Below are 144,179 nucleotides of genomic sequence, written 5' to 3' on the forward strand. Positions count from 1 at the left end.
TATTACACCAGATATATGTTGGAGATTGGTTATATTGCTCAGCTAAAGTCAATGAGATTGTGGCATGATCAGACCAGGTGTTCATTTAAATCATCGATTCTTGAGAAAGTAACAGTAAATTTCTAACTGATATGAACATATCGATCCTCGAGTAGCTATTATGGACTTTTGAGTGGAAAGCGTAATCCTTTTCAGAGCTGTGCATTGTACGCCAAATGTCAAAAAGTTCTTCCTTCTACCATATGCCACTTTAGAATTAAGCCTGGTTGCTCAAGTTGGAGGTGTTGTCTGAAATTGCATTGAAATCATCATCACAAATCAGTAATTTGCCGCCTTGACATTTTGAAAGGATGCATAGGATTTTATGCTTGAAACTTCATTGTTTTTTTTGAGGACATATATTGAAGTTAATGTATTTATTGTGTTACATTCTAAAAGTCAGCTCTATAAATATCTGCCTTGGGGATCTGTTTTCTCTTGGATAAGCTGTAATAGTACAAACTTTTTATTGCAATTAGATCACTTCTCGATTAGGTAGTAAAGTGAATATTGAAGAATTATGGGATAGCTAGGATGTTTTATGTGGAGAGCATCCTTCAATGTAATAGTAGTTTTCACAGAAAACATCCAGGGATAACATTTTCCCACATAAATGCATGTTTTTGTGGGCTATTAAGCCCCTTAACATCTCATAAAGCATAATTATGTGGAGTCCTTTTGTAGTAAAAGCAGTACAAGGAAGTCATCAAAGAAGCAGTAATCTTGTGCCGTGTTGGCCATTGTTAATGCCTGGAGCATAGTAAGGGAGAAAAAAAGAGGAAAAACAAAAAGACACAACAGAGAACAGTCCTTTACAAACTTGTGAGTAGGAAGGAAAATGTAGCAGCTTGGTAAGAGTGGAGTACCGTATGTGGGGGTAAAAGTTCTCCGGTGTATCTGAATGTTGAGTGATTCTTGAAGTCTCACCAGCAGGGCAGTTTTAAAGTCAACTGTAAACTTGTTTGCGAGACCTCGTGGCATGACATTCCTCCGAAAGGTGCTGACGGGCTTGTCTAGGATCTTTATTTGGCAAAGAGACATCTAAGTTCCATTGTCGCAGGAGGGCAATTCCTTCATCCAACGATTTAATGACAGAAGTGGTGTTGCTGTGGATTATCAGTAGACACACAGGGAATACCCATTTATATGCAATTTTATTGTCTCTGAGCGTTGTGGTGACAGGGAGCAGCCAATGTCTTCGCACCAGAGTTGCTACCGATAAGTCTGTAAATGGAGACAAAGTTTGATAAGGTGCAAGCAATGGGCCCATTTTCCTGGCAGCCTCTGCAAGCTTTTCCTTAATCTGGAAAAAGTGAATATGGGCCAAGACATCTCTAGGTATATGATCTGCTAGATGTTTAGGGTGGTGGAGTCCATGAGCCCTGTCTGTTGTGAGATCCTGCAAGAAACGATCCAAGTTCTGCTTCCAAGCTATAGTGTGAGTCTATAAGATTATTGTGTGATGATGGGAGTTCTGCCATTTTGCATTCCATTTGAGTAATGTCCTATTTAGACAGGATGACAGTTGTCTAAAGGATGGCGTCATCACTAGGTTGTTAGCGCTCATGCAGAGCATTTAGACAAGCAGATCACCACTGGGTTCTCGCTGGCTACTCACTCAGCACTTCACATTCTATGTGAAGCGATGAGCAGGGAGCGTTTAAACTCAACAAGAAGTCAGTGTTGATTTTAATGCTAGTTGAAAGTGACCAACCAGCAAACTGTAAACAAATAGTGCACCATGTCTGTGCATTTAGATGTGATGATTATCGTGCAACTTCGTTCTTTTGAATATATTTTGTGTGATATCGTCCCGTGTAGATGGCCCTGTATTCTATTTTCTGCTGTGGCAATTGCCGAATTGAGGGGTTGAACAAAGTTAGGTTTTAAGGCTTTCAATATCACTTTCATGGCAGCGTCCGTCACTGATTATGCCATTGACAGGAATATCATCAAAAACATCTGTGATGGCGGGTGATATAGCTTTAGAAGAGGTTTGGTCACTCGCCTGCATCAGGATGCCCTCCAGGAGAGCTTATATTTTGTATTTGTTTCACTGAGATGATAAAGGGAGAGAAGGCCGCATCCGCTATGTGGTCAGGGAGAAGATGATGATTGAGTTGTTTCTGGACCTCTCACCTATCGCCAGAATTTCCTTTGAGTAAACTGGGGAGGCCTAGCTGAAAGTTCTTGCTAACCAGTGGTTCGGAGACAGTCGTGGCATTTCGGTCCTGCTCCATGGACTGAGAGAACAATTGATCAACTTCACTGGTATGGCTTATGGGTTCTTTCCCCCCCCCCCCCCCCCCCCGCAGCATCCTGGATAATTGTGGAAATAATGCTTGAGTCCTGGTGATTCAGGAGCTCTGCAGTCGGGTAGCCATGTACTTTGGCAGCCAAGCCACGCTCTCACTAATGGGAATTAACCTGCATATACATCCTTTTAAGGCAATGGCTTAGCTAAATGCTGAAAGCCAGGCTCCTGCTCTAACCCTCAGATATGGAGAAAACTTAAAGCCTGACAGTTAAACCCCTTATATGCCACAATACATGCTGTAGTTGCTATGGAAGCAGGTGATGGGGAGGGGAATCCTTCTGTCACCCATTGGCACCCTGCAGTGTGATTCCAAGGTACCAATGGGTTTCCAAGACAACCAGAAGGCTGACAAAGTTTTATAATAAAAACGTTTTGCGCTCGTGGAAAATGAAAGAAAAATAGCCCAAATTGGTTGTCGAATCCAGTGAAAAGAGAAATCAAGACGGCACTTACTCAGGAAGAGGGCGGTGTATGAAACAAGAAGCCCCCTCCTTGAAGTGTCGACTCCTCAAGGAACTCCCAGTCACGGATAATACTGCCACAGGAGGGTTAAGTCTTCGTTTTTTATTATAGGATAATGTTGGCAACGCGTTTCGGTGCAAGAAGACACCTTTCTCAAGCCAATACAATAGAGCCATAGAAGGCTGACAAAGGCCTCCATGCCTGTCATGTAACTCAGCCTATTAGACCCTGCCTCAGACAGAGTCTATCAGGCTGCTGTCATAGGCTTACTAGAATGTGCAACCTGCAATAAGCGAGAAAAGCCTTGCACTCTCTGAGAGGCTGCTACGAGGTGGTTAAGGAGCCATGTCACGGTGAAATTGAGTGCAGTGCACTCTGTCATGTTGCACACAGATGAAGACTGATAACAGGATATGGATGACTAATGGAATTAGGTGAACTTGATGCCAGTGCCTGACTTAAAAGGCCTTGGCAGAGTAATAAGACTAACACATGTATTTGAGTAAATTGCAGGCACACAATTTACTAGAGAACATGGCAGTCTGCAGGAATATTAAAACAGTAGAACTTGCATAAAAACAATTTAAACCTTGATACATGGTTAGATAAGCCCTGTGGAGGCAACACCTGAGATAAGGGGGAGCTATAGAGAGAACTAAAAACCCCCATCAGTCCCACTAACAGCTGTTTCCAACCTGAAACACGCACTAAAGTTCTCCAGTACTCACTCGGTGTGTCTGGAAGATCTCTGCAGCTGGCAATACTGTGGCTGCATTGGCTTTTTGTTGAAAGCAGAGCTGGAAGGCACAGCAGCATGGCTTAAAATGATCGGTTTTGAAGATACATGCAGACTTCTCTCAGCGTTGTGGGTGATTGATTAGCTGCAGACAAGGGTTACATGAAGTTGCAATAAGCTTTTCTACTTATAGGACAAAGGGAAGGGGAAGCCAGTGACACAGCTTCAACTGGCTGTGGGCATCATTCCCCACCTCCTTCTGCCTCTGTCTCTCTCCACTCTGACCCCTTACCTGCCTCTCCACTCTAATAATACATCAGAGGAGCCAGAAACTTCTTAGCCCCCCCTCCTTCTCAGAGTACTAGCTTTGCTCTGCAGCAGTTGGCTCTGCCCCCTCAACCAATCAGGGCAATTCCTTCCTCTGCTGTGTCAGGTGATCTATGCCATCATCCCAGGTTCTTTTTCCATGTCCTAAAACAATTGCTTTACAGTGAAATTAACTATTTAGTTCCCTATCCTGACTCCATTTTCTTATTAAATGAAATCCATCATCGCCATCCTCCTCATAAATGAGCTGTAGCTAGGACAGTTGCTTTTGACTTGCAGTTAAGTACTTTTATTCTGTAGTGCCACACTTCAGGTCACTACAAATACACTACATAATTAATGCAGTGTATTATCCTATCGAATTATTGCATCTCCAAGTTCCATTAAAGGGGTTGTCCCGCGAAACAAAGTTGGGGTATACACTTCTGTATGGCCATATTAATGCACTTTGTAATGTACATTGTGCATTAATTATGAGCCATACAGAAGTTATTCACTTACCTGTTCCGTTGCTGGCGTCCCCGTCTCCATGGTGCCGTCTAATTTTCAGCGTCTAATCGCCCGACTAGACGCGCTTGCGCAGTCCGGTCTTCTTTCTTCTGAATGGGGCCGCTCGTGCCGGAGAGCGGCTCCTCGTAGCTCCGCCCCGTCACGTGTGCCGATTCCAGCCAATCAGGAGGCTGGAATCGGCAATGGACCGCACAGAAGACCTGCGGTCCACCGAGGGTGAAGATCCCGGCGGCCATCTTCGCAAGGTAAGTAAGAAGTCACCGGAGTGCGGGGATTCAGGTAAGCACTATCCGGGTTTTTTTTTAAACCCCTGCATCGGGTTTGTCTCGCGCCGAACGGGGGGGCTATTGAAAAAAAAAAAAACCCGTTTTGGCGCAGGACAACCCCTTTAAGGAACTAAAGAATAGCATACAAAAAGGTAAATAAAGTTTAATTCAAAGGAAAAAATCTAGCTTAAAAAAAAAAATTTCCTCACCAAACCCCTTTTTTAAATGGCTAAAATGCCAGAGAAAAATGTAAGAAAAGCAGCACATAATAGGTATTAGCACGTTCATAAAGACCAAAACAATGAAAATACTTTATCGCACATGCTAAACGTCGTAAAAATATTTTAAAAGGTAATGCCAGAACTGCTATTTTCTTTTGTTGGTCTTCCAAAAAAACGCAATATAAAGTAATCCAAAAGTCATACGTACCTTAGAGTGACACAGCTATATTAACAAGCTATATCGCCAGCATATAACAATGAGAATCTCTTGGGCCTTAAGGCATAAAATAGGCTTGTCATTAAGAGGTTAAAATACAGTTGCATCTGTATTTACATTTATTGGTATTATTTTCTATTGGGCAAAAAAACGAATCAGCTTTTGTCCAGTAGAAAATAAAATCAATGGAAGCAAATACTGATGTGAATACAGATTAAATACTGATGCAATGCCATCTGTAAGACTTCCGCATTACAGCTATATAATATGGACATTTAAAAGTGCACTTGTGTAAGAAAGGTCTAAAGAAAAGCATTGCTTGATTTCTAAATCAGTGGGTGCTATTGCATATCGAGGTGATTTAGGGTCCATTCACACTATGTGGTTCTTACTGCCTGGCAAAAACCTCGCGTGTGATTCTCTCTCAGCTCCTCATCCCTCCTCTCTCCATAGACTTCTATTAGAAAGCATGTAATCTGATCTGTTAGTGAGCTGATATATTTTAGCAGTTTAGGACAGGTTGAAGACGCCTCATGGGTAGAAAAAGAAGCATTTTCTTTGACTAAAATATTCATTCTTTCTAAAAAAAATCAAGCACCTAGAAATTGTTTTGCTGCAAAACTCGGCATGCAGTTACAGCTCAGGCAAATATGCAAATGATTAGAGTTGTCGCGTAATTAGATGAACAGTTTTGCCACCTGAGGCCCTAAAAGTGATTCCACCCTATAAAAAGGCTTTCAGAAGCTACTCGTGGTTAGGAAATCTTTTTTTCCACTTGTGTAGCGCTTGATGACCACTAGACATGCAATTAAAGAGATTTCGCCCAGTTAACAGTTTGGCAGGGGCCGCATTATTAGAATGTGAAAGGCTGGATGGACGTATCAACAAATTGCGCACCACCTGGGCTGTTATGACCAGACTGTTAGAGGGTGCTGGGACCAGTGGAGGTGTGAGGACACACACACAAGGCGACCTCAACAAACTAGAAGATCGTCTGATCGGCCAACAAGCACAAGCAAGTCTAACTTTTCATTCACTGCCATCCAGAGACTGCATATGTTAACAGTGTAATAATAATAATAATAAAAAAAATAACAATCTTTATTTATATAGAGCCAACATATTCCACAGCGCTTACAAAAGCAGGGGGATACAGAAAGAAAAAAGTACAAAAATACAAATGCCACAGTTATAGAAATTAGTTGATGGAAACGGTAGGGGTGAGGGTCCTGCTCCAACGAGCTTACGTACTACAAATAATAGGGTGATACAGAAGGTAAAGGGGCTGGGGATGTGCACGGTATGGCGGAGTGGAGAGTATGGGATGATATACACATAGACAATAGTCAGACTTAAGCTGTATAGTGATTGAATCAGTATGACTGCAGGGGCAGTTGATTGCAACTACAGTACAACTTCTCTTGTTCTGTCTTTACAGTAAAGGTGGTCGGATGAGTTTCCAGCTGCCATTACCACTCCCACTCCCTAAGTATCTGGTGCTGTTCAGTCTGGGGGACTGGGGATCATATTCGGGGAATTCATGTGTCACAGCTCAGTTGGTTACGGGCTCTGCACCGCCGCAGCACATAGGAACCCTGTCTGCTGAGTGCAGGTAATGATGGTCTTCATGTATACTAGTCTAGGAGATGGTAGTTAGTTGTAGATGGTGCTGAGTGCACACCACCTGGGAGAGTTTGACCCACACTCTGCCCCTACAGGTCACTGATCTGGGATGGTGAGTGGAGTCTGGATATCGTCATGGAGTGTGTCACATTAGCAGAACAAGGAATGCCAGCCAAACTGTGCCTGACTGTTTCCGGCAAGGTAAAACTAGGAGTTGAAACTGCCTGCCCCCTAGCACTCACGTCTCTTGGTCTGTCAGCTTTCCTACTCTCTGTCTCCTTTATGCAGGTTAATAAAGGTTTGGGCTTCAGCAGCAGTACCCCTGCCAGGAGGAGGCTCAACATAGGATCACCAGATAGCCCGCTGTTATCAGAGAGCACAATTGCCCACATAAGATTGTTGGAGCCTCTGGTAGAGGTGGGTATCTAGCTACAGTAGGGTAAACATTAGATAGTACACATAGGGGTAGGGTACCCTATAGTCTAGCACAGTAATAAAAATACATGATATGTGGACACTTCTGTTCTTCAGGAGAAGGTTCATGGTACGGAGGTCAGCCAGTTGGCAGCTTGTGCCATTCTGAAAGATTCCCCTCCGGTAAAGAAAGTGACTCTGAATGTGCCCCTTATCAAAGATGGAGGGTCAGGGGAGCAGGACCCACGTAGGAAGACAAATATTGTGGCCAGAAATCCCAGAAGACTTCGCTTCGGCAGCAAAGGATCTGAAGATGGGACTCCAGGCGCAGGTGAGTAAAGGTTATGGCAGGATCCTCTATCCTAAACCCACTCAGGGGCCATATGATTGCATCAGCCACTGCGATGTTAGGCTTCATGTATCTGTGTAGCTGTTGCCTGGCTTCGGCAGTCTGGTAGACAGCAGTAGCTAACTGACTGCTCTTTTCAATTTGCTGTGATCCCATAATTGCAACCTGTTCCTCATAACCCTCCCCACAGTGTGTCCTTCAGCTCGTTGGGGCCACAGCACTTGCCTCTGTGATCCGGAAACAGCCATTTTGATTGGTGGAGAAGGAGCCAATGAGAAGTCAAGTCCAGATTCTCTGTGGAAGTTGGAACTAGGTACCAAGTTTCTTGACCCCTGACTCATTAGGTGTGTCCTGAGGATTACATCAGTCATTCCCAGAGAAAGTCTGCAAATAGGTGTTGGGTGTGATGAAGAGTTTGTACTTCTAAACCCTGGTGAACAGGATAATTGTGACAGGGCGGACTGTATCACAATGGCTGGTTAGTTGTATGTATGACAGTAGTGGGTTTGATATGCTGTGTGATGGATGTGACCTTATGGCAGTAGTGGGGTTACATAGATAGTATGAATGAAAAAAGACATGTCCATAAAGTTCAACCAAGGGCTGGAAAAGTATGTGCACAAAGGGAAGTGGCATGGGTAGATTCTAAAGAACCCTCTTTCCCCCTGTAAAGCATGAGCCAATCTGCCCCAAAAAGTAAAAAAAGATGTCCCCCCCCCCCCCCCCTAATCCCAAGCAATGATTAGAGTACTGCACCTATCAGAATCAAATTCTATACATATTCTTCTGTCTTCTGCACCATCTGTTGCACATATGGAGTTGTCACGTACATATGATGCTCCAAGTTTGGGCCCGGAGATCCACAGTCATACCAGAACAAAGTTCTGCATTCCATTCCTCTTTTTATAAACCATCATATGTTACTGCTGCGGCCATCTCCTAAGGTACGGTAGGTTGTTCCACAGTTTCATCAGACTTGACACCTCTGGGGATTGAATTTTTTTTTCTTCTCCAGGGGATTTATATGCAACTGCTTCTCACCAAATTTTTTTATGGGCCGTATATATACTTAGGATGACATGTGCAATAGGGTGGCTGTAAGACAATGAGTGACATGCTGTGGAGTCACTGCATGACAGCGACTGACATTCTGTGTAATGGGTTGACTGCATAACAATGACGGGTGACCCATTGTGGGGTGACTGCATTACAGTGACTGTGTGATGGATTGACTGCATGACAATGATGGGTGGCATGCTGTGGAGTGACTAAGAAAATGATGGGAAGACATGCTGGATGGTGGCATGTCTAACAATGAGGGGTGTCATGCTGGATGACTATATTGACAGTAATGGGGTGACGTGTTGTGGTGAGGTGAGTGGCACATTTGAGGGGCTGGTTATCTCTCGGTTATGATATCAGTGGTGCTATAGCTGTTAAAATCCTTAGATCCTTGAACACGTTCTACTTTGTCCTTCTCAGACAGTGACTTCTGGTTCCAGATGGATAGCTTGTACTCTGGCTCTACTCCCCAGTGCTCCAGGGGCCACACTGCAACCTTTGATCCTGAGACCAAGAAAGTGTTTGTGTATGGAGGGATGCGAGAGAAGTGCTGGCTCAGCAATGTTTATGTGCTGGACACTATGGACTGGAAGTGGATGCTGTTCACTGTAAGTACTGATTGCAGCCATGTGGTGGACTGGAGGCCACACTGTAAGAGGCTGACTGTTCTCTTTTATTGCAGGCCGCTGGGAAGGTGCCCACATTAGCCTATCACACGGCCACCATGTACCAGCAGGAGCTCTATGTATTTGGGGGTCTGTGTCCACAAGTGGGAGCGGATTCCGGAATCTGCACTAACACCCTTTATATCTTCAACCCAGAGTACAAGATCTGGTATCAACCTATTGTGGAGGGGGAGAGGCCTCTGCCCAGATACGGGTAAGGAACAGTCTGGGTAATCAGTTCGAACCATACTGAAAGCTGTGACCAGTTAATCAAGGCGGTAATGTACCATGTGACTGCAAGATATAGTGGGACCAGATTTGGAGGTGATAAAGGGATGAGGGCCTCCTGGTGTCTGGAATTAGGTAAAATGATGTGTTTTGGGATGTTATGGAGATGGGTTAAAAGCTACTTGGGATGTGATGAGTAATTATTAAATTCGGGGAGATGAAAGGACAAGGTTTTTCTGGTGTCTGTTGTGTAATGAGCATTGTTTAATTTTGAGGGTGATGAAGAGGCAAGGGTCTCCTGGTGTTTTAGAAGTGATAGGTAATCAGTTTTGGGAGTGATAAAAAGATGGTGGCTCCTGGTGTTTGGTAAGATAATAGAACAAAGGAGTTTGTGATGTGAAGAATAGACAGAGATCTCCTAGTTTTTAGGTTTGATTCACAAGGCCATATGTATATTGGGCCAGAGAAACGCCCATCTGAGTGCTATCTGACCTCCATGGACCCTGCATATTGTACGTCCTATTCTTGTTCGTAAAAATAGACAAGAATAGGGCATGCATCAATCTTTTTTTCACGTGGACCATCAGTCTGTGTCAAAAAACAACCATCTAAATAGCCTTATAGGCAGTTAAGGGGCTGTGGAATACATGGCCATGTGAATGGGCCCTTAGGGTGTGATAACTATTGATTAGTTTTGAGGTTAAGGAAGAGGCAGGGTCTTCTAGAATTTGTGTGTGTGTGTGTGTGATAAGTAATGATGGATTTGTTGGATGATGGGACAAAGAAGTCCACTGGTATTTTGGATGTGATGAATATTGATTAGTTTGGGGAAGATAAATGGACAGAGAGGGTTTCCTGGTGTTTAAAGTGTTGTGAATAATAATGGATTTTTAGGGGTCGTGATGAGTCTTGAGTCTCCTGGTGTTTGGAGTGCAATGCATAATAATGGGTTTTGGAGCGATAATAGAACAAAAGTGTCTCCCGGAGTTTTGGGTGGGATCTGTATTGATTAGTTTGAATTTAAACTGACCTCCCCACCCACCCCCAATCAGAAGCTGAAAATTGATATTGGTATCTACGGGAGATAATTACCCGCTATTTATGATATTCTTCCTTAGATCTTGCTCCTTGGCTGCTCTTTAGCTCTGCTATATTACGAAAGCTCTGTGCCAAAAGTTTTAGCTATAATGTCTACCTACAACTCTGTGTCATTGTTGATTCAGGCTGCCTCCTTTGCATCCTGAACCAATGTTTAGATGAGGGGTGTACCCCAGACTACTACAGATTAAGCATTGTAGCTAAATTAGTCACAGATCACAACTGTCCTAATAAAGATGAGCTAAAAGGTGTCCAAGAGACAAGATCTGAGGAAAAATAGACAATCATTCCCTGTAAGTAATGACTTTAATTTCAACTTTGAACTCCTCACTGTAGGGTCGCTTTAAGGAATAAATAGAGGTAAGGGAAGGGGGTCTCTAAATGCCATTCTTCTGCTCTTCTCTTGCAGACACAGTGCCACACTCCTCGGTAACAAGCTTGTTCTGTTTGGAGGTCGACGGTCTCCTTCTCCGGTTTATCTCAATGACATTCACATCCTGGACTTGGGTGAGGTTCTGTCTGCAGTGTAAAGCATGTGTATGTGTGTAACATCAATCATACCAGAGTACCAGCAATGCACTGCTCTACAGGTTACATGGAGTATACAGCAGTGTTTTATCCATCCTTGTCTGAGAGACCCTCTGCACGCTGGTGAGACTGCACCCCTACTGAGCATTTCATTATTTTCCCTCATCATCATATTCACATCTCCTACCCTCACTGTTTATAAACCTTGTATAATTTTGCCATTTCTTCATGTTCTGGAAGCTTCCATGCTGCCATGCAGGTGTCGGAGTACAAACTCCTCATCCATGGAGGTTGTTGTGGAAGCGGCTACTTGACAGATGCATTCATCTTTAATCTTGGTAAGAGTGAGAAGCATGATTAACCATGTTAGAAGCAGAAATTGCTCTTTTTTTTTTTTTCATTTCTTATTTTCATCTCCATTGACAGACGCATTTTTTTGTGACAATCAGTGTTTTGCTTTTTTATGTACTGTATAATGTACAAAAATTTTTTTTAAATGCAATTGCGCTATTTTTGGTGGATCTAGTTTTTACAGCATTCACAGTGTAGTAAAAATGGCATATGAACTTCATGCTATAGGTAAATATGATTACGGTGATAGCAAATGTATAGTTTTGCTTTTTTAGTGCTTTTGTATTTTTAAAGCGTAAGTTCCTTTTTCTTTTCACTTTAAAAATAAATTGCTTTCCCATGTCATTTTGAGACCCATAACTTTTTTTTTTTTTGTTGACCTGGCTGTGCAACTGCTTGTCTTTTGCAGCATGAGCTGTAGTTTTTAATTACCATTTTGGAAAGCCTCTTTTTTAGCACTTTTTAGTCAAATTCTTTTTGGAGCCAGAATATAAAAATGTTTTTTTTTGTTACTCATAAAATCCTTTTCTCGGATGCCCTTTGGGGGCCACAGCGAAGACCTTGGGTATAGCTCCTGGCACTATGAGGTGGACACTAAGCAAAGGAGGAGTTGATTCCTCTTAGCAGATCTTAGCAGATATTCCGCTCCTGTCAATCAGTTTGTACACAAGCAGTAGGATAGGAAAAGCCCATAGGCTAACTGAATATATAGCTTTACACAACTAAATGAAGACTTAAAACGGTAAGTACAGAGAAACAGCCAGTTCCCCCGAACAATGGGTGGGTGCTGTGTACCCCAATGAACATCTGAGAAAAGGATTTTAAGATAAAAAATCCTGTTTCCTCCGTGGGGCATTAGGGAACACAGCGAAGATCTTGGAAGTTCAAAAGCAATCCCAAGGAATGGGTCAAAATGACTTCTGCTGTGATCATGGTGATGCTGCCTGTAGAATCATGTGACCAAGAGCAGCATCAAAGGACGCAAAAGTATACACTCTGCAAAATATTGTGAAGGTATGAAGTGCACACGAGCTTGAGCCATAGAGAGCAGAAACGTTATGGGACACCCACCGGGCGTGGAGTGAGCCTTCACCCGAATGAGCAAAATCCTGCCCTTGGTACGATAGGCCTCCGTAATCATTGACCTGATCCATTGGGCGATGGTGGACTTGGAGGTGTCCAGACCTCAACAAGGGCCATCCTGAAAGGGGAACATAGAATCCAGATTCTGTACATGCAAGATGGAGTGCATGGACGACTTCAAGCTTGTGCAGACGATATTCCATAGGGTGTGATGGCTCTGAACAGAACAATGTCCTCATTGAGATGGAAGGACAAGACCACCTTGTGAAGATAGGATAGAACCAGGTGAAGGACAGCCTTGTCCTGATGAAGCACCAGAAAAGGAGACCTTCATGATACATGGCAAGCTCAGAGATGCGGTGGATGGAAGTCATAGCTACCAGGAAGGCCAGCTTCTAAGAAAGCAGATAGAGGAAAATGTCACAAAGTGGCTTGAATGTAAACAATTGTAAAGCATCTAAGACCAGATTGAGGTCCCAAGGTGCTGACTGAAGATAAGAAGGGACAGCACGTGTCACTCACTGAAGTAAAGTACACACTGCAAACTTGGAAGCCAGGGGTTGTTGGAAAAGGATTGGCAGTGCCAAGACTTGAGCCTTTAATAAACTGAGGCTCAAGACCAAATTCATGGCTGATTTAAGGAAAGGATTCTGGGAACAGAAAAATGCATGGGTTGCAGATTATGTTCTTCATTCTATGGTAGATTTGAGAGGAAGAAATTTTCCTGGCCCTGAGCATAGTCCAGACAAGAGTCCATGAATCCCTGTGTTTTCAAGACTGTGGATTCAACAACCATGCCGTCAAACATCGTGTATACAAATGCGGTCGAAGAGTTGAGCCCTGCCGCAGCAGATCCTGTCTGAGTGGCAGGGACCAGGGTGTGTCGACTAGTAGAAACCAATGATCATCGTATCAAGGACGACATGGCCAATCTGGCACTACGAGGATCAAGGGGATGCCCTCCATCTTGGCTTTCTTGAGGAGCTGTGAAATCAGAGGGTATTGATGGAAAGGCGTGCAGTAATGGGACATGGTTCTTTGGGATTGCCTGAGTGTACACCAGCTATGCTTGAGAATTGAGTTTGTGAGATGAAGAGTGGGAGCTGACTGTTAAGTCTGGATACCAACAGATCCACGTGCGGCACAACCCATCTGGTGCATGTGTCTGTGAAGTGCCCACTACCCTGGGTCTGTCTCTCTGCTGAGGAGGACCATCATCCAATTTTTCACTCCCGGAAAGTGGATGGCTTGGATGTGTTTCTCCACCCAGTGGAGGATTTCCCCTCCCTCCTCATCATTGTGCTTCTTGAGCCACCCTGTTGGTTTATGCTCGTGACGTCTGTTGTGTTGTTTGCCTGGACATGGATCAGATAACCAGCCAGAATCTGGGACCAATGTGTCAAGCACAGACGGATGACTCTAAGTTCTAGTATGTTGATATGGGTGGACGATTCTGAGTTGGACCATTCTCCTTGGACTGTCGGGACTGCCTAGGATGCCCTCCACCCCAGCCTAAGAGTGGTTGGGTGATATCAGCCACCAGTAGAGGGAATGACGGACCGAATGAGGACTTGCGTGATCTGTTCCAGCAAGCTAGCATGGTTCATTGAAGTGGGCAAGCATGAAACTGCGCATACGGTACTGTCTCAAACGTGGCTACCATTGAACTCCAGCACCCGCATTTCTTGGCAGGTGGAGACAGGAGTTTGTGACTGCAAAAGACGAACGCATTGCTGGAGAAGAGCAAACTTGCCTCTCCAGAGTTGTATCTTTACCTGAACTGTATCAAAGGACATACCGGGAAAGATGTACTGCCGTGACAGGATCAGGTTAGACTTTGGAGTATTGATGATCCACCTGAATTGCTTGAGTTGTCCAGCACTTGTTTGAGGCTCTCTTTGTTAGCCCTGATGGATGAAGCCTTGATTAGTATATTGTCCAGATGATGGATCGCTACTATTCCCCAGGAATGAAGAAGTGTTGCAACAGCTGATATGATTTATGTAAACACTCGGGGGGGGGGGGGGGGAGCTGTTGTCAGATGAAATGGCAAGACTGAATTTGAAATTATTTGGCTGGACTGCGAAACTAAAGTGCTGGTGGGACTAGTGAATCAGGATATGGAGATGGGCATCTTTGATGATTCGCCTTGCTTCATGGATGCAATCTCCACCTGGATGGAGTCCATACGAAAGCTGTTGAGGAACTTCAGAACTAGGACCAGGTGAACCGATCTGCCCTTCTCGGGGATGACAAACAGGTTGGCGTAAGCCCTCTTTTGCAGAGGCTACAAAATCTCGCTACAACATCATTGCTACAAAACACATGTATATGAAGCCAATGGCTTCCAATGAGTTTTCACAGGAGGGATGTTTTGTAACCTGAAAGATACATACATCACATACATGTGCTTTTGTAGCCCGTTCGAAAGAAGCCTAAAATCCAATAAAACATTTGCAAGAAGGAATGGAGAATACGTCTTGGTCAAGCAATTTTTTTATTTATTTATTTATTTTTCAAAACATCAAGGTTATTACTCTTGGGTCATGAATAGATATTAACAAACCATAACAGAAATGGCACAAAGTTTCATTACTAGAGTAATATACATTACAACAGAGGTAACGTAGTAAAAAGGAGGTGGGATTAGTCGGTTGGTAACTAGGGTACTGCCCTTCACCATGCCAAACAAGTTTATTTCACCTCCCTTGCCTCTTCACCATCCCACAACCCCAAACAACTCTTCAAGACCTTCCACTCCCTCCTCAGCCCCAAAGAACAGGCCCCTGTGACAGACCTAACTGCTGGAGAATTAGCTGCCTATTTCAAAGGGGGGGAAAAAAAAAAAGACAGCATCCGAAAAGAAATCTCTGAAAACTGCATGGCTAGCCCTGATTCCAGTTTCTTCAGCACTTACTCATTTTCTACGTTAGAACCAACCACAGAGGAAGAAGTCTCCAGGCTCCTTTCCACTGCCCGCCCCACCACCTGCGATAGTGACCCTCTCCCCTCCTTTGGTCTCTTTCCCCAGCTCTCATTACTCCCTCACCACAATCTCCAACCTCTCCCTAACCTCTGGCACTTTCCCCATCTCATTTAAACACTCCATTATATCCCCTCTGCTTAACAAACCAACCCTGGACCCAACTGATGCTGCCAACTGCCGACCCGTCTCAAACCTCCCCTTCATCTCCAAATTACTAGAACGTCTGGTCTACTCCCGCCTTACATGCTTTCTCTCTAACAACTCACTCCTCCACCCCCTCTAGTCTGGTTTCCACTCTCTACACTCGATCGAAACTGCCCTCACAAAAGTAGCAAATGACCTGATGACAAAGTTGAGAGGTGACTACTCCCTACTAATCCTCCTTGACCTGTCTGTTGCATTTGACACGGTCAAACCATGACCTCCTTCTCACTATGCTCCGCTCTATTAGTCTGAAGGCTACTGCGCTCTCCTGGTTCTCCTCCTACCTCATGGACTGCTCTTTCAGTGTCTCCTTTGCTGGTTCTATCTCCTCTCCAGTTCCTCTTGCTGTTGGGGTACCCCAGGGCTCGGTCCTTGGTCCCCTTCTCTTTATCTTTACTGCCCCAATTGGACAAACCATCCACAAAGTCTGCCTCCAATCCCATCTCTACGCTGACGACACCCAACTATACACCTCCTCTTGTGAGATCTCTGAATCATTCCTACAAAATATCACCGACTGTCTGTCCGCTGTCGTCTCTAACACTATGTCCTCCCTTTTTCTCAAGCTTAACCTCTCTAAAACTGACGTCCTCGTCTTTCCACCTTCCAACCTCAACATCTCTATTCCAGTGTCTGGCACAATCATAACCCCCAGACAGCATGCCCGCTGCCTTAGGGTCACACTAAACTCTGACCTCTCTTTTACCCCCCCCCCCCCCATATCGAATCCCTGGCCCGCCCAAATCGTAGCACATGCACTTCAGAAATATTGCTAAAATACGGCCGTTCCTCACCACAGACATGCTAAAGACACTCGTGGTTGACCTCATCCATTCTCGACTTGACTACTGCAACTCGCTACTCATTGGCCTCCCCTGCACCAGACTCACTCCAATCCATACTAAATGCAGCAGCTAGGCTCATTTTGTATCCAGACGTTACTCAGACGCCTCTGCACTATGCCAGTCGCTGCCTTGGCTGTCCATTCACTGCAGAACTAAATTTAAACTCCTCAACCTCACCCACAAAGCTCTGCATGGCGCTGCGCCACCATACATCGCCTCCCTTCTGTCAGTACACCACACAGCTCGCTCACACCGATCTGCTAACACAGTCAGACTAAAACCCCTGTAATACGAACCTCACATGCTCGCCTCCAGGACTTCACCAGAGCAGCTCCCATCGTCTGGAACGCTCTACGCCAAGGCATCTGGACAATTCCCAATGCACGAAATTTCAGATGTGCCTTTAAAAACGCACCTCTTCAGGGAAACACACCAAATCCCCTGACTTAGTCCCCCGCCCCTCCCTATGACTCCCCACACCTTCCACCGTACCTATCACATACGACCTCTACAGCTGCACCTGCTTACCGCCCCACCCAGTTTGCCTTCTAATAACTGATTTCCATATGAAATCCCCTATTGCCTGTTTCCTATTCCTCACTCCTCCCCCCACCCCCCCCTTTCACCTCCTGTACCACCCCCACCCCATTTGTTTCAAACTGAATGTACCTCACATTGTAATGGTTTTGCATTTATTCCATGCCTGTAAGCGCTGTGGAATAAGTTGGCGCTATAGAAATAAAGATTATCATTATATGTGCTTTGAACAAAGACCCATATTTCTGACCACTGAGAAAGGCTCCCTATTAAAAAGGAGATTCCCAGTCTATTCTGCGATATGTCTAGCCAGTAGGCAATTTCATCCTACCCATGAACCATATATATTCCCTTGTAAGAGAAAGATATTCTCTTTAGGTAAACCTCTATCTGGAGGAAAAAAGTAAGAGCAAAGTAAAAAGGAAGGGGAAAAAATGAGGAGAGGGGAAGGGGGAGGGAAGAGTACAAGAAGCATTGTATTTTGGAAAGATAGGAAAGGACATAGCCTGGAGGGGATGAAGCAATTCTGTTTGATTCTATGTTAGGTGCATTGTTCATACACAATTCTCTGCTTCTGTGGCTGGCAGGCGAGGGCGTCATGCTGCTATCCCTGTTCACTGAACTTATTTATTCTCTTCCAGCACTCCTAGGGTTAATTGCTTCTGGGCCTTCTGCTCAGCTGATGCACCTTTTCTAATCACCTCCCTATATAGCTGCCCTGGGCCTTCCAGTCAGTGCTGTAGTGTTGTTGTGTGATTTGTGTCCATAACTCTATATTTAGCCGCTGCTCCAGCAGTTTCCCTACTACCTTGCTTATGTTCTGTGTCCTGGGTTTGTGTATCCTGCTGTCTGTTATCCTTGTGAGTCTGCTTCTCGGTTTATCCTTGTCAGCCTGTTCTCCCCGGTATTATTCTGTTGTTTGTTTTATAGGTGCTCTCTCCTGTGAGGGTCAGTCAGCGCCTAGAAGATGACCGTGGGGTCGTCCTTATTGGGGCAAGAGCTCTGCTTATAGGCAGGGGTTTTCCTCTCCTGGTTATTAGTTCAGGGCAAGTTACTTTCCCTAGTTTCCATCTGTATACGGGGTTCGTACATCCGGTATCTTACCTCCCACGCTGAGGGCAGCTGTCAACCATGCTGGACTGGATCATCACCTACCCGAAGGTTGACACAGTGGTTCCACATCCACATCCACAGTCGTTACATTCTAAAACTGTGATTTTTAGAGCTCTCGTGCATTTAGAAATTGTAGATCTTATGGAACGCTATAGAATCCTGGAATTCTATCCAGTAATATCAAGTTTTCCTGAATTTATCATGTGTACCTTTTACCGATGCAGTCAGGTCCTCCATCCCCATGGTCTCATAGACTATGTTAAACCAAATCGAAATGGAAGGAGGCACAGTTTTCCACCATAATCTAGGGATACACGCTCTTGCTGTGTTCACCAGATGATATACCATACTGGGAGAGTATGGATGGATCAGACCGTGGAGAAGAAGCAAAAACTGTGGGTGGGTAAAAAGAAAATTTATCGCTCGTCCTGAAGAGATTATCTCACACTCAGGAATCCTAGCTGTTAGTGAATCACATGTCCCTGAAGAGCAGAAGACAGTCCTCCACTCTGGATGACCTGGTTGGGGACCACACTTCATGCCAAGGAGGACTTTGCTGAGGGTTTGGTTGCTTGAGGACAAGGGCGCCAGGAATGATGGGCACCCTTGAGCGAAGAGAGGAACGAAAGGCAGGCTTTTTTTTTTCTTGGTAGTGTACTTATGAGAGAACCTGTATTGCAGAAGTTGAAAACTTTTCCAACTGTCGCCTCAGAAATTATTTTGTCTAGGAGGCTGTTGAAGAGGAGAGTTTCTGTAAAGGGAAGTCCTGTAGGACGGTGTTCCCCAACTCCAGTCCTCAGGGACCGGCGACAGGTCCTTTTTTTTAGGATTTCCTCAGAATTGCACAGGTGATGTAATTATTGTTGGTGCCTCAGACATTGCTACAGGTGTACTCATAGGATATCCTGAAAACATGACCTGTTGGTGGTCCCTGAAAACTGGAGTTGGGGACCCCTGCTGTAGGAGACTTTTTTGAAGTGAGGTCAACAGGCCAACACTTTTGCCACAAAGTGCAATGGATTGCCACATCAAGTACAAAGGGGCAAGACAGCATCCAGGGAAGCCTCGTAGATGAATTTGCCTGCCCTTTGAGAGCTGAAGAGCCGCTGTAGAAGAGGATTCGGCACAGTTGTTTTGCCCATTTGGATGTGGCCCTACTGACCCATGATGAGGTAAAGAGCGGATGAAGGGCTGACCTAGTCACCTCAAAAGACAACTTGGCAGTTTTTTAGCAGTCTATTATGCTGGTCATAAAAGAATGACACATCTGCCATGGGCAAGGTAGTGCATTTGGACAAGGGAGACCCTGGTGCATTCATTGATAGTGAAAAGGACCAATTTAATTGATTCCCTACGGAACAGATGTAAAACTTCTAAGTGCTTAGGCTTGAGGAAACGTTTACCTGGAGCAAACCATTCTTAGCTACATCTTGCCTCCTTTTGGTGGGGAAGGGGAGCACAGGGATCCGAGCGAGATATTCGCTAGCAACCCTGTATCCCCTCCTCAGTAGGGGGATTCTGTCATCATGTGAATACACAAAGTTCAAAGAACTCCAGGATCTTTATGGTCTGCCTCCTATAGATACTAAGCCAAAACTGATTTAGGTGAGTGGCTACAGGAGGGGGTATAGCTGATAGGCGTCGTCAACTCTTCCTTTGTATAGTGTCCCCTTATAGTGGCAGGAGCTATACTAAAGGTCTTTGCTGTGTCCCCCAAAAAGACCAAGCTGAGAAAAAAAACTCCATTTTGGCATTCCATTTTTTTTTGTTCTTTTAATGGCCTTCACTGTGCGGGATAAATATTATATTTAAATAGCTCACACTCTTAAACACAGACATATCAAATATGTGGGGTTGTTTAATTTAGTTTTTTATGGGAAAAAGGTGGGGGAGGGGGTCAAATCTTTTTTTTATTTAACTGTTAAAAAAAAATGTTTGTATACAAGTCCCTGCAGGGGACTTGAACTTGCGATTATTTGATTGCTTGCACTTTCTGCAGTATATAGCAATTTTTGATTATGCCTTTCAAGCACTGCCACAGGTAGGTCTTGATAGGCTTTTATATGTGGCAGCCTTCAGCAGGCTGTCATGCTACCCCTCTTGCTACATTACTTTGGGTGCCAATGAGGCCTGAGAAGGGATCACTCTCTCAAGATGACTACTTAGACACACAGTTAGCTTTGATAGAGGCATCTACACAGTTAACTTCTACAATCAAATCTAACTGATTGCATGAGCTACCAGCGGCTGTCAGAAATAGCCACTGGGTATGGAGCGGACTCCATTCCATATACACTACAGGACCAAAGGACATTTACCTGCATTTGGCCGTTCTTAAGTGCTTAAGGTTCTGGTACATCACACTCAGTCTTTATAGAGTCTGTTATCGTATATGCTGGGGAGAGGCGCCCCAAATCTCATTAAGGTTATTACCTAGACACAGAAAAACTAAACTAGAAAAAAACAAAAACAAAAAACATGGTTTATCTAATCTGCCCACATAATATCAATGAGAACTCCACCTGCAATTACCAGTGCCAGCCCCTACAGAGGGGTCAGCACTAACTGCTTCCACTCTGTATCCATGTGTTGTGGCACTGACAGCAGGGGGAGGGGGTGCTGATCAAGTAATCGACAAGGGTCCTGATCTGATCAACTACTGATAACCTATATCATGGATAGGTCATCGATGGTACTGGAAAATCTCTCAAATACTGTAAATGGACAAAAAAAGAACATTCCTCATTATCAGTGCAATTATCACACAACTATAGCCAGAATGTCAGCCCTGAGTCTATTCTGGGAGAGCAGGATCGGGTGCCTGGAGCAGCCCTGGTTACAGCTCTGGTGGGAGCATTCAAATTCTAATTATCAGTTGATTTTTATTTTCTATGACAGACACCTTGTCCTGGAGCCCAGTCAGGTTTGGGAGGACCTCCCAGCTGCCCCGTGCTGGCCACACCCTGCTCAACTTAACTTCTTCATCCCTAACAGATTCTGACAAAGAGAAATGTAATGGACGGAGTTTGTGCAAAGGCCTCATTATTGGAGGATCTAATGGATCTGGGACTTTCTACAATGACAACCCCATGTTTCAGCTAGACTTGAACACCTGCTCCATTGATTATTTAGTGCGGAGGCGACGATACTGAAACAGTGGGCGTCCATCCAAGTGAAAGTAGTTTATTATGTGAACACCTACTGCACACTTTCACTTATTACTCTAGCTTCATTTATGATGGCTGGCACCTCCCATGAGGTTCCTCTTTCCCAATGGTTGCCGTTTCTCTGGTCTCCAGTCCATATTATGCTTGAAAATCTTGCGGTGTATCTGGCTGAACGGAGGGATGACTGACCTGAAATGCCTCCAGCTGGAGCAGAGCCTCATTAATCCTGGAGATTGTGGGGTATGGGGTCATACTGACCTTATATCTAAAATAGAAAGGTGATAAGAAGTAGAAAGATGACTATGTACAATCTGGGATGCACATGAGGGATCCTGACACAGTGCAAGGAACAGACCAAGGGAACCATAACTGAAGTTTGCAATTAGGAGGTACTTATTTTTATGCGTACAGCAGACTCTTTTGCCATAGTGGTTAGTGCCAAATGACATACATAGACTGTGCATACGTGGTAGGTCCTATTATTAATTAATACGCTTCGGTTAGTGGTTTTTTTTTAACAGGGGTTATCCAGGTGCAGACAACCTTTTTAAAATAATTGCTGTATGTATGTTAATAAAAGCAGCTGTACTCACCCATTCGTTCCCACAGTCCACCAAGCCTTAGTTTACAAACTCCAACCATCTGACCGCTGCAGAGGTGATGCGCCATACTCCTGCCATCAAGGTTCCCATCATCTGGGCTGTGATGCCAGGACAATGGCATGTGACAGCTGCAGTGGTCAAGTGGTTAGCCATTTGTAAACAAAGATCGGGAGGACAACGGAAGCTGCAGCACTGGATGGCCACAGGAACGAATGGGTCAGCATGGCTGCTTTTGTTAACATTTGCAGCATTTAAATAAAAAAAATGTAAAAAAATCTGCACCTTGACAACCCCTTTTAACGTACACGGCCACAGTGTCTATTGAAAAAGCCTATGTGAAATGTATATTTAGGATGCTCCCAGTCCATAGGCCACAGGTCATATGTTAAAAAAATATATTTATATTTATTTGCTGTAGTATTCTTCACCTTTTAGGCACTTTCTGGGTTACTTGGACCACTTTTGATACATTAGAGAACTTTTAAATATAGATAAATAAGGGTGGTTTCACACTTGTTTTGAGGATTCTACTTTCCTGCTCCATACTGGGCGCAGGAAAGGGGAATTCCAGTGGCCAAATGAGTCAGTGTCTTGATGGAACCAAACAGCGTCAGACAGACCCCATTGACTATAATTGGGTCCATCCGCTTTTCATCCAGCTGCTGAACTTAAGAAAAAGCGCTGCATTCAGCACTTCTTCCAGTTTTTTAAACCAGATCTGCACCAATACTTTCGGCCAGATGTGAGACAGGTCTATCAATAGCGGTAGATAAAGTGTATTGCTGTACTTCTATTGCCTACTGACAGGTCATCAAATGGATTAGTGAGAATCCGTTGTTCGGATCCCTACCAAATCGGCCGATTCTTAAGGCCACTGTCACTGCGGTCATGAAACAAAGCGTTGACCATAGCGGCCCAGGTTGTATTGCAGCATAGATCCCATTGAACTCAATAGGAGCTGCCCCTGCAGTACTAACCAGGGCTGCTGCGCTATGGTCAGTGTTTCTGCTTCCAGGGCTGACCGCAGTGACAGTGTCCCTAGGATCTGAGCGGGACTCCCTGCTGACCTGCTTGTCATCATTCGAAAAAATTAAGGAAGGCTGTTGGTGACTGACATTTTTATCTTGTGCTGTTGACCATCATGGTAATATATTTTCAGAGATTTTGTAATAAAGGTTTATAATTTTAAATATATTCTTTTGCAGTTGAGTTGGCTCTTTAGAGTTTTTTTTTCTGTGTGAATTAAAGGGGTTGTCCCGAGGCAGCAAGTGGGTCTGTACACTTCTGCATGGCCATAATAATGCACTTTGTAATGTACATTGTGCATTAATTATGAGCCATACAGAAGTTATAAAAAGTTTTATACTTACCTGCTCCGTTGCTGGCGTCCTCGTCTCCATGGTGCCGACTAATTTTCGCCCTCCGATGGCCAAATTAGCCGCGCTTGCGCAGTCCGGGTCTTCTGCAGTCTTCTATGGGGCTCCGTGTAGCTCCGTGTAGCTCCGCCCCGTCACGTGCCGATTCCAGCCAATCAGGAGGCTGGAATCGGCAATGGACCGCACAGAAGAGCTGCGGTCCACGGAGGAAGAGGCCATCTTCAGCGGTGAGTAGAGAAGTCACCGGAGCGCGGGGATTCAGGTAAGCGCTCCGGTGAGCTTTCTTTACCTCCCTGCATCGGGGTTGTCTCGCGCCGAACGGGGGGGGGGTTGAAAAAAAAAAAAAACCCGTTTCGGCGCGGGACAACCCCTTTAAGTCCAAGATTATGCTGTTGGTCAGTAGGCATTATATATAAATTCCTGCCCCTCATCTTATTTAACCCCTTTATATTTTGGACCTTCATGCCCGGAGCAAAACTTCACCTTTTGGAATGCTATTTTAAAGGAAAATTTCCACAAAACCACAGTGAAATGTGCCACTGTGTGGAAAATTCTGAAGCAAAATCCACATTTCTGACATAATGGAAAAATAAGGTTAGCAATTATACATCAAAATCTGCATTTAGGGATGTAGAATTTGGTGTGGAATTTTCTGCAATGCAAACTCTGCTGCTTGTCGCAAAACTATTCAGCCCGTATGAAAGGTCCATAAAGATGACTATTTTTAATCTAACCTGAAATGTTGCAACAATGTTAAAATTGGAGTAGATATTTTTGTAGTTTTTTTTGTGGGGAGGCGGGGAAAAAAATAAATATTTTTTCTCCTTACTGATTTTTCTGTGCTACGTTTTTAAGGTGGGTATTTCAATTAATCACTCCAAAAACTAATCCCCTCATTCTCCCATATAGAACATCACACAACTGTAACATTATATAATGTAGGATGTTGCAATAGTGGTGAAAACAAAAACCCTGTTTTAGCTATGAATATATTTCCTCTCTTAGCTTTAGCCACAGCCTCTGAATGATAGTCATCCAAGTACAAAACTTTTTATTTTAAGTAAAGGCGCAAAAGCAGATGGACTCGGGGTAGAACAGAATAAAATTAGTGGATGGGGGTAATCTATATATATAAAGCTGAAAGCCCTCACTCACTGACTGAGTGACTGACTCGCCAAAAGTTCTCCAACTTCCCAATATCGTAGAAACATGAATTTTGGCACAAGCATAGATTATCTCCAAAATAGGAAAAGTAATTGGGTCCCAACTTGATTATTCAATTCTAGCGCAAAAGAATTGGCGTCGAAATTTAACATACATAATCTAAATCTCTCACTTCCCAATGTCATAGAAACCTAAAACTTGGCACGGGCATTGATTATGTCATAAATAGGAAAAGCTAATGGGTCCCAACTTGATTGTTCAATTCTATGCGCAAAAGAATTAGCGTCCAAATTTTACGTACGGAATCTAATTTTCTCACTTTCTGGTGTCATAGAAACGTGAAATTTGGCACGAGTATTGATTATGTTATAAATAGGAAAAGTTCATAGGTCCCAACTCCATTATTCAATTCTATGCGCAAAAGAATTAGCGTCCAAATTTTACGTGCGGAATGTAATTTTTTCACTTTCCGGTGTCATAGAAACGGAAAATTTGGCACGAGCATTGATTATGTCATAAATAGGAAAAGCTAATGGGTCCCAACTCGATCATTCAATTCTATGCGCAAAAGAATTAGCGTCCAAATTTTACGTGCGGAAAGTAATTTTCTCACTTTCCGGTGTCATAGAAACGGGAAATTTGGCACGAGCATTGATTATGTCATAAATAGGAAAAGCTAATGGGTCCCAACTCCATTATTCAATTCTATGCGCAAAAGAATTAGCGTCCAAATTTTACGTGCGGAAAGTAATTTTCTCACTTTCCGGTGTCATAGAAACGGAAAATTTGGCACGAGCATTGATTGTCATAAATAGGAAAAGCTAATGGGTCCCAACTTGATCATTCAATTCTATGCGCAAAAGAATTAGCGTCCAAATATTACGTACGGAAAGTAATTTTCTCACTTTCCCGTGTCATAGAAACGGGAAATTTGGCACGAGCATTGATTATGTCATAAACAGGAAAAGCTAATGGGTCCCAACTCCATTATTCAATTCTATGCGCAAAAGCATTAGCGTCCAAATTTTACGTACATAATCCAAATCTCTCACTTCCCAATGTCATAGAAACATGAAATTTGGCACAAGCATTGATTGTGTCATAAATATGAAAAGTTAATAGGTCCCAACTCGATTATTCAATTCTAAGCGCAAAAGAATTAGTGTCCAAATTTTATGTACGTAATCTAATTCTCTCACTTCCTGATGTCATTTTATATGAAGGAAACGTCGCATGGTTACCTCCACGTGGTGTTTCCTGGGTAACGCAGAGAAATATGCAAAATGGTGAACATATGTTTTTCCTCAGTATCTCTAAAGTAACCACGACTTCATAAGATTTTCCATGTGAACACCAGATAAACACCAGTACCAAATTAACTCGGACGAAGCCGGGTATATCAGCTAGTTATGTTATATTTTGCGTAACACTGTATGTGACAGAAAATGTAATATTACATAGACACCTGTCGCTCAAGCAAAACACGTTCATGTCATGCAGGATGTGGTGTACGTGGGATTGAAGAAATGTGCATTTATTTGGGGGGGGGGGGGGGGGGAGGCTACTTTTATTTGTACTATATTTATTTTACTATGAGGCACAGGTTGGCAGGGAACACATGACCTGTTTCCTGCTGTCCCCACATACAGATCAGTGACATAATGGATAAAAGACGCCTAAGATCACTGTTGGTAGTGATCTGTAGTCTAACACATGCAGAGAGATTGCACTGTCTTTTGTGCATATGCAGAAGGAATTCTTGTGATGCCATTCTTGATGTCACAGGATTCTCTAGCAACCACCCACATGAGGAAACAGAGCTTCCACTTTCGGGTTGAACACATCCTATACTGTTAGTTTCTGTTAACACATCCCATGCTGCAGCAATCTGAGTCCCTGCAGCACAGGAGTAGTCAGCTGTCACAGTAAGGGCTCATTCACACGGGTGTATTGTCACCGCATATTACATAATCTTATTTCCCGTGCATAAAACATGGTGAATGGAGGCAATGAAAGTCAATGGACTTTCATTCTTCCAGTCACACCTGCGTGTGGGCACTGCGTATCGATACGTAGGAGAAATAAATTGAAGCATGCTCTATTACTCCACGTATCATACGCAGCCCTTGAATGGGCTACAAATGGAACGCTGTACATCCGCATCCATGAAAAAATAAAATAATCACACTGTGCATGCCCGTGACATCAGATTCCCAGCTTGCGCAGTACCAATCACAGGCTGTATGTGGTCTCTGCCAGCAGAGCGTATGAGCTGTAATGCGTACAATGCTGCAGGAGCCCCGCAGCGTTGTATGCATTCGCCTATGTAAATGAGTTCTAAGTAACATTGGGACCTGTTTCATGTCCTGATGTTACTCACTGTAACAGCTAATCACTCCTGTGCTGCAGGGACCCACCGATTGTGGCATTCCGGCAGCATCGGATGTGTTGACAGAAACTAACAGCTTCTAAACTAAAGTCTTTGTGTCAGTACTGGACCAAAGATGGTTACTTACAGCCATAACTGGAACTTACTGAAGCTGGAAGCCAGCTGTGGCCAAGGAAAGAAGAACCAAACTATATGGCAGCTTTGCAATCTGACACTCCAAGCTACCGAAAATTCACGTGAGGTGGTTGGAAGGTGTTTAAGAGGCTGACCCACAAATGTTTACCTCCTATGCACAGGGAAGGTAAATGTATGAGCCCTGGGATTCCCACTGATCACGAGAACAGTGGTATCAAGTCCTCCATTTGAATGGATTTGGGTCCCTAGGGCTCATTATAAATGATGGTAGGCGTCACAGTGATCATACACCTATCATCTATCCTGCACATAGGTGATAAATGTTTGTTGGCCAATGCCTATAAAAGGCACAATAGCCTGTTTTTCCCATCCAGAGATGACTTAACAGTAGAAAGGAATATCAGCCAGATGGTACTTTAATAGAATGTGGAACTGCAAGGGTCCTTAGTAGAACAGGCAAGAAAAGCATCTGACATACTATATGTACATTGTCTCACCTGTCAGCATTGGCTACTTGAGGAACTAGACACAGATCAGCCATTGTTACCTGCAAACAAGGAGAAAAACTGATGAGTGGGTTCCCTGTGGGGACACTGACTAGGGAAAGACTGAGGAGATAGGTTTACCTTTTCTAAGGTTCCACAAGTAAGGGTACTTTTACAAATAGCGATAATCGTTCGCCCGAGCAACAGATGTCACGTTTTTCTTGTTTGCTCGGGCAGTCAGTTTAAAACACACAATGTTTTTTTACAGGTTCGTTCAGTGCACTGTACCAGTGTATAAGAATTACTGAACGATCGTGTTTAACCCATTCCAGCTCCAGGACGTAAGGGTACGTCCTGGCAAGCGGGGTACTTCCTGCAACTGGACGTGCCCTTACATCATGTGGAGAGGGCGAGATCAGAAGAGATCTCGCGCTATCCAGCAGCGGGAGCCGTCTGTCACCGATAGCCAGCCTCCTGCTGCTACAGTGGGGGTGCATTGGAGCAGCGACTCCCGCTGTTAACCCCTTCCTATGTAGATCGCGGCATGGGAAGGATTCACATAGGGAGCGCACTACCTCTGTGATGTCATCAAGCTCTCGCGATGTAATTGCAGGTAGCCGGCTGGTTGCCATGGTAACAGGACGCCACCTACAGGCATCCTGTATTACCACTGCCTATGATCGCTGTAATAAGCGATAAGGTATTGCAGGAGAGAAGTCCTGCAATGCCTTATCATAGTGATCATCGGTGCTATGGTGTAAGTCCCCCAGAGGGACACACGTAGTGTAAAAAAAAAAAAGTTAAAAAAACTGTGCTTTTTCTCATTAGCATAAAAGAAATAAAAAAAAAAACAAAAAAAACCCACACATATTTGGTATCATCGTGTACAATAAGTTGAACATTCTTTTTATCCTACACGGCAAAAAGCGTAAAAAAAAACCTGAGGCAAAATGCTAATTTTTAGCATTTTGCCTCCCAAAAAAAAGCAATAGAAGTGATCAAAAAAAGCCGTATGTATCCCAAAATGGTACCAATACAAACTATAGCTCGTCTCGCAAAAAATACACCCACACAGAGCTCCGTCCATGGAAATTAAAAAAGTTATAGGACTTTGGATGCAGCGATTCACAAAAAAAAAAAAATCCAAAAAAAGGGTTTTTATTGCAGAAAACTGGAAAAACCTAAAGAAAAATAAGAATTTTGGTATCTTTGTAATGGTGCCGACTCGCAGAAAAAAATTTGGCAGTTATGCTACATAATTAACGCTTTAAAAAAAAAAAAAAATCTATGGCAGAATTCATGATGTGTTTTCTCTCCCTGCGATTATAAAAAAAAAATTTAGTTTTACTATATAGTCTATGTACCCAAAAATGGCACCAATAAAAACTACAGTTTGCCATGCAAAAAACAAGCCTTCATACGGCTGCGTCAAAGGAAAAGTAAAGCAATGGCTTTTGAAAAATGAAGATAAAAATCTGACAAAACCGTTGCGTCCTTAATAGAGATGAGCGAACGTACTCGGATAAGCACTACTCGTCCAAGTAATGTGCCTTATCCGAGTACCGCTGTACTCGTGCAGAAAGATTCGGGGCGCTCCGCTGCTGACAGGTGAGTCGCAGCGGGGAGCGGGGCAGAGCGGCCGGGAGAGAAGGAGAGAAAGATCTCCCCTCCGTTCCTCCCCGCTCTCCCCTGCAGCTCCCCGCTCCGTAGCGCGTCCCGAATCTTTCTGCACGAGTACAGCGGTACTCGGATAAGGCACATTACTCGGACGAGTAGTGCCTATCCGAGTACGTTCGCTCATCTCTAGTCCTTAAACCTAAAATAGGCCATGTCCTTAAGGGGTTAAACCGAATAGGCAAATGATAATTTTCATGCTTGCAGGGAATGAACGCTAAGCAAATCATTGTTCAACTATTGGCCGTGTTTAGACTGAACAATTATCGTTAAATAAAATTGCTGGATCGCTCAAATTTGAACGATATTGGTTCTGTGTAAATGAATCTTATACATCCCGCAATGGTCACCCAAACCCACCCAGCCCGTGTTGTACCTCATCACCCACGCAGTATTTTCCGGAAGTCTCCTGCAGCGACATCTCCAGAGCTACAAGAGGAAGAAAAGCAGTTACTGGAGGCTGTTCAACATGCAGCTGGAGAAACTGGTGTAGTGCTTCCACTGTTAGCCTAAGGCTGCATTCACACGAACGTATATCGGCTCGGTTTTTTTTTTGCAATGGGGGAGAGGCGGGACAGGGCGGGGCTAATTCTCGGAACTTGGCCCCGTCCCGCCTCCTTTCATTGCAAATAGTGCAGAGGGGTGGAGAGGGGGCAGGAGCTCAGTTCCTGCTCCTGGCTCTTCCAACCTCCCCCCTGTAGATGAGGACGACGTATATTGGCTCGGCGTGAAAACCGAGCCGATATACGTTCGTGTCAATCCACGCTAAGGGTGCATTCAGACGATCGTATATCGGCTGGGTTTTTACATCCAGCCGATATACGGCATCCCTCTGGAAGAGCCAGGAGCAGTGCACTGAGCTCCCGCCTCCTCTCCACCCCCTCTCCGCCCCTCGTCACTATTTGCAATGGGAGGGGGTGGGGCGGAGCCAAGTTTCTGGACGTAGCTCTGCCCCTGTTCCGCCCCCTCTCATTGCAAATAGTGGCGAGGGGAGGAGAGGAGACGGAAGCTCCGTGCACTGCTCCCCGCTCTTCCAGCTTCCTCCCCCTGCAGAGAGGGACGCCGTATAACGGCTGGGCGTGAATACTCGGCCGATATACGGTCATGTGAATGCACCCTAAGGCCCTTTTACATGGAACAATTGTTCCAAAAATGATTCAAACAAGCGAAAATGAACTTTAACCATTCAGTGTAAACACTGCCAACAAGTGAACAATAAATTGTTCAATTTTCGCTTATTTTACGCAGGCAAAAAAAACCTAATTGTCTGCTCGTTCACTTATTCAGTTTAAATACTAATTGGTCATTCTCATTCATTTCTACAGTGAACATCTTCTCATTTGACCGAGCCAACGATGTATCTGCCTGTATAAACAGCTGCCCAACCAAACTGATATTCGCTCTTCCAAACAATAATAGTTTGGTGTAAACGAATCTTTAGTGAATTGCACTGTAAGCAGTTTCCTCATATCCCTCATCACACTTTCTTATTACATATCTGTGAGGAGTCACACTTTGTCCTTAATAAGCAACAGGCTGCTGATGGAACCTGCATAGTAGAACTGGTTTCAGAAGGTGCATGTTATGTATTATGGCCACAACACAGAAATCCCCAGTGTTTTATTGGGGAGCTCCACCTAGGACCCTACAAGTGGGGGGGGTGCATCCAGGTTTTGTGTCCACATAACAGTCTGTATCTGGTCCAAAGGGCTTATTTACGCAAGTGGATTTGTTCTGCGTATTACACATGCAAAACTTGCGTGCAAATTTCTGTCACACAAAAAAAAACTAAACACAGCATGTCCTACTTTGTGTGCATTGTGCATGAAAAACGGCACATATTAAACTTAATTGCCCATTGAAGTCAATGGGAGCATAGTTAGTCCTTCAATACAGAATGATTAGTTCAGTTGATCGCTGGTTCGTGCAAAACTAGATGATAATTGTTGAGTGTGAACACTGCCAGTAGCTCTAGGTCTTACCTTGGAATCCTTTCATGATGAAATACTGCGCCCACTCCAGCTTCCCATCTCCCACTTTCTGCAGCACGAACAGATTCTGGAGAGACAGACATATCAGATTAACTAAGGCTGGGCTCACATGAGTGTTTGCATATGACTCAGCGTTTTACCACTGTGTGGGCTGGCGGTGGGCAGGCTATTGCTGCGTAGGGCAGTGATTTTGCGCTGCACATGACAGCGTATCTCACACACACTGTCATGCACAGTCTGACTTATTTATTTTTTTATTGTAATGTAATTGTGTGTGTAGAGCATTTATTACGCACCCACAGAAAACAATAGAGTGTAATACGCGGTGAAATAGAACATGTTGGTTTTTTCTTGCGTATTATACGCAATTTAAAAGTAAAAGAAAAAAAAAAAAGACACTAGCGTGAGTGGGTCAATGAAAACCAATGTGCTTTCACTTACTCTGTTCACCGCGTACTACGTGCCCTAAGGGGGAAGGTGCACTGCACAGTGTATTGTGTCTCTAAGAGGAGCTTTACCTGTAGAGGTTGGATCCCAGAGGTAATGTGATCACTTAGCATCCTACATTGTGCTCTCTTGATGGGGTCTTTTGGAAGCAATGGGGGGAGTGGTCGTGTCTCCTCCAAGTATTCAATAATGGCGAGCTGCAGGGAATAAAGAGGGTGACAACTCCACATACACACAATATAATGAGAGGACAAGTAGTCAGGCAGGACAACTCTTATCTCTACACATTACTATACAGCTGCTTCACCAGGCAACTTTTACTACGTGCCTCACTTATTCACACCTAGAACTGTCACCTGTGCCAAGTGTATGATGGGTGAGATCCCATGTTTTAGCCAACAGCCCAGGACTTACAGGGGTTTGCTATAATATGGAGAAATGCTCTATAAGGGCTTCTGCACACTTGCGTTTTTCTTGCGCGTTTTTCTTCACGCGATCGTCAATGGGACTTTCTAATGTTAAAAACGCATCGCAGGTTTGTGCTTTGCAATTTTTGTGCGATGCGTTTTTAACATAAGAAAGTCCCATTGACTATCGCGTGAAAAAAACGCGCAGGGAAAATGTAAGTGGGTATATTAATCCTAAAGGGCTCCTTTCGACTGGCCAGGTAATCACACATTTTCAGTGCAATGCGAGAGTGCGAGCTCTCGCAGGAAAGTCTCACACACGTTGTTCTATGACAACCTTTCCACTAGTGATGTTTAAGGGCAAGCTGCAATGTGAGGATTAAAAATTGTTTCAGCGTTTTGCATTTTTTTGTCGCCCATACAGTGCAATGGCAAAACAGATTCTCGCAACGCAAAAGCTTGCAATTTTGCAGTGTTGCGATGCGATTTTAACATTGCGATTTTCTCGCAGCGATATCGCTATCACCAGTGGAAAGGAGCCCTAAGGGTGGATTCAGACGACCGTATATCGGCTCGGTTTTCACGCCGAGCCGATATACAGTGTCCTTGTCTGCAGGGGGGGTAGGATGGAAGAGCCAGGAGCAGGAACTGAGTTCCCGCCAACTTTCCGCCCCTTGCCACTATTTGCAATAGAAGGGGGCGAGACAGGGCGGAGCTAAGTCCCGTCACTGAGCTCCGCCCCATCCTGCCCTCCCATTGCAAATAGTGGTGAGGGGTGGGGAAGGGGCGGGAGCTCAGTTCCTGCTCCTGGCTCTTCCATCCTCCCATTCCCTGCAGACAAGGACACTGTATATCGTCTCAGCGTGAAAACCGAGCCGATATACGGTTGTCTGAATCCACCCTAAGGGTTATTCACAAAGATGCAGTCTTGCACAAATTATGGCAAAATGTGATTTGAATGCAACATTTAAACATTCCTAAAAGATATTGACTAGTGGTGGGAGGTATGATCTGGTGCCATTGTAGGGTGCCCGTGGAGACATGCCCCATCCACCTGTATACCCAATATAGTACAGTACCTGCACATGGAGCCTAGTAGTAGCAGCTGTAAGTGATTGGTACTCACCCTCCCTGATTTCATGGACACCAGTGCATACTGGTGAAACACTCACCGACTGGCTGATGGTGACCCCATCGATCCTCAGTGCTGGAACTTGTTGCATGGGATTCACACGCTTGAATTCATCTGTCAGCTGTAAGCACATGTCAATCACCATGATGGCAGCACACAGTGAACTCCCCCCTTCCTCCAAAATATACAATCTTCCCTCTGAGAATGGCTGTAAAGTAGCACTAGACCAAGGTAGGCAGCCCTGATAACCCCTTCTTCCTTCCTGGCACTCCCAAAAGCCCAGCATATATTCATACTGCCCAAACTCACCTGCTGCCCACCATCCTGGATCAGATTGATTGGGCATTGGTCAAACTGTATGCCCTTCAGAGCCAGAGCTGCGCAGGCACAAAGAGACACATCAGACTACAAGTAGAAGAATGTGGACTTATCCAGAGCAGAGTGCAGTATACTCACCGATCCTGACCCTCCATGAGCAGGAACTGCGGAAGTAGCTAAACAGGAGAGGCTGCAAGAAGAGCAGAGCGGGTCACATATGATGCCTGATGTACAGACCTCTAATATACTGTATATGTCCCGGGAGCCCAGAACCTCACCTTTTCCACAGCTGCCATCACTGCACATATGGGGGAGAAGCTCTGTGTGACCAATCTGAACACAGCGCAGGATCCTCCCCTGGCAGACTTTACACCATGTGTAGCACATTAGGGAGCGGGCTGCAATGCCAAAGTGCAAGCAGGAAGCAGCCGCTAACGGTGAAGTGATGACAGAACATTCCCTCCGCTGTGCAGTTATCTGCGGGACTACTATCCCTCCACAGTGCACAACCCTGCCACACTATTCTCTGCTTCTAGAGTGTGAAATCCCCCCAATATATAGGGGGGGCACTCTGCTAGCATTGTTGCTTATGGAGCTAGAGGTTGTGAGGGCACTATTGGCATTAGTGGTTACGGGGAGTGACTTCGCTATGGGTTCGTTTACAGCAAATTTCCAAGTTCGCTCATGCAGCCTGTTTATGCAGGCAGATACACCGTTGGCTTGTTCTAACGCAAAATCGCTTAGTCATTCACATTTGCTGTATAAGTGAATGAGATCGACTGAACGATTAAGGGGTTAAATACCAGTGACCTGTCCAAATTTTAGAAATCTGACGTGTCACTTTTACATTGCATAAGACTAGTTCCACACGGGCCAGCACGATACTGGGCTGTGAAAATCAATCTGATATTGCGCTCGCCAACGTGTGAGGTACCCGCGGATACGAAGCATCCGTGTCAAAAACGCTACCTGTTACTTCAGTATAGCTGCGATCCACAGTTGGATCGGTACGTGTTTCCCATTGTTTTCAATGGGAAACCTCACATCGCACTCGCAGGCATATCGCTCGCCGCACCGCGGGGAAAAATGTGTATGACCCCATTCAAAAGAATGGGGTTCATATTTGTGCGAGATTTTCACGGCTGTGGGAAAGCGGCCTTAGGCCTCCTTCCCACGAGCGTGACGGGGTCCGCCGCGTAATATTACGCAGTGAAGCCCGTCACGGCGCCCCCCAGAGCCCCTATACTTACCTGCGGGAGATAGCGTGAAATCGCTTCCCCGCCCACCACCGCCGCGTCACCGCCCGTCACCGCCCACCACCGCCGCGTCACCAGCCGTGTCACGTGCACGGCCGGCCGTGTCACGTGACGCGGCCGGACGCGTCATTGGCGTCATATGACGCGCGGCGGTGGGCGGGAAAGCGTTTTTTCACGCTATCTCCCGCTGGTTACAGCGGGAGATAGCGTGAACGGACGGCTTCCATTGACTGCAATGGAAGCCGTCAGTGCGTACAGCCCGTCCTCACCCGCAGAAAATAGAGCATGCTGCGGGTGAGGACGGGAGAAATCGCGGTGCGTAATTCCGCGCTGGAATTACGCATCGTGAGCATTGTGCTATTAGGTTCAATAGAACCTAATAGCTGCGGGCAACGCAGCGGATTTTCGCCGCGAATTACGCGGCGGAAATCCGTTCGTGGGAAGGAGGCCTTACTCTGTAAAGCTTTTGTATATCCAAGTAGAGGCTCTTTCACACGAGTGTATGTGTTTTTACATTCTCTTGTCGGCTCCCTAAATTCACATGAATGGACAAATTTCCATGATCCCGGCCAGAGATAATTAGTGTTTTCTCATCCATTCACATGGCCGTGAGCGACGTTTTTAGTGAAAAAAATACGTTGCACCCCGGAATGCCCTCACTCGGCATAAATAGTCGTATTGACTTCCAATGCCTAAACAGAGGCACCTGTAAGCTTTTCACATCGTTGGTCGCCGCTAAACTGCCTTCCTCTCCCTTTCTTTTTCCAACTCCCATAGGAACCGCCGCTATATATCGGTCAAAACATAGTTCCAGAACTATCTTTTTACCCGTGGTATACTCGGCGGCGCACTTTTCAGACCCGCATTTTGCATTTTTTAACGGTTCAACATTGTTACATGCTGTATATTTGCCCATGTGAACGAATGCATTGGAAACCAATGCCTCAGATGGTCGCGTATATCAGTCATCTGTTAAAAAGCGCCGAATATGCACTCATGTGAAGGAAGCCTAATTCGGACATTGTTTTTTCGCCACATATTGTACTTCAATTAGGTGGTAAAAATAGACTGATAGAATGTGTATATTTAATTGGGAAAAGGCATTTTTTCACTTTTTCAACTGCATAATGTCAAATTTGTGCAAACATACTGTACAAATTTTTGATGACATATTTATCAGTTTACTTTATTCTGGAAGCACATGTGAAAAACTTTAGTTTTTAATAGCAATTTAGGAGACTTACAAATGTAAGATTCATTATTACAATTTTAAGGAACATTTTGTTTTCCTGCACCAAGCCAAGATTGTAAAGGCTCATAGGAATCAGAGTGATAGATACCCCACAAATGACCCCATTTTAAAGAAGCATATGAAAATGAGGACTTGCACCCAAAAAGGATCCCCGTTTGTCCTGTCTTCAGAAACATACCCGTTGTGGCCCTAATATTATGTCTGTATACATAACGGGGCCCAAACCGAAAAGAACAGCCAGTGGCTTTCAGAACAGACATTTATTTTAAAGGTCTTTTAGGCCCCATTGCCCATTTGTAGAGCCCTTGAGTGGCGAAAATGATAGAGAAACCCCACAAATGACCCCATTTTTAAAACTAGACCCCTTAACTAATTCATCTAGGAGTGTACTGCGTATTTTGACCCCACAGTTTTTGAATGAATTTAAACAAAGCAAAAGAAGAAAAAAATACGATATTCATTTTTTTTTTTGCAATTGTGCCATTTTAAAAACTTTTTTGTATAGCATATTTTATATATATATATATATATATATATATATATATGAATGAATGAAGACTTGCACCCCAAAATGGATCCCCCTGTTTGTTCTGTGTTCAGAAACATGCCCATTGTGGCCCTAATCTGCACACATGGCTAGGCCTGCAATGGAGGCAACACCCTCTGGCTTTCAGGGCACAACGAAATCCACTGGATATCAGCAATCACGTGACCGGGGACCGCTCAGTGGGGTCTCTGGTCACTGATCCAGGCTCTCGGTTATTCTTAGTAGCTAGTAACCTCCAGTAGCCAATAGCTGGGAGCTATCACACTCCCCAACCCCATAGCTTCATTCTACAATGGCGACGTGTTTTCACGGGCTGTAAAAGATAAAGCCAAGACACCCAAGACGTGAAAACATGTATGGGTGGTCACTAAGGGGTTAAACCGAAAGATTAGTGAATTAAGCCCATGATTTTTTTTGTATGTCCGTATAAAATAAATGCTAAACAAAAAGTGAACGATTTATCTTCGACCATTGGCTACGTTTATGCGGAGCGATTATCGTTCATTTTCGCTTGTTTGAACGATGGTCGTTCTGTGTAAAAGGGCCTTAACAGTAGTGGGTTTGGGGGGAGCGGGTCTCCACTGGTAAGGCTTCAGTCTATTACACCGTGCGACAAATGTTTAAAAAATTTTCATAACCGAAAGTAATTAATGTGTTTCTGTAAAATTAGCACGTCTCACTTTCAAGTTATTTAACCACTTAGTGACTACGTTGTTTTTTTTTCCGTTTAAAAAAAACGGAACCCCTTTATTTATCCATCGACGTCGCTGTATGAGGGCTTGTTTTCTGCGGGACGAGTTATATTTTTTAATGGTGCTATTTAATGTACTATATAATGTACAGGTAGTCCCCGACTTGCGAACAGGTTCCGTTCCGGGAGCCCGTTCGCAAGTCCGTTTTGTTCGCAAGTCGAACAAGTAGTAGTATGGAGCGGGATCGCGGGTGGATCCCGCTCCATACAACGTCGGGTGCCGGCTGTTCTTACAGCGGGCACCCAGCGGCAGCAGTTCCGACGAGCTGCGCCGCTTGTCGGAACTGTTAACACTTTAAATACTGCTCTGACAGCGGTATTTAAAGTGTTAACAGTTCTGACGAGCGGCGCGGCTCGTCAGAACTGCTGCCGCCGGGTGCCCGCTGTAAGAAACAGCCTGCACCTGACGTATAGGGGGCCCGTACAGCGTCCCACGATGAGATCGCGGGACGCTTTGTGGTTGCTAGGCAGCCGGGGACCTCCTGAAAGGCCCCAGGGCTGCCTATGCAGAGTGCCCATCAAGCGCACGGCTTGCTAGGCGCTCTGCATAGACAGCCCTAGTGCCCTTCAGGAGGCCCCCGGCTGCCCAGCAACCGCGATGTGACCGGACAGGCTTCTATCAGGCTTGATAGAAGCCTGTCCGGTCCCTGCACAGTATGATGTAATGCCATAGCATTACATCATACTGTGCTGTACAGATAGTTCGTATCTTGCGAAATTCGTAAGTCGAATGTTCGCAAGTCGGGGACTATCTGTACTGAAAAACTTTTAAAAAGTACTAAGTGGAGTAAAAGGGAAAAAAAAAAGGAAATTCCGCCATCTTTTGGTGCGTCTCGTTTCTACAGCGCACAAACTGCAACAAAAACGATGTGATAACTTTATTCTAGGGGTCAGTACGATACCAAACTTATGGCGTTCTTTTTTTTGCTGTACTACTTGTATTTTTTTTCAAAGACGTTTACATTTTTTTTTTTAATTTTCTGCCGCCATCTTCTGCGCACAATAACTTTTTAATTTTTCCGTCCACATAGTTGTGCAAGGGCTCCTTTCACGTGGAAACATACCCTATATGTTACATAAACCTACCCTTATAGTGTTCAGTCAGCACACTGTGTGTAACAGCGACTTTGGAAGAGTTGCGCAATCACTTTTGTTATTCTTTTTATTAAGCAAAGTTAATGGCGAGCCGACAGGATTAATAGTATAGGCAGATTTCCAAAAAATATAACGGCAATTGGATAACATTATTCCCCATAATTAGAAAACCTTACGTGGCAGAAATAAACAGATATCATATGTGAATTCAGCGCACTGAAGTTACTGTAGGCCGCCTATCTGCTTATCTGTTACTAAAATTGTGTTGCCCAGTGTTATTGACTCATCTTCATTTGGGAGGATCTGAAGTCTTCCTGACCTGCACTACTATTCCTAGTCTGCTTCTGTTGGATATGGAGGAAGGGCAAAGTACCTCACACCTGCAATAGAAGGGTCTCTGCCTCAGCACTACAAGTCCCAGCATGACTGTCCCTATCAGTAACTCCTCCTAGCTCTTATCATGGGTGACTACCCACTGAGCAATGAAACGGCGAATCACGTGTTCCACCAACCTTTCCCACCGTCGCCATCTTGCCTTACACTAGAGGCGCTGCTCCGCCCTTATAGTGGTTGGCGGCGGCGGCCATGTTTCCGGAGCCCAAGCCACGACCGTGTAGAGTTTGGACGTCGTAGGCGGCGTGGCCTCCAGTGTCTGTTCACAATGGGGTTGGCTGGGGTGCCGCCGGCCGCTGTAGGCGTCTCTCAGCCGGGCTCCCTGCTCAGGCGGCGGCGTAGCGCCAGACACGAGAGGCCCAACCGCAGCATGAAGGAGGCGGGGGCCGCGCTGGGAGCTGTGACCATCCTCTCCTTCATGAGCCGCCTCTACCAGTTGGCGGAGCCGCCTCATGTGTGGTGAGTGCGCCGGTCCGCCAGCGGCTTCTGCCTCTGCGCTCCGTGTAATCCACCCGTAAGCCCCTGACTATAAGGCCGGGCTCAGGACAGTGCGATGTCACTGCGTCGAGTCACTGACAGCACCCACAATGCCTTCCATTGACCCATGCACACTTGCGAATCTTCATTGCGTATGATACGTGCGCAGATGCAGGACGCGCGTTCTATTGTACCGGTGATAGAGCCAATTGTTCGCTATGTGTGCGTAATCAGCGCTGTACATGGCAACTACATGGAGTTTGGGCGGCAAAGCAACAGAAGGAAATGTAAATAAAGAAGCCAGGAAGACCGTGCGTGAGATACACTGTCATGCGCAGTCCAAGATGGCTGCCTCACAGCGTTGGCTTCTTCTGTACTTGTCTTGGATAAATCACAGCAGCATATAAGGCACCAATCGCAGCAGGAGGGTCCGGCCTCCCGTTCTACTTTGCCTTTCCTAGCCCACGTTCACATGGGGTCATGCACACGAGCCATTCCTCCCCCACCACCTTTTCCGTATTGCGGTCCAGGAAAAAATCCTGGCATGTCATATCTTTGGGCGTTCCCTCGGGAAACAATAGGAAAAGTTGGCGATCCTCTGACGCAGCTCAATCCGCATCGAAGAGAGGCGAGGCTTTTTTTGTTGTTTTTACAGAAAACCGCCTCGCATCGGCCGTTGCATCGTATGGGTACGATCTCGCGCTCACCCGTGGGAAGGAAGCCACTTTCCGAATCCATGGCAAGTAAAACCCGCTGTAGACGGGCTCTAATTTCTGGCGCAAATTCTAGTGAATTTGTTGGGCCGTGGCAATCTCTCTTCACCAATACCTGCCCTTTTTTCCCTTTCTTTTTTTTAGGTGTAAGATGTGCCTAACCCTTTGCAATCCAATTTTGGATTCTGGGTTTCCTAGGGGGCTTTCTCTTTCTGCCATTATACAATGCCGCCATCTGCTGGCTAGAGCCAGTACTGCGGTATGGGACATGCTGGAGAGGCCCCCCTGCCCCCATCTGACATCTGAGCTGCACAGCCTTCAATCGGAATGTCTTTAGATGTCAGACAGTGGATTGGAAAGGGTTAAGGGCCTTTTTACACAGATTAATTAGGCTGTCTTCTCATGCGGTAAAGTCGCTGGGGGTATCCCCTTGTGGAATACCCACAGCAAACTGCGGTGGTCAAATAAGGACCTGACTGGTACGACTTTGGCTGCGTTTGGACTTGCAGAGTTCCATCCTTGCATTCCAAATGTTGCTGCGGAATCGGAATCCATAGCGTTTTACAAAAACACTGCAGCTTTGTCATGGAAAGTATCCACACCATGTGAAGGGGATCTTTAAAATCCTCTCCACATGCCCCCTCTCAAGTTAGGCCCTGGCCAGGTCGCCAGGATTTAGGGTGATTTCTATAACAATTCATTTCCAAGATTGGACTCGCTCGGAAGAGAGGATTACTTATCTAGAATTAGATATTAGAAAGCACTTTCTGACAGTGAGGGTGATCAATGAGTGGAACAGGTTGCCACAGGAGGTGGTGAGTTCTCCTTCAATGGAAGTGTTCAAACAAAGGCTGGACCAATATCTGTCTGGGATGATTTAGTGAATCAGAGGGTTGGACCAGATGACTTGGAGGTCCCTTCCAACTCTACCATTCTGCGATTCTACGTTATACCTTGCTTCTCTATGTCTTCTTCTCTCTTTTCCCCCAATCTGTATAATTGCGAACAGTTCATTCTAATTAGTGTTTAGTCCATTATTGGAACTTCATAAATTTCAAATAAAAATTACAGTATATAAAAAAATCCTAATCCTCTCCACGGCTTGCAGTGTAAATGCCGCCGGCAGATCTTACCGGTGTGAAGGCGGCCTTAGTTCAGGTTCTCACTGGGTCGCGTGAATCTGCACGATAGTCGTTCAGTGTAACTGCCGCCAGCAACTGAACTACAAACGATAATTAGTTTACCTTCATCGTTTAGTTTGTGCCGGCATAAAACTCAGACGCTGATCGGGCCATGTAAACAGGCAGTCCTTCATCTGCTGTACGACGACTGCCTGTTTACTGTGAGAGGAGATGGGTGGGCAGGAAGCGATCTCCGGCGCTCCACCTCTATTCACTGAGTGATCATCGCTCTGAGAGCGCAGAAGCAGTAATGTTGGGATGACTGTCGGGCGCCCAAGAGCCCAACAATTGTCCCATGTATAAGGACCTGAGAAGAGACACAATTCTGGTCTAACTTTGGTCCATTTTATTAAAATCCACATATTTATCCTGCACAGTGAATGTTGTAAAAAATAAAAAAAAACTATAAAGATGAGTTGGTGAATGAAAAAAAGATAAAAATTGCTGCAGCCTGAATGGGTTAAATTCACAAAGGGAAAAGGGAAAAAATCCAACCACCGTTAAGATGTGGAACTACAACCCAATTTCTTCATCACCTACCAGAACTGTAAAAGGAAGTGAATTTTATAACCCGGCCCCTCCCCTATCAGTGATGCTGTAATGTCAGGGGCGGAGTCTGAACAGTGAATAGTTACCCATCATGCAAGTAGACAGCCTCAGGCCTCACTGATCACCTTCTCTTCTCTTCCAGTTGGGATGAGACTCACTTTGGGAAGATGGGGAGTTATTACATAAACGGGACATTTTTCTTTGATGTTCATCCCCCTCTGGGTAAGGTAAGGGGATGTTACATCATCAGTCACCCACAGTTCACTGCTTTTTGGAATATACACTATCCTACCAAGAGTAATGTTTAGTATTTATTTACACACAATACTTCCTGGGGTTTCCTTTGACCCCGATGACATTGAGATTCTCTCTGTAGCACTTTCTACTAATGTCTGATACACTTTAGATGGTATTTCCTCCATCCATCCTGCAAACATCTGGTGAGTTCTCTTAAAGATGATGGACGCTGTTCATATTTCTTGACCCCACATTTCAGTTCCCCCAAGGATGTTCAGGTCGGGGCTCTGTGCAGTCCAGTCAGGGATAATCCATATCCTCAAACCAACGTAAAACACTGTTGGATTTGTGAAAAGGCGCGTTGTCTTGTTGGAAGTAATACTGACCATTTCCATGAGTATTGTCACATTGTCGGCAGCACGTTATTGTCTAGAATGGCAGGGTACACCTCCGTGTTCGTGGTTCTTGTCACTACAACCAACAGACCATAACAGAACTTCTGCCGTTCTTAACTGTTGGCACAACACACTTAGACAACAGCCACTTCTTAGGAGTCCTCGCACTCAGGTGCGCACATCTGATTTGAAGACAGAGTAGTGTGATTAATCACTCCATAGAACATTCTTCCATTGCTCAACTATCCAATGACTTGACTCCTTGCACCATTGTAGATGGACTGATATATTGTGCTTTGTGATGGATGGTTTGTATGCCGCAGCATAACCCATCACACATTATGGCTGCCATCTCCAAGGGCATGCATCTTATGTAGCATGGCTTAAACCATGTGACCTGATCAATTTTACTGATAGGGGTGTCCAAATACTTTTGTTAGGATAGTGTATACCTGCTGTCACTGACCATCCACTCCCTCTGTAAAGTTTAACTGCTATAACTGACTGTCCATAGCGCCCTCTAGAAATAACTGCTGTCACTAACTTTCCACAGCGCCCTGTAATATAGAACTGCTGTCACTGACTGTCCAGAGCGCCCTGTAATATAGAACTGCTGTCAATAACTGTTTACAGCACCCTGTAATATAGAAGTGCTGTCAATGACTGTCCACAGCGCCCTGTAATATAGAAGTGCTGTCAATGACTGTCCACAGCGCCCTGTAATATAGAAGTGCTGTCAATGACTGTCTACAGCACCTTGTAATATAGAACTACTGTCAATGACTGTCTACAGCACCCTGTAATATAGAAGTGCTGTCAATGACTGTCTACAGCAACCTGTAATATAGAACTGCTGTCACTGACTGTCCACAGCGCCCTGTAATATAGAACTATTGATACTGACTGTCCAGAGCGCCCTGTAATCTAGAACTGCTGTCAATGACTGTCTACGGCGCCCTGTAATATAGAAGTGCTGTCAATGACTGTCCACAGAGCCCTGTAATATAGAAGTGCTGTCAATGACTGTCCACAGAGCCCTGTAATATAGAAGTGCTGTCAATGACTGTCCACAGCGCCCTGTAATATAGAAGTGCTGTCAATGACTGTACAGCACCCTGTAATATAGAACTACTGTCACTGACTGTCCACGGCGCCCTGTAATATAGAACTATTGTCACTGACTGTCCAGAGCGCCCTGTAATATAGAACTACTGTCAATGACTGTCTACAGCACCCTGTAATATAGAAGTGCTGTCAATGACTGTCCACAGCGCCCTGTAATATAGAACTGCTGTCACTGTCTACGGCGCCCTGTAATATAGAACTATTGTCACTGACTGTCCAGAGCGCCCTGTAATATAGAACTGCTGTCACTGTCTGTCTACGGCGCCCTGTAATATAGAACTATTGTCACTGACTGTCCAGAGCGCCCTGTAATATAGAACTGCTGTCACTGTCTGTCTACGGCCCCCTGTAATATAGAACTGCTGTCACTGACTGTTCGCCGCCCCCTGTAATATAGAACTGCTGTCACTGACTGTCTACGGCGCCCTGTAATATAGAACTGCTGTCACTGACTGTCTACGGCGCCCTGTAATATAGAACGGCTGTCACTGACTGTCCACGGCGCCCTGTAATATAGAACTGCTGTCACTGACTGTCCGCCGCCCCCTGTAATATAGAACTGCTGTCACTGACTGTCTACGGCGCCCTGTAATATAGAACGGCTGTCACTGACTGTCCACGGCGCCCTGTAATATAGAACTGCTGTCACTGACTGTCCGCCGCCCCCTGTAATATAGAACTGCTGTCACTGACTGTCTACGGCGCCCTGTAATATAGAACTGCTGTCACTGACTGTCTACGGCGCCCTGTAATATAGAACTGCTGTCACTGTCTACGGCGCCCTGTAATATAGAACTGCTGTCACTGACTGTCTACGGCGCCCTGTAATATAGAACTGCTGTCACTGACTGTCCACAGCACCCTGTAATATAGAACGGCTGTCACTGACTGTCCACGGCGCCCTGTAATATAGAACTGCTGTCACTGACTGTCCGCCGCCCCCTGTAATATAGAACTGCTGTCACTGACTATCCACGGCCCCCTGTAATATAGAACTGCTGTCACTGACTATCCACGGCCCCCTGTAATATAGAACTGCTGTCACTGACTATCCACGGCCCCCTGTAATATAGAACTGCTGTCACAGATTGTCCAGGGCTCCCTGTAATATAGAACTGCTGTCACTGACTGTCCGCCGCCCCCAGTAATATAGAACTGCTATCACTGACTGTCCGCCGCCCCCAGTAATATAGAACTGCTGTCACAGATTGTCCAGGGCTCCCTGTAATATAGAACTGCTGTCACTGACTGTCCGCCGCCCCCTGTAATATAGAACTGCTGTCACTGACTGTCCGCCGCCCCCTGTAATATAGAACTGCTGTCACTGATCGTCCACTGCGCCCTGTAATATAGAACTGCGGTCACTGACTGTCCGCCGCCCCCTGTAATATAGAACTGCTGTCACTGACTGTCCGCCGCCCCCTGAAATATAGAACTGCTGTCACTGACTGTCCGTCGCCCCCTGAAATATAGAACTGCTGTCACTGACTGTCCGCCGCCCCCTGTAATATAGAACTGCTGTCACTGACTGTCCGCCGCCCCCTGTAATATAGAACTGCTGTCACTGACTGTCCACAGCGCCCTGTAATATAGAACTATTGTCACTGACTGTCCAGAGCGCCCTGTAATATAGAACTGCTGTCACTGTCTGTCTACGGCGCCCTGTAATATAGAACTATTGTCACTGACTGTCCAGAGCGCCCTGTAATCTAGAACTGCTGTCAATGACTGTCTACAGCACCCTGTAATATAGAAGTGCTGTCAATGACTGTCCACAGAGCCCTGTAATATAGAAGTGCTGTCAATGACTGTCCACAGCGCCCTGTAATATAGAACTGCTGTCACTGACTGTCCAGAGCGCCCTGTAATATAGAACTACTGTCAATGACGGTCTACAGCACCCTGTAATATAGAAGTGCTGTCAATGACTGTCCACAGCGCCCTGTAATATAGAACTGCTGTCACTGTCTACGGCGCCCTGTAATATAGAACTATTGTCACTGACTGTCCAGAGCGCCCTGTAATATAGAACTGCTGTCACTGTCTGTCTACGGCCCCCTGTAATATAGAACTGCTGTCACTGACTGTTCGCCGCCCCCTGTAATATAGAACTGCTGTCACTGACTGTCTACGGCGCCCTGTAATATAGAACTGCTGTCACTGACTGTCTACGGCGCCCTGTAATATAGAACGGCTGTCACTGACTGTCCACGGCGCCCTGTAATATAGAACTGCTGTCACTGACTATCCACGGCCCCCTGTAATATAGAACTGCTGTCACTGTCTACGGCGCCCTGTAATATAGAACTGCTGTCACTGACTGTCTACGGCGCCCTGTAATATAGAACTGCTGTCACTGACTGTCCACAGCACCCTGTAATATAGAACGGCTGTCACTGACTGTCCACGGCGCCCTGTAATATAGAACTGCTGTCACTGACTATCCACGGCCCCCTGTAATATAGAACTGCTGTCACTGACTATCCACGGCCCCCTGTAATATAGAACTGCTGTCACTGACTATCCACGGCCCCCTGTAATATAGAACTGCTGTCACAGATTGTCCGCCGCCCCCAGTAATATAGAACTGCTATCACTGACTGTCCGCCGCCCCCAGTAATATAGAACTGCGGTCACTGACTGTCCGCCGCCCCCAGTAATATAGAACTGCTATCACTGACTATCCACGGCCCCCTGTAATATAGAACTGCTGTCACTGTCTACGGCGCCCTGTAATATAGAACTGCTGTCACTGACTGTCTACGGCGCCCTGTAATATAGAACGGCTGTCACTGACTGTCCACGGCGCCCTGTAATATAGAACTGCTGTCACTGACTATCCACGGCCCCCTGTAATATAGAACTGCTGTCACTGACTGTCCACAGCACCCTGTAATATAGAACGGCTGTCACTGACTGTCCACGGCGCCCTGTAATATAGAACTGCTGTCACTGACTATCCACGGCCCCCTGTAATATAGAACTGCTGTCACTGACTATCCACGGCCCCCTGTAATATAGAACTGCTGTCACTGACTATCCACGGCCCCCTGTAATATAGAACTGCTGTCACAGATTGTCCAGGGCTCCCTGTAATATAGAACTGCTGTCACTGACTGTCCGCCGCCCCCAGTAATATAGAACTGCTATCACTGACTGTCCGCCGCCCCCAGTAATATAGAACTGCGGTCACTGACTGTCCGCCGCCCCCTGTAATATAGAACGGCTGTCACTGACTATCCACGGCCCCCTATAATATAGAACTGCTGTCACTGACTGTCCGCCGCCCCCAGTAATATAGAACTGCTGTCACTGACTGTCCGCCGCCCCCTGTAATATAGAACTGCTGTCACTGACTGTCCACAGCCCCCTGTAATATAGAACTGCTGTCACTGAGCATCCACGGTGCCCTGTAAAACACAACTGCTGTCAATGGCCCTCCATGACCCCCTGTATTATGTAGTTTTTCTCTGATTTTCCTTTACAGATGTTGATTGGTTTCGCTGGTCATCTGACTGGTTATAATGGGTCGTTCTCCTTTCTGAAACCCGGGCAGAGCTATGGCAGTCACTCCTATGTGGGCATGAGAGGGGTGAGCCATGTTGTAATTATTAGGGTAGCAGGCTGATGAGGACCCCCTTATTTAGCATGGCCTCTCTCATTTCAGTTCTGTGCCTTCCTTGGTGCCTGTCTCCCTCCGTTCGTGTTCCTTATTGTCTTCCGGATGTCGCTGTCGGTTGGTGTGGCGCTGCTCGCTTCTATGCTGGTTCTCCTGGGTAAGGAGATTTCTGCCTCTTCAGCTTTCTGCTGTGTGTGGCGAGTGGCTACAGAGCTCACACTTCCCTCATATTCTTCTATGAAAGGATTGGGCTTTCCTTTGTGGTATTTGGGGGACGCTGTGCGCGTCTGAAGCTTCTATATAGACAACATATAACATTCTTCTGCTCCCCAGACACCGGATGCATCACTCTGTCACAGTATATCCTGCTGGATCCCATCCTGATGTTCTTCATTCTGGGAGCAGTATTGAGCATGGTCATGTTCCAGTCATATTCTAGTAGGTAAGTGGTCATGCAGAAGCCTCATCATGACTTATTTCCATTCCCTAAGTCCATATATCTTCTCTCAGGCCTTTCAGCGCCCTCTGGTGGTTGTGGTTGGCTCTAACTGGAGTGAATTTGGCAGGAGCGATGGGAGTGAAGTTTGTTGGCCTTTTTGTGGTTATCCTGGTGGGTGTAAACACGGCCAGGGACCTGTGGAAACTGCTGGGAGATCTCACTTTGACATTGGTAAGTTTAATAATTGGTGTGATCCTTGCATTGGGGGTTGTGGAGAAGCGGAAAACATCCAGGAAGTGACAGCTGATGTATGAAATGATGATGTGCCTGGGATTTAAACTGTTTCAGATCCATCTATAGCCATAGTCCATCATGCCTGATACTTAGTGTGGTGTCATTGATGTGAACTTTGTGTCCCTCTCCCACAGGATGTTATTCTCTACCACTTAGCTGCTCGTGTCATCTGCCTCATCCTCCTGCCGCTCACCCTCTATGCCCTCATTTTTGTTGTGCATTTTACTGTTCTTAATAAAAGGTAAGATTAGAAGATGTGTGTAAGTCCTAGATCGTGCTTGTAAATTGTCATTATTCCAGTAGAGGGCAGCAAACTACAAACATGGAGGCAATAGTGAACGTGTAGAAAGACTCGTAAAATAGAAATCTGGAGCAGTTGCCATAACAACTCGGGCACACCGCTGCTTCCAGTGTACTGCATCTGCTCTAGCTTTCTTTATTGCCACTTTTCCTCCGTTTTTGTTTTTGCAGAAATGCCAGTTAGAAAATAATCTTATTCATTTAAGATCCTAAGTTTCCTTCAGATTGTATGTATCAGTGGATACCAGCTTTCTCATATGTGGTCAGTTGTGGGCTAGTGTTCAGTAACATACAGATTCCTTGCTGATGTAACAAGTGTGACCCCTGAGCTCTCTTGACCCCTCATCATGTGTCTCCCTCTCCCTATAGTGGACCTGGTGATGGTTTCTTCAGTTCAGCCTTCCAGTCTCGTCTAATTGGGAACAACCTTCACAATGCGTCCATGCCAGAGTGTAAGTATTAAGATACATGGCAGCTCCATGGGCACTGGGATTATGAGGCCTACTTTATGTGTACTGTGGTGGAATGTGTCTCCTGTGACATGAGATTGGGAATTGTCCTCTAGACCTGGCGTACGGCTCAGTGGTTACCCTGAAGAATGTGCGTGCAGCGGCTGGATACCTGCACTCACACTGGCACCTGTACCCAGAAGGAGTGGGCGCTCGGCAGCAGCAGGTGGGCACCTGTGTGTACAGTTGTCCTTTAGTCCTGTCCTCTCTTCACTAATCATGTCCTCTCATTACACCAGGTCACCACATATTCCCACAAAGATCACAATAACCTGTGGATTGTGAAGAAGCACAACGCGGAGTATGGTAATGGGGGTGACACGTGATAAGTCACAGATCGCTGTTATTCTGTTCCGTTAGTTTTACAGCAAAACATTTCCATTAACCCTTTGCAATTCAATTTTGGATTCAGGGTTTCCTAGGGGGCTTTCTCTTTCTGCCATTATACAATGACGCCATCTGCTGGCTAGAGCCAGTACTGCGGTATGGCACATGCTGGAGAAGCCCCCGACAACAGAGCGACCAGTAATCTACAGTAAGAAAACCCTGCCGGACGTCTTCCGACATAGGAGCTGTACAGCCTTCAATCAAAATGTCTTTAGACATCAGACAGTCATGCGATTTTCCTGACCCCATGATTATTATAAACTGCTATACTGCTCAACTCCATGAAGGAAGCTCTATCATTGATGTGAAAGGAGAAACAGCTGGCAACAATTGTTTATCATTAGAGATGAGCGAGCGTACTCGGAAAAGCACTACTCGCTCGAGTAATTTGCTTTATCCGAGTATCGCTGTGCTCGTCCCTGAAGATTCGGGTGCCGGCACGGAGCGGGGAGCTGCAGGGGAGAGCGGGGAGGAACGGAGGGGAGATCTTTCTCTCCCTCTCTCCCGCCCGCTCTGCCCCGCTCCCCGCTGCGACTCACCTGTCAGCCGCAGCGGCACCCGAATCTTCAGGGACGAGCACAGCGATACTCGGATAAAGCAAATTACTCGAGCGAGTAGTGCTTTTCCGAGTACGCTCGCTCATCTGTATTTATCATGTTTTCAGCCGTAATGTTTTGGTGTGAAGAGTATCTTAAGGCCCATTTACACGTAACGATTATCGCTCAAACTTTGTTCAAAAGAACAAATTTGAGTGATAATCATTAAGTGTGAATTTTAAAAAAATCACTCACTTTAATTAGCGGTTGTTTGAGCTGACTTTTAGCTTGCTGGCTTGTTATTCCGTGTAATTTCTCCCCGCTCAGCGCTTCTTGTAGGAGGTAAAGCGCTGAAGGAGAAGCGGAGAAGTCTTTCTGTTTGAATGCTCTACATGGGTGCTGACGACCTTTGCCATGACGTTAGTGCTCGTGCAGTCATCAAAAGGCTGTCGGTCCGTGTAAAAGGCCCTTACTGCCCTTTTTCTGACTTCTCTGTTTTTTTTTTTTTTTTTCAGACTCAGAAACCCCCTTGGAGTTTGTGCATCATGGAGACATCATCCGGCTGGAGCATAAAGCGTGAGTCCAACCAAACATTTCACTTTACTCCAATTGTGGTGAGATCTTGCTATAGGTGTAAAGCGACTCACTGGTGGTGAAAGGGTTAAATTCTTGAGGTCTAAACATGTCCCAGCTCATGGGGAATGGGTCGCTTCCTGTCTCCAGTATAATTGCCAGCCCTGCAGGAAGCGCCTGCTAAACAGTACAAAGCAGGAGTGCCTGATCCTAGGTATCTGATGAGCGTTCTCAGCAGGCTGCCAGACTGTTGTATTGTACACACGTATTATGTGATTGTTACTTTGTCCCACATCATGTATACTCATGTTTACAGAGTTGGCGCAGAGTGTTAAGGCAGCAGGAATGCAGTCCTAAGCTCTTGCTCACGACCTGAAGGTTGCGGGTTCAATCCCCGTGTGGATCAGATAGTCGGCTCAAGGTTGACTCAGCCTTCCATCCTTCTGAGGTCGGTAAAATGAGTACCCAGCTTGCTGGGTGGTAAAAGATGACCGGGAAAGGCGCTGGCAAACCACCACGCAAAAAAAAAAGTCTGCCAAGAAAACATCACGATGTTACCCTAGGATTCAGTCATGACTCGGTACTTGCACCAGGGAACTTTTACCATTTTCCACAAAACTCTCAAGACCTGGATAGATCATTTGCTGATTTGTTGTGGTTTGTTGTGCGTCTTGTACCACACTGTGGTCCGTACCCTGACATCTAGAGGTGGCCATGCTGAATAGAACATTTAACTTTGATGCATTTCCTATTCTGTCTCCATCATGCACATGTAGAAAGCGCATGTGATTGACAGCTGTCAGTTCCTCCATATGAGGGTTTATTATTATGACATTAACTCATTCGCAGGGTCAAATGCACAGGAGAGCGTGGTAACCGGATAATCCTTTGGGTTTTGCGCTGCGTCCCCTGCATGCAGCTGTGGAGGAGGAGCCTCGGTCGTGTGAGCAGTCCGTGTTTACTGCCTGGGAAGCTCGTTCTTGTAGGATTATAGAGCACTGCTGTGTTTACATGTCATGTTTATACAGGATGGGTGTGAGGCCACCGCTCGCTCTGCACATATACAGCGCCCAGGAACAGCCTTGTAAAAAAACAATTTTTCCGTTCCATCTCCAGGGACTTTGCTGTGTTTCCTGTCAGTCACTGACCTCTGAAAATGGAAAAATTAGACCAGCATCTGACCTCTCCATTCTTGAAGTTTACAATTGGCTCCTCAGTTTTATGGCTCATGTCAAAATATTACAGTGTCTTTGAAGAGCTAGACCTGGTCGTGTGATGGTTGGCCCTTCTATACTGAAGGCCAGGTCCCGGGTTTATCCCCAGAGTGCATTCATCTGCGTCCTTCATGTCTCACTACTTTCATGGAGACTGCAGTGACTAACAAGACCCTTGCTCCTTATTATTAGAGGAGTTTGTAGTGGTATCTTCAACATTAAAAATCCGAGGTCAGCTACATTCACTTGCCATGATTGGCCTATGGCTTGAATTAAGACCCTTTTATATGGGAGGATTATCGTCTGGTTGTTCAGGCTCCCGCTTGGTTTTGAACGATAATCGTCCCGTGTAAAAACATGCAGAAACTGAATGACTAGACGAGAGTCGTTCCGTTTTAAGCATACGTAAAATCCCAAATGACCATCGTTCAGTGTAAACAGCAGCCGTTCAGTACTGAACGGTCGCTGCTTAGAGTAAATGGAGAGGGGCGAAGGGAGAGCGGGGAGAGACATCTCCTCTGGTCACCCGCCTCACTGCTGGCCGCTTTGTGAGCGATCCAGCAATACTCGCTCCTGTGTAACAGTACGGCAGCGAATATACATGGGGACGAGTGTCGGGCATCATTTGTGTAAAAGGGCCTTTAGTAAGGATGTGAGGTTTATCCCAGAAGTATCTTGTTTTATTCTTTCTCCTGAACACCCCGTACTCATCGTCTTGTCTTATCTGCGACTCTATTCTTCAGAAATCCAAAAGCTAGATAAAGTTGTGTGCGGTAATGAAAGTTTATACAAATGAAGCATAATCATTAATAACAATGAGAGATCTTGTCCTCGTCTCATCTTACATAGCTGAGGATTTGTTACAGTGTAGACAATCCTCTGTGAAATGTACAGATTAGCAGCACAAATCTCTCAGCTCAGGGCTTGGGAGTCCAAAAGATATGTGTACTGGACTAAGATAGGACAGGTTTTAAGCCACGGAAATAATGTTCCCGCTCACTAACAGCAAGCAGAGATCTTGAAAATGGTGACAAATGGAAACACAGTCTAATGGAAGGTTGAAGAACTTTTAATTTCATGCAGTGGTTGTTCATATCAAACTAGAATAGCGATTTTTAGTATCCTGTATCAGAAGTGAGACTTTTCATGCGTAATATGTTGACATGTGTAAGCAGTAACGTATATAATATCTACACGCACAGTTTTTATATTGTATTGTTTGGTGTAGGTCCCCATTTCTTTATGATTGTCGCATCTCCTGGGTCACACATCCTCATACATTATTTCTTCATGTCTTCTCAGCACTGGCTGTAACCTTCATAGTCATCAGCAGGAGGCACCACTTACCAAGAAACATCTACAGGTGACAGCGTATGGCACGGTAAGGATGGCAGAAACACTACTTATTGCTCATCCAGTGTCTACTCTCTCGTATCAATGCTTCTTTCTTTTATAGAATGGGACAGGCGACAGTAATGACTTCTGGAGGATTGAGGTGACCAGTGACAAACATAAAGTGAAAGTTTTGCGCAGTCAGATCCGGCTGCTACACCTGGCAACGAGCTGTGTACTTGGCTCGACTGGGAAAACACTTCCTAAGTGGTGAGATACAGTGGAACATTTAATTGGTATATTTGTTCCCCCTTGTCCTATCCTATCATTCCTCTTGTGTTGCAGGACTTCTTCTCACCACTTGGGAGCAGCCTTACACATTTTTTCATACCTGTAGTCTGAAGCCGCAGTACAAATGCATCATGTGACCTTTTGCTGCAGCTTTTGTCTTTATAACCTTAAAGCCCATGTCCACTCTTTGAACCATACTTTACAATCAACAACTAAGGACCACTTGTCCGTCCAATTTGTGTATGTGTGAGACATGTGAGTTACATGTAGAGCCTGACAGCAGCTGTGATGATGTCAGTTATTACAGGCTTAGCTCTGCCCCCCTGATCACATGACGGTGACGTCATCACAAGTCGTTTATACTCTTTCTGCAGTGAATGAGGAATTATAGGAAGACTACATCACCCACAAACCCTTGTGGGGTTTGTCAGACTGGTTTGCAGACTGCTGCATACCTCCAATAAATGACACCTCACAAATTTAGACATACAGTCTCTTATCTCCGCCCCCTCGTCACATGATGGTGACATCATTGCAGGTCCTTTACAAATATATAGCTGGCAGTGCATATTGGCCAACAACAGTGAAGCATAGTCCTTCACCACTATCTTCACATCTCCTGAACTTGATATCAGGTCATCTCAAGTGCTAATGCCGCCAACAACAGTCCAGCCTTCATCTAATTATCAACCGTTGTCCAAGTTGAAACTAACCATCGCTGTTGTGCAAACATGTCACCACAAAGAGTTCAACGCCGCCATGCAGCTAATGCAGCTTACATGACACAGTGACAAGCTATTATTTCACCTCAGCCACCAGCTGAAGTTGTTAAAACATATGCAGCACATATGAGAAAGCCATGTATCAGAGTTGTGTGTGTGACGTGCATGTAGCAGAGCTGTGTAAATACATACATAACATAACTTATTCTGTACTGATCCTGAGTTATCCTGTATTATATTTCAGAGGAGCTCTCGCTACTAATTGATGCTCTGATTCAGGGTTACAGCCTGTATTATATTGCAGAGCTGCACTCAATATTATGCTCATTGTTATTGGAAACGTGAATAGAAACGAGGAATGGCTCTAATGTGCATATCCCCATTGTCTATGGTGAGAGCACTGGAATTTCAAACTGCTCATGTGATTGGGTAGTGTAGTTAGACAATACTATTAGTAGGCAAAAAAGAGGTCAGCACGCAAAAGCTTCAATAAAAAAATGAAATTTTATTAAATATGATTATATTAAAATATTATATAACAGAGGTTCCCAAACAAAAAGAAATAATGCTTCAAAAAGGAAGGCATATAGCATGTCATGTTAATAGAGAAATGTCTATGCAAAAGATATCCAATTATGTTAGCAATGATGACTCTAATACAACCAGCATATTAAATACTACATATTCACATGTACAAGACAATAATAAGAACATGAACATAATAATAGTGCCAACCTTATAACCTATGCGCGGTTCGCTAAAGCTTCCTCAAGGGGTGCAGGAATTCGAGCTGTTTATATGGGATCAGAGCTTTGTCTGCAGACCTCAGAAGAATAGACCTTGGTATGCTCCAGTTTTTTAATAAGTACGACAGATACATAATGCATTTCCTGGACTAGAGAGGCCTCCCTTCAGTTCACAGCATGAAGGTCCAGGGAGTGTCCAGACTGACTGCTGTGTGTTCACTGCTCCAGACAAAGCTCCCATCACATACTAAAGGCCCATTTAGACACAACGGCTATCGCTCAAAAGCAATCTTTTGAGCGATAATCGTTTTGTGCATTTACATGGCAATTCTTTATCTAGAGCTGTGACAAACTCTTTCATAAACCCGAGTTGTATGTGAGGTGGCATCAGAATCATCTTAGGATCTACTAGGGGGTTCCACTTGACGTTGCTTCATCCAACAGTGAAGTGAAAACGTTCAGGCCAGTCTCGTGGATGGTAGTGTTCAGTTTTGGCTCTGCTATCACAAAGACAAAGATAGCAAGGAAACTTTGTTGAAACCACCTTGAAGACCCATTGGGAAAGCAACCATCTTGAAGTCTCCAATTACCTCCCAACCATACTGATCGTACTTGCAGTAGGAATTTGACACTATTGTACTCCTTCTTGAGATGTGCCGAGTGAGTCACTAGAAGGGATGGAAGTTGATTTCCATTGTTCAGTAGAACTGCTTTGAAGTTCTTGGAAGAACTGTCGATGAAAAGCCGCCAATCCTGTGCGCTACAAGGTATCCCAATTTCTCTGAATAGACCTGTCACATGATGGCAGTAACAGAGTAAGAAGGTAGAAAACATTTGATGACGTTTTCTTTGACTTGTAACTTGCATGCTATCATCCAGCAAGTTCCACTATTTCAGCCTGGATCACCCACAGCCATCCCAAAATATGCTTTGTAGGCTGCATTCATTTTTGCCATTGTTGCCAAAGAGTGCATCTTTGCCCTCATACATAACATAAAGCATCTGCAGGGTACTTACAACCTCTTGATGCCATACGTGATTCAAATAATCACCAATTTTTCTACAGATGTAAAAAAACAAAAAATAACAGCAGTATATCAGCATACAAAATAATTACTGTACATGTATAGTCATGAACCTGCACTGTACTTATAATCTTAGTCAGCAATGTGACAATCAAAGTTTTGGCTCAATAACTGTTAATAATCATTTTATTTGTTATCCAAATAATGTGAAAATACTACTGATTTCATGGGCACAAAACAAAAATTTTTTTTCTTGCCTAGTGATATGGTAATATCTTCAGGCCAAGTCCAGGTTGAGTATACTGTCGGCGGGACCAGTTGACCATCTAATGTGTATTCGATGTTAGGTTGATGTTTGGTCGTGGGGAGGAGAAGGATTGGTTATGTTGAATTTCAGCAAGCACCATATTTTGTTCTAAAGCAAGAAAAGCTGCCAGCCAGGGAGGCCTATAAAGGCTTATTCCCTTCTCTCCATTGAGAACATGCATGCCCAACAGCGAAGCGTGCAGGTATATGGTAGGTTAGGAGGAATAGCTGTTAACCGAATGAGTGTTCGCCGACAGCTATTGGGTGTATAGTCAACTTTCTTTTTTGAGAGCCCTGAGCAGGCAGGTAAAGGCGCCCATACATATTAGATTAAAGTTGACGAAAATGGGCGATTTCACCCAAAACGGTCATCAGGTGAAATTTTTAACAACGAACCATTGCTTTAGCCAACTGATAACAAACTGTCATTGTCTGCAAAGAAGCTGATCACGTTTGAAATTGTCATCCGATTAACACAAAAGATCTTTGTCCACAAACAATCTTTCTTTGAAAAAACGTTCCCAGAAAGATCATTCATCTTTAGTTCAGGGTCATTAAACTTGTATCGCCAGTTGGAAAGACTGTGATTGCCATTATGAATTAAAATATGTATGATTGTACCTGCAAAATGATCATTCCATAGTTGGTCAACCATCAACCTACTTCTGTCTGTGTATGGAAACCTCTCGGTTGTCTATAAATCATTCTTTATTCCCCTTCCCCTGCTACAGCATTTGTATCTGAGGCAGAGCAGGATTGAAGGGGGTTTACTGGCCCACAAATGAGATGGACACACAATGCTGTTTTAAGTCACAGCATGGATAAGCTTACTGGGCGTTGAGAAACTACAGCAGCCCCGATGTACTGGGCTCCCACTGATTAAACATTGTGGCTCTGTGTGATAATTTACTACTCATTTTGCACCCCGTAGGGGCTGGGAACAGAGTGAGGTGACCTGCAGCCCATATCTACGTGAGAGCCCTGACACCCTATGGAATGTGGAAGACCATGAGCATCACAGACGTAAGTGTGATCTTATTTGTGTTGTTGCTTGGGGTCTCCGCATCCCGTGTGTTATCCGCAGGCTTCTCCTTTTTTTTTGACTGCATCTTCTTTGCCACAGTCCCGAAAATCTCTGTTTCCATTCTGAAACCGTCATTCTTGGAGGCACTGGTAGAGTCCCACATTGTAATGCTTCGGGTAGGAGGAAATCTCATCTTTGGGACTGAGAGGGGTGCAGGGGGCTCTCAGGTGATAATTAAGTTGTTGGTTTTGCTCATTTAGGCAAACAGTGGCATGAAACCCAAAGAGCACGAGGTTACGTCCAAGCCCTGGCATTGGCCAATGAACTTCCAGGTGAGGTCACCATACTGAATGGTATGGTGCTGGCCACCCCATGAACAGGCCACGTAACGTCAGTGACTTCTCCCCCTTACAGGGTCTCCGCTTCTCTGGTGTTAATACTACGGATGTACGGATCTATCTTTTGGGGAACCCAGTAAGTTTGTCACCTTATGATTTTCATGTCCTTGAGGAGAGAATGTGAAGGCTTTCCTGTGGTTCTCATCCTCTCTTCCAGGTCATTTGGTGGCTGAACCTGAGTGGCCTCATCCTCTACGTGGTCCTGGCGCTCTGTGCAGCTGTGTCTTTACAACGAGGCTTCATACTATGCAGTGAGGTGAAAGGTATTTATTCTCATTTGTCTGCTGTGTGCTGGGAACTGTTCCTGGTTTCCCCTTCCCTGACTAGAGCAGTACCTCTTCTGATTGGTATATATGATCTATTTACTCTGTATGTAATGATGGATGTGAACGGAGTGATTTATCTTACAGACGTCTTCACCCTTCTCCTGGGGAGCGGGGGGCAGCTGATGTCATGGTGGTTGCTCCACTACGTGCCTTTCTTCTTCATGGGGAGAGTGTTGTATTATCACCACTACTTTCCAGCCATGCTCTTCTCCAGCATGTTGACTGGTGAGTACTGACCATCTGGATGGTTTTATGTGACATTATTAGGTTGCGTAGAGGCTACAGGTAGGAGACGGTGCATTTATCAGTAGTCCATTGGTAAAAGGCAAAACATGACTCTGGGGCAATATGAGTGTAGAGTGACTGGTAGGGAACTTTATTTTCATCTCAACCAAACTGTAGCTAAACAATGTTTTGCCTCCAAATAAACACACCATACCTTATTTTTAATGAGCAGAAGGAATAATGGGCTGCCTGATATCAGCTAACACAAGATCGGCCATGTTAGAGTGTTCCTCCATTGAAATAAATGCAAATTACAGGCACTGTTCTGTGTATACACCACACTGATTGTGAAGAACTGGTTCTAATAAATACTAAGACATGAGAATGTCAGCAGATCCTGTAGAGATTGTCAGCCTGTACGTTCCAGCTAATGCTTCCATGTTACCCTGTGGCTGGGGCAGTGACACTTCTCTCTCTATCTCTCTATACAGCAGTGACTTTGTCATCCCTTCTCCAGCTGTGCACTACAGTGCTTTGCCCATCACGTCAACGAGCTGTGAACGCCATCGGAATGAGCCTGTTGACCGGGGCTCTTCTACACAGGTACTGTTCTGCTGGCTGGTACTCTTCTGTACAGGTATTGCTCTGCCGGCTTGTACCGTTCTGTACAGGTACTGTTCTGCTGGCTGGTACTCTTCTGTACAGGTATTGCTCTGCCGGCTTGTACCGTTCTGTACATGTACTGCTCTGCTGGCTTGTACCGTTCTGTACAGGTACTGCTCTGCTTGCTGGTACTCTTCTATACAGGTACTGCTCTGCTGGCTGGTACTCTTCTATACAGATACTGCTCTGCTGGCTGATACTCTTCTATACAGGTACTGCTCTGCTGGCTGGTACTCTTCTATACAGATACTGCTCTGCTGGCTGGTACTCTTCTGTACAGGTACTTCTCTGCTGGCTGGTACTCTTCTATACAGGTACTGCTCTGCTGGCTGGTACTCTTCTGTACAGGAACTTCTCTGCTGACTGCAACTCTTCTGTACAAGTTCTGTGCTTTACTGGGAATAATCCTGCTAACTGGCAGGAGAAGATAAAACTTTATGTATAAGCAAACAAACACAAAGACACAGCAGCTATTATATTGACTAGTCTATAGTGTGATGGTCTTTATGCACATTTTGATTAAATTGTGTGAGCCTACCTGCCACCACAAGGTGACCTTACTCAGATGGATCCGAAAACTACATACTGTAGTAATGCAATAGGAGACTCCTATCTTGGCCCAGGCTTACAAGATGGACGTAGGATAGGTAGGAACCAGCTAATTAAAACAGCCTTGGAATGGTGGATGAAGTGCACTACCAACATTAAGGCAGTCTACAATTACACATGTAGAATGCGAAAGACAGTAAGGGCTCACTCACACGCTTAATACGCAGAACGCAGCAAATATGCATGTAATTGCGTTATTTATACCCTCATAGCCTATAATAGGCATTTATGCACCAAAATAGGACATTCTGCATTTTTTTTCCTGCCTTTTAAACACGTGTGAAAAACGCAGGTCTGAATGCCCATTGTAAGTCAATGGGCTTTTAGCACTGCGTATTACTTGCGTGATATGCAGACAAAATACACCAGTGTGAGTAAGCCCTTAATCAGCACCTCCAAAGTAAGTCAAATAAATCTACAGGTGCTAATCTGATGTAACTGCAATAGCAAACAAACACTAAGCATCATTGATGATGACCTGCAGAAGAAGATAGTTATTAATCTCAATTTGTGCTGAGTTGCTGCAGAGGTGTAGTGAGGCAACCTTTGTCAATAATTGGCTTCCTCCTGTCATAATTATACCTTATTGCCCTCTTGCAGCTTTTACCTCTTTCATCCCCTGGCTTATGGGATGGTGGGATCTCTCGCTGATGAACCCGACAGCCCCATGGCAGGATTGCGCTGGATGGACTCCTGGGACTTCTAAATCCAGTTGCTCTGGACACTGCTACCCGCTGTCAGTGCTGAGGCCAGTCTGGATGGATGAGCGCTGAGGGCTTCAGTTGCTTTACAGCACTCAGGTGATGATGGCGACAATAAGATGACACAGAGCAGGTTACAAGGATGAGCATATGGACGGCACCGCAGTGCAGCATACAGTGAATGCTTTCACCAACATCTCTGAACTTTAGTTATGACCCCATGTCTGGATCTGCTGAGGTTCTGCTGATTCTCTTTCACGGCTCGGCACTCCGCATGCATGTCGTGGATGAACACACACACTCGCCTGACATCTGCTCCCAGCTGTCTTCTTCCCCACATTGTATGTTTCCTGTGTTGCTCCGCTGTAGCTGGGGTCGTGTCCAGGCAGTTGTTTGTATATTAATCACGTGTAGCTTCTGGTTGTTATGAATAGGCCCCACGTACAGTAGATTACAAGGGGGTGAGATGCAGCAGTGTTTAGGTGCTTGTTCCACTGATTGAGGCACATGTGATTAGTGATATCACAGAACTTACTAGATCCACAGCATCGGTAGATATTGTCATTTGGGACATCTAATGTTCTTACTTCGCCACTTCGTTTTGTCCCAGCTTTATAATGGAGTAGACTTTCACATGGTTTTCGGAGTCCCCCAGAGTAGCATGTCAGTGTGCGGAGCCGAGTGTACTTGGAGGCATACCCCAACTCCTCTCTCTCATTAACCCTTCTGGCGGAGACCTGGTGCGAGGGGGATGGGGAATATTAGGATGAATCCTGGCTGCCTGTGGCCAGTAGATGCAGTTGCCATAGGAATAAGGGCAGGACGGGAAGAAAGAAGCAGATTAGGATGGACCAGAGCTCTCTGCTTTCCGCTGCCTGAAGAGGCCTAATTACAGCTGCAGGATGCTGCTCCGGTAATTGTACCTAACAGCTTTAACCCCTTACTAATCCAGCTGCACTCACTGATCAATCTTAGGCTGTTGTGGCGTAAGGGAAGATGCAAGGGCAGTACGGGACTTGTATTCTGAAAAGCAAATCTACAGCTGAGGGGAGGATATTGGCTTATGAGCCCTTTTACACGGACCGAGAAATCGTTCAGATTACTGCGATCGCCAAGGATCTGAACAATTGTTGTTCAGTCTAAATGCCTGAATGACAAAATGATAAATTCGTTTGTCGTTCAGTTTCTGCATGCATAAAAGCTGAATGATTGATCCGCCCATGGAAGCAGGCTGTTATTCATCTATGAACGACTCCCTGTATACTGTGAATGAAAGTGAGCGGGCTGGAACCATCCCCGGCCCACTCCGCCTCCATTCACTGAGCAGGGATCGTTCTTTTGTAAAAGCTCAGAAACGATCATTGGTGGGATGACTTGTCGGGTGTCTGTGCCCTGCTGGTTGTCTAGTGTAAAAGCACCCAAAGAATCCAATCAGTCAGTGATCACGGGCGCTTTACTTGGAGGCCTCACCTTGGTTTTCTTTCACCCTGGACTGTGTGACACTTTTTTCCATATTTTTCCATGTTTTTTTCATGCAGAAGCAGCGTCTCTACCTCTAAGGAAAGGTGTTGTGTATGATCGGCCCCCCAACATGCATTAACCCCGTCTGCTGCTGTTTTGGGTATGAACTCTATATAGAACAGAACTGAGAGGTTGTAATAAAGTTTTTTTTTGGCGCTGCGTCTTGTGTCATGTTTGTTAGCTGCTGTGCACAGCTTGACGTTTCTGAGACGTTTCAGCCTGCTCCTTCCCTTATACACCCTCAAATAAAACCAGTAATGTTCCTCTTCAAGAAGCCAGGGGCTGCAGTATTGGATCATCATTCGCAGAAGACATGGAAAAGCACAGGATTTTGGGGAAAGGACAAACTGCATCTGTGTTCACCCCAGAAACAGGGAGCTCCTTCCTCATTATGATTGTGGATGAAGCTATGCAGCTATTCTTCATGTTAGGATTGTAGGTGGTAGTATGCAAATCATTCCTTATGTTAGGATCATGGGTAGAGGTATGGAGATCATTAATTACTCATGTTATAATTGGGGATGGAGCAATAGAGATCATTCCTTGTGTTTGGATTGTATTTAGAATAGTCAGTGTTGGCAAGAGATGCTCTGTGTATTCATGGCTGGGCACTATACCTTTTCATCTACTGAATCGCCTTTCCAACTCTAATTGAGATCATTAATGGAATGTGTGAATATTTTATGTACCCCCGACTGGTCATAGAACTTTTCATCTACTTCAGGCTTCTTTATAAAGTCCTGACAATCTGCGTGTTGCGTGGATCCTCCCCCTAATCAGTAAATGACACATCTGAGAATATGAATAAATCTGATTGATTTATCCCTGTTTATACTAATGGCTTTGATGCTTTTATCACTGGACTTCTATTACCCAATCCCCAACCAAGCCCCTTCTTAAAAAAGTGACTGTAGGCCAGATGTCAGTCAGTGATGGTTACATGGTAAGTAAGGTTTAGAAAAAAAAACGGGTCCATCCTTGTGGATCCAGATAAAGGCAGACAAAATATTGGGGAGGTGGATGCTAATTGCCCATCTTAGGGTAAAAGGTTTCCTTCCTGACTCCAACTTTGGCAATCTGTATACATTCCTGGAACAGCATCCCATCTCCAGATATTTAGTACCCATAACCTGTAATTTGGTTCCAAAGGCATCTAGTAACCTGTTTAATCTTGGTCAGTTGATCAAGCATCACAATATCTTGTGGGAGTTCTAATCTCCCTGATCCTATAGTAAAGAAATCCAGTCTGATAGTGAAATCTTTTTTCCTATAGACATAAGGGACGCCCACTTGTCATTATTGCAGGCCTAGGTATATAAAGTAAAGATCATTAGAAAGATCTCTCTAGTGTCCATTCATATATTTACACATTGTAATTAGATTTCCTTAACCCCTTAAGGACCAAGCCTTATTTACCAAATCTGACATCTGTCAATTTATGTAGCAATAACTTTTGAATGCTTTTACTTATCAACTCGCTTCTGAGATTGTTTTTTGTGAGATATTGTAGTTTGTTAGTCATAAATTTTGTCTTTATTAATTTAAAAAAATCTACATTTACTGAAAATTTGGAAAAATTCACAATTGTTAAACTTTGAGTTTTTCACCTTGTAAGACAGACAGTCCAACACGGCAGTATAGTTAATTATTAACATTTACCATAGGCCTACTTTATATTGCAATCATTTTTAAATTGTTATTTTAGGACTCCACAAAGTATATAAGTTCAGCACGGAAATGCCTCATATTTGGACATAAACTGCTGTTCGGATACATGGCAAAGCTCAGAAGGGAAGGTCCAGTATGTAACTTTATGTATAAGCTGCGGAGAGTACATCAGGCTAAACCATATAATGGTGGTTTAATGCATTAAAACAATATTCCAGGGACGTGAGGTATATTTTGAAGCAATCCTTAGCCCTTGTTTGTAACAGACTCTGCACCTCTTTTGGGTCCTTCCCTTTTTACTAGTGAAGAGAATTTCCTTGGAAAGTGTTGCCCCGGTACAATCCGTGTGGTCTTACTTCCAGAAGTACTGGGCTCCTCCCTTTCCTGCTCCCAAAATTTTAAGGCCTTGATGACCTCCTCCTGGAATTCAAGAAAGGTGTCCTTCTGGCTTGCATATTGATATAGCACGTAGGCATTACATAGTACCACCTATGTGATGTGCATGGCCAGTTTTTTTTCCCACATCCTTGTTTTCCACATGGCATTGTACGTCCCGAGTACTTGATCAGACAGGTCAACCCTTCCCATGTACCTATAATAATCAAGGACATAGTCTGGCTTGGGTTTCTCTGTACTGGTAACATAGCATGTCAGGATGAATAAAGACAGTGTCCATCTAGTTCAACCTGTTTCAACCCCCACCCTTGTTGGTCCAGAGGAAGGCAAAAAATCCCAAGCAGCCATTGTGCTCGTTTGGAGGAAAATTCCTTCCTGACTCCATAATGGCAGCCAGAGTAATCCCTGGATCAACAGTTGAGATCAACAACCCCGCTGGTCACCAATTGTCTATATCCTGTAAGATCATAGCATTCTAGGAAGACCTCTAGTCCCCTCCTAAATACCACTTCCTCAGCCAGAGAGTTCCACAGTCTCACTGCTCTTACAGTAAAGAATCCCCTTCTGTGTTAGTGATGAAACCTGCTTTCTTCTAGACGTATAGGATGCCCTCTTGTTACCGTCACAGTTCTGGGTAATGTATTTATACATAGTTATTTGATCGCCCCTTAGCTGTCTTTTTTCCAGGGTGAATAATCCTAATTTTGATAGCCTCTCTGGGTATTCCAGTCCTCTCATTCCGTTTATTAATTTAGTTGCCCTTCTTTGAACCCCCTCAAGCAGTGCAACATCTTTCCTGAGCACCGGTGTCCAGAACTGTACACAGTATAACATGTGAGGCCTTGTATAGTGGGAGGATAATGTTCTCGTCCCTCGCCCCTATACCTCTTTTAATGCACCCTAAGAGTCTATTTGCTTTTGGAGCAGCTGACTGGTATTGATTTCTCCGGTTAATTCTACAGTCCACTTGTACTCCCAGGTCTTTTTCTATATCACTTTTCCCTAGCAGTACCCCATTTAGTGTATATTGGTGACATCTGTTTCGCCTGCCCATGTGCATAACCTTACATTTATCAACATTGAACGTCATTTGCCATTTTTGTACCCAAGCCCCCAGCTTATCTAGGTCCATTTGTAGCCACATATTGTCCTCTGTTGTCTTAATTACCTTGTATAATTTTGTATCATCTGCAAATATTTATATTTTACTGTGCAGCCCCTCTATCAGGTCGTTGATAAATGTTAAACAGAATGGGGCCTAATACTGAACCCTTTTGCGCCCCCCACTGGCGATGGTGGCCCAATCAGAGTACGAACCATTTATTACCACCCTCTGCTTTCTATCATTGAGCCAATTTTTTACCCAAATACACCCGTTTTTGCCCAGACCGAGCGGTCTCATTTTATATATCAACCTATTATGCGGTACGATGTCAAATGCTTTAGATAAATCCAGATATACGAGATCAATAGATTGTCCCAGGTCCAGCCTAGAGCTTACTTCATCATAGAAGCTGATCAAATTGGTCTGACACGATTGACCCGTCATAAACCCATGCTGATGAGGACTTATACTGTTATTTTCCTTGATTTATTCTAGGGTGGCATCTCTCATAAACCCCTCAAATTTTTTTTCCGTTATTGAAGTGAGACTTACCGGCCTGTAGTTACCAGGATCTTTTTAAGACCCCTTTTTGTATATTAGAACCACATTGGCAATGCTCAAATCCAGTGGTACAACTGCGGTCTCTATAGTGTCCATAAATATAAGAAATAGCGGTCTAGCTTATCATGTCACTTAGTTCCCTTAGAACCCTTGGCTGTATTCCATGTGGGCCCGATGATTTATCGATTTTAATCCTCTTTAACCGGCTCTGCACTCCCTCCTGTGTTAGGCATGCAATATTTAGCAGGGGGGTTGTTTTATTCCCCTGCATCTCGTGTGACATTTATTTTTCATTCGTGAATACACTTGAAAAGAAACTATTTAATAGATTTGCATTTCCGCCCATCATCTTCAATGGTTTCTCCTGCATTATTTGTTAAAGAGCCAGTGCTCTCCCTGCAAATCCTTTTACTGTTAAAATAATTGAAGAATAGTTTATGGTTATTTTTTCTTTCTTTGGCGATCAGCCTTTCTGCCTCCTCCTTAGCAGTTTTGATGTTTTTTTTACATATTTAGTTTTTTTCCCTGTATGATTTTAGGGCTTCTTCGCGCCTTCTTATTTTAGTAGTTTAAACACTTTCTTTTTTTCGATTATTGCCCCCCTTACAGTTTCGTCGAGCCACATTGGTTTCCTCTTACTTATAGTTCTTTTGTTTTTAAAGGGTATGAACTGCTCACACGGTATGAACTGTACCTCGTACTGGGCAGGGGGTACTGCTATGGCCGTGTATTTTGCTCAATATAAGGATGTCCTTCCTGTCCTTATACTTGACACACAATACTTTGCCGCTGCTTAGTTACCAGCTCTCACCCTTTCTCACCATTTGCCCAAACAGTGTCTTGTCTGGAAGCGAGGCTCTGGAATAGGGATTCACTGATGTAATAATTACCCAGGTAGAGGTGGTAACCCCGGTCCAGTAATGAGTGCACTAATTCCCATACAATGTTTCCTATAATTTCGAGCAAGGAAGGGAATTCTGAGAGCTCAATTTTGGTGTCCTTCCCTTCATAAATCCAGAACTTATGGGTGTACCCTGATATATTCTTGCACGGATTGTACATGTTTATGCCATAACTTGCCCTCTTACTAGGCAGATACTGGTGGAATCAAAGCTTACATTTCAACTGTACCAGGAACCCGTCTACAGAAATCTGTTTTTAGGGACATACAACTGGGCAAACCTAACATTAAAATGCTCTACTACTGGCCTGATTTTATATAAGCGATCATAATTAGGGTCATCACTGCGTATTGTCATTATGATGCAGGGAATTTAAAATATATATGCAGAATATTGGGGTCTAGTATAAACTATCCATGCTTCAGTAGTCCCTAACCCTTAGCTTCTTTACTAGCCCCATATATAATACAATGTCCCAAAATTTAGTGATTTCTGATGCATCCACAGGTGTCCACCTGTGGGGTTTTGCAAAACTGAAGTTGAGGATTTTCTGGGGATATAAATTAGGTTGTACAACAACGTGGGCAATAAAATCATCAGGTCAGGGATCTGAGGTAATCCACTGAGCATCAGATGAATCAGGGTCCTCTGAAGTGGCAGTCCTTGGACGCCTTCTTAGGGGTCCAGACTTGCTTGAAGATGAAGAGGATAATGCCAGAAAAGTGAATTCATCCTCACTGGCTAAATCTGACTCAGATACAATTATTCTGTAAGCCTCCTGTGAGCAATACGTTAGATATACTAAATTATGCACCCAAAACAATTTTTTGGGTGGGTGACCACAGGACACTTGGTGATCACTGGGACGAGGTCAGGAACGCAGCAAGAACTCTTGTTTTTTGTGGGGTTTTTTTGTAAACTGACAGGATGACACTGCACTAAATACACTTTACAAACTAATATACTGACAGCTCACACTACACTGATTGATCACACTTTACTGACTACACTAACAAACTGATCACACTACACGATCACTGTAAATTTTCTTTTTCACATAATGATCTCTCTCCAACCACCGATAACACAGCGATGGTTGGAGTAAGAGCTCACACTGTAAATAGTGCAAACTTGAGCTCCTGTGGCAGGACCATTTTTTTTGATCCCCCAGCAACAAGTAGTGATAGGCTGCTAACTATGTTAGCAGCCATCACTACAGTATTACCACAATTGCCTTCATGGTGGCACTTTAAACTCAGGATGTACGTTTATGTCCTGTTGCGCTAAGTGATGTAAACCTATGTCCTGTGGCATTAAGGGGTTAATTACTTTAGTCACCCTCCTGTGCACCCACTATATTTCAGCGATGATCTTACACACAGGTGCCAAAAACTGTCTGAAAGAAAAACTCTGTTACTCATAACCAATCACAGGGCAGCTTTCATTTGACCACAAACTCCTCCTCAGTATGCTTCGCTACATGGGACTAAAGGATACTGCTCTCCTACTTATCTGACAGCTCCTTCAGTGTCTCCTTTGCTGGCTCTATCTCCCCTCCTCTTCCCCTTGCTGTTGGGGACCCCCAGGGCTTGGTCCTCTGCCCCCTCCTCTTTTCCATCTACACAGCCGTTATTGGACAAACCATCAGGAGCTTTGTCTTTCAGTACCATCTCTATGCTGACAGCACCCAGTTATACATCTCTTTCCATGACATCACAGCACCATTCCTCTAGAATACCACCAACTGTCTATCCGCTGTCTCTTAACACTATGTACTCTCTATTCCTAAAACTGAACCTCTCAAAAACTGTCCTACTCGTGTTTCCACCCCCTGCTAACCAACCTCATCCTGATATCTCCGTGTGTGGCACCACCATAGCTTCCAGATAGCACGCCCTCTGTCTTGGGGTCATATTCGACTCCAATCTCTCCTGTATTGCCCTCATCCACTCTCAGCTCGATTATTGCAACTAGCTGTTGATCGGCCTCCCCTGCACCAGACTCTCCCCTCTCCAATCCACCCTCAATGCGGCAGCCAGGCTCATCTTCCTGTCCAGCGGACGCCTCTGCACTGTCCCAGTCACTGCACTGGCTGCCTGTTAAATATAGAATTCAATTCAAACTCATTACCTTCATCCATAAAGCGCATCGTGGCACTGCCCTACATTGCCTTCCTCATCTCAATCCACCACCCAGTTCGTACCCTCTGTTCCGCTAATGAATGCAGATTAAGTGCCCCTTTAATTCAAACCTCTCATTCCCGCCTCCAAGTCTTCACCAGAGCAGCACCAGTCATCTGGAACGCGCTACCCAAAACTATCCAGGCAATCCCTGACACACAAAACTACAGGCATGCTCTAAAAACGCACCTCTTCAGGGAGGCATACCACATCTCCTAAACCAAACTCCTCTTTACTCCACCTGATAACATGCTCCCTGTCCTGCGGACTGCAATTCCTGCTAGCCATAATCAATCCCCCACTGCAGTTGTACCGATTCAGCCACCCCATGGCTTAAATGGGTTGTCCCGCAAAAGCAAGTGGGGTTAAACACTTCTGTATGGCCATATTAATGCACTTTGTAATATACATCGTGCATTAAATATTGGCCATACAGAAGTTATTTACTTACCTACAGGGGGTCCCCCTGTGCTAGTGTCCCCGTTTCCATGGCGCCAACCAAACTTCTCCTCTGGTCGCTGGATCAGTTACGCTTGCGCAGAGACGATTCCTCTTCTGGATGGTCCGGGCTCACGAGCTGCGTCCTGGCTCCTCCCTCGGCCGTCCTCTTCTCCGCGTCATCGCATAGCTCCGCCTCCGTCACGTGGTGCCGATCAGTCAATGGGGTGGCTGAAATCGACAGTGGAGCGCGGACTGTAGAAGAACATCCACGGTGCACCATGGGAGAAGACCTGTGGTGCACCGTGGGAGAAGACCAGCGGCGCCATCTCGGACAGAAGATTTTTTAAAGTTGCTGAACGGGGATTCAGGTTAGAGAATTTTTTTTTTAAATAACACATGGCAGCGGTATTCCTTTGCAGTTACTGGGGAACTGGGGAAAAATTTTTTACTGTTTAGGCGCGGGACAACCCCTTTAAGTCTGACCATTGTCTATATGTATAGCATCCCACAATCTCCACCTTGCCATACTGTGCACATCTCCAGCCCTTTTACCCTCTGTATCTCCCCATTATCTGTAGCATGGAAGCTCGTTGGAGCAGGACCCTCACCACTACTGTCTCCATCATTCAATTGCTATATGTAACCGTGCTTTTTGTTTCTTTGTTTTTTATATCTGTTCTCCCCTGTTTTGGAAACACTGCAGAATATGTTGGCGCTATATAAATAAAGATTAATATTATTATTACCAGAGTAGTTTAAGAAATTAAAGCTGAGCTATGATTGGTTGCTATGGACAATATAGACATTTCTTTTTTTATTAACTTTTTCACATTGGAGTGATTTCCTATGGGTTGGTGTTTTAGAAATGGAAATTTAAGTGAGCTGAATGACCTCAAGTCATCAGTGCTAGATTAGCTAGGCCCAGTATTTTCAAAAACTGTCAAATGTTGTCGAGTGTATAGAGGATGGTGTGATCAAGAAAAAACATCCAGCGCGCGGTATTCTGTGAACATAACTCGTCAACGAAATGGGACAGAGAAGGATGTTAAAAATCGTTCTGATGAACAGGCAGTGCGCAATCAAGCAAACTGCAGTAGACTACAACACTAGTACTCTAACCTGTTAGAATGCAAAACTTGCTCCTTAGCACAGATGGACTATAATGGTAGACACCAAGTTTGAATGCTATTGCTGTCTAAGAGAAGGAGTCAAGACTCCCATGGAAAAGGAGCTCAAAAATTGGATCACTGAGCGATGGAAAAACATTGCCTGGTCAGATTAATCCAGATTTCTGTTGCACCATGCTGATTGTAGGATCAGAATTTGAATTGATGAATCCTTCCTTTCAGTTGTCAACAGTTCAGGCTGATAGAGGTGAAATAATGGTGAGGGAATTGTTTTATTGGCAAACCTTGGGTCCTCTGATGCCTGGGGATGGACACCACAATGAATTTCTGCAGTTCTGAGCACTAACGCACTACTTAGATGGGTGTTTTTTTTTATAAAGTGGGCATTCAGTGTATGTACCAAGCGAATCCCCCAACAGAATAGGGAGTGCTCTTGTGAAGTATAATACAGGATGTAATGCTGGAAAAGTAACGGATAATTAGGGAGCTTTCACATGGAACAGAATTACTCCGCAAGACGCAGCCAAATCCGTAGCTGCGGAGTTCCGTACCAAAATCCACAAGTCTGACTAGATTTTGATGTGGAACTACAGCCCAGCTTTAAACCAACTTTAGGTAGCCTGTGGATTTTGGTGTGGAATTTATTGCAGTTTATCATGCAGCCTATTCCATCCCGTGTGAAAGGTGCCTTAACCCCTTGAGTGGCACGCCCGGAAATTTTCCGGGACGAGCTCCACAGCTCATAGCAACATAGCCCGGAAGATTTCCGGGCTATGTATCACTATGGGAGCTGCAGAGCACAATGCCACAAGCTGTGGCACTGTGCTCTGCCTGCACAGACCCACAGAGAACAAAGCAAGGGCTTTGAAAAACCAGCAGAAGATATTGCCGATATGCCGGCAATCTCCTGCTTTGTTTACAGGTTGCCATAGAGACCATCGGCTTGTCAGAAGCAAGCCGATGGTCTCTGTGGCAGGGAGAGCTTGGTGCTTGGCTGTCAGAAGACAGCTAGGTACCAGCTCTTACAGCAGAGATCAGAGAAAACCTCTGATCTCTGCTGTGTTAACCCTTTACATGCTGCAGTCTATGTGACTGCAGCATGTAAAGGGCTGTCACCATCGGACCCCCGGAATGTGATCAGGGGTCCTGATGGGTCCCTGTGGAAGTCCCCTAAAGGGACAAAAAAGAAAATAAAAAATAAAAAAAGTAAAAAAATTATAAAAAAAAATAAAAACACTTGTCTCCCTTTACTTTGTAAAAAATCAAAAATACAATCATACATGTGGTATCCATGCGTCGTAATGACCCAGAGAAGAAAGTTAATACATTATTTAACCCCTTAATGACATGGCCCCTTTTTTTCTTTTTTCCCCATTCCTTTTTTTCCTCCCCCCTGTTTAAAAAATCACAACTTGTCCTGCAAAAAACAAGCCCTTATATGGCCATGTCAATGGAAAAATGAAAAAGTTATGGCTCTTGAGACGCAACTGCAAAATTAGTTGAAATTCAATGATTAGACCATTTTAAAAAGCCTGCCCTGGTGGGCACGACAGGGTGGTAGGAAACCCGCCACTCAAAGGGTTAAAGGGGTTCTGTCATAAAAAAAAAAATCTACACTTACCTATTCCTCCCCCGTAAGTTTACTTATCAGATCTTCACCTCACTGATTTTCTCCTGTCTCCTGCAGTCCCGGGGGTCACCTCACCTCCAGCTGGCTGATTCCTCTTCTTCCTGTGAGGTTACGTACATTCGCAAGCAGTCTTTTTGCCAGCCAATGTACGTTACGTCACAGGCCAGCAGGGGGAGTGCCGATCTACTTTGGAGACTACTCATGCAAGCTGTCTCGGCAATAGATCAGAATTCCTTCCTAGGCAGTGAACGCTACAGCACAGGGACTTGACCTTCACTGACCCGGCCGGAAGAGAATGCGAGGAATGCAGCCTTCATAACAAGCCGGCCGGCATGCGCTGAGGTGAGGTGATTCTGGGGGCACTGCAGAAGCTCAGCGATGGGAAGATGTGGTAAGGAGACTGACAGGGAAGAAATAGGTGATTAAAGATTTTTTTTTTTATGGCAAAACCCCTTTAAGGTATTGTATGTAAGCATCAACTCCACCGGTAGAATAGTGAGTGCATCTGTAGAGTATAATACACGATGCTACTCAGAATCAGTACAAATTAAAGCCTGTTTAACACATTATTACTACTGGTCCCAAAACAGAACCCAGCACGATGATCAATCCGTGGTGGACAGCAGGAGGTCACCTTATGTGGCCCTGATTTATCAAGACAAGCATTTCCTATGCTTGACTTGATACTAACTGCACTGGTGTAAGATGTGCTTCTCTCTTAATAAATTTGGAATATTTCATGGCAGTCCATGTGCCAGATTACATCTATGCTAGCATCAATCACCCAGCTTTATTCTGCGCCATCATTTACAGCAGTTTCTGGTATAAATTACGGTAAATATGTCAGACCCCAGGAGACTTTGCCACACTCACTTATTGAAAAAGTGGCAAACATGGCTTAAAATCCTTAAAAAAAATACAATTGTTTACACAAGAAGCATGTACCAAAATTAGCAACTTTCCAATGTGAGAAAACTGGCAAAAATGCATTGACAAATTTTGTGCCTAAGTGTTCCATGATGATCACCTATATCCATTCACTACAGTGCGATGGTTGCGGGTTAGGTTAGTAATAGGCACACTACAAAGCAGATAAATTATTTTTTTCCACCTCAGTATTATCCCCCAGCTGTTTTCACCTCACTATCACATGTAATACAGGAAACTCAAGGAATATCCTGACTTTAACCTCCCGTAAATATCTAATAGCAGTCTGGCTGCTGTGGGACATTTCTAGGCACCTTGCCATGGAGTGTGTCCCACATTAACGTAGATTACAATGTGACAGTCATTGGACTTTGCGTTGCTGTTGATACATGATGGCGGCACTGGCAGTTCTTGCTGGGAGTCAATTATGGATGCACTCATATCAAGACTACAGGCCCCATTTTTCAATGTCAATGACAATTACTGGACTCTGCCATCTGCTAATTAGTATGAATTGGTTCCTCCAGCAGCCGCAATGCAAGAAAACGCAACCAATTATTATATGACAGCCTGCTAATTAGAATATGTGTGTAGCTATTTTTAAACTGACTTCCAGAATATAACTTATGAGGATCCCATCATCTCCTATGGGCCCACAATGGGTAGAATATCCGTGCCCCCTCACCCCATCCTGGGCTGAGCTGCACCTGTTCTGCTCGACATGTGCATAACATGTTGGATAACACCTTTAGAAGATGGGCAGAACAATTGCATGCATTGCTGGGCAGTTATCATTCAGATCAAGTACATCCTAAACTACGCTATCGGTCGTCCCTCAGACCAGCCCTAAATATACTGACCCCTCGGTTAAGCATGATGGCAGGGGCTACTCCATCCGGTAGGCTGTTCCAGAGAGTCTGTTGTGTACAGCAGTCACATAGCTGACTTCTGGGAAAAATGCAACCCGTACTAGGTGTACAGGACTGGGGAATGTGATTAAGAGAGTAATGATATTGTCTAGGGGACTTGGCTGAGGAGTGCTGTCTTTAAAGAAGTTTTGTCATTAAAAAAAACCAATAAGTCTATACTCACCTATTTCTTCCCCGTCAGTTTCCTTACCACATCTACTGGCTGAGCTTCTGCAGTTCCTCGGGATCACCTCACAGCACACCGGCTGGCTTGTTATGAAGCTGGCATTCCTCTCATTCCTTCTGGCCGGGTCAGAGAAAGTCACATCCCTGTGCTGTAGTGTTCACTGCCCAGGAAGGAATTCTGATCTATTGCCGAGACAGCTCGCATGATTAGTCTCGGCAGTAGATCGGCACTCCCACTGCTAGCCTGTGAGCTGTGACGTAACGTACATTGGCCGTCAGAAAGAAGACTGCCTGTGAATGTACGTAATCTCACAGGAAGGAGAGGAATCAGCCAGCTGGAGGTGAGGTGACCCCCCAGACTGCAGAAGACAGAAGATAGGTGAGGTGAAGATCTGGTAAGTAGACTGACGGGGTAGAAATGGGTAAGTATAATTTTTGTGTAATTTTTCTTTTTTATGACAGAACCCCTTTAAGTGCAGCTTTGGATGCAGTATCAGGAGGGAGCAGTTATCAAGAGTCCCATTTTAGGAATGGGACCTGCTATACACCCTGACTCTCCGACTTACACCTCTTCTTGCCATACAAGAAAGACAAAATAACATGCTGTACATACTGTTGAAAACTTTTGTGGCCAGAGCCACGCTTTATATATACAACCACACAATACACGGAGCCAGACGCAAATCGTGAGACTGCAGTGCCAATTCAATTTAATCGAGACTAGTTAGGCCACGTCTACTACCTATCTACTGTACTCATTGTCAGCCGCATGCTTTCTACCTCCCCAAAGGCAGCATTGTGAGATCCACCCAACTTTTATTGGGTCTCTTCAATAGTTGTAGCTCTGCCATCAACAGCTATACAACTCACACTGTGTTGGTCTGTTAGTTTTATCCCAGGGATAGCACCATTCTAGGGGAAGCGCCATTTCGGCTCATAGCTCTGCCATCAACAACAATACTGTAAAGACTCATGAGTCCTCCTTGTTGCCTTGTCTCAGACACAATGCCATGATTCTGGCACCTATAAACTAGGGCTCCCTGGTTTTGTACTATTCTGCCACCAGAGGGTCGACTCCCACCATGTTAATAAACTCACTTGTAGGGTGTAGGTCTACTTCTTTGTGTCTGCAAAGTGGCTGGTATTTGAAGCGTATGAGGTTGTGATTAACCACGGACTTGCCTGGGTGTATATTTGAAATTTTTGATAGTTTTATTCACTTTTTTCTTGTTCTATCTATGGACTGGATGATCCTGCAAACTTCTATTGCCTTCTTTGTATCATTGGGAACCATATGATTCTAGGCCTATGTCAATTAGCCTATCAAAAAGTGATGTTTGCACGAATCTTGCCAATGAGTTGCAGTGATTTAGTATTTGGTAAATCCTTACCACCTGCATGGATTATATGCACGGCAGGCAGGGGATTGCTTGTAATTAGAGATGAACGAGCAATGGGCGACCCGAGCATTTTTGTATATTGCCGATGCTCGCTAAGGTTTTCATTTGTGAAAATCTGGGCAATTCAAGAAAGTGATGGGAACGACACAGCAACAGATAGGGCAGGCGAGGGGCTACATGTTGGACTGCATCTTAAGTTCCCAGGTCCCACTATTAAGCTACAATACCGGCAAGAGTGCCCCCCCCCCTCCCAACAACTTTTACTTCTGAAAAGCCCTCATTAGCAATGCATACCTTAGCTAAGCACCACACTACCTCCAACAAAGCACAATCACTGCCTGCATGACACTCTGCTGCCACTTCTCCTGGGTTACATGCTGCCCAACCCCCCCCCCCCCCCCGCACGACCCAGTGTCCACAGCGCACACCAAACTGTCCCTGCCCAGCCTTCAGCTGCCCTCATGCCACGCCACACTCATGTCTATTTATAAGTGCGTCTGCCATGAGGAGGAACCGCAGGCACACACTGCAGAGGGTTGGCACGGCTAGGCAGCGACCCTCTTTAAAAGGGGCGGGGCGATAGCCCCCAATGCTGTACAGAAGCAATGAGAAATCCAATCCTGTGCCACCTCCATCAGGAGCTGCACACGTGGGCATAGCAATGGGGAACCTATGTGCCACACACTATTCATTCTGTCAAGGTGTCTGCATGCCCCAGTCAGACCGCGTTTTTTTATAAATAGTCACAGCCAGGTACAACTCCGCAATGGGAATTCCGTGTGCACCCACAGCATGGGTGGCTCCCTGGAACCCACTGGCGGTACATAAATATATCCCATTGCATTGCCCATCACAGCTGAGGTAATGTCGTGCTTAATGCAGGTGGGCTTCGGCCCACACTGCATGCCCCAGTCAGACTGGGGTTCTTTAGAAGTGGACACATGCAGTTACAACTCCGTGTGGACCGACAGCATGGGTGGGTGCCAGGAAGCCTCCGGCGGTACATAAATATATCCCATTGCATTGCCCATCACAGCTGAGGTAATGTCGTGCTTAATGCAGGTGGGCTTCGGCCCACACTGCATGCCCCAGTCAGACTGGGGTTCTTTAGAAGTGGACGTATGCAGTTACAACTCCAGGTGGACCCACGGCATGGGTGGCTCCCTGGAACCCATCGGCGGTACATAAATATATCCCATTGCAGTGCCCAACACAGCTGATGTAACGTCAGCTGTAATGCAGGTGGGCTAAAAATTAATTGGATTACACTGTAGGCGAGGGCCCCCAAAAATTGGTGTACCAACAGTACTAATGTACCGCAGAAAAATTGCCCATGCCCAACCAAGAGGGCAGGTGAAACCCATTAATCGCTTTGGTTAATGTGGCTTATTGGTAACTAGGCCTGGAGGCAGCCCAGTTAAAATAAAATTGGTTCAGGTGAAAGTTTCAATGCTTTAATGAGCATTGAAACGTATAAAAATTGTTTACAAAAATTATATGACTGAGCCTTGTGGGCCTAAGAAAAATTGCCCGTTCGGCGTGATTATGTGAGGTTTCAGGAGGAGGAGCAGGAGGAGGAGGAGGAATATTATACACAGATTGATGAAGCAAAAAGGTCCCCGTTTTTGATGGTGATAGAGAACGATGCTTCCATCCGCGGGTGCAGCCTACATACTGCTTAGGTATCGCTGCTGTCCGCTGGTGAAGAAGAGAAGTCTGGGGAAATCCAGGCTTTGCTCATCTTGATGAGTGTAAGCCTGTCGGCACTGTCGGTTGACAGGCGGGTACGCTTATCCGTGATGATTCCCCCAGCTGCACTAAACACCCTCTCTGACAAGACGCTAGCCGCAGGACAAGCAAGCACCTCCACGGCATACAGCGCGAGTTCAGGCCACGTGTCCAGCTTCGACACCCAGTAGTTGTAGGGGGCAGAGCGTCACTGAGGACGGTCGTGCGATCGGCTACGTACTCCCTCACCATCCTTTTACAGTGCTCCCGCCAACTCAGCCTTGACTGGGGACCGGTGACACAGTCTTGCTGGGGAGCCAGAAAGCTGGCAAAGGCCTTGGATAATGGTCCCCTGCCTGCGCTGTACATGCTGCCTGATCTCTGCGCCTCCCCTGCTACCTGGCCCTCGGAACTGCGCCTTCGGCCACTAGCGCTGTCGGATGGGAAGTTTACCATCAGTTTGTCCACCTGCGCCCTGTGGTATAGCATCATTCTGGAACCCCTTTCCTCTTCGGGAATGAGAGTGGAAAGGTTCTCCTTATACTGTGGGTCGAGCAGTGTGTACACCCAGTAATCCGTAGTGGCCAGAATGCGTGTAATGCGAGGGTCACGAGAAAGGCATCCTAACATGAAGTCAGCCATGTGTGCCAGGGTACCTGTATGCAACACATGGCTGTCCTCACTAGGAAGATCCTCCTCCTCCTCCTCTTCCTCTTCCTCCTCTTCCTCTTCCTCCTCTTCCTCTTCCTTCTCTTCCTCTTCCTCCTCCTCCTCTACCTCCTCCTCCTCTTCCTCTTCCTCCTCTTCCTCTTCCTCCTCTTCCTCCTCTTCCTCTTCCTCCTCCTCCTCATCCTCCTCCTCCTCATCCCATACACGCTGAAAGGATGACAGGCAAGCAGCATGTTTCCCTCAGCAGTGGGCCAAGCTGTCTCTTCCTCCTCCTCCTCCTCCTCCTCCCATACACGCTGAAAGGATGACAGGCAAGCAGCATGTTTACCCTCAGCAGTGGGCCAAGCTGTCTCTTCTTCCTCCTCCTCCTCCTCCTCCCATACACGCTGAAAGGATGACAGGCAAGCAGCATGTTTACCCTCAGCAGTGGCCAAGCTGTCTCTTCCTCCTCCTCCTCCTCTTCCTCCTCCTCTCATACACGCTGAAAGGATGACAGGCAAACAGCATGTTTACCCTCAGCAGTGGGCCAAGCTGTCTCTTCCTCCTCCTCCCATACACGCTGAAAGGATGACAGGCAAGCAGCATGTTTCCCTCAGCAGTGGGCCAAGCTGTCTCTTCCTCCTCCTCCTCCTCCCATACACGCTGGAAGGATGACAGGCAAGCAGCATGTTTACCCTCAGCAGTGGGCCAAGCTGTCTCTTCCCCCTCCTCCTCATGCTCCTCCTCCTCCTCCTTAACGCACTGAGATATAGACATGAGGGTGCTCTGACTATCCAGCGACATACTGTCTTCCCCCGCCTCCATTTCCGAGTGCAAAGCGTCTGCCTTTATGCTTTGCAGGGAACTTCTCAAGAGGCATAGCAGAGGAATGGTGACGCTAATGATTGCAGCATCCCCGCTGAGCATCTGGGTAGACTCCTCAAAGTTTCCAAGGACCTGGCAGATGTCTGCCAACCAGGCCCACTCTTCTGTAAAGAATTGAGGAGGCTGACTCCCACTACGCCGCCCATGTTGGAGTTGGTATTCCACAATAGCTCTACGCTGCTCATAGAGCCTGGCCAACATGTGGAGCGTAGAGTTCCACCGTGTGGGCACGTCGCACAGCAATCGGTGCACTGGCAGATTAAACCGATGTTGCAGGGTCCGCGGGGTGGCAGCGTCCGTCTTGGAGTTGCGGAAATGTGCGCTGACCCGGCGCACCTTTCCGAGCAGGTATGACAAGTGTGGGTAGCTTTTCAGAAAGCGCTGAACCACCAAATTAAAGACATGGGCCAGGCATGGCACGTGCATGAGGCTGCCGAGCTGCAGAGCCTCCACCAGATTACGGCCGTTGTCACACACGACCATGCCCGGTTGGAGGCTCAGCGGCGCAAGCCAGCGGTCGGTCTGCTCTGTCAGACCCTGCAGCAGTTCGTGGGCCGTGTGCCTCTTCTCTCCTAAGCTGAGTAGTTTCAGCACGGCCTGCTGACGCTTGCCCACCGCTGTGCTGCCGTGCCGCGCGACACCGACTGCTGGCGACGTGCTGCTGCTGACACATCTTGATTGCGAGACAGAGGTTGCGTAGGAGGAGGAGGAGGGTGGTTTAGTGGAGGAAGCATACACCGCCGCAGATACAACCACCGAGCTGGGGGACGCAATTCGGGGGGTGGGTAGGACGTGAGCGGTCCCAGGCTCTGACTCTGTCCCAGCCTCCACTAAATTCACCCAATGTGCCGTCAGGGAGATATAGTGGCCCTGCCCGCCTGTGCTTGTCCACGTGTCTGTTGTTAAGTGGACCTTGGCTGTAACCGCGTTGGTGAGGGCGCGTACAATGTTACGGGAGATGTGGTCGTGCAGGGCTGGGACGGCACATCGGGAAAAGTAGTGGCAACTGGGAACCGAGTAGCGCGGGGCCGCCGCCGCCATCATGCCTTTGAAAGCCTCTGTTTCCACAAGCCTATACGGCAGCATCTCCACGCTGATCAATTTGGCAATGTGCACGTTTAACGCTTGAGCGTGTGGGTGCGTGGCGGCGTACTTGCGCTTGCGCTCAAACAGTGGCGCTAGCGACGTCTGGACGCTGCGCTGAGAGACATTGCTGGATGGGGCCGAGCACAGCGGAGGTGAGGGTGTGGGTGCAGGCAAGGAGACGGTAGTGCCTGTGTCCTCAGAGGGGGGTTGGATCTCAGTGGCAGGTTGGGGCACAGGGGGAGAGGCAGTGGTGCAAACCGGAGGCGGTGAACGGCCTTCGTCCCACCTTGTGGGGTGCTTGGCCATCATATGCCTGCGCATGCTGGTGCTGGTGGCTCCCCAGCTGATCTTGGCGCGACAAAGGTTGCACACCACTGTTCGTCGGTCGTCAGGCGTCTCTGAAAAACTGCCACACCGTAGAGCACCTTGACCTCTGCAGGGTGGCATGGCGCGAGGGGGCGCTTTGGGAAACAGTTGGTGGATTATTCGTTCTGGCCCTGCCTCTACCCCTGGCCACCGCACTGGCTCGGCCTGTGCCCACACCCTGACTTGGGCCTCCGCGTCCTCGCCCGCGTCCACGTCCTATAGGCCTACCCCTACCCCTCAGCATGGTGTATTACCAGTAGTGCAGAAACAGAACGCTGTAATTAAATGTGCCGCTTATTGGCCTGTGGTTGGAGGCTTACGGAACGCCAGGAAATAATTTTGCGCAAGCCTGCTGTAACACTTAGCTGGCTGCGTATGAATTAGGAGGACAACTACACCCAGCACAGACCCAGAACACTGAGGACAGTCACAGGCAGCCCAAATAGATTTTTTTCCCAAAATGTTTTTGCAAAGGCCCACTGCCTATATACACTGTATATGTCTTCTGTCCCTGCCTCACAATATATGTCTTCTGTCCCTGCCTCACAATATATGTCTTCTGTCCCTGCCTCACCACTACTGGCCCTGCACTATGTATAATTACTGCAGGGCGCATTGCTCTGCACGGCCGATATACAAAAAAAAAAAAAGTGCAACACTGCAAAAAGCAGCCTCCACACTACTGCACACGGTTAGATGTGGCCCTAAGAAGGACCGTTGGGGTTCTTGAAGCCTAAAATACTCCTAACACTCTCCCTATAGCAGCTCCGGCACCAACAGCACTTTCCCTCCTCTATGTCAGAACAAATCTGTGGCGAGCCGTGGTAGGGGCCGGTTTATATACTCGGGTGACTCCTGATCTCGCCAGCCACTCACTGCAGGGGGGTGGTATAGGGCTTGAACGTCGCAGGGGGAAGTTGTAATGCCTTCCCTGTCTTTCTATTGGCCAGAAAAGTGCGCTAACGTCTCAGAGATGAAAGTGAAAGTAACCCGAACATCGCGTGGTACTCGCCTCTAGTAACGAGCATCTCGAACACGCTAATACTCGAACGAGTATCAAGCTCGGACGAGTACATTCGCTCATCTCTACTTGTAATGCTTTTTTAGTAGGTCATGTGGGGCTGCAGTGGGCACAACATCAGTGCCCTCTTCCCCAATCCCGAGCTGAGCTTCACCTGTTCTGCTCCACATGTGCACATAACATGCTGGAATATGCTGGTTTACACCTTTAGAAGATGGAAAGAACAACTGCATGCATTACTGGACAGTTGTCATTCAGATCAAGTGCACCCTAAGCTGCCCTGTTGGTCCATCTCTCAGACCAGCCCTAAATATCCTGACTCCTGAGTTAAATGTGATGGCAGGGGCTACTGCATGTTATAGGCAGGTCTGTTGTGTACAGCGGTCAGAGAGCTGAAATAATGCAGCCTGTATTGGGTGTACAGGACTGAAGTACGGATTCTTTTAAGAGAGTAGTGGGATTGTCTTGCGAACTTGCCTGAGGAGAGTGCTGTGTCTTTAAGTGCAGCTTTGGATGCAGTATTGGGAGGGGGAGTGGGAGGGGGGTCAGTGGTGAAAAGCTTTAAATGCTTGAAACCTTCTTGCAGGAGCTAGCAGATCCGTAGCTAAGGCAATTCACCATGCTATCCCTCTTGTATCCTCTCTAACCTTACTGATACATGCGCTGCCACCCCAGGGGACCCTAAAAAGTATAGACACCTCAAAAAGCACCATGGAAAACGTGCAGCTTTCAGAACCACAGAAAGAGTTGATCCGTGACACCTGGCAGATAGTGAACCAAGACCAGATTCATCATGGTACTGTGCTCTTCACCAGGTGAGAGGGTATCACTAGGCTATATTCTTCATGGATGGGCTGGCACCAGGGTGTGATCGGTATAGATTGAATTGGCACTGCACTCTATACTGTAGAAACAAGCTAACATTAGGTGCTATACTCCATGGGTGGGCTGTCACTGGGAAATATACTGAAAGCATGAGTTGGCACGAGGAAAAGATTAATCATTGCACCTTGCCCTTTACTAGGTGAGAGAGTGGCACTGGCTTAGCTACTGTGGGGCCGGACTGGCACAGAGTCCCATATTGTAGGAATAGGCTGTATACTGTTGGAACATGCTGGCTCTGAGCTAAATACTGTATGGAGATGAGTTGGCACAAGGCATTATACTGTAGGAACAGGCTGGCATTGGTACGCTATACTATAGAAATGAGTTGGCACTAGTTCTATACTGTAAGTTTTTAGCGCTCAGATAACTTTGTTTTGCCTTATTGTGCCACCTGTGGTTTTCTTCTCTTTCCTTTGGTAGCTTTTTAAAAAAATTGTTTTTCCGGTATTAAATAAAATAAAAATCTGAAATTTTCATGTAATGTCACAGAAAATGTGGGTCGCAGCTGCAGGAACAGGGATTGTGTGCTTAGATACTGTATCTATGTAAGCCTATTGTGTGTGATACTGTTTGACAAACCACTATATCTAAGCCTATCTATACTGTGATACTGAGATGAGGTATCTAATCATATCATGTACAAGTGTGTCAGCTGAGATGTTATATCTAATCCTAGCATGTGTGGTACAGTCTTCTGAGCTGTTGTATCTAATCCTGTAACTAAGCTTATCATGTGTGATACTGTCAGTTTAGTTGCTGTATCTAATCTTCTCTTGTGTAATATTGTCTGCCAAGTTGCTGTATCTAAGCCAATCGTGTAACATTGATGTTTGCTGAGCTGATGTATAAATGGCTATTTTGTGATACTGTCTACTGAGCCACTATACAGCACTGTGCAGAAGTTTTAGGCAGGTGTGATAAAAATGCTGTAAGGTAAGAATACTTTCAAAAATAGAAGTGTTAATAGTTTATTTTTGTCAATTAATAAAATACAAAATGAATGAACAAAAGAGAAATCTAAATCAGTCTGACCACCCTTTGCCTTTAAAACAGTCATCAGTTCTTCTAGGTACACTTGCACACAGTTTTTGAAGGAACTCTGCAGGGAGATTGTTCCAAGGATCTTGGAGAACTAACTACAGATCTTCTGTATATGTAGGCTTTCTCAAATCCTTCTGTCTCTTCATATAATCCCAGGCAGACTGACTATCGTTGAGATCAGGGCTCTGTGGGGCCATATCAGCACTTCCAGGACTTCCTTGTTCTTCTTTACGCTGTAGATAGTTCTTATTGACATTGGCTATATGTTTGGGGTCGCTGTCCTGATGCAGAATACATTTAGAGCCAATCAGATGTCTCCTTAATAAGATTACATGATGGCTAAGTATCTGCCTGTATTTCTCAGCATTGGAGACAGCATTATCCTTGACTAAACCCCCAACTCCATTTGCTGAAATGCAGCCACTCCACGCTGCTTAACTGTTGCCTGCAATCATTATTGTACGGCTTTCCAGACCTTCAGCGAACAAATTGCCTTTTGTTCCAACCAAACACTTCAAATTGTACTCATCAGTCCAGAGCAGCTGCTGCCATTTTTGTGCACCCCAGTTCCTATGCTTTTGTGCATGGTTGAGTTGCTTGAGTGGCCTTCAATCCTTCCATGAAGAGCACTTCTGGCCAGACATTTCCGAACACTAGATGATTGTAGAATCATAGAATGGTAGAGTTGGAAGGGACCTCCAGGGTCATCAGGTCCAACCACCTGCTCAATGGAGGATTTACTAAATCATCCCAGACAGATATTTGTCCAGCCTTTGTTTGAACACTTCCATTGAAGGAGAACTCACCACCTCCCGTGGTAACCTGTTCCACTCATTGATCACCCTCACTGTCAGAAAGTTTTTTCTAATATCTAATCTGCATCTCCTCCCTTTCAGTTTCATCCCATTGCTTCTAGTTTTTCCTTGTGCAGATGAGAATAGGGCTGATCCCTCTGCACTGTGACAGCCCTTCAGATATTTGTAGACAGCTATTAAGTCTCCTCTCAGCCTTCTCTTCTGCAAGCTAAACATTCCCAGATCCTTTAACTGTTCCTCATAGGACATGATTTGCAGACCGCTCACCATCTTGGTAACTCTTCTCTGAACTTGCTCCACTGAACTTGTACCTGAGTCCCACTGGTTTCTGCCAGTTCTAAGCCAATGGCACTAATGGACATTTTCAGATTTAGAAGTGAAGTAAGTGTGATGTGTCTTTCACTTGCAGCATTAAGTTTCCTTGGCTGACCACCGCATCCAGGGTTCTCAACGTTCTTTGTGTTTCTTTGAAAGATCTTGAACAGAACATCTTGAAACCCCAGTCTGCTTGGAAATCTTTGCCTGGGAAAGACCTTGCTGTGTTGCTGTGCTAAATCTTGGTGTTATCACCTGTGATATGAAACGGTCTTCCACAACCTCACCTTTGCAGCAGAATTTGTCTGTTCCTCACCCAGTTTTAAGCCTCCTGCACAGCTGTTTGTTTCAGTTAATGACTGTGCTTCAACCTATTTATGATGAAAATGATCCTTATCACCTGTTTGGTAGACTTGTTTAATTCTACACCTGACTAGAATCCTATAAGATCTCTGACTTTGTACAAGTGTACCTAGAAGAATTGATGCTGCTTTGAAGAGAAAGGGCGATCACACCAAATATTGATTTGATTTAGATTTCTGTTGTGTTCATTCACTTAGCATTTTGTTAATTGACAAAAAAAAACTATTAACACTTTTATTTTTGAAAGAATTCTCACTTTGCAGCCTTTTTCTAGACCCGCCTAAGAATGTTACACAGTACTGTATCCAAGCTTCTCATCATACTATCAGCTGAGGTTTGGTATCTAGTCATATATCATATCGTGAGATTTGTCAGCCGAGATGCTGTATCTAATACCGTTATGTGTGATACTGTCTGCTGAACTGCTGTATCTAATCCCATCATTTGTGATGTTCTGTCAGAGACCACATACTATGGGATTCTTTCAATTTTCTGTACACAGAGCTTCATCGCTCTATAATGAAAATTTCAGTAACTTGCTAATATTTTTGCACTTCGGTTCCTCACAGTTTTCAAGATTTCTGCTGGTCTCTGTCAGTAAATGAGGACATAATTTACTCTTAGGGCTCATACCCACTGGCGATAGACTTTCCTGTGATGCGAGAGTGAGCGAAAATGCATGATTATGAAACCAATGATTTTCATTTGCAATGTCTTCACTCAAGGCTCGCAGCGCTAAGAAAAATCTGTGCCATCGTCCATTATTTTCAATGGGGCTGGCAGCAGCAGCGCCAGCTTCATTGAAAACATAGGGAGTACATCGTGCTCCCCTCACACAGCTGTGGCAGAGGTCCACGATGCAATCCCATTGCTTTTAATGGGGCCGGTGCTGCTGCCACCCCATTGAGAGCAATGGGATAAAGGCATCCCCTGCAGCAATGATTTTCGGGAAGGAGGGGGGCTTGAAACATAAGCCCTACCCCAAAAATCATCCCTAGCTGTAAAAAAAAAATTAAAATTCAATACATTTCTGAGCGCTGCCTCTGGTCACAGCACTCAGCCAATCAGAGGCAGCGCTGTCTGGAGACGGAGATTTTTCAATCCCAGGCCACCAGAATGCAGAAGAAGACTGACGGGGATGGAGAGAAATGCCGGACAACTCTTCTAGGTGAGTTAATTAATTAATTTTTTTTACAGCTAGGGACGATTTTCAGGGTTATATTTTAACCCCCCTTCCCCCAGAAATCATCGCTGCAGGGGTTGCCTTCATTCCATTGCTTTCAATGGGGCGGCAGCAGCGCCGGCCCAATTGAAATCAATGGGATAGCATCGCGGACCTCTGCCACAGCTGTGCCAACTGTGGCAGGGGAGCGGGATGTACTCCCTATGTTTTCAATGGAGCTGGCGCTGCTGTCACTGGTCCCATTGAAGACAGTTGGCGATAGTGTAGATTTTGCTTAGCGCTGCGAGCCTTGAGTGAAGACATCGCAAAAGAGAATGAAACCATTGAAAATCATTGGCTTCATAATCATGCATTTTCACTCACTCTCGCATCTCAGGAAAGTCTATCGCCAGTGGGTAAGAGCCCTTAGAGATTGATAACTTGTACAAATCATATACAGTCAACATAGGTGTATTGTTCTTTAGAGTGCGTTCACATGTGCAGTTTTCATTCAGGTTCTTTTGATGTAGTTTTTAAAGCCAAAACCAGGAGTGGATCCAAAAAAGAGAAGCTGTATCCGCACTTTAGTATTTCCCTCCTTTTAAGATCCTCATCAGGTTTTGGCTTCAAAAACTGCAGCAAAAAACTTGAACAAAACTTTCAGGTGTGAATGCAGCCTTACAAAAGATTGGAGAACGATACATGTGTGTTGGTTGTGATATGAGGTCAATGGGTTTCATCCCTTTCCAGATCAGCGCTGTACATGTATGGCACAAGTCGGCTGTCTCTGACAGCTGACACCCAGCTACAATGGCCAGGATCGGCATTAGCTTGATTGGTTTTTTTTTAATGAGGATATGAAAATGAAAACCAAGTACAAAAATGTTCGGCAGCGGGGAGGGGTTAAAGAAGCTTTTCCCCATTCACTGACAGCAAGCATGGATCTTAAAATGGTGAAGAATTGGAAAACAAAGCAGATCAGATATCAACTTTTATTTTTCATAAGCCTTTATAAAAAAAGTAAGAGAAAATCTGATTGGCTGTGTTGGGTAACTCCTTTTCTTTTTCATGTGTTTTGATAAATCATTCCTAAAGTCTGTTAAAAAGTCACAGAACTTTTCATATACAGGAGATTATACACTGGTCTGGTAGAAGGAAGAAATCTCGCACACGGAATTGAGGGCATTGGTGGTGGTGATCTTATTATTGTGAGCTATTGTGTAGTAGCACCATCTGCAGGCCATGTGTGGAATTGCTGCCATGTGAGAATTTTACATAGAAGCCAAAAAGCAGTGGACAGAATGGTGCATATATCTGTAGTACGTTGCCTGTGGTGGGTGAAATCGTCCTTCTTGCACAATCTCACTCTTTCCTTGGTTTCTCAGACTTTTCGAGTTGGAGCCAGAGCTGGTTTTCCTCTTCCAGTACAATTCTGCTAATTTTTCCAGTGTCCAGGAATGTCTGAACTCATCTGAATTCACAGAACACATCCGGAAAGTGAGTGATTCCAGAACCGTAAGTTTAGCAGAACTCTCCTGCCTTTCAAATCTACACATTCCGGAGATTTGCCCATGCCACCCTATTCACCCAGGAAACCGGTGGTGGAGCATTCCATCTATCAGCTAGTCCATTATGGTGGAGCATCCCATCTATCAGGTGGCGGTGGTGGAGCAAACCACCTGACAGGTGATGGTGAATCGCTCCATATTACAGGTAGTGGAATGCTTTATCTTTCATATAGTTGGTGAGTGCTTCATCTGTCAGGAGGTGTTGAAGTGCTTCATCTTTCAGATGCTGATTGCCTCATCTATCAGGTAGTGTGCACTAATTATTATTTATTTATAAAATGCCACTCAACCCTTAGGCTAACTCCAAATGGCGAGGGCAATATCGCTCTTGCCACACATGTGAAATTCCCAGGGATGCAAGGCGATTTCATGAGAAAACAGCCATGCATCGCTTTGGGTTTCGTGGAGTTTCTTCCATTGTTTTCAATGTGAGACCTCGCATCGCCTGCACTTGGTGCAATCCTGCCGCCGGCCCCGTTGAAAACAATGGACGGTGCAATGTGAGAGCATGCACAAAATAGGACGTGCCACGATTTGATTCCCAAATTGCATCGCAGTGCCATGCGGGAAATAAAATCGCTTATGTATATGACTCCATTGCTGACTTCAGGTCCGCATGAAATCCTAATCCCTCAGGACGATGAGACAGACCGCAGGATGTGTTCTCTGCAGGCAGCGCTGATAACATTCTTTAACAGCTGTTTACAGTGGCTGTCCTGCTGGAGAACAATAGCGATGTATTTAGAGAACAGACCACCCGCTGTTCTCTAAATACATGCAATGAAGTACTAAAGGGCTGATTAGCCCACTAGTACCTATGCAAAATGAGCACTCAAAACTGTCAGTTTCTGACTAATTTTGAGCGATCATCTGTGTGTGTAAATGCACCTTAAGGCATTTGAGCGATAATCGTTGCGTGTAAATGCTAACATCATTTACTTTTTAGCTGAATGATGATTTTAAAGTGAGCTTAACATCCATCATTCAGCCGGAGAGTAGATAACAGACTGCACGCTGTGTTCTGCACAGGAGTCGGAAATTACATTGTATTCACCCAACAGCTCCTACCACAACAATGGAGCTGTGTGCAGAGCTCAGACCACCTGCTGAGTTCTGCAAGCAGCTCAGGAGGCTCATTTACAGGCAAATGAAGATTATAAAGTGCTAATGGACATTAGTGTCCATTAGCACTTTATGCAAAACAATCGCTAAAACTGTCAATCTTTGAATCGTTTGAAATATTGTCTCTGCGTGTAAACGGGCCTTTAGTTCGATGCATTAGTCCGACTGCTCGTCCCCATTAAATGGGGCATTACTTAGCAGCAACTAAGAACTAAAACACAATAACTAGAATAAAGCTATCCTGGTTTCATATTATAATGCGTGAACTAAAAACCTTGATTCGTATCCAACTAAGTACTAACTGATGTACTGAGAATTTTTGAGCATTTACTTTTTACTATTCTTCAATTTTCTTGTCTATAACTGCTGTTCTGCTTATGAATTCTTTCATAAAATTTGCTGCATTACATTCTATTTTAAATATCTTTCAAATGATATATTATTTTATATTATTGCTAAAAAAAACTTGTTTTTATGAACTATCAAACGCTAAAAATGCACTTTTTTCAAAAGGTTTTCACAATTTTGGCCACTAGTGTATCTCACTTTGGTGCAGCCTTAGCATCCACATTAATGACTCCATCATCTCATGAACTAATAAGCTGGCAGTGCCCACAGTATGTGAATCTCTGTTGAGTCCAGTAGATGGAGAGTGCTGTGACAATGTTGGCGTTCTGCTTTGTCTGGGTGGGCTTACACTGTGCTCTTGCTCCCTCCAGGTTATGACCGTCATTGATGCTGCAGTGCGGAGCCTTGACTCTCTACTCTCTCTGGAGGAATATCTGACAGGACTGGGGAGGAAGCATCGTGCAACTGGTGTCAAACTGGAGTCATTTAATGTGAGGATCCTCAGTGTTACGGTCCCTCAACAAGCCCATAAATATAACCTTCCAGAATGACTATGTTCACATCAGTGTTCTTTTATCTGTTATTAACAAATCCATCTTTTTTTGCTTTCAAATCCAAAAAAATCAAATGTTTAACTGCTACAAGCTGAAGAAAATGATTCAGTTTTCCATTAAATGGATCCATAAAAAAATGGATAGTTTCAGTTTGTATCAGTTTATGACTACACAAAAACGCCACTTCCCAGCAGCATGCAGAAATGGTAAAATGCGAGATGGAGAAGATCACATAGGTGCACAATACTGAGGAACAACCATGCACATGCCTACCGTACAGTTGGGGGGGGGGGGGGGGGGGGGAGATGGGTTTCCTTGCCAGAGTATGTGTATGTATATACATGTCAACTAGTACACTCATTGTAAAAATAAATCAGGCACCTAGAAGGAGTTGTCGAAATAAAATTAAACGTTCTCTGTGTGATTGTAATGTTGACATAAGTAAGTGATTACAATATCAGAGCAAAAGGAGAATTAATTGCAGACAACTAAGCACTTGAAGGGAGGCTCTAGTACCCTGTTGGGCCGCCTCTAGCTTGGATACAAGATGTGATACAGGCGAGCATGGAGGCATACAGGTTCGTATGGTATATTGCGATATAGGAGTCCATATTTGCTATAACTGAGGCTCTAGATCATGTAAATTTGTAGGCTGCTGAAATTGACATCCCAGATGGTCCCATACAAGTTCTATTGGCGATAAATCTGGCAACCGAGCAGGCCAAGGAAGAGTGGAAATGTCGTAGAGGCATTCCTGTGACATTGCTGTGTACGGCCGATCATTATCCTGCTGCCTCTTGGAAGCCGCCATGAGAGGAACACATGTGGCTGCAGGATGTCCTGAACATATCGCTGAGCTGTCATTGTCCCTCGTACCACTACTATGTTGACCGACTCTTTTATGCGATGGGCCTGTAGACCATCACACCAGCAGGGGGACACTGTGTCGTTCCACAGCAAAGACAAGTATTAAGGCACTCAGCCCTAGGTCTCCAGACACAAACTCGGCCGTTGTCTGTGCCCAAGCTAAATCTGTAATCATTGCTGAAGAAAACCTGGTTTCACTCTATAGCAGTCCAGTTTGCCATTCACGACACCACTGCAAATGGAGGTGACTGTGGGTGTGTAAGGCAGTACATGTAATGGGTGCCATGAGACCGAATGTCCTTCAGCCAAATGCTTGAAAATGGTTCTGACAGAAACATGGTCCTGTAATGATGATGCCACCTATCTCTGGCTGGCTGCGCGTGCTTGTCAGATGATTCTCTCTACTGCTGGTTTAACAAGGGAGGCCTGTGCCCAGTTGCCTTGTGTGCATGCCCTCACGCATCCACTGGTCCCAACACTTTTTAACCCTTTCCAATCCAATGTCGGGCCTGCCCCGACATCATCAATTCCCTCCACAGCTCCGATGTCGGGACAGGTCCGACACTGCAGTGCAGGAGTGCATCTGCACCCGATCATCAGACACATCAGGTGCAGATACACTCCTGCGCTGATCCTCATCAAGGACCCCCGAGGAGAAGGCAGAAAGGGTTTTTAACCCTTTCTGCCTTCTCCTTTACACATTACATAGCGCTCAATTAGCGCTATGTAATACAGAGAGATTCCGGCCGGCGATCATGTGACCGCCGGTGTCACCTGACCCCCAGCTGTCACATGAACGCCGAGCCGGGAGCTTGAAGGGAGAATGCGGAAGTAATACTTCCGCATTCCCCTGACGGTGATGTGAACACCGGCACCTTCCTGAACTCTGTCAGATCAGGAGAGTGAAGGGAAAATTTATTTTTTCTCATCCAATGGATGAGAAAAAATAAATGGATTGGAAAGGGTTAATGGTCTGGTCAGAACGGCCCAGGTGGTAGGCAATTCATTGGAAAGTGAGAAGCTGGTTGGTTTTATCAACAAAGTATCTCCTCTCAAACTCTGTTGACTGGGTGAAATATCTTTGTGTCATGAAGGCATGTCTAGTGGTCAACAAGCTCTGCACAAGCAGAAAAAGAGGTCCATTACACACAAGTGCCTCTCAGAGTCTTTTTATAGGCCAAGGGTGAAACCATTTTTAGGGCCTCAGGTGGCAAGAGTATTCATCCCATGACACCACGACTCTAATCATTTGCATATCTGCCTGACATATAACTGCATGTTAAGTTTTGCAGCAAATTGACAACTCCTTCTAGGTGCTTGATTTTATTTATTTATTTTTACAAAGAGTATATTATCTCAGTTATAACTTTCTATCTGAAAATTTCTAGAATCCTTCTGCTCAGGTGGGTCATGTGATATTCATTGTGAGAATTAATTGGTGCTGTGCTTTCTTAAAGGGGTTGTCCCGCGATAGCAAGTGGGGTTATACACTTCTGTATGGCCATATTAATACACTCTGTAATATACATCGTGCATTAAATATGAGCCATACAGAAGTTATTCACTTACCTGCTCCATTGCTGGCGTCCCCGTCGCCATGGTGCCGTCTAATTTCAGCGTCTAATCGCCCGATTAGACGCGCTTGCGCAGAAGGGTCTTCTGCCTTCGGCTCGGTAGCAGCGGCGTTCTGGCTCCGCCCCTTCTACGTGTCATCACGTAGCTCCGCCCCATGACGTGTACCGATTCCAGCCTCCTGATTGGCTGGAATCGGCACACGTGACGGGGTGGAGCTACGCGATGACGCGTAGAAGGGGGCGGAGCCAGAATGCCGCTCGTGCCGGACCGAGCCGAAGGCAGAAGACCCTTCTGCGCAAGCGCGTCTAATCGGGCAATTAGACGCTGAAATTAGACGGCACCATGGCGACGGGGACGCCAGCAACGGAGCAGGTAAGTGAATAACTTCTGTATGGCTCATATTTAATGCACGATGTATATTACAAAGTGCATTAATATGGCCATACAGAAGTGTATAACCCCACTTGCTATCGCGGGACAACCCCTTTAAGGAGTCACTTTTGTGTGTACCAGAATCTCCTATCACAGTTATTGAGGATGATTGGAAGCTCCTGTGATAGTTATATTGCTCACGACTGTATACTTATGGTCTCTACCTTATTTAAGTGAATATAGAAGATGATGATGATCACACTCTGCTCCTAGCATGCAGAGATGGTACTGGCTCTAGCTGGTCATATGATGCTGTGCTTTGTATTATGGGAGTGATAGCATAGATGAAGAGATAACGGTAAGAAATCTAAGCCTCAAGAAGGTGTCTGAAAACTATCGGAGGCTGCACTGCACAAAAGTGAAAACAATACACATAGATGTCTAGAGAGTGACAGGCAATCAGGTGGGCCGTGAAATGATGGAAAATGCATTTTTTAGTGGTTTGGCCAAAATACACAAGGTTGCAACCCACGTCAAAGGTCCTCATTAGAGATGAGCGAACGTACTCGGATAGGCACTACTCGTCCGAGTAATGTGCCTTATCCGAGTACCTCCCCGCTCGTGCAGCAAGGTTCGGGAGCTGCCGCTGCTGACAGGTGAGTCGCAGCGGGGAGCGGGGCAGAGCGGGCGGGAGAGAAGGAGAGAAAGATCTCCCCTCCGGTCCTCTCCGCTCTCCCCTGCAGCTCCCCGCTCCGTGTCGGCACCCGAACCTTTCAGCACGAGCGGGGAGGTACTCGGATAAGGCACATTACTCGGACGAGTAGTGCCTATCCGAGTACGTTCGCTCATCTCTAGTCCTCATCTTGCAAGTCCCTATACTAACATTACTAAATAAACACAGAAGATGGCCACCGTTACCTAGACAGAGATATCAGTGTATGGTAGATGTAAGAGTGATTGTTCATCAGTATGTTGCTCCTGGGTGATCTCCCCATATCATTTTACCAGTTTTACATGCTGCAGGAAAGTGATGTTTCCACCTGCCCTTGTACTTCTGCAGCAGTATATCTCTAAGTATGGCTGCTTTCTTTTCCTTTTGAATAGATTTGTACCTTTTTTTTAGTGATTTTTTTTTTTAAAGCTCCATTGAGTCTGCTTTCCTTTATTTTGGATTTTAAAAAGCCTTACAACTCAGGTTCTGTCTTTTTGAGGGAGGAAAAAAAACTAAGTGGAAAGAAGGCAAACTGGAAAGAAAAGAGATCCATTGTTATCAATGTGGATTTTACAGGATGCATTTTTCCATTCTTCTGCTCTTAGGATGAAACAGAAAAAGTGAAAACTTAATGTTGATGTGAACATAGTCTAACTTGTCAGGGAGTGAATATTTCTCAATAGTCATGTGCCTGGGGTGATGGGAGCTTATGGCTGCTGTTTCTTACATCTCTTTCTTCCAGACCGTTGGGGAGTCACTGCTGTACGCTCTGGAGTCTGGATTGGGGGACATGTTCACATCAGACACTCGCGATGCCTGGAGCCGGCTGTATACCATTGTGGTGAGCGCCATGAGCAAAGGCTGGTGGAGGGATCCTGAGGGTCAATGAGGAGAGCATCCATATACAGATAAAGGACACACCCTGGGCAGTGAATGCTACAGGCTCTGTGCACTTCTTCAATGTGCTCTGGATATAGGCACCAAAAACAAGCTTCGGACTCTGATGTGTGGAGCCAACTGGAATGCAGTGGGATCACATGTATGTTCTGTGTATTGTGCTTTATCTTGTTCTTTTAGTTACTTAGTAATAAACAGAAATAAAATGAGGTTTTGTTGTATTCAGGCGGTTAGCACTCCATAACAAAAAAAAACAATCATCTGTGGGCCTAATCTTTATAAGGGCCATTTTTAGGATATCAAATAGAGGTTACCAACATCACTTAGCCACAACATAACCTACTCCATGCCTTTTCACACCTCTTCAAAGTGGAAAAAACTCTTTCCGCGCTCCCTAACGGTTCCACGGTTTACGGGAACCCCGCTGTGCACCAGGTGAGTTACTCCCATTATTTATTATATGGTGGCGCGGATCGTTATTCCGAATTCCATTTCACACCTCTGCAACACAATCTACACCAACTCTCTTTCTCCCTTTAGCCTGCTCCCTCAGCATTAGGGCTGTCTCCCACGAGCGCATAAACGGCGACGGCACTTTTACATTTTCACGCCCGCTTCGTATAAGCGCCTGAATTAGCTTTTTGCTGCGATCATGCCCAGCGTTTTTTTGTCCATTCACACAATCGCGAGCGTTGTTTTTAGCGAAAGAATACGCCGCATCCCGGAAAACCCTTGCTCTGCTAAAATCCTCGGGAGGCCTTCCAGTGCCTACATAGAGGCACCTGTAAGATTTTCGCAGCGTTGGACGCTGCAAAAATGCCTCCCCCTCCCTTCTCTTTCCCTGCTCCCATAGGAGTCTATAGGACCCGCCGGCGTATATTGGCCAAAACATAGGTCCAGAACTATGTTTTGGCTGAGCGTATATGTTCTTTCTTTTGCGCTGTCGGCGTATTTACGCACCGTATATTCACCTGTGTGAACGGCTGCATTGGAAATCAATGCTTCACATGGGTACCGTATATGCGCCCGGGTGTGAAAACGCGCCGTATATGCGCTCGTGGGAATAAAGCCTTAGCAAGGATGAGCTCTACCCTACTCTCCAAATCACACCTCAACAATCAGTGCACTTTACCCAATCCCATCTTACCTCATCCCTAACCATACCACTGTGTTCATCCCAACCCAGCTTTTTAACCTCTCACTGACTACTGGCGTCTTCCCTTCATCTTTTAAACATGTATCCATAACACCTACCCTAAAATGCCATCCCTTGATCCTTCCTTTCTGTCCAGCTACCACCCCATCTCACTGCTCCCATTTGCGTCAAAACTCCTGGAATAAGACGTTCACCTTGAATTGTTCTACCACCTCTCATCCAGCTCAGTATTCAACCAATTACAATCTGGCTTCCAACCCCACCAATCAGTGACTTTGGTTATTGCAGTATTACTAAAAGATCTGCTAATTGAAAAAGCCTAAAACATCAATCTATATTCCTCCTGGACATGTCCTCTACCTTCAGCACCACCAACCACTCCCTCCTGTTACAAACATAGCCCTCTCTTGGATCTCCTCATACATCAGTGACTGAACCTTTACTGTCTCCAATGCACACACCACAGCCTCGCCTTGCCCTCTCCCTGTTAATGCCCCTCAAGGCTTTGTCTTAGGACCCCTACTCTACTCCATCTACTCCTCTGGCCAAGGACAGCTCATTGAATTCCATTGCTTTCAGTACCACTTTTAGACCAATAACCCTCAAATCTAACTCTCTAGTCAAAATATTACCTCTCTTTTATCCAGAATCTCAAAAGGTCCATCAGCCACATCCTCCTTTCACTTTCTAAAACATAACATGGAAAAAAACCCTGAACTCTTCATCTTTCACCCCCATCAGACTTATCAGTCACAGTCAATGACTTCATACTTTCACCAGCCCGACAAGTACACAGTCTCTATATAACATCTGACTCCACCCTCCCTTTCAAAGCCCTAGCCACCCCTGCTGCCTCCAGGTGAAAAAACATCTCTCACATACAATCTTTCTTCAACCCATAGTCAATAAAATCAAAATACAAGTGCATGCCCTCATTATCTCCAATCTAGGCTACTGCAACATCCCTCTCTATGGCCTCCCATCCAATGCTCCTGCACCCCTCCAACCTCCAATCCATCAACTCTGCTGCCTAACAAATCCACCCATCTCCTTTCACTGACTACCCATCATCCAAAGAATGCAATTCATGATATTATTAATGACGTACAAGGCTGCCCATAACCTGTCCCTTCTATACCTCCTAACACAATCTCTGATCATTGCAAGACCTCCTTCTCTGCTCTCCTCTAGTCTGCTCCAAATATATTCATCAATAAGATTTATACCATGCCATACATATACTCTGTAACTCACTACCCCCACACATCAGACTCTCCCCTACCTTGGAAAGCTTCAAAATGAACCCGAAAGTCTACAACCTACTGTAACCCTGCTGCCACCACAACATGAGCACCTTTTAGACTCACCTACTGTCTTAGGCTGCCTGTCCACAGCCAAGGCGGAATATCGCTAGCGATATTCCGCCAGGGGGGAGAATTGACAAGTCTTAGCGATGAGCCCATCTAATAGATAGGCTCACCACGGAAAATCATAACATGCCGCGATTTCAATCCCGCGAGCAGAGAATCGCTATGATTCTCTGCTCCTGGACATCGGGCTGCTCTTTCCATAGTTCTCCTATTGAAAGCGTTACCCGTGGTGGGATTATCGCCACGGGTAAAGCAATGACAACTCGCCCATGGACAGGCAGCCTTACTGTAAGTCCTTGCAGGCATGGTCCTATCTTTCTCTGCATCAATTTGTTAGTCATTTAGTAGATGATTATTGTTCCTGTCACATGTATATAAACCTATTTTCATTTATACAACACCCTGGGATTAACAGCGCTTTAAAATAAATAATATGAATACAACCTGTTATAGCACAAGCGACTCCACCTGCAGCCTTCTAGAACACAACTTACTCCACACCACTACAGCACGACTTACTCTACGCCCACAACAAAACACATCTCTAGAATAAAACCTGCTGAACAGACATGTCTCTACAATACAACCTTCTCCATCTCCACACCCAACATGCTTCTTCAACAAAACCTTCTCCACCTTCACAACCAACTATAGAAACACAAAACTGATAGCAGAAAAAGCGCACTTGGTCCATCTACTCTGCCCTTATATGATTTACTTTTTATTTCTCCCATAGGCTACATTCACATGAGCGTGAATCTTGTAAGAGTTTTTGTGCGTTGCAAGACGAAAAAAACCTTGCGTGAATATGAACTTCATTCTTTTGAATGGAGTCATACACATGAGCGATGTTTTCCTTCACAGCGATGCTGCGAGGTGAAGAAAAAAAAAATCACTGCATGTCCTATTTTTTTCGCAGCCCTCGGAACACATCGCCCATTTTTTTCACTGGGACAGTGAAATACATTGCATGTCATGCGATGTGATGTTTCCCATTGAAAACAATGGGAAACACTTGCTGATCCTTCAACGCATGTGGAACTAGCGGTGGAGGATCGGAACTTCAGAGAAGTGATGTGAGGCGTTTTTGCATGAAATACATCTCGCATCCACGGGTAAAATACATGTTGGCAGCGAGATATCGGGCTGGGTTTCTCAGACCGATATGACACTCATCGGTGTGAAGGTAGCCTTAGCATAGATCTATGCTTATCCCAGACATGCTTGAATTTATTTGTTGTTGATTTTTCAATCATGTCTACTGGAAGTAAGTTCCAAGCAGCTACTACTCTTTCAGTTAAATATTTTCCAAAATCACATCTGATTTTTCCCCAGCTAAACTCACATTGTGCCCCCTTGTTCTTGTGTTTAATTTCCTAATAATATTTCTCTCCTTATTTATACCTTTAACAGCTAAAGGTTTTGATCATGTCCCCCATCTCCCATCTTCCCTCCAGGCTATACAAATTGAGTTCTTTAAGTCTTTCCTTATAAGTGTTGTTCCGCCTTCCACCACTTTTGTACCCCGTTTTTATATTCTTTCTATTTTATTAAGCCTTTCTGTAGGTGAGGTCTGCAGAATTAAAACACAATATTCAAGATGTAGTCTGACCAGAGTTTTTTTACAGCGGGATCACAATCTCCCTCTTTCTACTGGTTATACCTCAATCTATGCAGCCGAGTATCCTACTTGCTTTCCCTGCTGCCTGACTGAACTGTGGACTCATTTTGAGGCTGTTGGAAATCAGAACCCCTAAATCCTTCTCTTCTGAAGTCCTGAATAACACAGAACATCCAATACAAGACTCATTCCAAAGGATGTCATCTCCCTAATCACACTATTTTGTATTTGGAAACTTTGAATGCAGATTCCATTGTTTTGTTCATGTTCAAGACTCCACCAGTAATATGAACCCTACTGCAAACTTTTGTGCCATCAGCAAACAGACAAATATCACCTGTTAAGGCTGGCTGTCTAATAGATTGGCTGGCCGCTGCAAATTGCCCGCCGCGAGCGGAGAATCACAATGATTCTCCGCTCGTGGACAGGTGCCGGCGCTTTCCATAGCAATGCTATGGGAAACATCGTCCGGCCTGAAATCACTGCTGTGGACAGGGGGCCTAAACCTTCTCCTATGTCACTTACAAATGTATTAAAAAGAATAGGACCCTGGAGAGACTTTTGTGGTCACCACCAGTAACTCGTCCTTGTTGAGAACACACTGTACAACTCAACTTGCTCACTCAACTTGACTCTAAAACAGAACCTGGCCTATTACGACACCTTTATACCATTCTCTACAGCAAAGCCTTCTCAAACTCCTCACCCAACTAAACCTTTAAAATGCACAGAGCTCCACTTTCATACTAAGGGCTCTTACCCACTTGCGTTTTTTTAACGCGGTTGTCCATGGGACTTTCTAATGTTAAAAATGCATCGCACAAAAATCACAAAGCACAAACTTGCGATGCGTTTTTAACATTAGAAAGTCCCATTGACAATCACGGTAAAAAAATGCAAGTGGGTTAGAGCCCTTAAACACATCTCCACACCAGAACCTGCTCCACCTTCCCACGCTGCTACAACAAACCTTCGCATCCAAGACACTTCTACAACACACACTGCTCCAGCACCACACTCAAACATGCATCCACACCAGAACCTGCTCAAGCTGCACACCCAACTACGATCTGGATCTTATCACTTAAACAGAACACGCTGTGTCGGGTTCGCTCTTCTTTTAAAATTATATTTGGCAAAAATCAGCGAGTTTTTAAATAACTTTTTCAGATGCAAAAGACGCGGTCCCCATGCAAACGCAAAAATAGAGCCAGGGAACGCAGCTGTACAAAGGTGTCTGACAATGGGAGGGGCATAGAGGGTTAGCCACGCCCTTTTACATGACATTATCTACTGCAGGATTCCTCAGACAGGTGTGCAATGGACAGCACCTTACACTGGCCAGGGCCCGATATTATGAAGGAGCCCGGTACCCACAATGTAGCCGACTCCACACTCTGCACATCACAGCGACTCAGCCATTAAAGGCGCTCTGCGACTTGCTGAACTCTGACCCCCCATAGAAACTTCATAGGGTGTCAGGGAGACCCTTCCTCAGTGTGGCACGTCCCAGTTACGTAGCTGTCCTTTGAGCACTCTGCTTCTGGCGTCTCTGAGGGGCTGTCTGCTCGGGTCTCCAGGGCGCCATATGACGGGTGAGCCGGTGAAGCCAGAGGTGACAGCTCATGCTCCTGTAATACAGCAGCCACAAAAACCTGGAAGATAGAAAGCAATGAGTCTGGTAAGGTGGAGAATGAACACAACCCAAGAGTCCTGATGAAAGACTCTCATACTCACCGTGGACTGCAGTGTGGATGATATACTGCTGCTCTCTGTATCCTGCATGATTCCCTCACCCTGCTCTGACATCTACAGGAAACATCAAGTCAATCACACATTTGCATTCCAGATGTAATTACAGACCAGCGAACATAGTGAGATTATGACATGTCCTGGGGTGGAGTCTAATGGTCCAGAGTAGATCATGTTATTACTGGTCTCTGGAACAGAATCTAATGGTTCAGTGGGGGTTTAATAGATCTTACCTGATAGCTTGATGGTCTCTTTGGTCGCAGTTTTCTGAGACAAAGACCAAAAATGGAGAAAAGCAAACAGCACAGGAGGGTTGCAAACGTAAAGAGTGTGACCGGATGCGTGGAGCCTGCCGGAAGATCAAGGAAGTAGAGTAAGAACACAGGTGGAGTTATACTTGAAGAGCAGTGCTAGTCCTGCTGCCATATCTGCTATCAGCTACCGTGCAGCCTCCCATGCACATGTGGGGAGGGTATATGACCCAGTGGAAGATCTGAATGTTAGTGCTCAACTAAGATGGACTATGTGCTGGAACGGTCACCACTTACCCAATCGCAAAAAGGAGAAGAACAGCAGCCAGAAGATACAGAGGATTGGGGCAGCAAGGAGCTGTCTGGCAGCGGCTGCATGCAGACTGGGACTCAACTTAGTGGGGATGTAGGCATAATAAATGTTGTAACGGTCAGTCATAAGTTTCAGGAGCAGATACAGCAATCCTGCAATACAGAGTGTAGAGAGAAACAACATGGGGTGTACATGGGCCTGTACACAATGACCACCTAAAGGGTTCTCGCTTAGAACTTACCAAATGGTGCGATGATAGGACAAGTAATACTGTATGTCATCACCACAGAGAAGACACATGTAGTCCAAGCATACTCGAGGCCAAATTGGAATTCATAGGCCTGACTCTATAATGAGAAAAGTCAGGGTCCTCACACTGGATCAGGAACACTCCCCCTGCCCGGTAACCTGAGCCCCGACATAACCACAGTATAGGAGAATTACCCGCTTCACGTGGAGTCGCTCAGGAACAGACTTGGCCAAGCACAGACGTGTTGCATACACAGTGAGGCCAGGAATGCGCAGTAATTCCATTGCTGTGCCTATCAGGCTGGCGGTGATGACATAGTTGACAAAGAACGCACCATTATTTGGCAAAAATACACACCTGAAGGAAGAAGCAAGTCATATGATCAGAGACTGCTGTATGGACAGTATATGGGGAATATTGGGAGATCAGAGGCTGTTGTATAGACAGTGCGAGAGGATTGTAATCAGTCATATGATCACTGATAGCTATATAGACAGTATGGTGGGGATATCAGGAAAGTCATTCAGACAGAGATTACTGTATGAGGGTATCAGTGCTTTGATTAGAGACTGATATATAGACAGCATGGGGGTGGGGCATCAAGGGTCATGTGATCAGAGACTGCCGTATGAAGTGGGGGAGGGTAATCAGGAAAATCCTGTGAGCTTACATCACTGTATACATAGTATAAGAAGGGGATAATCAGGAGTTTTATTTGATCAGCCAGGTGTACAGACTGTGTGTGTGTGTTGTATCTGGTTGAGAGTCGTGATCAGACAGCTGTATAGACAGTATGGTAGGTATGAGGAGAGTCGTGTAATTAGACAACTATATACACTATATGGACAAAAGTATTTGGACACTGCATGTTTTTCAGAACAAGTGCTTTATTATTTTATTTAGTAACGTGTCGGCCCTCCTATTGCTTGTATTACAGCACACGTTAAGGCATACCCGGCAACACGTTAAGGCATACCTTCCACAAGTTCTCTGTAAGTCTGGGCAGGAATAGCTCGTCATTCCTCATGCAAGGCTGTGAAAAGAGATTGTTGTGCAGATGGGTGTGGGTGGCGGTGTTGTACCTGTCGATCCAGTTCGTCCCACAAGGGCTCGATCGGATGAATAACTATTACAAAATGAGCAGCTTTTTATTTTACCCATGCCCTTTCCAGCATACCGTTCGGCAAACTGCAGTGTCCAAATACGTTTGTCCATATAGTGTAGATAATATGGGAAGGGTTTGGGGAATCGTGATTAAACAGCTGTATAGACAATATGTGGGGTATAAGGAAAGCCATGATCAGAGAACGCTATATAGACAGTACGTAGGGTATCGGGAATGAATGAATGTATGGGTCACGTATTCAGTACTCACTGGAACTTTAAGTTGGCTGAATCCAGGAAGTGGATATCAAAGAGCCATCGAAAGAAGAGATCCAAGCTAGGGGAGAGGAAAAAAAAGTGTAAACTATGCGGACAAATCTATATCAATAAGACCCATGTACAGTCTGAAATGAGATATAGTGCAGAGAGCAGGATGGATGCAGAGGTACAGTACCTGGTCAGTCCTAAAGAGGGCAATATAATGACCATGAACACCAGGAACAGGTAACACTTGTGCATTGTTAGCCGATTCTCATTGGACCTGAAAAGTAGAGAAATGCATTGTGGGAATGAAAGAAATTATGACAGGCCTCTACAGAAATGTGATGATGGAGTCAAGGGTGAGGGCTTCAAGATTCACGCTCCATTCATCTTCTGGCATAGCAGAGAATGGAAAGACATACAAATTAGGCATCAGCTCTACACAGCATATCTGTCAATGCAGCCAACCACAATTATGTCTTACAACGAGAGGGGTAATGAACTGTTACCTAGTCCAGTGGCATTCCAAAAACGCGGAATAATAGACCAGGAAGGGCAGACATACTGAGAACATCCATAGCAGCAGTGTAGGCAGAAACTGGGTGATAACCGGGTTCTGAGGGGAGACAACATAGGAAGGTATCAGGTGGAGCAGACGGGTGACGATGGTCACACATCAGGGTGCAGAGACAACATAGGACCACTCACCTGCAGGTTCTCCACAGGATAAGTGACATTAAATCTGTCCATGGTGCTGACTATGACTGCTGGTGTCGTCAGGAAGAAGAGCAGGATGAACAAGGCCAGGTTCAGACCCATACATCGTACCCACCACACAGGCCCAGACACTGCCAGATTCTCCCTTTAACCAGCAGGAATGGCAGCAGCTGTTAGGCATCGTACAATACAAGTAGCAGGCACATAACACCAGATAGGAACTAACCAGATAACATCATTAGGTGCAGGAGCATAACGTACACCCCACTGATGAGAATGGACTATTGGCGTGACCGAGGACTGCTGGGGAGCTCGTCGACAACGTGGCTGGCTATAATCCTGGATGATTCTGCTGGGAAAAGACTGTCATTACACTCAGGCATTATATCATCATTACAATGTTAAAGTTTGGCAGCAGATTCACTGCATCCGTCACTTTCTCCTTACTGTTACATGACTCATTTGGATATGTGCCTACTGTAGCATGTAAGCTCTGTGGGTAGGGTGCAATCACACTATCAAGGTTCAGACCTGCCCAATGTGTACACAATATCAACCAAAAACTCACTGAAGTCCAAAAAGTCCAATCACAAATCTGATAAAGTGCTCCAGTGAAACATGCTCACTGCACACTTCAGTAAAGAGCACTGCCAATGTGAAGGGCAGGATGAGTGACTTACACTGCAGTCATCCTCTCGTCCTGGAAGGTAACGAAAGCGATGCCCAGTCTCTTCAAAGGAATGCGGTTCCTCTCAGCAGTAAACTCATCTGTCAGTTTTTCCTCCAGTTCTGCATAATACTGCTCTGCGTCTACCTGAGTGTGCGGACGTGAGAAAAGGGCACAGGTTAGGGTGTAGGAGAAGGAGGATGCAGGGGACAGAGCAGGGCATAGTAGTGAAAGGATGAAGTGGTATACAGAGTATGGGGTGGGATACGGTACACCGAACAGAGGAGAGATGGATACAGAAGTTAAGAGAAATGGACCGTAAGCCCCTGCAAGACAAATGGAACTGCAGCTGTAGCAGGTTTTGGTGCCATAGAGCAGTCTATTCATGTCCTCTCAATGTCTGCAGTACATCTCTGTGGGGCTGCAGACCAGCAAGCTCTCTGTCATTGCCACTAACTTGCTGGATATAGGAAACATTAAAGTCACTAGGACAGCAGCACTCTTACCTTCTGAAAGCCGCAGCAGTCACAGGGGCAAAGCCGGGCGCATGGGTGAGTTTTAATTAGAATTCTTCCCTCTTTCTGAGATCTTCCAGCAAAGTACAGACGACCTTTCATAGCTCGACGCCTACAAAGAATGGAAGATAAAGTAAATCACTAAGGTGAAGGGACACAGGATGAACCTGCATGAGATGACGAGACCCATGGGTATGATTGATATTTGTCTCCACATAGCACACTCTCCACCTGATAACGAGATTGCTCTATACACTGAAATATAAATGTTCTCCTTCTACACCCTATGTGGTCACCAGTGTAGAAGTATGGGGACAGGAGGAACCTGCATGACAAGAGGAGTCTGGTACATTCTCCATGGCTAACAGCTCATCAGTCAGATTAGGTCATATTTAGCGATGTAGTAGTGCTAAACACACATTGCATTGATGCAATACTAAGTTAATGAGTCGCAAATAAATGTGGCTATGCTATTTGCAAAGTACGGGCACCGTTCAAAGTGAATGGCATTGGTCATGCTACACAATTAGCTTGGCACAGCTTACAGGCATCAGGTGGTCTGAGCTAAGATGTAGCATCGCTATCCTTGAAGGATGACATGATAGGTCTGCATTTGAAGTACCAGTCTTGTCCTTAGATTGTGGGGAAGCCCAGGGTTGTTAGTGCTTTGTCTGGATCACTTGGAATAGTGATCTAATAGTATAGACATCACTAATAGCTCCGTAAGCCTGCATGGTGCACTACATACATCTGTGTGACTGGTACTCCATACAAGCAGTATATATGTGCAAGTATAATACTAAGAAGCCCCCCACCCCCAATAAATGGTAGTTGTGTGAGTGATTGTTCCCCAGTATTTTGCATCTGTGCTACCACCCTTATATAGCATTTTGCCTTTTAAGCATGATGCAGGGAGGTGGGGCTTATTAATACCCATCTATCTTTGTATCAGTTGGTTTCAGTGATTTTTGTTGGATTTGATCCCTTGTGAATCCCAGTGAATTGCAGGTCATATCTGAGTCTATGATGTCTGTGCTTGCTAAACAGATTTGTAACATAACAGGAAACGCTATCCTGCCATTCTCAAAAGTGTCTGCAGATTTGTTTGTGTGTGACAAAAAGATCCATTCCCTAACCTGATGAAGCCCCTTTGTTATATATCTATTGTCTACCCATTTGCTTGTCTGATGATGTGAGTGGCCGTGTTTGATACCTTCAAGAATGGAATGAATCTCAGCCCGGGATTCTTGCATAAGTGGAGAATATGAAAGGTCTGAAGGAGGTCTTCCCAATCATTTTTTTTAATTTATTTTTTTTAACTTCATAAAAATTGAGAACTTGACTTGTAAAGAATGTTGCCATTCAATAGATGGTGCTGCATCTCCTTCCATGTGCAGGTTGAAGAAGAGAGAACACACATAAAACTGTCACATTCCTGAGCTCAGTGGACTGATTAAGTATTTATGTTTCAGCTCAGTGTGTCTGTTTTAAGTTTTGAATGCAAAACAGTCTCAAATTTCTGTGTGTGAACATTTGTATTTCAATCACGGGGGGTGTCCTCTCTGCATTTGTATATTATATATGTGCCCCATCCAAACCAGTTTCATTTTAGCCTGATGATTTTAAGATCGATAGGAGACTCAAAAGCTTGCTGTATCATGTATTTTTGTTAGACATTAAAGGTATCATATGTACAAGATTACTTGGTTTCTCTCACTGAGAACAATCACACCTTGCTCTACTGGCTAATACGGTACCAAACCCTCTTTTTTTCGATGTGACTGACACACATGCAGATTTATATGGTCACCATTGTATGGTCAGGGGTCCTCTCACCTGTCTGTGTCCAACTTCATCAGTCTGCGGACATCATAACTGAATTGGACATCAGTGACGGTGCAGCTGGGATATGCCTCACTGCAACACAAAACAGAAGGTGTGCGTTGCACAACATTTACTCAATAGGAAATGACTGACATGTCAACTAGAGACCCACAGTCTACACAACCCTCAGATGAAGGCTTCCTCTGCCATACACCCCTCCTCTGGAGGCCTCCTTGCCCATATGCCCCTTAGGGTAGTTTCACACGGGTGAGAAAATCACAAGATTTTTGCACAATGTGAGAGTGAGTGAAAATGCAAAATTCTGAAATCAATGATTTTCAATGGTTTGATTCTCATTTGTTTTTACTCACGTGATGTTGCATGGAAAAAAAATTGCAGCATGTACTATCTTTTTGCGATACCGCCCATTGTTTTCAATGGGGCCAGTGGCAGCATCGCCAGCCCCATTGAAAGCAATCGGAGGGAGAACTCTGTAAACTCTGAACGGAAATGCCTTGAGCCGCGGCTGGGAGAATCTCTTGAGCTGCGGCTGGGGGAATCCCTTGAGCCGCGGCTGGGGGAATCCCTTGAGCCGCGGCTGGGGGAATCCCTTGAGCCGCGGCTGGGGGAATCCCTTGAGTAGCGGCTGGTGGAATCCCTTGAGCAGCGGCTGAGGGAATCCCTTGAGCCGCGGCTGGAGGAATCCCTTCAACCGCGGCTGGGTAAATCCCTTGAGGATTCCCCAGGGGGATGAAAAGTTTTCCCATAGTGATGCGAGGCACATAATACCTCGCTCATGTAAAACTAGCCTTAGGAAGAGACATCAACTGACCATACATTCCTTAGGTCCATGCCCCTAACAATAGACTCTAAAAATGGAGGCCTCCCATGCATGTGACCCTCAAATAGATGCCTCTCCTTATACACACATTCCTTAAATGGATTCCCCCACACCCTTCTCAGTCAGGCGGCTGCTCTCCCTGACTCTACACCCATTGGGTGAAGATTCTGTCATGCCGAATTGCAGGTTATACTCACTGGAAATGTTTAGTTATGAGTGAGGGGTCAGAGATCTCTCGAGGAATATAAGTCACCATGAGGGTACGAGCCACCTGGAAATATAAACAGAGGAGGCAGATAAGGTGATCTCTACACGTGGAAAGTCACAGAAGTGCTATTTCATGTAAGGCTTCCCTTCCCCACATAGACACCCATGCATAAGCCATGGATTAGTTCCGTGTGTGTGTGATGGAGGCCAGGTTCGGTGTGTGATGTGGGGGATTGGGTAGAAGTTTAGCTTTAGTGTGCAGTATTATCACCTTATCATCTTCTCTGTAGTGTAATGAGGCCGAGTGATGGCGCATACACAGTACAGTCAGCAGAAAGTAAAGCAGTGCAAATACACTGTGCAGCCACAGGAAACGGTCCCTAAAGGACAGAAACAAGAATAATAAGTGACTGCCGCAGCATCCAGCATTCCCTTACACCCGCACAGATCTATCACTCACTGTGTAGGAACATTGACTATTGTAGTGCGTCCAAAGTGCGCTGGACTGTTGCCTGCAGGTACAGAGACAGTGGGTAATGAAAAGGTTCGGATGAAATGAGGACTACGAGAGGGGTAACAGGCGTCTCACCCAACAAATCTCCAGAGAAGTTCACTGGTAAGATGATAGCTACTGAAAGGACACAGATGAGAAGTAGCAGCACCAGCAGATGACGCTGGTAAGACAGATATGTGATGGCGTCCACTCCACATTTACTCTGGATTTCCTCATCCCTGTAAATACAAGCACAATCAGAACTCAGGGAACATCTTTCCAACCCCATCTCAACAGCTGTAGCCCCCACCATCCTTACTATATTATCTCCATGCAACTTATCTATCCTGCTGTAACCCATACCATCCTCACTATTTTATCTCCTTCCATCCCAATTTGTCCTTCTGTAAGTCATATCAACCTCAATATATAATTTCCAATCTCATGAATTTCTCCTTTCGAAACCCTCAATCTTCCTACCACCATGGCTACCATAATTAATCCTGCAGCTACTAGCTTAATTACAGTATCAGCTACATTATTCTAACCATTCTAAGCATTTAATTGTTCAATACTACCCCATCATACTTGCAACATTAAACTATGACACCAAACCCGTCCTGCACTCTTACCCCACCACATTAAATGCTCTGGTTGTGGTTTTCACAGTTGCCCGTGAAACCTCAAGAGCCTCCTTCTCATGCCCCAACTATACCACTATCATACTACAATCCACAATAACTCCATCTTTTCCCGTGACTCTTCTTCTCCCATTTTCTTTGCCCAACTCTCCACTCCTACACCCTTCATGTCCTCCACTCAGCAGAGTTTGTAGTTAGTGACCATCTAGACAAGGTGATATAAAAACTTATCAAAAATGTCTCGTTCCTCCATGATATGATGAGAACGATCAAAAAGCCAAATCAAAAGCATCAAGATATCACCTGAACTACAAACTGTCCACTTGTCCTTCACCCCAAATCCCAGCTCCCGTGCCCCAGAACCATTCTTACTTCATCTGATAAATCGAGCTCAGCCAGGAACAGAAACCCTGCAAGAGAAGAGATGCAAGATCATATTATGCATCACATGTAATAACCCTAACTCTGGTAATATACAGGAAATCATACTATCATACATGTAAAACTCCACTCTGGGGTTATACAGACATTCAAATCACTACAGCTATAACAACTCCGACTCAAGGATTCACACCACCACATAAATAATAAGTCCCATCTTGGTATTTTTTGTGTGTTGGTGCTGTTCACCATGTATCAACTTCCATACTGGCAACATACAAGAAACTGCCTCACTTATACATGCCATAAGCCCACATTGACAAGGAATCACACCATCAAACACATAACCATAAGTACAACCTATGGCAAAAATAAAAGAGTGAAGAACAGTCAATATGCTCATATGGTCCTCAGGAAAAATGTAATAGTGGGAAGACTCAGTTTGGGTAGTCTCGGAGTGGGCCACATGGCTGCTGGTGCCTGGTAGTCTAGGACAGAAGGTAAAGGAACAATGGAAGGCATTTCCTTGGCTTGAAGATAGATGTAAAGGTAACTGCATGGAGGGATAAGGGCCCTTTTATACTGCAAGATAGTGAACTAGCGATCATATGTAATTCACTTGGCATGCATTTACAATGAACAAAAAATGGGTAGTTTTGATTGTTCATTTGAACAGAGCCACGGCTCTAGTTAGTCAATCTACCACTGCTTCCTATTCAGCAAGTTGTTATGACGCCTGTTTATACAAAAGCATTTGCAGCAAACCGTGATTATAACCCCTTCATGACGCGGCCCTTTTTTCTTCCATTTTCATATTTTCTTCCCCCCTTTAGAAAAATCATAACTCCTTTATTTATCTATCGATATCACTCTATGAGGGTGCGTTCAGACGAGTGTGTTTTGGTGCGTACTTAGGTGCGTACATACGTCCGCACCTAGGTACGAGCAAAAGCACGCGTGAACACAGCTGCGTGCTTGTTGTCAATGGAGCCGCGGCTGCTGCCGGCGGCTCCATTGAAAACAATGCTCTGCCGGTCCCCTGCATTCTTTTCCAGGGAAGGGCTTTACATATAAGCCCTTCCCTGAAAAAGAAACATTTTAGTGCAAAACAAAAAAAGAATTTAAAAAAACTTACCTCTCCGCCGCTGCTGTGACCCCCGCGGGCATGAAGAACACATCTGCCGCATGCGGCAGATGTATCCTTCACCCCCGCTAGTTAAAAGAATTCCCTGCTGCTACATCTGCCACATCTGTGGCAGATGCAGCAAAAGGAATTCTTCAATTCTCAACCGCAGCTGTCACACATGACAGCTGCGGTAGAGAATCCTGCTGCCGGCATCCTGCCAATGGCTTTTCAGGGAAGGGCTTCATAAGCCCTTCCCTGAAAAGATATTTAAAATAGTGCAAAAAATAAAAAAAAAAACAATTCTCACCTCCCTTCAGCTGCCGGGGCTCAGCGCGACTTCTAGCACTGTCCCAGGCTCTGTAGTTTTGAGCTATCAGCAGCCGGGGATTTAAAATCCCCAGCTGCTGATAGCTCAGCAGCGCTACAGAGTCGGGGACAGCGGCAGAAGTCCCCGCTGAGCCCCGGCAGCTGTTAATGGCCTTGCAGGTAAGGGCTTCATAAGCCCTTCCCTGAAAAGCCTTTTAAAATAGTAAAAAAATAAAAAAAAATAGGTACTCACCTCCCTTCAGCTGCCGGGACACAGCCGCGTCTTCTCCTGCTGTTCCCTGCACTGTGTTGCTGAACTGCTGATCTATCAGCAGCCGGGGATTTAAAATCCCCGCCTGCTGAAAGAGCTGAATGTAATTGGCTGAGGTGCTCAGCCAATCACAGGCAGCTCTCACCTGTCATTCATTCGGGGAGAGCTTCCTGTGATTGGCTGAGCACCTCAGCCAATCACATTCAGCTCTTTCAGCAGGCGGGGATTTTAAATCCCCGGCTGTTGATAGATCAGCAGTTCAGCACCACAGTGCAGGGGACATCAGGAGAAGACGCGGCTGTGCCCCGGCAGCTGAAGGGAGGTGAGTATCTATTTTTTTTGTTTTTTAAATCACTTTTAATTGATTTCCAGGGAAGGGCTTATATGTAAAGCCCTTCCCTGAAAAACAATTCAGGTGTGCCACAGAACATTGTCTTCAATGGAGCCGCCGCCAGCAGCAGCGGCTCCATTGAAGTGAATGGCTGCATTTTTTTTTTTCACCAAAATTTTTCCTTTTCAGTTAAGAGCCTATATGTTAAGCTCTTCCCTGAAAAAGAATTCAGGTGTGCCAGCAGACCATTGTCTTCAATGGAGTCGCCGCCAGCAGCAGCGGCTCCATTGAAGTGAATGGCTGCATTTTTTTTTTTCACCAAATTTTTCCTTTTCAGTTAAGAGCCTATATGTAAAGCTCTTCCCTTAAAAAACAATTTGGTGGTGCCAGCAGACCGTTGTCTTCAATGGAGCCGCCGGCAGCAGACGCGGCTCCATTGAAGAGAATGCCTGCATTTTTATTTTTTTTTACACTAAAATCTTTCTTTTTCAGGGAAGGGCTTATATGTAAAGTCCTTCCCTGAAAAGGAATGCAGGGAGCCAGCAGGTCATTGTTTTCAATGGAGCCGCCGGCAGCAGCCGCGGCTCCATTGAAAACAATGCGTGCATTCCCTATGGTGCACGCATGTCCTATCTTTGCAGGCACGCACCTGCAAAGTACGGACATGTGCACACACCATAGGGAATGCAGTGTTGTAAATACAAGCGTGTTTTTGTGCGTGCGTATGCACGCACCAAAACACGCTCGTCTGAACGCACCCTGAAGGCTTGTTTTTTTTGGAATGAGTTGTAGTTTTTAATAGTGCTATTTAAAGTACCATATAGTGTACTGAAAAACTTTTTAAAAATTCTAAGTGGAGTAAAATTTTTTAAAAAAGAACTTTCGCCATCTTTCAGTGCGTCTTGTTTCTATGGCGCACAAACTGCAACAAAAACGACATGATAACTTTATTCTATGGATCAGTACGATTGCTACGATACCAAACTTGTATAGTTTTTTTTTACTATACTATTTTTTTTTTCAAAGACATTTAATTTTTTTCAATTATTTTCTGCCGTCATCTTGTGCGCGCAATAATGTTTTTATTTTTTGACGTAGTTCAGCGAGGCTTCATTTTTCGTGGGATGTCCACTTAGTTAGTACTAATTTGGAATACATACGACTTTTTGATCGCTTTTTATTGCGTTTTTTCTGGGAGACAGGGTAACTGAAAAAGTGCATTTCTGGCGTTCTTTATTTTTTTTTCGGACGACATTCATCGTGCGGGGTAAATAATGTGCTACTTTGATAGATCGGACTTTTATGGACGCGGCGATACCAAATATGTATTTTTAATTTATGATTTAGATTTTTTAATTACAGATATGGCAAAAGGGGGGTGATTTAACCTTCTATTAATTTTTTTTTTTACAACTAAAAAAACTTTATTGATTTTTTTTACTTTACTTTTAAGTCCTCCTGGTGGACTACAATATGCGATTCTTTGATCGCTCCTGCAGTATGACATAATGCTATAGCATTACGTCATACTGTATTCTGACAGGCAGCCTATCAAGCCACCCCACGGGGATAGCTTGATAGGCGGTCTCTCAAGGCAGCCCTGGGGCCTTTCAGAAGGCCCCCGGCAGCCATGACACCTGCACAGCTCCCCCGATCTCACATTGTTCGTGGGATTTAAAGGGCATTTAAAGGGTTAATAGCGGCTACTGCCCACGGGTGTCAGCTGTAGTAAACAGCTGACGCCCACGCTGTATGCAAAGAGGTCGCCCCGCGAGTGAGAAGTGGACGAGAAGCCAGCGGCAAGTCTTTCAGTTTAAATGCTCTGCTCAAGCGCTGACGACCTTAGCGGTGACTTCAGCGCTCATGCAGTCGTTTAAAAAACTGTCAGCCCGTGTAAAAGGACCTTTAGGTCTGTGTGAAAGATCCAATTAGCAATAAGAATTTATCACTGATCATTCAGTCATGCCATGTAAAAGGGCTCTAAGAAATTGAGTAGTGTATGTGGGAAGGAAGGAGGATGATTTAAAAAAAGAATGTATCACCCATTTTCTTTACAAATTTAAACCAGATAGTGGAGTATTTTCTTTTTTTCTATTCTGTTTTATTCTCTGATTGTGCAGAGATCACTGCATAAAGACCAGGACAAGATTAAAGGGGTTGTCTCGCGAAATCAAGTGGGGTTAAGCACTTCTGTATGGCCATATTAATGCACTTTGTAATATACATCGTGCATTAAATATGAGCCATACAGAAGTTATTCCACTTACCTGCTCCGTTGCTAGCGTCCTCGTCTCCATGGTTCCGTCTAAATTCGCTGGCAGCTTGCTTTTTTAGACGCGCTTGCGCAGTCCGTTCTTCTCCTTTCAGCACGAGCCGCTTCAGTGTGCTTCCCGCTACAGCTCTTCTGCGCATGCGCAGACGAGCTGTCACTGCTCGGGAGCGCGCTGGAGCCGCCATTCTGTACCATCCTCTGTTAGAGGAAGGTGCAGAGCTGCCGAGCTGTCCCAAGAAGCCGCCCAGCTGTCCCGCTGTCCCGCCGCCCAGGTAAGTGATGGACCGGGGGGGGGCTGCCGCTGTGCCAGGGGGCGGGCTGCGCCGGGGGGGGGGGGCTGTCGCTGCGATGGGGGGGCTGTCACTGCGATGGGGGGGCTGCCGCTGCGCCGGGGGCGGGCTGCGCCGGGGAGGCTGTCGCTGCGATGGGGGGGCTGCCGCTGCGCCGGGGGGGCTGCCGCTGTGATGGGGGGGCTGCGATGGGGGGGCTGCCGCTGCGCCGGGGGGGCTGTCGCTGCGATGGGGGGGCTGCCGCTGCGCCAGGGGGGGACTGCCGCTGTGATGGGGGGGCTACCGCTGCGATGGGGGGGGCTGCCGCTGTGATGGGGGGGGCTGTCGCTGTGATGGGGGGGCTGTCGCTGTGATGGGGGGGCTGTCGCTGCGATGGGGGGGCTGCCGCTGTGCCGGGGGGGGGGGGGGGGGGGCTGCGCCGGTTACCTGCTGCCTGGCGGTGGGTGACTGGTCGGCCGTGTTCAATCCAGGGGTCCGGTCGGCGGCTGCGGGGCGTCTGGTTGTCAGGGAGACACAGCTGGTAGCGTCTCGGGAGCGCGCACGTCGGGCTACAGCAAGCAACGGGAAAAGAGCTGGCGGCCATCTTGGGAAAATTTTTATAAGTTGCTGAAACGCTGGAACGGTAAGTACAAACCAGCTAGAAAAGTCATTTACAGGGGGGCTTAGTAATATGTGCTTAATTAGGGGGACTGGGCAAAAAAAAAAATCCACTCCTGCCTCGAGACATCTCCTTTAAGTGCTCACTGTATATGGACAATGTTACAGCTTTCTACATTGACCAGCAATGGCGACCACAAACATTCTGACCTGCAAGGAGCTTCGGGAGTAAAAGGTCAACTGCAGAGACTCAGAAGTTATACAGTATTGAGTCTGATTTGGGAACAAGAGTGCTGCCCTAAAGTCTTGAGAAGAATGCTTGGCCAAAGTACATCAAAAGATTGGACTAGGTCGTGTCCAACAGCTCCTTATCAGGAGCAAAACACTTAACATGTGCAATGAAGTTCTGTCTGAGCTCTAGTACACTGAATAGACATGATCCCTCTTGCCACCATTTGCAGAGTCCTCACAAGAAGTGTGTTTCACTTTGTTTGGGGGTCTAAAATGACTATTACGTACAATGAGTCCTATTAGGGTGAGAATTACAGCATACCCTGCATGCCCACTGTTGCTATGAGCCTCTTTTACATATGACTGTGTATACAAGGCTTTGAGGAAACAAAAAGCCGTTCTGCAGGCACTTTCAGGTCTTGTTCCTCCTACTCCTTAGCGGAAATTCGACTTGGACAAATGGGATAATACCTTCCCTGGTTATATCGGGATGCTGCCAGGTTTGTGAGGAAGTACCAAACAGAGGGACTCAAGACTGACTTGAGGAAACCCAAGACAATCCACAAGCTCATCAGAGCAAGGGACCTTTTACATAGGTGGAATTTGGCAGGAGAACTCACCAAAACATGCATAAAAATCCACACGGCTCTGTGCGAATTCTAATGCGGAATTGAAAAGGACCTCATTCTGCCACAATTCTCCATCAAAATTCACATGTAGCCAGGCAGATTTCTGCAGCAGTAATTTCAGCTGTGTAATAATGTGTGTCCGGTTGCCAAATTCTGCATGTGTGAAAGGTCCCCAAAACTTGAAAACTATTCCAGGGCTCACTGCTACCACTGAAGAAACTTCTGGACTAATGTGGTTTCTAGCAGGTTAACCAATATGCATGGATGGTTATTCAAGAGGACCTACCTCTATGGCCATTCATGCATGCCTACAACTTGTGCAAAACCTGGCACTGCGATCTTTGATGGAAGAAATGGCTTTTCACCTCCTATTGCAGTGCATCTTTGCACTAAATTTGTATAACCCTTACTCCAACAACAACCATGTTTCCGACTAAAATAAACCCTACCCTGAAAATAAGACCTAGTTACAGTTCATAAAAAAATCAATAGGAATGCTTTTGGTGCATGAAAAGGGACGTAAAAAAGCAATTGCTGCATTTTTACAGCGCTTTTCACAGAGGTCATACAAGTCAGTTATCCAGTAGACTCGGTCCAGATCCTTCCCGCTGCTCTCCAGAGCCCCAACACGGTTTCCTCAGTCCGCGGCTCAGCCAATCAATGCAGGTCTTTAAGAACCAATCACAGCCATGGCTTTGTGGAGGCGGTATTTATGAAGTCCTGTAACCAAGAAGTGATCCTGTGTTGGTGGCCGAGGCTTGGTTTTTACTGCTCAGAATACTCAGTAAAAACACCAACAACAACAAAGGTCGGAGCGCTTCTGTGAGCGACAATAAGGGTTGGAAGTGCGGGGCTCTCACACACAGATGGCGTAGTCCCGCTGTCGTCAAAATAAGAAATCCCCTGAAAATAAGCCTAGGCACATTTTTTGGAGCAGAAATTAATATAAGACCATTTGACTCTAATTAACTGTATGTGATATAACACATTATTAGCGATCCAGATGAATTTTATATGGCTGCCCATGAAAGGTCCACAAGTGGAGTTCACTCTGCAATGTAATAGGAGTTGCATATTCATTGAGCTTAATGAGGTGTGGGAGTCATAAGGTATTTGTGAAAACCACACTTGAGTCTTGGATACTGGTATTGATTTTATTTTATTTTTGATGACAGTCATGATCACGAGAATGCAGCCAGATATCAGCAATGATGCAAAAATGTCACTTGAAAGGATTCAAGGCTGGCTCTCTCAACTTTGTGATGGAGGACGACATCATAAAAAGTATATGAAGAAACCTGTCGACTTTCGAATAAACATGATGGATATGAAGATGGCTAAAACGTAGGAAGGGCAAGCATCAGAAGCAGGCTTGGGTGTGACTACAAGACCACCTGGAGGACAAGGCTGCAATATGACTGATATTTTATCTATTTTAGGCCTCATGTCCACGGGCAGATTGGATTTGCGGAATCCGTAATCGAGATCCGCAGTTCAAGCCACCTATAGGAAAGCATGGAGCGTCCACACCTCCATGCACACATGCAGATTTGTTTTGCGTATTTTCTGTGCATAAAAGAAATCGCAGCATGCTCCATTTTACCGTGGATTCTGCGCAGATGGGATCCCTTGATCTCTATGGAAGAGAGCGATCCGCAATTACGGATTTATAGGCAGATACCTCTCTGGTTGCTCACAGGCAGTCTGGAAGGCAGTCACTTTGGGCTTGCGATTTTTTTTCCGAGTGGACGATCCGCAGTGCGAAAAGATTGGATCCGCGATCGCCAGCAAGCATTTAAAAATAATTTCTGCTGCGGAAATCCGTGTGTGGAATCCGCAAAGGCAGTGGACATGAGGCCTTAAAGTGCCATTAATTAAATACATATGAAAGCAGAACAGTTAAGCACTAGAGATGAGCGAGTATACTCGCTAAGGCACATTACTCGAGCAAGTAGTGCCTTAGCCGAGTATCTCCCCGCTCGTCTCTAAAGATTTGAAAGCCGGCGGGGGGCGGAGAGCAGCGGGGGAGAGCTCTCTCTCCCTCTCTCCCCCCCGCTCCCCGCCGCAACTCACCTGTCACCGGCGCCGGCCCCCGAATCTTTAGAGACGAGCGGGGAGATACTCAGCTAAGGCACTACTCGCTCGAATAATGTGCCTTTGCGAGTATACTCGCTCATCTCTATTAAGCACATTGCTACGGATAAAAATAAGTAGGATAGTTGGCTGATCCATAACTTTTTTAGTAGAATTGTAGCACTTTACACACATTGAGTTAATGGCACAGCCTGTGGTTGCCTTGGTATGAGGGGGCAAGCTATGTAGATGGTCTGGCTAGGCACACCTGCAAGGGCACCACTGGCTCATAATCAGTGGGAAGACAGGAGGCTGACATACCCCACCCAATCGTTGAGCTGCCGCAATCAGGCAAGTTCACCCAATTGTGCTGTATGGTGGTGTAAATAAAGAGTGACCTGAGGGACAAATTTTGCTACAATAGCATTTTGCATGGTTATCTGTTTAGAGGAGTGGTAGTTCAACATTTGCACTCTTTACGGAAACCCCACTTTTACAGGATGGTCACTTAACTTTTTTACTTCGTAGTTAATTCAGAAACTACAGATCTGACACAAAAAAATGTTTAACAGCTGAATGTTCTGGTTTTGCAGAACGTACCTTAAGACAAGGCTAAATTTCTTTTCCCAAGTTTTCTCAGTTTTAATCTCAATGTTATTTTTTTGGCTAAAGCAAGCAAAAAAATAACAGAAGACTCTTTTTTACATTGAATTGCATGCATAGTAATTCCACAAAGGGGTTTTCCTACTAAATGAAATTTAAGAAAAATATATTAATATTAAGTACTATGTTGGGGCCTGACACGTGTGCCATGGTGAAATCGATTCATTTGAGTAGTGACACCGTTTCAAGAAGAATTGACAAGATGGCTGCTGATGTGGAAGAAACATTTTTGGACGTGTTAAAGAACACAGAATTTGTAATGCAAATTAACAAGTCAACAGTTAGAGACAATGAAGCATTGCTGCTAGCTTATGTTCATTTCATTGATCGGAATGAAGAGGTAGTGAAGAAACTGTTGTTTACCAGAAATTTAACCACTGACACGAATACCTTCTCTATATACAAAAGAGTGGAAAAATGTTTACAAAAAAACAGACCCCTTTAAGAAATGAACTTGCTTGTGCAACCAACAGAGCTGCATCCATGATTGATCAATATTGTGGATTTATAGCCCATTTAAAATCTGCTATACCTGGCCTAATGGCAGTCCACTGTGTGAGTCATCGGCAGCACCTTGTTGCTAAACATTTATGTGAGAGATTGCATGATTGTCTGCGCTATGTAATTAATGCTGTTAACAAGATAAAAGCGCACTCTTTAAACAAATGTCTTTTCCGAAAGCTCTGTCAAGACCATGATGAAGAATTCGAACGTCTACTCCTACACACCGAAGTGAGGTGGCTGTCAAGAGAAAAGTGCTTATAACGCTTCTACGAAATTTTTGACACAGTAGTCAAGTTTCTTCAGCTGATTGACTCAAGCCTTTGTGATGTAATCAAACTATGACGTCTTGATGTTGCCTATCTCGCAGATGTATTTGACAAACTCAACGAGGTCAACACAAAGCTACAAAGAGACAAAATTAATTTCATTAGGGCTAAAGATATAATCTCTTACTTCATTGCCAATAACCTGAGTCGACATGACCTCTGTCAGTTTCCTACTCTTCAAAAAAGTGCATGCGAAGACGGAGACAAACTTCAAGATGCAGACTTAGACATTTTTTGCGCACACCTTAAACAAGACATGCAAACTAGGTTTCATGATCTATGTACCCTTCAAATACCAACGTGGGTACTCAATTCATTTTCAGCAGATGCAGGAGAATTTCATCCCAGATTATAAGAGCAGTTGCTCCACTTGAAACACGATAGCGAAGCCCAAGCACTTTTCCAACAATGTGGCTATGAATGTTTTTGGGTGAAAGTGAAGAATTCCTATCCTATCCTGTGGCAGGAAGTTAAGTTGCTTGTGTTAGCTTTTCCATCTACGTACTTAGTGGAGAGGGGCTTCAGCGTGGTTCAGCAGCTGCTGACAAAAGCGAGAAACCAACTTCAGATATGTGTAAGGGGCGACTTGAGACTGCGGATGACAAAGACAGAACCAGATATCGCAAAATTGGCGTCTGCTCATCAGGCCCAAGGCAGCCGTTAATAACATAGATTGATTGTGGCAAACATTATTATTAGTCAAATTTCATTGTTCTTGCATTTTAATTAGTCTTCTGACCATTAAGGATTAAGGTGTATCTTGCATTTTCTTTATACATTGTATGTTTCTATCGAATGATAATTAAAGATGGTATTATTGCTTGCTTCCCCCCAAAAATTATCTTCTGGAATAAAGCCTAATCATTATTGTATCCACAATTAACCTATTTTTAAATATTTATCACCTACATTTTAGCAGCTAAAACTTTCAAATCAATCTTTCCAAAAAAAGTATTCAGTATTTTAATTTGTACTTTTAACTTGGTAAACAAGGTAAACTTTGACTGGGTTTAAACTAGTAAGGCTTGGGGGGCGCTGGCCCCCATCCCAATACCTAAAGGGGGAGCTGGGCTGAAAAAGGTTAAGAACCACTGCACTAAACTATCATAGAATGGTAGAGTTGGAAGGGACCTCCAGGGTCATCGGGTCCAACCCGCTGCTCAGTGCAGGATTTGCTAAATCATCCCAGACAGATTTGTCCAGCCTTTGTTTGAACACTTCCATTGAAAGAGAATCACCACTTCCCGTGGTAACCTGTTCCACTCATTGATCATCCTCAGTGTCAATTTTTTTCTAATATCTAATCTGTGTCTCCTCCCTTTTAGCTTCATCCCATTGTTTCTAGTCTTTCCCTGTGCATATGACAGCACTGTGACAGCCCTTCAGATATTTGTAGACAGCTATTAAGTCTCCTCTCAACCTTCTTTTTAGCAAGCTAAACATTCCCAGATTCTATAACTGTTCTTGTAGGACATGTTTTGCAGACCGCTCACCATCTTGGTAGCTCTTCTCTGAACTTGCTCCAGTTTGTCTATGTCTTTTTTAAAGTGGGGTTCCCAGAACTGGACACAGCATTCCTGATGAGGTCTGACTTAAGAAGAGTAGACGGGGATAATTACCTCACGTGATCTAGACTCTATGCTTCTCTTAACACATCACAGAATTGTGTTTGCCTTTTTGGCTGCTGCATCACATTGTTAACTCATGTTCAGTCTATGATCTATTAGCATACCCAAGTCTTCTTCACATGTGCTGCTTAGCCCAATTACTCCCATTCTGTATGTGGGGTTTTTTTCATTTTTCTTGCCCAGATGTAGGACTTTGCATTTCCCCTTGTTAAATACCATTCTGTCAGTCGCCGCCCACTGTGCAAGCTTTTCTAGATCTTTTTGAATACTCTCTCTCTCTCTTCCCTAGTGTTAGCTATCCCTCCTAGCTTTGTGTTGTCGGCAAATTTGATCAGTTTCCCATCAATTCCCTCCTCCAGATCATTTATAAAAATGTTGAACACTGGGCCTAGGGCAGAGCCTTGTGGTACCCCACTTGATACATTCTTTCAATTGGATATGAAGCCATTTATGACCACTCTGAGTATGATCACTCAGCCAGTTGTCAATCCACTAACAGTTACCTTGTCAATCCCACATTTGGTCATTTTTGAAATAAGTATGGTATGAGATACTTTGTCAAATGCTTTACGAAAGTCAAGATATACTATAACCACCGCATTTTCCTCATCGACCCAGTCGGTGATTCTGTCATAGAAGGAATATATATATGTCTGGCATGACTTGTTTGTTACAAACCCATGCTGGCTCTGGTTAATTACTCCATTTTTATCCAAGTACTTGCATACATGCTGTTTAAATTTGTTTAAAGATCTTTCCCGGTATAGAAGTCAGGCTCACAGGCCTGTAGTTTCCTGGATACACCTTCTTCCTTTTTTTCAAGATAGGGACAACATTTGCCCTTTTCCAATCTTCTGGGACTTCTCCTGTTCTCCAGGAATTTTCTGAGATTATGGCGAGTGGTTCAGCAATTACCTCTGCTGCTTCCTTTAGTATCCTAGGATGTAATTCATCTGGACCTTGAGACTTCCTTTAAGTTAGCTAAGTGTTCTCTAACCATCTCTCTGCTTATAGATAGCCTGAATTCTTTTATTTCCCCAATAGCACAGGGAAGATCAGTTGATGTTTCATCTCCTTTCTGAGAGAAAACAGATACAAAATAGGAATTTAAAAGTTCGGCCTTCTCAACATCATTCTTAACTAATTTATCATTTTCTTTTTGTAAGCATCCAAAAGCATCTTTGACTTTTCTTTTGCTTTTGACATACCCCCCAAATCCTTTTTTATTACTTTTGGCCTCTCTTGCAAGCCTCAATTCATTATTAGCTTTGGCTGTTCTGACACTTGCCCTACAGTTTCTGCAGACCATATTATATTCTTCTTTAGATATTCCCCTCTCTTTCCATTTGATAAACATATTTTTTTAACATTTATGTAAGTTCTGTGTTCATTTATCCTGGTCTCTTTAAATGCTTCTCATACTTTCTTCTTTCAGGGATTGTTAACGATTGTGCTTTGAGAAGCTCATTTCGCAATATTCCCCAACCTTCTTCGACATTTCTGTCCTTAAGAACATCCAGCCATTGGATTCTTCCTACCCTCTTTCTGAGTTCATTAAAATCTGCCTTTTTGAAATCCAACCTTGAGGTTTGAGTTTTCTCAGGTCTTTCTCCCCTTTTTATCCAAAATTCAAGGACAGCATGATCACTGCCTCCTAAGGTCCCAGCCACCCTTACTTCCTCAACGATTTCCTCCCTGTTGGTAAGAATTTGGTCCAAGACAGCAGATCCTCATGTTTTCTCTTCTACCTTTTGGAATATAAAGTTGTCAGCAAGAGCGGATAAGAATTTGTTGGCTCCATTACTTTTACCTGAGAGAGATTCCCAACAAATGTCTGGATAGTTAAAATCTCCCATGATCACTATGTCATGCCATCTGATGTAGAAAGAGTTTATCAATATCTTCTGCTTGTCCAGGTGGCCTATAGTAAATGCCTACAATAGTGTCCTTTCTGTTGTTTTCTCCTTGTATTCTTAGCCAAACAGTTTCTACAGAACTACCATGCTCTGAAGCTTGAATCTCTGTGGAGATTTATGTTTTCCGAACATACAACGCAATACTTCCTCCCCTTTTTTTAGGTCTATTTCTTATAAATAAGTTGTATCCTTCAAGCCTTGTATCCCATTCATGTGTATTATTCCACCAAGTTTCCGTGATGCCTATGACATCATATTTCTCTTCCTGTGTTAGAAGGTCCAAATCTCCTTGTTTGTGTCCCATATTGTGTGCATTTATGTAAAAGCATTTTAGTTTGTGATCGGTGGCTCTTACTCCTCTACTTTCCTTATGAATTTTCTGTCTTTGTTCTTTCTTTTCACTTCTAACAGCAAGGTTCTCAAATGTATTAATTAGCTGTATATTTGTTTACCTGGCTTTTCACTTCCCTTATGATGTGATTCCTATATAAGGAATCACATCATAAAACACGCAATAACCGCCACACAGCTGCTGTGATTCCCTCTATATTATCAGTGTGGGAGTTATTATGTGCTGTGATTCTCTATATATTAGCAGTGAGGAGGTTATATTTTCTATGATGGTGTGATTCCCTGTATATTATCACACACAATAACAAACCCTACAACTACACAGGCAAAATACACCAACATGTACAGAGGTTTATCAATATAATAGAAACACCTAGATGAGCACTATTAATCCTAGGTGTTTCCATTATTTTGATAACCTCCTGTTCATAATAATCCCCACACTTATAAAATACAGGGAGTCACATTACCATACATGCAACACCCACACTGGTGGTATAAGGGGACATCTCACCATCACACACACGTAACAACCTCAACATACAGGAATTTAAGTTATCATTTATATAAGAACATCCACACTAGCGCCACAGTTTCCACAGTCATAATATGCGGAGAATCACACAATCATACATGTAATAACACCTGTGATATATAGAAAATTACATCACTGTACACATAAAAAAACATACTGATAATATATAGGAAATCACAACAACACCAGTTCCTTGGTCACTTTGCTGCCTAGCTCCTTTATATCCCATCTTGTGAAATATCTGCTCTCATTACTTTCTTCATCTACCTCAGTTTCTCTTTTTAAAGGAGTTTTTAGAGTTAAAGGGAACCTGTCAATTCCTTGACCAATTTCCTAAACACTTGGCCACCCTGGACTGACTACCTAGAAGTCCCAGGACTATGTTACAACATATCATCTACCTAACCACCCCAACAGTAACCAGCTCCCGTTATCTACTAGGGGGATTATGGGAAGTTGATTTGGATCCTTGACAACCTCCTGTTTAGTGTCTTTTGTTACCCCCTCTCTGTACCCTATATATTTGAGAACAGTGTTTTATTAAACTTTACAGTATTCTAAATAAGCAATATAATTAGTCCCTGCGAGAGGACTTGAGAATGTTATATGCCAGTACTATATTGAATGGCTGTGATTGGTTCGTTGAGCGCTGCAGTGATTGGTTCTCGAGTGCTGTGGCTCAGAAATCAGAGCCAGCGCTCCCTGGAGTGGGATTTGTGAACCACCTGACCAGGAAGCGCTGGCTGAAGATTACAAACAAGTGCCGCGGAACTGCCGGAGGAGAAGTGCAGCAGAGCGGACAGCACCTGTTTGGTAATGCATTGCTTTTTTTTTTTAATGCAGCTAGGACTTATTTTAGGGACAAACAGTAGCACTGCCTACTGTAAAAGTTGCATCGCACCACACAAGAAACTGCAATTTCGTGTGATGCGATGCAACACAAAGGAAGGCTCCATAGGGAAACATGGGCTACAAAACATCGCAAATCGTGGCTGCATAGAGCATGACGCAATTTTTTTCTCTCGCAATGTAGCAGCCTACAAAACATCACTAATGTGAAGGAACCCATTGGAAAGCATGGGCTTCACATACATGCGATTTGTAACACTGTTGCATCACGAGAAAATCGTGCGATTCTGTCGCTCGTGTGAAAGCGGCCCTAAAGTTATTACTCTCATCCACAAAACTCTCCACAGTGCTGCACCATTAACCCTTTCCAATCCACTGTCTGACATCTGAAGACATTCTGATTGAAGGCTGTACAACTCCAATGTCGGAAGACGTCCGGCAGGGTATGCTTTTTGTATATTACTGGCTGCTCTGTTTTCGGGGGCCACTCCAGCACGTCCCATACCGCGGTACTGGCTCTAGCCAGCAGATGGCACCATTGTATAATGGCAGAAAGAGAAAGCCCCCTAGGAAACCCTGAATCCAAAATTGGTTTGCAAAGAGTTAAATATATCCTCCCTCATCTCTGTCTTCCACCTTATATATGCTCTACATTCTGCCAACTATGTAAGACTACCAAGGTCTGTTACAGAACGAAATGAGTCCTCTCTGTCTGACTGTTATGTATGAACACTTAAAAGAAAAAAGGCTAGGATCTGCACACACAAGCAGCATCTCAAATGTTTTTTGGAAAGTATCTAAGACTACCATCCTCCATTATCCGAACCTCCCACTCCTATCTCTAAGACTTTTTTGGTGCTGCACCAATTCTCTGTAATGTGCTACTCTGTACAATCAGCATAATTCCCAAAGTCCAGTTTTTTTTTTTAAAACATTCCCCCCTTCCTCAAAAAAAAGCACAACATCTTTTTAGGTAGTCCCATAGCATTTCATAAATTGACTTCTCTATTGTTATTGTCATTACTTCTCAAAAACTCATCCCTTCTGTCAAAGCAGCAAATGCGGATCTATTGTGCCACAAGCTTAGGGCTAGATCTCAGGACTGCACTTGGGGTTGCCCGATTTTTACCCTTTAAGCCGACCAATATGGTCTTTGCGTCGGGGGACCCTAGATGGTTTTCCCAGAAATAATCTTGGTTACGAGGGTGCTGATGCAAACTGGTAGAAGTTTCCATAACACTGTACAGGAGGGTGTAGACAAAAACCTAGTCGTAGAATAGAGCCAAGGACAGATGGAATACTGCCAAATTCAAGGTGGGCAAAGCAATCATGCTACAATAAGCAGAGGTCAGGAGTTCAGAAGATGGGAAAGCTAAGTAGACAAGTATGGATAAAAAACCAGGAGAACTGTCATAACACAAACTACCTTCACAAACTACAGAGACTAATTGCTAGGTGCTCTGTAGTGGGAGGGGAAGCCCTAAATAGACCAAAGCCTCTCAGTACTGTCCGGCAGCTGGAAAACCGCATGCACGCACCAAACCTTTAAGAGTTGGGCCAACCTTATGCGCCCTTCAATCATCAGTGATAACAGCCTTGGGATGGAGGAAAATGCATCATCTGCCACAGGCAACAGGAGTAGAGAGACAGGAGCTGCATCCTCTGAAGGAGGGAGGTGAGTAAACGCGCAGCCATCGTGCAGTTCTTGTTAACGATTCGCTCATCGTTGTCTTACAGCAAGACAATGATGAGTCTTATAAGAGCCGCGCGTTGAGTTCTCAGTGTGATACCGCTGATATTGTTTCAGTTGGTATCCCCCTCCGAGAACACAGCAGAAGTCTGCAGAAGACAGCGCTCCAGCTGTCTTCTGTATACCCAGCTCGGATAACTCAGCTGTGCACCAGCTGAGCACTCCGTGAACACAGCAGGAGTATGCAGAAGACAGCGCAGGAAATCACACCACCACAAATGTAATAACCCCCCAATGATGAAATATACACGTAATAGCCCAACTACTAATATACATGGAATTACATCATACATGTAACATACTGGTGATATGCAGAAAATCACACTACCATGCATGTGAAAAAAATGGAAAAACGGGGGTTCAATTTTTTAATATTTTTTTCAACTTTCTTTGGCATTTTATTTCACCAAATTTTACATTATTTTTAGCTCCCTTAGTGGAACTTGAACATGAAATTGATTGATTGTTTCTATAATATACTGCAATACTTCAGTATTGCAGTGTGTTGTGTTTTTCAAGTTTACATATTAAGGCCTTAGTCAGACGGGCGTTTTTAGCCGCGATTTGCGCATGCGCATGCGTCCGGCGATTTTTTAAAACCATTGCTTTGCAATGGTATCGGACATATGAGCGCTTTTTATGCGCTCGTCCGATAAATTATAGAACAAAAAAATCGCAGATCGCACCTATCTGCAATCTGCGATTCCTGTTCTCTTCTGTATATGCGCTCAATGGGGCCGGCGGCAGCAGCGCCGACCCCATTGAGAACATATAGAAGACAAATCATTCTTCTCTGCCACAGCTTTAACAGCTGTGGCAGAGAAGAACGATGTTTGCCCATTGAATTCAATGGAGCGGCAATACAGCAGCTCCATTGAAAGCAATGGGCTGCCGGCGTGCGAGGGGTGAATTGTCGGGAAGGGGTTAAATATATAAGCCCTTCCCTGCAATTCATCCTAAAATGTGTTAAAATAAAAAAAAATTGTATACTCACCTTTCCGCTGCAGCCGGAGTCCAGCCGCGGCCTCTGTCAGTTCTCCTGAACTGCTTCTTGGCACTATTCAGCCGGCGGGGCTTTAAAATCCCCGCCTGCTGAATGATCTGCCTCTGATTGGTCACAGCCCTGACCAATCAGAGGCTGAAAACACTCACACACCCATTCATGAATTCATGAATGGGCGAGTGACTGCTGCCTCTCAGCGCTGAGCCAATCAGGGGCAGGTCTGACTCACATCCATTCATGAATTCATGAATGGGTGTGAGTGAGGCATGCCTCTGATTGGCTCAGCGCTGAGCCAATCAGGGGGCAGGTCTGAATCACACCCCCTTCACACCCACTGCAGGACGGCCGCGCGGAGCTCCGGCTGCCGGCAGAAGGTGAGTATACAATTTTTTTTTATTTTAACACATTTTAGGATGAATTACAGGTAAGGGCTTATATATTTAAGCCCTTACCGACAATTCATCCCGGGCTCGCCCGCAGCGCATTGCTTTCAATGGAGACGGCTGTATTGCCGTCTCCATTGAATGCAATGCGCTGGACAGCTCTGGCCCGTTTCTAATGAAACGCGGCTAGGAGCAGATTTTCGGGCGATTTTCGGGCGACTTGCGCGCACCGGTCACGCGATTTGCGGATGCGCATCCGTCATGCGATCCGCAAATCGCGCAAAAAAACGCCCGTCTGACTAAGGCCTAAGCCTTGCCACAGGCAGAGCTTAGTGTGGTTAAATACATGGTAGCCCTGGGAACCTACACTAGGCCAAGGGCTGCCATGGCAACTTACGATAGCCACACGGGGGTACCCCTTCATCTGTCTGACAGTTTACATGTTGCAGTCATAACTGATCGTGCATGTAAGTTGTCAAATATCCGCGATCAGAGCTACATCCAACAGTGGCTGTTTGTGGCAGGTGTCAGCTGTTAGAAATAGCCAGCACCTGCTAGGTATGTAGTGGGCTCTGCTTCCGAAGTTGCTCCATACCCACTCCACACTTCTGTGATATACATGTACGTAACAGAGGGGAAAAGATATTGGTGCATTAACAGAGAATACAGTCATAATATGTGTATATCTGCACTTTCACAATAGCTAGCTGCATTGCTTGATGCATTAAATGAGCAATGGAGACAGTCATTCTGTGTCACTTACCAAATCTTTACTGTTCAGGTCCGGGGGGCTCGTCTCACAGGGTGACTTCTCCTTGTCACTTGGCTCTCCATAAAAAAGAGAGGTCAGGCTGCACAATAGAGACAAACAGAAGCATAATGAGACAGCCAGACACAGTACCTTCTCTTTCACCTCTGTATGCACCACCACCATGACCCAACCTTGCTGTGAGCCACCAACATAGAAGCAGACATTAAATGCATTTATCGCATAAAAATGGCATCAACAGAAATATGAGAGGTGTCCATAGGAAAGTTTATGGTCCTTTCTCCATCTATTGCGCTGATGTATTATTACTTATCAGCCTCCTCCAGTGAATGCACATGTGAGGAGGAGCGGACTCATAAATCTGGACATGACACCTTCACCCCAGTCCCACCACCAGCCTAATCACTATAGTCAACCATTACTCGTATGATGTCCATCTGCGTCGTATAACCGGGCTGGGGAGAAAATTCAGAGGTCAGTGTGTACCTCACAATGGGTAAGTCACTGTATATTACTTAGTGTTTACATACTGTCATCTCACCTGTCATTGTCGATCAGAAGTGCCAGACGCCCATAATCCCAGGCAGCTTTCCTCAAACACGAGAAAACTAGTAGCAGTAGCTAGAATCAGAAAAGACACATAGGAACATTGAACTTCTATAAATACAGGTAGATCTCGTTGGGAATGTATCTTACACCATTCAGGTTACTCTGATTACATCCCCCACATGTACAGAGATCTAACCAACCTACTGCTTCCCCCTGACCAATCTTACCAGCCACACTAAGAAGTTGATAGCCAGGACTGTTGGAACACCTCCGAATGGCAGCCCTTGTAGGACCGTACTGTGTGAGTATGCACTGTAACACTGATCCGTCACATTAGCTGGGGGGTCTTCGGGCAGGAGGGGCTCCATTGAAGAGATTAACTCTGGCTGGGTGTCCATAACGTAACCTGGAAAAAACAAGTAATGAAGACGACGCGATCTCTGTGTTGGGGTGAGGACTACACATAGAACAGTTTTGTAGGACCCAGAGATACAGCTCACTCAAAGTAAAGACAGTGCAATGGTTAAATGTGGTCAACCTCGAGCAGGAGAGATAGGCAACTGGTCTTCGTCCTGCTATGAAGAAGGAAGATTCCAATTTGGATTGCAGTTTGGGGAACAGCCTTTATGGAGAACATACTAGGATTAGCACCCTTCAGTGTATATAGTTCCAGGCTATCGTCCTGGTCCCTCCAAAAACCCATAGGAATAAAATTTTGGGGGAAATAAGGACCACAGGCGACATGAGGCATCTACTGGAGGACCACTCTCATAGCTAACCTCTATCCTTACTAACGCAGACTGTTCCCGGCTGACCTCTACCCTTACTGACATAAGTTGTCATAAGATGACTAAGGGCTCATTCACACAGGTGTATGGGCCCCACATATTACTCACATATTTTTCACACAGATGAAATACGCATTACACAGCAAATATGCATGTACATGCGTACTTGCTGCATATGTTTAATAGCCTACATTGGCATGTAATACACATCTAAATAGGACATGCTGCCTTTTTTTCACGTGCGTGTGAGTGACCCAATAGGATCCCATGGGCTTCTAGCACCACGTAATGCATGGGTGACATACAATCAGCTCTGTGGTCTATTCATGACCTCCGACCTCAATCACTGGCCCTGAAGTTACACAACCTGCGGCCCCTCTACAGTCACTGGTCTTGATGTTACACACCCTGCGGCCCCTCTACATAGTCCCTGGTCCTGATGTTACAAACCCTGCGGCCCTCTCTACACAGTCAATGGCCTTGGTTTTACACACCCTGCGGCCCCTTTACAGTCACTGGTCTTGATGTTACACACCCTGCGGCCCCTCTACACAGTCCCTGGTCCTTATGTTACACACCCTGCGACTCCTCTACAGTCTTTGGCCCTGATGTTACACACCCTGTGGCCCCTCTACACAGTCACTGATCCTAATGTTACACACCCTGCGGCCCCTCTACACAGTCACTGGTCCTGATGTTACACCCTGTGGCCCCTCTACACAGTCACTGATCCTAATGTTACACACCCTGCGGCCCCTTTACACAGTCACTGGCCCTGATGTCACACACCCTGCGGCCCCTCTACACAGTCACTGGTCCTGATGTTACACCCTGCGGCCCCTCTACATAGTCCCTGGTCCTGATGTTACAAACCCTGCGGCCCTCTCTACACAGTCAATGGCCTTGGTTTTACACAATCTGCGGCCCCTCTACATCATTTACTGGCCCTGAAGTTACACAACCTGCGGCCCCTCTACACAATCATTGGTCCTGATGTTACACACCGTGCGGCCCCTCTACACAGTCATTGGCCCTAATGTTACACACCCTGCGGCCCCTTTACACAGTCACTGGCCCTGATGTCACACACCCTGCGGCCCCTCTACACAGTCACTGGTCCTGATGTTACACCCTGCGGCCCCTCTACATAGTCCCTGGTCCTGATGTTACAAACCCTGCGGCCCTCTCTACACAGTCAATGGCCTTGGTTTTACACACCCTGTGGCCCCTCTACACAGTCACTGATCCTAATGTTACACACCCTGCGGCCCCTCTACACAGTCACTGGTCCTGATGTTACACCCTGTGGCCCCTCTACACAGTCACTGATCCTAATGTTACACACCCTGCGGCCCCTTTACACAGTCACTGGTCCTGATGTCACACACCCTGCGGCCCCTCTACACAGTCACTGGTCCTGATGTTACACCCTGCGGCCCCTCTACATAGTCCCTGGTCCTCATGTTACAAACCCTGCGGCCCTCTCTACACAGTCAATGGCCTTGGTTTTACACACCCTGCGGCCCCTTTACAGTCACTGGTCTTGATGTTACACACCCTGCGGCCCCTCTACACAGTCCCTGGTCCTTATGTTACACACCCTGCGACTCCTCTACAGTCTTTGGCCCTGATGTTACACACCCTGCAGCCCCTCTACACAGTCACTGGTCCTGATGTTACACCCTGTGGCCCCTCTACACAGTCACTGATCCTAATGTTACACACCCTGCAGCCCCTTTACACAGTCACTGGCCCTGATGTCACACACCCTGCGGCCCCTATACACAGTCACTGGTCCTGATGTTACACCCTGCGGCCCCTCTACATAGTCCCTGGTCCTGATGTTACAAACCCTGCGGCCCTCTCTACACAGTCAATGGCCTTGGTTTTACACAATCTGCGGCCCCTCTACATCATTTACTGGCCCTGAAGTTACACAACCTGCGGCCCCTCTACACAATCATTGGTCCTGATGTTACACACCGTGCGGCCCCTCTACACAGTCATTGGCCCTAATGTTACACACCCTGCGGCCCCTCTACACAGTCATTGGCCCTAATGTTACATGCCCTGCGGCCCCTCTAGATCAGGTATTGGTCTTGATGTTACACACCCTGCAGCCCCTCTGCAGTCACTGGTCTTAATGTGACACAACCTGCAGTCTCTCTACACTGTCATTGGTCCTGATGTGACATACCCTGCGGCCCCTCCACACAGTCACATGCCTCATGTTACATACCATGCGTACCCTCTAGATCAGGTATTGGTTTTGATGTTACACACCCTGCATCCCCTCTATACAGTCATTGTCCCTTATGTTATACACCTTCTGGCCCCTCTACAGTCATTGACCCCGATGTTACACACCCTGCGGCACCACTATATAAGTCACTGTCCCTGTTGTTACACACCCTGCGGCCCCCTCTACACAGTCATTGGCCTTGTTTTTACACAATCTGCGGCCCCTCTACATCAATCACTGGTCCTGATGTTACACACCCTGCGGCCCCTCTACACAATCACTGATCCTGATGTTACACACCCTGTGGCCCCTCTACACAGTCACTGGTCCTGATGTTACACACCCTGCGGCCCCTCTACACAGTCACTGGTCCTGATGTTACACAACCTACGGCCCCTCTACACAGTCACTGGTCCTGATGTTACATACCCTGTGGCCCTCTCTACACAGTCATTGGCCCTAATGTTACATACCCTGCGGTCCCTCTACACAGTCATTGGACCTCGTGTTACACAACCTACGGCCCCTCTACACAGTCATTGGCCCTAATGTTACATACCCTGTGGCCCTCTCTACACAGTCATTGGCCCTAATGTTACATACCCTGCGGCCCCTCTACACAGTCATTGGACCTGGTGTTACATACCCTGTGGCCCTCTCTACACAGTCATTGGACCTGGTAGTTACATACCCTGTGGCCCCTCTAGATCAGGTATTGGTCTTGATGTTACATGCTCTGGGGCCCCTGATCCGGCAGCCTGAGCCCCGGCGCTCGTCTTCCAGACATTACGGCAGGTGCGTTCGCCACAACATATCACAGGCGGAACAAGATACTCAGCATCCGCCCGAAAAACAAACAGCTGCGCCCTCCCGTCACCGGGCATCGTCCCTGCCCACACTGCCCGCATCTGGCCCTCCTTCCCAAGAAGATGCCATCTCACCTGTGCACCCGCAGCATCCCGACCAGCCGGGACCATCAGCTGCCGAACCCCAACGATCCCGGCGCCGCCTCCTGACATCAGCAGGCGGGAGGGGCTGTCAGTGTGCTCCCCGGTGACACCTATATACGGGGGGCCCTCCGTCCATCTCTAAGGGCTGCCAGTGTACTCCCTACTGTCCATCTGTAAGGCGTGTATATGGGATCCCCTGGGCACATCACACCATAAACTGCCGGCAGCACCTCTAACACCAGGAAGGAGGATACAGCATAGGAAGAGCCTGACCCCGACACCGCAGGAGAGCCCCTGGCTGTGGCCCTGCTGCCTCCAGCTTACACCCTGACCCAGGCCACCTAGCAACCCCTGCCCCAGCTTCCCCCAGCTCACACCTTGAGGGCTTATTCACATGGGTGTTATCCCCGCGAGTTCTGTCCAATTATGATATGTACAGAACACACACGGCAAAATAAGTCATTAATTTGAATGACTTCATGCACATGAGCAATTTTTCACTCGACCGATGGTCTTAGTATCAAGAATCACTGGATGAGTCTCGCATGAGAATAGGACATGCAATGTGCAGTGTACCGCACATCAGATAGCATGCGGACGGAGTGTCCGTGCTCTGCAATGCAAGTTGCGCACGAGAAGCTCAAGTGTAATTCATATCGACTGTGTAAATACATCCTGAAGCAGGACAATGGTGCCCACCTGTTACAACTGCCCCAGATGTGTGACTAAAGCCTCAAGTGTCCTGCTTCCGCTTAGAATGCCGCCAAACTTTATGGTTACCAGTCATGAGTGAACCTCCAAGTGTACCTGAGTATTCACCAAGTTTTCTAAAATACACCAGGTTGTCCTTACCTCCTCATTTACTGCTATTTGCACTGTTTCATGTCCGTAAGTTCTGATTTACAAGAGGTCTCCATTTTTCTGTTGCTCTACTGTTTGCAATCCACTTTCAGGAAGGGGTGTGTAGCAAGCCTAGCATTCTGCCAGTAGTTCACTGTCTTGACTTCTCACGCTGCATTGCACTGTTTCTGGTCCAATTAGCAGGGAAGTAGTATCTGAATGCCCACCCTCTGCTCTTACAGGGCAATAAGGCATTTAGAGACATTCTGGCCAAATGATTAGTAAACCCACTATAATATGTATGTGTATTGTGTGCACACACACACTCCTGCTGTAACAGGAGGAGAGACTTGTGGAGATCATTATCAGTGTCTGCAGATCTGTCAGCCTGCAGCTTGTGAGTGCATAGGAGCCACTGTGAATATAGCCCTTCCATCTGTAGCTATGGAAACATCTCTGTTCTTGTTATTGTAGAATCTATGTACCCATGGACAGAGAGAAGAGTGCAGAGAAGCTGGAAGGAAGACCCCAAGTGCAAGTATATTACAGAAATTATGATTTTAACACTAGCTACGGTAGTAGATGAGCATAAATTGCCTGAAAAGTTAGTGCCTCTTTCAGTATCATTGCTGAGTCTCTAAAGTTAGCCAGAGCCACTGTAGGGTCTTAGAGATCCTACCAAGTATTCTCATTTTATATTCCAACCTTTTATGCAGCACAGTATCAAATGCTTTGGAAGAGTCCAGATACACAAGATCCAGTGAGTCTCTCCAGTCCACTCTAGAACTTACCTCTTCACAGAAACCGATCAAGCAATGCACAGAGAATAGAACCCATTCATTTCAATAGGCCTTTTTGGAGCGCGCAAAGGAAAATAGCACATGCTCTATTTTTGTGCGTTTTTACGTGCACAAAAGTGAAAGACTACTTTTATCACTCTACATTTCATCTGCCATTTCATTTCCCTCTATGAATACACTGGAGAAAAAACTTTGATAGATTTGCTTTTTTCTCATCACCTTATACTATTTCTCCTACATTGTTTATTAACCCCTTAACACTATATGACGTAAGTTTACATCATGGCAGCGTGTTATTTAATGGACCAGGACAAAAACTTGCGTCATGTGGATACCGCTGGGTCAGAACTTGAGCCTACGTTATCCCGCATTGGAAGTTGGCTGTTACTGGTAGCTGGCCTCCTGCGGCAACAACCAAGATCAATGGGAACATCGATCTCCGCTCTTAAGGGTGGCTTCACACGAGCGTCTTTTTGTGCGTGCATACCACTCGGAATACACGCATGGTTTTCAATGGAGCCGCGGCTGCTGCCGGCGGCTCCATTGAAAACAATGCTCTGCTGGCACCCCTGCATTCTTTTTCAGGGAAGGGCTTTACATATAAGCCCTTCCCTGAAAAAGAAAAATTTTAGTGTAAAAAATATATATATACTTACCTGTCCGCCACTGCCATGACCCCCGTGGGGATGAAGAACGCATCTGCCGCATGCCGCAAATGTTTCCTTCGTCCCCGCTAGTTAAAAGAATTCCCTGCTGCTACATCTGCCACATCTGTGACAGATGCAGCAGAGGAATTCTTCAATTTTCTACTGCAGTTGTCACACGTCAGCTGCGGTAGAGGATTCTGCTGCCGGCAATTGATTTCAGGGAAGGGCTTTAAATATAAGCCCTTCCCTGAAAATCAAGTAAAAGTGGTTTAAAAAGCAAAAAAAAAGTAGATACTCACCTTGCTTCAGCTGCCTTGGTTCAGCTGCCTCTTCACTTGCTGTCCCCTGCACTGTGGTGCTGATCTATCAGCAGACGGGGATTTAAAGTTCCAACCTGCTGAAAGAGCTGAATGTGATTGGCTGAGGTGCTCAGCCAATCAGGTAGCTGTCGCCCATCATTCATTCAGGGAGAGCTGCCCGTGATTGGCTGAGCAGCTCAGCCAATCACATTCAGCTCTTTCAGCAGGGATGACAACACTCTTGATCTGGTCTTCCTCCGTCTCTGCTCTGCTTCCAACTTCACTAACTCCCCTCTCCCGCTTTCAGATCATAACCTCCTCTCTTTCTCTGTCACGCTCCCTAACTTCTCTCCAGACCCACCTAACTACCGTACCTACAGAAACCTTAAGGCCATTCACACCCAGGACTTTGCAGAATCCCTACAGTCCTCTCTGTCCCCTATCTCTCTCCTCTCCTGCCCCAACCTGGCAGCCGCTCACTACAACACCGCTCTCAAACATGCCTTGGATGAACCGGAGCCCCCCATGATCCGAGCCATCCGATGTAGAACGCGGCAACCCTGGCTCACGCCTCAAACACGCTTCACCCGGCGGTGCTCTAGAAGTGCTAAGCAGCTGTAGAGGAAGTCGTAAACGTCCGCAGACTTCCTCCACTACAAATTCATGCTCAGAACCTACAACCTCGCCCTTCACCACTCCAAACAAGTCTACTTCACCTCTCTAGTCTCCTCACTATCGCATAACCCTAAACGGCTCTTTGATACTTTTCACTCCCTTCTCAGCCCTAAACTGCAGCCCCCTGTGACGGATCTCAGTGCTGTAGAGTTGGCTGCTTACTTCAAAAAGAAAATTAATGACATCCGTCAGGAAATAACTTCCCAATCCCAGACTAGCCCTGACCCTAGTGTTGTCAGCACTGCATCTAGCTCCTGCTCACTGTCTGTACTCAGACCAATGACAGAGGAAGAAGTCTCCAAATTGCTCTCTGCTCGCCCCACCACCTGCGCTAGCGACCCCCTCCCCTCACACCTCCTCCGTTCCCTCTCCCCAGTGGTCATCTCCCATCTCACCACTATATTCAACCTCTCTGACCTCTGGCATCTTTCCCTCTTCTTTCAAACACGCCATCATATCCCCACTGCTAAAGAAGCCGACTCTGGACGTGACTGATGCTGCCAACTACCGACCCATCTCTAATCTCCCCCTTATCTCTAAACTACTAAAACGCCTGGTTTACTCCCACCTTGTAAGCTATCTATCAGAGCACTCTCTCCAAGACCCCCTACAGTCTGGCTTCCGACCTCAACACTCAACAGAAACTGCCCTTACAAGAGTATCCAATGGCCTACTGACAGCCAAATCGAGGGGCGATTACTCCCTATTGATCCTCCTCGACCTTTCCGCAACATTTGACACTGTCGACCACAAACTCCTCCTCAGTATGCTTTGCTCCATTGGCCTAAAGGACACTGCTCTCTCCTGGTTCTCCTCCTACCTATCTGACCGCTCTTTCAGCATCTCCTTTGCTGGCTTTACCTCCCCTCCTCTTCCCCTTGCTGTTGGGGTCTCCCAGGGCTCGGTCCTCAGCACCCTCCTTTTCTCTATCTACACAGACCCTATTGGACAAACCATCAGGAGATTTGGCCTCCAATACACCTGTATGCTGACGACACCCAGCTATACACCTTTTCCCATGACATCTCTGCACCTTTCCTCCAAAACATCACCGACTGTCTGTCCACTGTCTCTAACACTATGTCCTCTCTCTACCTAAAACTTAACCTCTCTAAAACTGACTTACTGGTATTTCAACCCTCCACTAACCGACCTCATCCTGACATCTCCATCTCAGTGTGTAGCGCCACCATAACTCCTAGACAACATGCCCGCTGCCTTGGGGTCATATTCAACTCTGATCTATCATTTACCCCTTACATCCAATCTCTCGCCCGAACATGTCAGCTGCACCTCAAGAACATCGCAAGAATCCGCTCTTTTCTCACTGTGGACACGCTAAAAATGCTTACTGTTACCCTCATCCACTCTCGGCTTGATTATTGGAACTTGTTGCTGATCGGCCTCCCCTGCACCAGACTCTACCCTCTCCAATCCATCCTGAATGCGGCAGCCAGGCTCATCTTCCTGTCAAGCCGCTACTCGGACGCCTCTGCCCTGTGCCAGTCACTGCTGCCCGTTAAATACAGAATTCAATTTAAACTCGCTACCTTCATCCACAAAGCCCTCCACAGCGCAGCGCCCCCCTATATTACCTCCCTCATCTCAATCCACCAGCCAGCCCGCGCCCTTCGCTCTGCTAATGAAACCAGACTGAGCGCCCCTTTAATTCGAACTTTTCATTCCCGCCTCCAAGACTTCTCAAGAGCAGTAACGGTCCTCTGGAACGAACTACCAAAGGCTACCAGAGAAATCCAGGACTCGCAGAACTTCAGGCGTGCTCTAAAAACGCACCTATTCAGGGAGGCATACTGAATTCCCTAAACAAACCCCTCTGTACTCCGTCTGATAACATGCTCCCTGACCTGCTGACTGCAATCCTTGCTAGCCATCATAAACCGCTCCTGCAGTCATACCGTTTCTGCCGTCACATGGCCAAATGTCTGACAATTGTCTATGTGTATAGAATCCCTCACTCTCCACCTCACCATACCGTGCACATCTCCAGCCCCTTTACCTTCTGTATCACCCCATTACTTGTAGTATGTAAGCTCGTTGGAGCAGGACCCTCACACCTATTGTTTCCATCAACTGATTACTATGTAACCGTGGTTCTGTAAATTTTGTGTTTTTTGTTTTTCTGTATTTCCCCTGTCTATGTAAGCGCTGCGGAATATGTTGGCGCTATACAAATAAAGATTATTATTATTTCAGAAGGGGTTTTTTAAATCTTTAATATATTTAAAGCCCTTCCCTGAAATCAATTGCCGGCAGTAGAATCCTCTACTGCAGCTGACGTGTGACAGCTGCGGTAGAGAATTGAAGAATTCCTCTGCTGCATCTGTCACACATGTGTGAAGCCACCCTAACTCTCTACATACTGCAATCTATGTAGATCGTGGCATATAAAGGGTTCACAGAGGGAACGTCATCGGCCCTCCACGATGTAATGAGCAGCCATCACAAAGTCAACGCCAGATACTGACGTACCAGCTTGTCTTTGCCTAATACCGCTATTGTAAATGATAGGGCATTGCAGTACAGAAATCCTGCAATGCATTATCATAGCGATCAGAGATGTTATGGTTCAAGTCCCCTACAGTGACATAAAAAATGCAAAGAAATTGCAAAGAAAAAAACTTTTTTGCGCACTTTCTCTACTTGTATAAACATTTTAAAAATCCCACATATTTGGATCATCGTAACCATAATGACCTGTACAATAAATTGAACACATTATTTATCCTGCATGGCAAAAAAACTAAAATAGGAGGCAAAATGCTTATTTTATTTGTTTTGTCTCTCAAAAAACATAATGAAAGTGATCAAAAAAGCTGTATGTATCCCATACAGCGATGAAGAGAAATTAAAAAAAAGGTTTCTATTGTGCAAAAGTGAAAAAAATACATAACTAATAATAATTTTGGTATCATATTCATACTGACACACACCAAAAATATATTGTGTTATTTATACTGCATGATTAGCACTGCAAAAAAAGAAAAAACAATGGTACCAATAAAAACCTCAATTCACAACACAAAAAACAAGCCCTCATACAGCCATGTCGACTGAAAAATGAAAAAAAAGTTATGGCTTTTGAAAAGTGGAGATGAAAATCCTCCAAAAATCGTTCCATCCTAATGGCAAAAATAGGCCATGTCCCTAAGGAGTTAAAGGGCCAACATTTTCAGTTTTAATCTTTTACTATTTCTATAACTGCACAGTTTAGAGTTAGTTTCTCTCTCTTTGGCAATAAGTCTCTTTGTCTCCAACTTTGCTGCTTTTATTTGCTTTTTACATCATTTATTTTTTTCCTTATAGGTTATTAGTGCTTCTTCGCTACCTTCTTGTTTTAGCAGTTTAAACACTTTGTTTTTGCTATTTATTGCCCCCTTTACATTTTTATTGAGCCACATTGGTTTATTCCTATTCCTAGCACTTTTATTTCTTTAAGGCCTAATGCACACGGCCATATATGCACTGCAGGATCCGGAGCCCGCAGCAAATACAACCCATAGGAAATACATCAAAAAATGCATTTCCATTCCATGCCCATGAGCAGAAATCAACTGCGATATTACGCTTGCAGGGTGGAAATCGCGGCATGTGCTATTACAGTGCACCAGCCGGCACATCCGCAGCGCAGAGTGAAGATGCTGGACAGGTAAGCCGGAGGTCACTGCAGGGGCACAGGGTCGCATTCCCGCTGCGAGGATTTCGCAGTCGGATTCCAACCCGGCCGTCTGCATTCGGCCTAAGGTGTGAACCGCTCACAGTAAGTATTTAGGATGTTATTAAACATTTCCCAGTTATTGTCTGTACTCTTATTTTTGAGGACATTGTCCCAGTCAATAAGGTTAAGGCTGGGTTCACAAGGGACTGTCAATAAGGTTAGGGCTGGGTTCACAATTCTGCCCGCGGCTCCTAATCCTGGGATTAGCCAGCCCTTTGGACGAGACTTTGCAAAAATCTCGTCCACACGGGCGGCCAAATTATCATAGCATAGTCCGTCAGAACCCGAGATGAGGCTCGGAATTGACAGCCGCAGCATGTCAATTCTTTTGTTTTCCGCTGCGGCCTCTCTCCTCTCTATGGGGAGAGAAAGCCGCAGCGGAATGCCGGTGGCCAAACCGCTCCAAAACTCGCACCAAAATGCCACGGGTTTTGAAGGTGCGGCTTTCCCGCGGGGATCTCACAGTTTTTCGGTGCGGCCAAGCCGCAAGATTTCCATGGGATTTCCGTCCCGTGAGGACCCAGCCTAAGGGCATCTCTGAGCTGATCGAACTTGGCCTTCCTAAATGTTTAGTATTTTTGTAGCTCCCCTCTAAAACTCTCTTTTGAAAGACAAGCGAAAATGTATTATATTAAGGTCGCTGTTTCCCATATTCCCCCCAACCTACACCCCTGTTATTCTGTCAGGTCTGTTGGTTAATAGTAAGTCCAAAATGGCCATCCATCTAGTTGGGTCCTGTACAAATTGAGTAATTATCTTTAGCAATTGACAGAAAGTTGTTTCCTTTCTGAGATCCGCTGGTTTCAGTTTCCCAGTTTATATCCAGATAGTTAAAATCCCACAAAATTACTTCCTCATTGTGATTTACAGCTTCATCTATTTGCCTCAGTAATAGATTTTCAGTGGCTTCTGTTATATTTGGTGGCCTATAAAAAATCTGTGAGGATTTTATTATTGTTTTTCCCTCTACCTATGTCTAGCAATACAGATTCCACACGTTCATCTCCCTCACATATATTTTCCTGTAGTGTGGGATTTAAACAGGATTTTACATAAAGACAAACCCCTACCCCTTTCTGTTTTTTACAATCCTTTCTGAGCAGATGGTAACCCTGTTCACCACCCAGTCACAGCTTTCATCCAACCAAGTCTCAGTTATTCCTGCTATATCATATTTTCCTCAGATGTTATAACTTCCAGTTCATCCACCTTATTGGTCAGATTTCTAGCATTAGTAACCATACAGTTATTTTTTTATTTTAAGTGCATCCCTACTATTTGTTCTGCCAGTTCTAATTGTACCAACCCCTCCCACCACACCACCCCATTCTCATTACTCAGTCCCAGGTCACAGTCTACACCAGTGGTTCCCAAACGTTTTCAGCCATGGATCCCTTTTTGAAGCAAAAGTTTCTCTTGGAGCCCCTAAAAAGTGGGACAGAGGATGTGGTCATGCGATGGGTTAGGGGAATGGCCTATGACAACATATGATTATTACCTCCATTGTTACATAAAGGACAGGGCTGTTTAAAAAAAAAAACAGGAAGAAATGCTAGAGCACTGGATGGGCTTTTGATATACATTATAGTTAAAATTAACATGCTGCGGAATGAAATCCCGCACCACGTGTCAATATCCGTATGGGTTTCGTGCACATTTTTTCCACAGTGTGTGGCTGAGATTTTCAAAATCTCATCCACTTTGCTGCTACAGCTACTGTAAATTCTGCAGCAAATCTGGCCCATATAGTAATAGTGACCCCCTATATTGGTGGCCCCAGTAGTAGTAGTGTCCCCTATTTTGGCCGCAGTAGTAATAGCGTCCCCTATATTGGCCCCAGTAATAATAGCATCCCCTTTATTGGCCCCAGTAGTAACAGTGACCATATTGCGCCCCCAGTAGTAATAGGGTCCCCCATTGCCACCCCAATAGTGATAGGGTCCCCCATTGTGGCCCCAGCAGTAATAGGGTCCCCCATTGCCACCCCAGTAGTAATAGCTCTCTCGTTGTGGCCCAGTAGTATTTGGGTCCTTCATTGCTGCCCCAGTAGTGATAGGGTCTCCCATTGCCACCCCAATAGTGATAGGGTCCCCCATTTCCACCGCAGTAGTAATAGGGTCCCCCATTGCAGCCCTAGTAGTATTAGGGTCTACACACAGCCTTCCCTGTCTCTGCAGCACTTCTAATCCCTTTCTATACCTGAAGCTGGAGGCTTAGCAGTGCAGATCACAATAGGGACGACTGAGATGCCCGTGGGCCCCCTTGTCCCCAGTAGTAATAGTGATCCTATTGCGGCCCCCAGTAGTAATAGGGTCCCCCATTGCCACCCCAATAGTAATAGGGTCCCTCATTGCGGCCGCAGTAGTATTTGGATCCCTCTTTGTGGCCCCAGTAGTATTTGGATCCCTCATTGCTGCCCCAGTAGTATTAGGGTCCCCCATTGCCACCCCTGTAGTGATAGGGTCCCCCATTGCCACCCCAATAGTGATAGGGTACCCCATTGCCACCACAGTAGTAATAGGGTCCCCTATTGCAGTCCCAGTAGTATTAGGGTCCCCCATTGCCGCCCCAGTAGTGATAGAGTCCCTCACTCTTGCCCCAGTAGTGATAGGGTCCCCCCATTGCCTCTATGCTCTTTAGATGCAGAGAGAGGAAGGGGTTAAATTGCTTACTACACACAGCCTTCCCTGTCTTTGCTGCACTGCTAACCCCTTTCTCTACCTGAAGTTGGAGGTTTTAGCAGTGCGGAATGCAATAGGGGCGATTGGGACGGCCGTGGGCTGCCTTGGAGTCTCAGGCTGGGGGCAGTTCCCCAATCGCCCCCTATTATAATTCTACATTGGTCCCTGCTCTACTCACCACTGTAGTGGTGTAGGGACAGCCTGTACTGAGGAAATTAATGTTCAGGACCTGCAGTCGACATAGCAATGCAGATGACAAGACTGGAGCCGTCTTACGTGATCCGCGTTGCCCGATACAGCCTGTCCCGGTATCGCACAGTACAGCCTGTCCCGACACCGCTACAGCGATGAGTAGAGCGGGGACCTAGACTCTCCGCCCCTGATAATCGCTCGCACAGCCCACTTTAGGAAACCCTGGTCTACACTATTGTCCCCTCTATCTCTTTGATTGCCCTCCCCCCAGTCCCTAGTTTAAATAGTCAAACCTCCTAGCTATCTTTTCCCCTTGAATAGCTGCACTCTCCCCTTTAAGATGCAACTTATCCCAACAGTAGAAGCTGTAGCCAACAGCAAAGTCAGCCGAGTTCTCCAAGAACCCAAACCTCTCCTTCCTACACCAGCTCTTGAGTCACTTGTTTACCACCCTAATCTCCTGCTGCTTAGTTTCTTGCCCTAAGCTTACATCCTAGTTCACAGAAATAGTTTTTAAGGACCCTTCACCTTCCTCTAACTTTGTCATTGGTGCCAATGTATACCATGACTGCTGGATCCTCACCAGCCCCTTCCAGTAATCTGTCACCCCGATTCGCGATGCGTCAAACTCAAGCATCAGGAAGACAAAACACTGTCCGACGATCCCGGTCTTTGTGGCAGATGTCTGTCCCACTAATAATTGAGTCTCCTAATACCAGGACCTGTCTAGCCTGCTTTGCTCTCCTATTCCCCTTCTTACTGGAGCAGACATCCCCCTGACAGTCAGAGGCAGTGCTAATCCTGTAATGGCATCTGCCAACTTTACAAACTTGTTGGAGTGTGCCAATGCAGGTGTTAGAGCATGCGCACAAGGCGACTGCGCTAATGACGCCTTTGGCAGACCACAGTCTACAGGATAGTTTGATCATCCGACAAGCACGAACAGCTGTAACTGGTTTGTTGTATGCCATCCAGAGACAGATGGCATAATTATTACAGGTCCCAGTGTCTGTCTGAACCATTTCTGGGCACTTGGCTGTAGGACATTTGGTCTGATGGTGCCGTTTACATGTACTGCCTTTGACACCTACCCACTGTTACTTCCGTTTGCTGTGGTGACATGAATGATAAAAATGAACAGATACGAAGTGGGACTGTGATGTCTTCAGCGACAAATTCATGTTTTGTTTGGGCAAAGGGGTGAGCGCCTCAATCCTGCCTCTGCTGTGGAACAGTACACTACCCCCACTACTGATATGATGGCCTGGGGGGCCATCGCATACGACAGTCGCCCCACCCGTAGTGGTACGAGGGACAATGACATCTGAGTGATATATTCAGGACATCCTGCAGCCACATGTGTTCCTCTCATGACGGGCCTTCTAAGAAGTATTTTCCATCAGGATAATGCTCGGCCGCACACACAAGGGTGTCACAGGAATGTCTCCACAACATTGTCACACTACTGTAGCCTACCGGTTGCCAGATTTATGACCAGTAGAACCTTTATGGGAACACCTGGGATGGCATCTTCGACAGAGTATGAGTTTGCACGATCCGGAGGCTAAGCTACAGCAAATGTGGACATATAGACCGCAAGGTACCATTTGGAACCTGTATGCCTCCATGCCCCCCCATATCACATTGTCCATCCAAGCTAGAAACGACCCAACAGGGTGCTAGAACCTCCCTTCAAGTGATTTCTGCAATAAATTATTTTTTTGCTGTCATATTGTAATTACTTATATCAACATTACAATCACACATATAAAGTTTCATTCAATTCCGACAACTCCTAGGTGCTTGATTTATTTTGACAATGAGTGTATACTGAAGTATATCTATAAGAACTATTATAACACAGCAGGGTTAAATACCACGGCTTAGTTCATTCCCTCCCTTTCAGTAATAATTTCCCCAATGTTCCCACTACAAAATAATGGCTCCTTTGTGCATCACAGTTAGGGTGCATTCACACGAACGTATATCAGCTCGATTTTCACACGAGCCGATATACGTCATCCTCATCTGCAGGGGGGAGGATGGAAGAACCAGAAGCAGAAACTGAGCTCCCGCCCCCTTTCTGCCTCCTCTCCACCCCTCTGCACTATTTGCAATGAGGAGAGGCGGGACAAGGGCGGGGCTAATTCGCGGAACTTAGTAGCAGTGAAGGGGGTGGGAGTTTAGTAGTCACCTTGATAAACTCCCTTCCACCTGCCTTCTCTGGCAGCTGTCACAGGCTCCCATAGGAGTATATGCAGCCAGTGGCGGCGTAAAAGCACCCAGCAGAAATGCACTATCTTGGTCGGGTGCTTTTACGCAGCGGAAATACACCCATGTGCACTGATGCATTGTAAACCAATGCATCAGAGGGGCAGCGTATATCAGCTGGGCGTGAAAACCCGGCCGATATACGCTCGTGTGAATCCAGCCTTACTGATGCAACCACTGTATGTTCACGGACTCGACTAGCTCATTCACAGGTGTTTTGGAACTTTTTTTTAATAAGCTTATTGTTTTCTGTACATGTTTTTAAAAAAAATTCCTTCTTTTGTGATTATTTCAGGATCCTATTGTAGTACTCTAATTGTCTTTGTAGCAAAAACAAACAACAATTAACCCCTTAATGACACGGCCCCTTTATCTTTTTCCATTTTCATTTTTTCCTCTCCCCTTCAAAAAAATCGTAACTCCTTTATTTATCCATCGACGTCGCTGTATGAGGGCTTGTTTTTTTGCGGGATGAGTTGTATTTTTCAATGGTGCTATTTAAAGTACCATATAATGTACTGAAAAACTTTTAAAAAATTCTAAGTGGAGTAAAATGAAAAAAAAAACGACATTCCGCCATCTTTCAGTGCGTTTTGTTTCTACAGCGCACAAATGGCAACAAAAGCAACATGATAACTTTATTGTATGGGTCAGTATGATTACTACGATACCAAACTTGTACTATTTACTGTACTATTTTTTTCTTTCAAAGACATTTAATTTTTTTTTTAATTATTTTTTGCGGTTATCTTGTGCGCGCAATAACTTTTTTATTTTTCCGTCGACGTAGTTGAGCAAGGGCTCATTTTTTGTGTGATGTCCTGTAGTTTCTGATAGTTCCAATTTGGAATACATATGACTTGAAAAATAATGCACTACATAGATCGGACTTTTACGGACATGGCGATACCAAATACATATTTTTATTTTATTTTAATAATAGATATGGCAAAAGGTGGGTGATTTTTTTTTACAATTAAAAAAACTTGATATTTTTTCTTTACTTTACTTTAAAGTCCCCCGGGGGATTACAACCAGTGATGCTTTGATCGCTCCTGCAGTATGACGTAATGCTATAGCATTACGTCATACTGCATTCTGACAGGCAGTCTATCAAGCCACCCCACGGGGATGGCTTGATAGGCAGTCTGCTAAGGCAGCCCTGGGGCCTTTCTAAAGGCCTTCAGCTGCCATGACACCTGCACGGCTTCCCCGATCTCACCGCGGGGGGGCGTGATGTTCGGGGGATTTAAATTCGGCTGTCAGCGGAATTGACGGCGGCATTTAAATGGTTAATAGCCGCGATCGCCCGCGGGTGTCAGCTGTAATAAACAGCTGACGCCCGCACTGTATGAAGAGAGGTTGCCCCACTACCTCTCTTC

General features: G+C 45.3%; 5 protein-coding genes across 11 annotated transcripts; 3 read left to right on the top strand and 2 right to left on the bottom strand.

The window, feature by feature from the left end:
• The first annotated feature begins 6,853 nt into the window (after positions 1-6,853).
• Positions 6,854-21,333, top strand: LOC136571765 (uncharacterized). Its single transcript, XM_066572394.1, has 10 exons — positions 6,854-6,919; positions 7,007-7,135; positions 7,250-7,463; positions 7,672-7,794; positions 8,964-9,151; positions 9,226-9,422; positions 10,944-11,041; positions 11,125-11,185; positions 11,303-11,400; positions 21,176-21,333. The coding sequence occupies exons 1-10, from the start codon at positions 6,854-6,856 to the stop codon at positions 21,331-21,333; spliced, it is 1,332 nt and encodes a 443-aa protein (XP_066428491.1).
• A 15-nt stretch (positions 21,334-21,348) lies between these two features.
• Positions 21,349-38,946, bottom strand: GSTZ1 (glutathione S-transferase zeta 1). Of its 2 annotated transcripts, none has more exons than XM_066607640.1 (9): positions 38,882-38,946; positions 33,607-33,658; positions 33,460-33,527; positions 33,191-33,271; positions 31,683-31,808; positions 31,156-31,231; positions 29,550-29,602; positions 27,512-27,561; positions 21,349-21,613 (listed from the first exon to the last, which is right to left on the bottom strand). In XM_066607640.1, exons 1-9 carry the CDS (start codon positions 38,897-38,899, stop codon positions 21,487-21,489), a joined length of 651 nt encoding a protein of 216 aa, XP_066463737.1. In that variant the 5' UTR covers positions 38,900-38,946; the 3' UTR covers positions 21,349-21,486. The 2 variants fall into 2 exon arrangements, with proteins under 2 accessions (XP_066463737.1, XP_066463736.1); XM_066607639.1 differs by lacking the exon at positions 38,882-38,946 and adding an exon at positions 33,747-33,884.
• A 76-nt stretch (positions 38,947-39,022) lies between these two features.
• On the top strand, positions 39,023-61,358 carry POMT2 (protein O-mannosyltransferase 2). Of its 3 annotated transcripts, none has more exons than XM_066607635.1 (21): positions 39,023-39,221; positions 41,825-41,909; positions 46,927-47,031; positions 47,107-47,215; positions 47,392-47,500; positions 47,569-47,728; positions 47,926-48,032; positions 48,461-48,543; positions 48,657-48,766; positions 48,840-48,906; positions 50,039-50,099; positions 52,613-52,691; positions 52,767-52,912; positions 56,664-56,755; positions 56,856-56,932; positions 57,017-57,088; positions 57,171-57,230; positions 57,312-57,417; positions 57,565-57,705; positions 58,197-58,308; positions 59,578-61,358. In XM_066607635.1, the coding sequence occupies exons 1-21, from the start codon at positions 39,031-39,033 to the stop codon at positions 59,681-59,683; spliced, it is 2,178 nt and encodes a 725-aa protein (XP_066463732.1). In that variant the 5' UTR covers positions 39,023-39,030; the 3' UTR covers positions 59,684-61,358. The 3 variants fall into 3 exon arrangements, with proteins under 3 accessions (XP_066463732.1, XP_066463734.1, XP_066463735.1); XM_066607637.1 differs by having other exon boundaries at positions 39,067-39,221; positions 41,825-41,904; XM_066607638.1 differs by lacking the exon at positions 41,825-41,909 and having other exon boundaries at positions 39,072-39,221.
• A 19,589-nt stretch (positions 61,359-80,947) lies between these two features.
• Positions 80,948-93,181, top strand: NGB (neuroglobin). Of its 2 annotated transcripts, none has more exons than XM_066605749.1 (4): positions 80,948-81,179; positions 86,331-86,460; positions 88,355-88,474; positions 92,806-93,181. In XM_066605749.1, exons 1-4 carry the CDS (start codon positions 81,076-81,078, stop codon positions 92,950-92,952), a joined length of 501 nt encoding a protein of 166 aa, XP_066461846.1. In that variant the 5' UTR covers positions 80,948-81,075; the 3' UTR covers positions 92,953-93,181. The 2 variants fall into 2 exon arrangements, with proteins under 2 accessions (XP_066461846.1, XP_066461847.1); XM_066605750.1 differs by having other exon boundaries at positions 86,331-86,442.
• A 5,039-nt stretch (positions 93,182-98,220) lies between these two features.
• TMEM63C (transmembrane protein 63C) lies at positions 98,221-130,797 on the bottom strand. 3 transcript variants are annotated; one of them, XM_066607643.1, is made up of 24 exons: positions 130,648-130,797; positions 126,904-127,082; positions 126,669-126,748; positions 126,550-126,582; positions 126,122-126,209; positions 107,316-107,353; positions 106,399-106,541; positions 106,270-106,321; positions 106,081-106,189; positions 105,800-105,873; positions 104,774-104,854; positions 102,929-103,049; positions 102,436-102,569; positions 101,982-102,104; positions 101,747-101,900; positions 101,548-101,654; positions 101,232-101,318; positions 101,049-101,114; positions 99,868-100,030; positions 99,665-99,770; positions 99,408-99,575; positions 99,093-99,208; positions 98,845-98,916; positions 98,221-98,762 (listed from the first exon to the last, which is right to left on the bottom strand). In XM_066607643.1, exons 2-24 carry the CDS (start codon positions 127,072-127,074, stop codon positions 98,586-98,588), a joined length of 2,463 nt encoding a protein of 820 aa, XP_066463740.1. In that variant the 5' UTR covers positions 127,075-127,082; positions 130,648-130,797; the 3' UTR covers positions 98,221-98,585. The 3 variants fall into 3 exon arrangements, with proteins under 3 accessions (XP_066463740.1, XP_066463739.1, XP_066463741.1); XM_066607642.1 differs by lacking the exon at positions 130,648-130,797 and adding an exon at positions 130,398-130,552; XM_066607644.1 differs by lacking the exons at positions 126,550-126,582; positions 130,648-130,797 and adding an exon at positions 130,398-130,589.
• Between the last annotated feature and the right edge of the window lie 13,382 nt (positions 130,798-144,179).

This window comes from Eleutherodactylus coqui, chromosome 6, assembly GCF_035609145.1.
Source record: "Eleutherodactylus coqui strain aEleCoq1 chromosome 6, aEleCoq1.hap1, whole genome shotgun sequence".
Taxonomy (NCBI): domain Eukaryota; kingdom Metazoa; phylum Chordata; class Amphibia; order Anura; family Eleutherodactylidae; genus Eleutherodactylus; species Eleutherodactylus coqui.

Coding starts and splice junctions, on each gene's coding strand:
- LOC136571765 (XM_066572394.1), top strand. CDS start 6,854: ATGGAGTGTGTCACATTAGCAGAACAAGGAATGCCAGCCAAACTGTGC. Junction 7,795..8,963: donor TCTGTGGAAGTTGGAACTAG/GTACCAAGTTTC, acceptor TGTCCTTCTCAG/ACAGTGACTTCTGGTTCCAG. Junction 9,423..10,943: donor AGGCCTCTGCCCAGATACGG/GTAAGGAACAGT, acceptor CTTCTCTTGCAG/ACACAGTGCCACACTCCTCG.
- GSTZ1 (XM_066607640.1), bottom strand. Junction 31,232..31,682: donor CTGGGATCCAACCTCTACAG/GTAAAGCTCCTC, acceptor CTGTCTCTCCAG/AATCTGTTCGTGCTGCAGAA. Junction 21,614..27,511: donor CAAGTAGCCAATGCTGACAG/GTGAGACAATGT, acceptor TTTCTATTTTAG/ATATAAGGTCAGTATGACCC.
- POMT2 (XM_066607635.1), top strand. CDS start 39,031: ATGGGGTTGGCTGGGGTGCCGCCGGCCGCTGTAGGCGTCTCTCAGCCG. Junction 39,222..41,824: donor GCGGAGCCGCCTCATGTGTG/GTGAGTGCGCCG, acceptor CTTCTCTTCCAG/TTGGGATGAGACTCACTTTG. Junction 48,767..48,839: donor TGGGCGCTCGGCAGCAGCAG/GTGGGCACCTGT, acceptor TCATTACACCAG/GTCACCACATATTCCCACAA.
- NGB (XM_066605749.1), top strand. CDS start 81,076: ATGGAAAACGTGCAGCTTTCAGAACCACAGAAAGAGTTGATCCGTGAC. Junction 81,180..86,330: donor GGTACTGTGCTCTTCACCAG/GTGAGAGGGTAT, acceptor TTGGTTTCTCAG/ACTTTTCGAGTTGGAGCCAG. Junction 88,475..92,805: donor TCAAACTGGAGTCATTTAAT/GTGAGGATCCTC, acceptor TCTTTCTTCCAG/ACCGTTGGGGAGTCACTGCT.
- TMEM63C (XM_066607643.1), bottom strand. CDS start 127,074: ATGGACACCCAGCCAGAGTTAATCTCTTCAATGGAGCCCCTCCTGCCC. Junction 106,190..106,269: donor ATAGTCAATGTTCCTACACA/GTGAGTGATAGA, acceptor TCTGTCCTTTAG/GGACCGTTTCCTGTGGCTGC. Junction 99,576..99,664: donor TCCTATCATCGCACCATTTG/GTAAGTTCTAAG, acceptor TCTGTATTGCAG/GATTGCTGTATCTGCTCCTG.